Consider the following 142,976-nt stretch of genomic DNA (forward strand, 5'->3'; position numbering starts at 1 on the left):
TTGACCACAGACCTTTTGAGGAGCCAGGCCCAAAGGACCCCCACGGATGCAGAGAAAGGCTGAGAGCCAGGCTGGGATCCCCTGGGCACCCCAAAACACCAACATGATTGTTTAAAACCTTGTTTAAAACCAAGCTGGGCCCTGCTGGGGGTGCTGAAGGAAGGGCTGGGGTTCAGCAGGTTTGGGGAGCTGGGTGAAGGAGTGGGGTGAGGATGGAGGGGCTGTAGGGCAGAGAGCACCCTCAGGGATGGGCCTGGACAATGGCCTGGTGAGATTTGTTCCAGCGGTGGCAAAATCACACCCCAGGGACTCCACTTTTATGTAAAAGTGAGCAGCCACGTGTTCCCTGTTATCAAACTGCCAGAAAATCACAGAATTCCAGGGTGGGCTGGCTTGGGAAGGAACTTAAAGCCCATCCCATGGCAGGGACACCTCCCACTGCCCCAGGCTGCTCCCAGCCCTGTCCAGCCTGGCCTTGGGCACTGCCAGGGATCCAGGGGCAGCCACAGCTGTGCCAGGGCCTGCCCACCCTCACAGGGAACAATTCCTAATTCCCATTATCCCATCCAGCCCTGCCCTCTGGCAGTGGGAGCCATTCCCTGTGTCCTGTCCCTCCATCCCCTGGAAATTCTCTTTCTCCATCTTTTTTTGTAGCTCCTTCAGGTCCTGGAAGGCCACAGTGAGATCCTCCCTGGTCTCCTCTCCAGGTGAACAATCCCAGCCTTTCCTGCCAGCAGAGCTGCTCCATCCTCTGCTCACCCTGGAGCCTCCTCTGGGCTCTGCAGCAGCTCCAGCTCCTGCCTGAGCTGGGATCCTCCACTCCAGCCCAGGAGAGCAGAGGAAGGTGCCAAGTGGGCAGCTGTCTCCCAGAGCTCATGCACAGAAAGCCTTGACCTTTGGCTAATGAATCACTCCTAATGAAAAGCCTGTCCAGCTGGATTTAATTGCCTGGTTTGGGCAGATATGGCTGGAAAATCTCACTCCTGTCAAGATTTTTTTCCACCCCCTAAAGCATCAAATTATTCACCGTCCTCTTGTAGCATTTTGCAGCCAACTCTTTCCTGTGATGATTTCCAAAGGATGAAGAATGAGCACCCTGGTGACATTTCTAGTATCTATAAATATCTCCCCACTACCCTGCCTGCCCAACTGGTGAATTATGCAGGGAGATATATATAATAAAACAATCAGATCCATTTTGTTGTCAACAGACCATTCTTCTTCAGCTGACAGGAGAACAGCTCAGGCTGTGGCTCTGGAAAGAGCAGGCAGTGCCTGGGGAGTTACTGAGCTTCTCCTTCCCTGGATGTACAGGGGCATCTTGGAGGGCAACACTGAGCAGAGAGAGGCCCTGCTATGCTGGGAAAAGGAGGAAAGGTTTTGAAAGAGAAAAAGAATGAATCTTAGGACAGTCAAAGTCTCTGTAATGGCAGGAAATCCAACATCCAGAGCACCGAGCATCACATGGAACCACAAACAGCATCACTTAGGTTGGAAAAGATCTCAAAGACCATCGAGGCCAAGATGTGCTCCATGCCCACCTTGTCCTCAGCCCAGAGCTCTGAGTGCCACCTCCAGGAATTCCTTGGACACCTCCAGGATGGGCACTCCAAACCTCCCTGGGCAGTTCCAATCCCTGAGCTCCCTTTCCATGGGGAAATTCCTGCTGCTGCCCACCCTGAGCCTGCCCTGGCCCAGCCTGAGGCCGTTCCCTCTCCTCCTGTCCCTGTTCCCTGGAGCAGAGCCCGACCCCCTGGCTGTCCCCTCCTGCCAGGAGCTGTGCAGAACCACAAGGTCCCCTCTGGTAAAAGCAGCCTTGAAGATGTCCCAGTGAAGGACTAACCCAGCATGATGGATTACCTGGAGCACAATGAACTTCCTTCCACTCCTTCTCTTTTGTGTTTAATTCAGCAGTGCTCTGTTCATGCATCTCAACCTCCTGCATGCTGAAATACACAGAGAATTTAATGTGCCCAACTTTGTGCAGAGTGACCAGTTTACATTTCATATCTAATTGGCAGGTCTTAATTTAAATTGGGAGGGATTTACTTTAATAGCAAAGCTTTCCCCAGCTAACAGACCTCTTCTAGCAGGGACTCATTATGTGGGATACTCTACAGACCCTGTTGCCTCATTTATGGGTTAGAGGCAATTTAAAAAAGCCAGCTTAAGACAGCTCTCTCCCTTCCATTGGATATTTGCAGATGGCTTTTGCTAAGCCATAACTAGCTCCTTCATCATTAATTTTTTGGGGCTGTGCCTTGGGGACAGTGCCTAGCAATTAAAGTTCTTACCAGAGAGTTTTTCCTCCTTACCTTCATCCAGAAGTTTGTCGTTCTCCGGGACTGCAAGGACGAGGATTTTGGATGTTGTCATTCCTGCAGGAAGAGAGCTGCTGTGCTGCTCAGGGCAGGAGAGTTCCTGTGGATCTCCTGCAAAGCCTGAGGGCTTCACCCTCCTGGATGCCTCTCAGTGGGAGCAAAGCTGATCCCCTGGACTGGCAGAGAGTTGAGCACCTCTTCTGCCACGTGCCAAAGCCACCCATAAAACCACTCAGTGTGAGATGAGGCTCTGAGAAACCAAACAGTGCCCACAGAAATGCTGTCCTGGTTTAACCCCAGCAGCAGCCAAGCCCTCCACGCCTCCACCTCTCTCCCTCCCAGAGGGTAAAAGTGTGAGAACTCCCAGGCTGAGGTAAAGGCAGTTGGATGGGAAAGCCAGGAGTGAATGGTGCTTCCAGATGCTGCAAGGCATGAGCAGGACAGAGCTCGGGGAGGGACACCAGCACTGCTGCTTCCTGCATTTCTGCCTGTTAGGAGACTTCAGTTTCAATGCCATCACGTGAACATTGGAGCAGCATTGGCTGGTGATTCTCCCCCTTCCCCAGCCCCTGAGCCCATTCAGGGCCAGAGCTCTCCAGATGAGTGGTGTTTGTCGAGGTGCTCCTTGACTTTGGGGGTTTATCCAGCTGAGAGGGTTTGTAGTGTCCCCACAGGAGGGTCACAGTCCCTGCTGGACACCCAGATCTGCCCGTGAGATTGTACCCTGGCACTGGGTCAGGGTGGGAGGCTTTGGGGGTGCTCATTGGACATTGAGATGCTTGAGCGCGTCCAGAGGAGGCAACGAGGCTGGAGAGGGGCTGGGAACACAAACCCTGTGAGGAACGTTTGGAGGAGCTGGGGTTGTTCAGCCTGGAGAAGAGGAGGCTCAGAGGTGACCTCATTGCTCTCCACAGCTCCCTGAAGGGAGGTGCAGACAGGTGGGGTCGGCCTCTTCCACCGGGCAGCACTGACAGAACCAGAGGACACAGCCTCGAGCTGCACCAAGAGAAATACAGGTTGGATATTAGGAAAAAATTCCACTGAAAGAATAATAAAGTTCTGGAATTGTCTTCCCAGGGAGGTGGTGGAATCACCATCTCTGGATGTGTTTAAAAAAAGACTGGACATGGCACTTGGTGCTATAGTCTAGGTGAGGTGTTGGGGCATGGGTTGGACTTGATGATCTTAGAGGTCTCTTCCAACCTCATTATTCTGTGATTCTGTGATTCTGTGATTCTGTGATTCTGTGATTGGTGCTGATCCCACTGAGCCAAGCCCTCTGCAGCCCTGGCACCTTCCCCTCCCTCCTGCCAGGCTCCCTGGGACCAGCTCAGAGGGCAGCAAAGCCCCAGGTGAAAACCCAGGGCTGCTCGTGTGGCGAGGGCTGAGAGGATGAGGAGAGGAACTGTTCCATACAGGCAAAACCTCACAGCAGAAAGGCCTTGTTAAACGTGGTTCAGGCCTTGCTGTTCTGGCTAAGCTAGCCTGTTGAGTTCCCACAAGAGAAGAATTATGAGAATCAGTTTGCACAACAATCTATTCTTACGAGAAGACAGTTTGCACCTGTGGAAATAAGAAGTTTGTCCTGAGAGAATCCATGAAGAAAGAATGTAAACATATCTAGAAAAAGTTTGGTGGACATGTGCATTACCAACCAATGAGCTGAGTTTCAATGAATTGCTGACCAATTAGAGTCAACACAGCGCCTTCTGATAATTATAATATGGTGTCCTGGTTTGGGGCAATTTTGGGAGAAAACCCTTCAAGGGATTTCCTCTAGAAAGCAAATTCAAGAGCCCCCCCCCCAAAGTGATCTCTGTTCCTAGAGAAGAAGATGATTTTAGAGATAGATAATGAGAAATTTTGCCTTTGAACACCTCATCTTTAAAACAGTACCCCATAAGTTGACGTGGCCCATAAACACAGCTGTGGGGAAAAAAGTGTTTGTTTAACAGGCAAAGCATTCACCAGCACCAAAAATGAACAATATTAAACATGTGGTTATGTGAATAAAGATTTGGCTATTCTGCAGGAAGAAACATGTGTCTTGGCTATCTCTATTGTGACAGGGAACAGCAAATGTCACCCAGAGGCAGGGCCTGTGTGAGCCTCCAAGCACAGAGAGTTTTCCCAGGAAAACCCCATTTCCCCAGGGAGCAGCCCAGCTGGTGCCATTCCCAACTCCGTGTGCTCAGTGACGCTCTGTGTGACTGCCACTGCCGCAGTGCCCACCCGGCCACCCCTTGTGGGAACCCAGCACATCCCTCTGGCTGCCCTGCCTGGCTCCAGACCCTGCCAGGGGGCTCAGAGACCTTGGCACAAAGTCAAAAACACCTGTGGCTTCCATTTTAGCCCGTGGGAAAAACTGCCAACTCTGTATGAGGAATTACAAGCCACAAGGGTTTGAGCAGTGTGGTAGTTGAATTAACACAGGGTGGAAAAGTAGAATTTTGGGGCTTTTTAGAATGTGGTTCAAGAGGACAAGATGGAGGGATTTGGGCGTGTCCTGACCTCCTTCTCCTTCTCCTTGCCCTCCATGTCTCGCTGTGCTGGTGACACTTTTCTGTTGGTTTAAGGTACAGACACACTGTCCAACATCAATGACAGATATTGGCACGTTATTGTAACCACAGCACACGGAGTTTTTGGTATAAAATGTGAACACTGCCTGAGGGCAGACAGAATGCCATGGCCGAGCTGCTGGACAGAGCTCAGCAGGTCAGAGAAAGAATGTTCTAGAGAAGGGAAAATAAACACCCTTGAGAAGCTGATCCTGCACATTCAGACTCCTCCTTTGGCTGCACAGGCTGGGAAATGAGGACTTTTACACTCTCGGGGTCACCTCGACACCCAGACCCCGAGAACCCCTCTGTGCCCTCTGTGCCAGGAACACTGCCCTCCTCACTGCTCTCCCATTGCAGCTGGAATTAAACCCCAGTGACCCCCACAGGTGTGTTCCTCCCACCCAGCCCCTGTGCTCTCCTCACTGGCAGTAAACCTGCAGCTTCCAGAGACTATTCCAGGAACAATTACTTTTATTAGTAAGTATCTATCATCACGACATATTCCTCTTAAATCATCCCTGTGCTGTGCTTTCACTATTGATTCCATTAAGCACACTGGATATTAACACCATTTTCAATGTTGCTAAGATTTACAGGAGTGTTAGCAACACACAGCTTATAACCACAACATCTGCTCACCTCCCAGCTTTCAACATTACACACACACAACATTAAACATGAGGGAAAGGAATAAATTCTGGAGAATTTCACAAGTCACTGGACTATTTAAGCGTTTTGGAGAAGGCTACTGATTTTACTGATGGATGATTTTAAAACTACTTTGGATCACGAAGAGAAATAAAAACTAGATTTAAGTTTAGCACTCTCTGGGTGTGGTATATCAGGCTCTGTGCTGGCATCTTGCAGTGCAGCAGTGTAGGAATTGCAGGATATTGATTTACAGCAGCCACGTGTCACCCTGCACCTCTGTCGCCTCCTGGCAGGCCCTGTTTGGGTCACATCCCCAGGACACAGAGATAACTTGGGAGTCCACCAGAGAGATGGAACCTGGGTTAATCTCAGCGTTTCATTGTTTAAATTGTGTGACACTGTGGGGGATTTGCAGAGCAGGGGCTGTGCTGGTGCCTCAGATCTGCAGCAGCAAGGCCACACCAGCGAGCACCCACTTGGACGGCTTTTCCTTCGTCTTGAGGTTAAAAGTCCACACGTAGGTCGGCCCTCTCTGGCGTGTTTTGTACAGGGGACACGGGTACAAGCCCTGGCTGTCCTGCTTGTCATCAGGAATGGCCTTGATGAACACGACGGGCATGGCCGGGGTGAGCTCCTTGAGCCTGGCCTCCGTGATGGTCCCGGCCTGCAGAGAGGAGGAGACAAAGGTCACAGCTCCAAGGTGTCTACCAGCTGCTCTCTGATGCACCTGAGCCCCCGTGATCTTTATCCAAGCTGCTCCTGCTGGGGAGGTGCAAACAGCTTCTCCAGGGTCAAGGCTCTGGATGAGCCTCCTCGAGGAAGGAGGTCTGGATCCAAGAGCCCCCTGTCTCACCACGACCCTCCTCAACATAGATCATCTCAAGGCTCCAGCTGCCTGCACTCCCACCAGATGCTCAAACCCTCACATCCCAGCTGGACTTTGTGTGGGAACAGTGTCCCTGGCCCTGTCCAGCCATATTACCAACAAAGTTTCACTTCTCTTCTCCTGGTTTCTACCGAGGTGCAGCTTGAGGCCATTTCCTCTTGTCCTGTTGCCAGGGAACAGGGACAGGACAAGAGGAAAACCTGAGCTAGGGCAGGCTCAGGTTGGACATCAGGAGGAATTTCTTAGCTGAAAGGGTGATTAAGCATTGCCCAGGGAGGTTTGGAGTGCCCATCCCTGGAGGTGTCCCAGGAACAGCTGGAGGTGGCACTCGGTGCTCGGGGCTGGGGACAAGGTGGGGATTGGGCACAGCTTGGACTCAGTGACCTCGGAGATCTTTTCCAAGCTCAGAGATCCTGAGATTATTCTCATGCATCTCTTTCTCAGAGGAGTCCAGACCAGAATCACCTCGTGGGAGGTGTTGCTGGTGGTGGGAGGGAGGGTGGACACCTGAAACCACTGGGATGGAGAGCAGCCCCAAAACAGGCTTGTTCCCACTCTCATGATGCAACCAAGGGAATTCAAAATGACTTTTCTGAGGGAATATCACCATTAAATATCAAGTCCCATTATTCTCCTCCCAGCAATGCCCAGCCCAGCAGGCTGCCCAACGCAGGAGAGGGAGAGAACCCTGCCAGGGCAAGAAATCAAGTTTGTTTCTCTAATTTGGGTCTCTCTGGCATTTTCTCTCTCTCTTCCTGACAATAAAATACCCTGCACATCAATCCATTTCCAGGGAAAACTGCCTAATGGAGGCTAGAGAGACCAAATGAAAACAAACAGGGAAATGGAAACGAAACTTTTCAGCACTAAAGAAACTGCTTCTCACTGCAGCTGAGCTTCACATATCATCATTATTCCAAATGCTCTCGGATCAGAGTCGTGGGGTGAGATTCAACCTCTCCAGTAGTTTATTTAGTTCTATAACGAGCGAAGAAAAATCATCCCTCCTGCCACACACCTCGGTTTAATTGTACTAATGCCATCTGTTATACTCAGCTATGAAAAATCCAACTCTCATTTAGGATTTTATATTTCCAACGTGCTGAACAAACATTAAATAATTCGTATAATACCTTGCAAAGTAGCTATTTATGAAACATTATTATGCACTCTTCTTAAATTCACACCTTTCATTTCTGAGACTGGGTTTTAATCAGGTCTTTCTCTTTTCTTTTTACTGCTGAGAATACTTCAAATGAAATTTCCAAGAGATATTCTACCTGTTTCTAGGTTAACAAGAGCTGAAATCTTCCTGAGGTACCTCCGTGTAAGATATCATTTTGTTATGTCTGGGCTGATTCTCATTTGCATTTTTTATCGCTCTCATCATCAGAAATTAATTCTGCTCTGAAAGCAGCTCTTCCTGAACTAGCAGCACAGCACTCGTGGTGCAAAACCACCATTCTGTGCCTGGAGAGCTCAGCCTCAGATCCTAAAGGATCCCTCACTTCTGCCTGTCCCGGGCTGCCAGCAGCCAGCTGAGAGTGGCCGTGTGGCAGTGCCACTTGTCACCGGGGCTGAGGGCACCAAGAGCTGTCACAAGCCAGGGGTGGTGACAGATGGGCCCAAACCCAGCCCCTGTGACCCACAGCCCTGCAAGCCCTGCACGGGGAGGCTCCCAGCACTGGTTCCTCACACCACAGCCCCTTTGGGGTCAGCTGGCCCAGGGAGCCCAGCACGGCCTGGCTGCCTTGGGCATGGAGTCACCTGTGGGCAGGGAAGGGGACACGGAGCCAGCAGGGAAGGGGACACAGAGCCAGCAGGGAAAGGGACATGGAGCCAGCAGGGAAAGGGACACAGAGCCAGCAGGGACAGGGACATGGAGCCAGCAGGGAAAGGGACATAGAGCCAGCAGGGAAAGGGACATGGAGCCAACAGGGAAAGGGACATGGAGCCAGCAGGGACAGGGACATGGAGCCAGCAGGGAAAGGGACACAGAGCCAGCAGGGACAGGGACATGGAGCCAGCAGGGAAAGGGACACAGAGCCAGCAGGGACAGGGACATGGAGCCAGCAGGGAAAGGGACATGGAGCCAGCAGGGACAGGGACAGGGAGTCAACAGGGAAAGGGACACAGAGCCAGCAGGGAAAGGGACATGGAGCCAGCAGGGAAAGGGACATGGAGCCAGCAGGGAAGGGGACATGGAGCCAACAGGGAAAGGGACATGGAGCCAGCAGGGAAGGGGACATGGAGCCAGCAGGGACAGGGACATGGAGCCAGCAGGGACAGGGACATGGAGCCAGCAGGGAAAGGGACACAGAGACAGCAGGGAAAGGGGAACATGGAATCAACAGGGAAAGGGACATGGAGCCAGCAGGGAAAGGGACGTGGAGCCAGCAGGGAAAGGGACACAGAGCCAGCAGGGAAGGGGACATGGTGCCAGCACGGAGCACTCCAAGGTGGTCCCCGAGTGATGGGTCAGTGGCTTCAGCCACCGTGGCTGGACAAGGGGAATGAAAAAACTCTTCCCTGTGAGGGTGGTGAGGCCCTGCCCTGTGGCTGCCCCATGCCTGGCGGTGCCCAAGGCCAGGCTGGACAGGGCTTGGAGCAGCCTGGGACAGTGGAAGATGTCCCTGCCCTTGATGGGGTGGAATGAGCTGATTTTTAAGGTCCTTTCCAGCCCAAGCCAGTCTGGGATCTTGTTCCATGGCAGGGGCTATGCTGTGCACAGCTGCCAGAGCTCCGTGGAGCACACATGGTGTGAAACCCACCCCTGCCCTGGTCCCACCACGCTCCAACCCCCTTGGGCAGGGGCAGGGCACGCTCTTGGCATCAAACTCTCTATTGCAGAGGGCAAGAAAGCCAAGAATCTGTCAGCAGTTTGAGATAAAATGTCTCCAAGCATCCCCAGCCACAGCATCCTTCTGACTGTCACTGAGTCCCAGTGACTTTAACAGGGCTGCAGCACGAGATCATTTGCACCCAAAATAATCTGCTTAGTTTCATTTCATCTAACAGCTGCCTGCTGTTTTGTAATGAATGTTTTATAAATTTAAGACACCCAAGGGCAAACATAAATGTTTAAATAAATAGAAAAATGTGAGTAGCAGAACATAGAAGGACTCTTTCCTTTTTTGGAGGCACAATCTAAATGTGAAATATTCTTTTAAAAGTGGAGGTGTTCCCCAGAGGAATTCTTCTAAACGTGGCCTGCCATTTTTATCAGAGGATTAATTTGGAAGGAGTACACAACCCAAAAGAGTTGTGCACCTGTTCTAAAAGTCCTGCATCCATTAATGCACACTGGCACTCACTGGATTATAGGTAAAAGGAATAGTTCCTCTAGGTAGAAATGATATTTCAGTGGGAGCAGCAACCCATAAAAATATCCTTTTCCTTTCTGAAATACATTGAAGCATGATACCCAGAGATTATGAATGGCTCCATGAACATAATTGCTCAGTATCTTTCAATCACAAGGTAAATGTAATCAGAAAAACAGATTTACTGGTGTTGGGATGGTCTCTGAAGACAATTCCCACTGCTGGATGCAATCACCCAGACCAGTTATTGGAGGAGGCAGAGGGGAGAGGCCAAGTATTCCCAAAGATTTCTGGCTTTGCACCACCAAAACCTCTCACTCTTCACTTCCAGCATTGCCTGGAGATGTGTAAAACCCAGACAGAACTCATTTTCTGGTCACAGTGGCAAAGAAAACATAACAGCAGGCACTGGAATGTGCTTAAATGGGGTATTTGACATGCAGGACCAGGAATTTTTAAAAGCTCTCTCTGTTCTGGTGTGTCCAGCTGATTTCTGTCAGGTTTTTAGGGCAGCAGAAATCCAGTGTTCCCTGTGGCAGGGGCTGGGATCCCCCAAGGGTTGTGTGTGGAGAAGGGAACGGCCAGGGAACTGTGGGGGCAGAGCTGGGAGCTCTGGTCCCTGCTCTGCTGCTGTGAGCAGAGCCCAGAGCACGAGAGCAGAGATCTGACCTGACCCACGTGAGATCCATCTTCCAGCAGAGCCCTTGCCAATGTTCCCGGCTGCCTGTGGCTTCCCAGCCCCAATTCAGGCCATTTCCAGAGCAGAAAACAGCCTGGAGCTTTGAACTCCCCATCAGGGAGGGCACAGCTTTCCCTGATTTCCTACCCTTCATGGAAAACCACTGCAGAGAGGGAGATAATTCATGACAAATAAGTGGAGAGTGCCGGATCAGAATTTCAGGGCCACACCTGTGGCTTCTCCCTCACCCCCCAGAGCCTTGCAGAGCTCACCTGAGCATCCCAGCATGCTCCCTCCATGAACAGACCATGGACATAGGCCCCCTCACGAGGAGCGCTGGCAAAATCCTCTCTGCTCTTCTTTGTCACGTCGCACTGCAACGTCATCTTGTCCAGGGGCCACTTGTTCTTCCGGGCCGTGGTCTGCATGATGGCCGTCAGGATGGACTGGGGGTTGAAGAACCCTCCGAGCCACAGCGTGGAGGGTAAGGAGAAGTCCCTGGTCCAGGCTTCCAGCTCGCTGATGCGAGCCAGCAGGTCAGCAAACCACGAGCCCAGGCTGGCCGTGGAAGGGTAGGACCTCTTCACCCAGGACTCGGGCACCGTGCCCAAGAAGAGGGAGTTCTGCAAGGCCTCCATGTCGCTGGTCATGGTCAGTTCCCCCTGGTGAGAGAGGGCACAGTCAGCACTGACCACTGCCCAGCAGAGCCTGCTTGGGAGCAGAGCTGGGCCAGGGCACGAGGAAGAGCACAGAGTCCCACACGGACACTGCTGGCCACGTGCTCTGGGTGACTTCATGAGTTTGGGGTTTTCCTGCACACTTTCTATTGCATATTCCTGCGTCCTGCTGTAAAAATACTGCTGGGAGGAAAAGCTGTTTATAGTGACAGCAGCAGGGGTATCCCTTGGTTGTCTTGGTGTTATTTCTGTTTTTCCTCATGGACTGGCAGATTTTCAGGGGTGCAAAGCTGTTCTCACTCACTGCCAGGGCAGGATTCTGGAGTCTCTGATGATCTACTCTAAAACTGTCCAAATATTTGTTATGTTGAGTCCTATCCCCTCACTCTCCTCCACTTCTCCTCACTCCTCCCCTCATTTGCTGCTTTGCAGTGCAAGATTTTCTTTTTGACTTCACGTGTTGTCTGCAAATGTAATCACAGCTCCTTCCACAGCAGGGAAGGAGCACAACAAAGTAAGATATGATTCAGCCAAGTGAGATAAAGAGAGAGGTTTGACTTTTCCTTTGTGCAGCAATTAATTAGTTTCAAAGCTTTTAGAAACCTGTATCACTTCTGCCAGAAGAGCTCAATTCCAGGACATTCCACTGAAATGAAATGTGAGGGTGGCAGAACACTGGAACAGGTTGTCCACAGAGGCTGTGGAGTCTCCATCCTTGGAAATTTTCAAAACCCACCAGGGCATGGTCCAGAACAACCTGCTCTGCCTGTCCCTGCTCGGGATGGGGCTGGAACAGACAATGTCCTGACCAACTCCTCTGTGATTCTGGCTCACTCAAGCAGGCTCACCCAAGCAGGACACAAAGAGGAAACCTGCAAATGCAGCTCAGCTTTCCTCGTAAAAAAAGACTGGACGTGGCACTTGGTGCTATAGTCTAGTTGAGGTGTTAAGGCATGGGTTGGACTTGATGATCTTAGAGGTCTCTTCCAACCTCATTATTCTGTGATTTTGTGATTCTGTGTGAGTATGAAATGGTCTCCACAGTCCAAACCTCTGCAGCTCTGTGCTCAGCTGGAGGGGTACAACACCCCCAGAACTTTGGAGACCCACAGATAATGGCGATCACTGCTCTCCATTCTAAGCACTTCCTTTTGTTCCCTTATCACTTTGCCAAAATTTATCTCATTTACAATTTCTCTTTGCCTCGGGCTAAGTGTTTTTGGAAAGATTAACTGAAATCAGTTGAGCCATTGCTGAGAACAAGGGGAAGGGAATTGGGTCAGTCTATTCACATTAAAAGATTCCAACTGTTCTTTCACAGGACTTCAGTGCCTCCAGCCGTGGGGTCAGCAGAGGTGCCCTTTGCTGGGGCCACAAAAATCTATGAAGCTTTAGCAAAAGTTGAAATCTTCTTAAAGCAGCCCCCGCAGTTGTTTAGCAATGCTTGTCAGAGCCCTGCAGTTCAAGATCTCTGCAGCTTGTTCCCGTGCTGACCATGCCCTGTGGGACACAGTGACAGCTGAAAAAGACCTTTAATATCACCAAATCCAGCCATATAATTGTGACTTGGACAAGGGGTGACAATTAGATTTAATGGGGGGAAGAATGTGCTGCTTAATATTGCTGGGGGAACCAGGGGATGCAGAGTGTGCAAATGAGCCACAAACAAAATTAACCACAGCAATCTGTAACACGGGGTGCAAAGCTCTCCCCAAACCCTGCCACACATCATGGCAGGGAAGGAGATGGGCTCTGCAGAAAAGGCTCCTCACAGGGCTGCAGCAGCCTCAGCCCCTGAGCTGGGATGCAGAGACATCCTGGAGAGCAGATTTCTGGTGGATGGAGAAAATCCTGAGTACAAAGGGTTTAAGATGGGTTTCGAAGCTACAACAGCAAATGACGTGAAATGAAAAGCTGGAAGAAGCAGCACTTGCAGTTAACACTAAAATATGAGGAACAACCTCCCGAAATCTCCATCATGATCTCCATCCCCTGGAGAAACTGGACACAAAGAGGAACCATCAACGGGCTGGGCTGAAGCCATGGCAGGACCACGCAGGAAGAACAAGAAGCCCTGCACTGGCCACAGCAGGACTCTGAATCAGGAGCCTTTTGTGCTCCTGGAAGTGTTTTGACGTGGGTAAGAATATGGCAGAATGTGTGCAAGCAGCCAAATTGATTTAAAGACACCCCCCCCCCTCGATCATATATCATGTCTAGTTTTACTTTCAGGAAACAAATGAATTAGCAAATGTAATTCTCAGCAAGGCTTGAGAAAAGCAATTTTTAAAGCCTGCGCACTCAAGCATGCTTTGAGTCTCCTGTGAGGGTTCAAAGCATCTACAGCAGCAATCTCATAGAGTTGTCCAAACACAATTATGCATAAATTTGCATTTCAGATGCTGAATACTAAAGTGCATCGGAAATTATTCAAGTTACTTTTTAAATTTTTTTTTTTCCCAAACGCTGGGAGTAATTTTCATTTAAAGACACCCTTGAAGGAAATCCTAATCAGCCTGCAGCCATTCCCTCAAGATGAGCACACACTACAGGCACAAACTGTTTCCTCAGTTCAGGTTATTTTCACTTGATACCCAGCTTGCCGATCAAAATTTGGTCTTTGTTATTTTACAATATATATTATCCTCATTTTGGAGGCTCATCCTTCACTCAAATTGCAAACCAGAGGATCTGCTTGCAAAAAATGAGGCTGGTACAACATTAACATGCAAGTGCTTCAGCCCAGGCTCTGGTTCCATCCAAGCCAGCCAGAACAAAGGGCTTTGAAATGCAACATGCCAGTTATTTCTGATGGCTACCAGTCTATTGCAATTTCTCTTCCTCCTAATGGGATGTCTCCTATTTTTGGACCAAACAATCACTTTCCGCTACCACGACACGATGAATTATTCAAAAATTTAAATTAGGCGTGACATTTCTAAATCGCCTTCCTTTGGCAGATCCTTCAGTCAGTTAAAAACAATAAGCCTTGTTTTCTCTGGGCTTTATTTATTCTCTCCTGAGCTCTGTGGGGCCTGGCTTGTAAACTCTCCTCCTCTGAGTGCTGTCAGTGCAGGCCCCCAGCCCCAGAGATGAACGAGCCTTAACAGCTCTTTAATTGTCAGGAAAGGGCAATTAAAGCAGGATTTCCTCAGTGTAAGGCCAGAGTCAAGTGAGGGCAGCATCAGGAAGAGCCGTCAGCCTCCTCTGGCTGCTCTGTGGTCCCCCAGGTGTGGGAGGTGACGTGAGGGATGCTGAGCAGGGCTTTGGGTCATGCACAAGGTCTAATTCAGCTCTGCAGGGACCCACACATGAGCTTTGGCTGCAGACACAAGACCTGGGCTCAAGTTGTGCCAGGGGAAACCTGGTGTGGATATCAGGAGAGATTTCTTCAGGCAGTGGAACAGGCTGTGGTGGAGTCACCAACCACAGGCTGACAGAATATTCCGAGCTGGAAGGGGCCCTCAAGGACCATCGAGTCCAACTCTTAAGTAAATGGCCTGTCCAGGGACTGAACACACAACCTTGGTGGGGTCAGCACCAACTGAGCCCAAGTACCCTGGAAGTGGCCAAAAAACCATCTGGATGTGGCACCTGAGGTTTAGGGGTGAGCACGGTGGTGCTGCTGGGGTGGTGGTGGGACTCGGTGATCTCAAAGGGCTTCTCCAGCCTTAAGGACTCCATGGTTCTTGGAATTGCCCACTGATGGCCTCTCAGAGCCTTCAGATGTGCCTCTGCAGCAAACACCAGACTTGCCAAACACCAGAAATGCCAAATGCTGCTCTGCTCTGCTGTTCTCCTGCAGTCCCAGCCCCAGGATGTCTCTGCATCCCAGCTCAGGGGCTGAGGCTGCTGCAGCCCTGTGAGGAGCCTTTTCTGCAGAGCCCATCTCCTTCCCTGCCATGACGTGTGGCAGGGTTTGGGGAGAGCTTTGCACCCCGTGTTACAGATTGCTGTGGTTAATTTTGTTTGTGGCTCATTTGCACACTCTGCATCCCCTGGTTCCCCCAGCAATATTAAGCAGCACATTCTTCCCCCCATTAAATCTAATTGCCACCCCTTGTCCAAGTCACAATTATATCTTATTTGGGGCTCTGGGATTGAAACATTAAATCACTTCTGTTTACCTGTCTCAGGAAATGGAATTTTCAATTCCAGTGCCTTATGCTAGAAAATAAGAGAAATCTGTTTATGATAATTGACTACATAAATATCAGCTTCTTTCAAAACGGGCTGTACACCCTGACCCACCACCTGTGTCAGGGATATCTCTGCTTTAACAAGCACCAGCAGCAAATGCAGTGCACACACATCTGCAGCTGCTGCCTCCAGGCTGCAGCTGGGGTTTGGGAGCAGCTTGGTGCCTAAACCCCAAGCCAAGCCTGCCCCTCCTCATGCAGCGTGGGCAGATGAAGGTTTCTTTTCCAAGCTGCCCCTGGGAGAGGTTTGAGATGTGATTCCACCTCAGGGCAGGCCCTCCTTGCTCACGCTCAGCTCCTCCTATGAACGGGCTGGGTCCAAGCCCAGACCCTTCAGCCACGCTGTGCACACCAGGGCTGGGAGCTCAGCATCCCCACGAAAAGGGATCAGGACATGATGGAGCAGGGGATGCCCACTGTCTGATGGCCTGGAGATCCCCCAGGGCCCTGCTGTGGCATGAGGGAGAGGCAGGGCAGGCAGCAGGGCAGTGCTGAGGCTTTGTTCTGCCAGCTCCAGGCTGCATTCCTGTGCTGCACTTGTGCCTTCCCAGGGGATGGACAGCAGCTGGCTGTGGGGAGGGGTCCCTGGGGGTGACAAGGTGCAGGGGGAGTGCTGTTAGAGGGCACCAGGACTGCCAGGCAGCTCCTCACTCCCTGATCCGTGCTGGCTCATCCCTAAGGGCCAGTCAGAGCCTTTTCTGTTTTGTCCCACTGAGTGCCTGGCGGGGATGCAGGAGGTGACTTCTCCTACCAGTGCATGCAGCATCAATCACAGCCCTCCCTCACACCCCACTGAACCAGAAATGTGCATCCCAGCTGGTGTGGCAAAGCCAACAGCTGGGGGGACACACACACCCCTGTCCTGGGCAGAGTCTGGTTCCACACCAGGGTGGGGATCAGCTGCCCTGGAGCCCTTGGACAGGGACACGCAAGCACGTGGCTCACACCCAACTGTATATTCTCCAAAACTCTTGTGATTTTAGCCTTTTTCTGTTTCAGTTCTGGACATTTTGTGCCTTCACGTAAAACCAATCTTTGATTTCAGCTCAGCCTGTGCCTCTGAGATATTTTGTTCCAAGCTCCCCCCACTCCTGGACATTTTATGCAAAGGTGTGATTTTTGGCTCACCTTTAAGTAGGCCATGTGTCAATTTGTGAGTGACCTGCTGTTGCTGTGGCACAATCTGGGGTGGCCAGAAGTGCTTGTCCCCTGTTCCCAAAAGCCAAGCACTGCTGTGTGTGCCTGCAGACACTGTGCCACTGCAAATCCACCTGTGAGCCCTGTGGAGCCAGGCTGGCTTTGCAGCCAGCAGAAAATTCTTCTCTGTGACCCCTTTTATTCCCTGAGCATCACCCTGCAGGATTTTCCAGCTCTCCTGCTGATGCCTTAGGATTTCAGCTTTTCTATTTTTCAGATCCCGTAGCGCATTAGTGCACAGCTCTGAACTCCACAGAAAGTGTCGCTAACTGCCTTCACATTCTGGTCAGACAGAACAATCCCTCTGGGCCTGACATCCAAGGACACACCACAGGCCCTGAAAAGTGTAAACAAAAGTGAATTGTGGGGGAGCAAACTGGGGGAACATGACTTCATTACCTGAAGCTGTAATTGGAGAATTGACCCCTGATATGCCAATAGACCAAACTTCTATCTGTATAAAAAACTGGTGACCATTGTGATGTCTGAAGTTTGAGCTTTCAGATTTCCCAGGCTCTGCACTGCACTGGGAAATAACTCTGAACTCCACATGAAGTGTCAGCCAGCTCTCCTCACAGCTCAGGCACACACAACAATCCTTTCCCAGCCCCACAACCAAGGACAGCGCTGCAGCTCCAGCCCCAAAAAGTGCAAACAGCAGGGAATGGAGGAGAGCAGCCTGGGAGGGTGGGACTGCATCACCTGGAGCTGGAATTGGGCAGTGAACCCCAGTGTGGAAATGGAGCAGAACTCATAAAAGTGTGAGAACTCGTGACTCTGAGTCCACCTTGGGTGCAGCCCTGGCTGGGCTCTTGTGCTGCCCAAGGTGTGTCCTTTGAGGCGTTTTCATAAATCCCTGCTTTATTCCTTTACCTCTGTCCAGCCTCTGCTCCAGGCAGCCTCTCCGGGCATCAATCATCCATCCTGGGTGCAGCCTCTGCGAGGCTTTGCACTGCCCACGGTGTTCCTATCGAGGGCCTTTAATAAATACCCACTTTATTCTCTTTTCTGTGTCCCAGGCAGCCTCTCCAGGCCATGGGTACCTTGAGGCCCAGCTCCAGCTCGGCGAGCGAGCGCCGCATTTCGGCAGTGAGGGCGTTCATGCGCTCGCACTCCTGGAGGGCAACCACAGCATAGGGAGTCCTCTCCTCCACCTTGGCCAGCAGCTCTGCCATGTTGAACTCGTCCGTGAGCTTCTCTAACATCTCTTCCAGAAGGGCTTGCACCTGTGCCAGAGGGAGGAGAGAGGGGGACGCTGCTGAGTGATCCCCAGGCTCACGGCTGCCTCCCCCTGCCCTGTCAGTGTCTCCAAAACCATCCCTGTCAGCCCTGGGCACCTCTCAAAGGGCTTGCCCCATCCTGTTAAAATCCAAATGCTGACAGAAGTTAATGTCAGATGAGTGGCTCGCAAAATGATGGTTTTCAAATGTCCCTGTGACATGTGGCTGCCTCTTCTCTTCTTGGCTCTCTTATTTCTCCTGAGGTCACACTCACAAGGAGATGGATGGGGCTGGGGCCTCAGCCGAGCCTCAGGACAGCACAGCTTATGAGCTGGTTTTCTCTGGTGTACTGATGGAGAGAGGTGATTATATGAAATTGAATTTTAAGCTGAATTTGGCATTCTGGACTAATGGAGCCACGGAAGAAAAGAATAACAGAACAAAATTATTTTCTGGTCACCACCACAGCTTCTTCAGAGCTCTAAGTACTTAACTCCAATGCAAGGGGACCTTTGTGGTGTCTAAAAAAATTAAATAAACTCCTTTCTGACAATGAGGCATGAAGCCCCTGCTATCCATGGGATCAGCTGCATTTCCCAGGTTTACTGTGGAAGCTCTCACTCAAAGCTTTGCTTTACTTCTGAGCTGGAACCCGAGCAAGACTCCTGCTTGCTGGGACCTTTTGGGCACACATAATACAGTTAAAATTCTATGATCCCAAGTGCCAAACCTGGCATGCAGGGCCAGTGCCAGCTAGGGCAGGGTAATTTTACAGCCAGGGCCACCAATATTCATATTTTGGGCTCTGCACTCCGATTCCCTCCTGTTGCTGCTCTCCCCAGCCCTCAGCTCCTGACAGCAGTGACCATGTGTGGGCTGTTACTGCAGCCACACAGGTGGCTAAAGCTGGAAAAGCTCCTCAGCTGCACCTCGGGGGCACTACAGAAATATCTGCTGGTTTGAAATTCCCCTGCAAGTCCCTTTGGCTCTGATTCCTCCACAGCAATTACAGCTCGTTTGCTGTAGGGTGACCTCAGAAGCCTGTGGGAGGAACTGGACTTGTCAGAGCCTCGGGAAAATGACAGGTTCACATTTTCCCTGGAAGCTCCCTAAAGTCACCTCAGCCAAACCAGGGGCTGGACATCCTTCAGTGGAGGAGTTGAGACAAGGCTTTGCTCACTCCCATCCAAGGAGCAAGTGGAAGGGACAGCTTGGATAATGACAGAGATCACTTCAGGAAGGAAATGAGCTGTGGGAGCGTGTCCCCAGGCACAAGGCAGGGCACTGAGGTCACACTCTGCTTGCTCTCAGGCAGATTTTATTCCCAGAGCCATGAGGACTTCTGTGCTCCTGTGAGAGTCTTCTTGACTGTCACCAGGAGTTTGCAGGGTGGCCACGAGCTGTGACACCACTGCTGGGGCACTCCCTGATCATTTTGCTTCTCTGGGCTGAGGAATTAATTTGTGTTTCTGTAACAAAAGGAGTGGGAAGGGAGAAGAAGAACTCATATTTGCTATCTCTGAATATCTTGTTTGGCTTTGCTACCCCGGATTATTCTCATCACCTCAAATTCCAGTATGAACTGAAAAATGACCACGCTGGGCACTTCTAGGAGCCCCTTAGGGGAAGGCAGTCAGTTCCCCAGCTTCACACCAAGCCAAAGGAAACTCATGTGAAACCACAGCTTTATATGAGCTGCAATTAGCCATTCATTAAATTGCAAATCTTCAAACGCAGAGCTGGCACCTTAAGACTGCAGGAGTAAAAACCTGAGCATGTGTTGGCTGATTCCAGATCTTGTCGGGGATGTTTGGGCCATGTTTTAATGAGCTGTGAGTTTCCACAGGGAGGGCTGAGATCAGCCCAGGACACAAAGGAGTAGCAAAGGAGTTCAGCTGGAAATGAGGAATTACAAGGCCCTGGGGAGCTGGTGGGACACGGTGGCAGCAGCAGGAGGAGGGCTGAGCTCTGGGTGGCACGCTGTGGGTGGCAGGCAGTGTGCCAGGGGCCCATTGCTATGCCAGTCACAGGGACTGCTGCTCAGGGAAGGTTTATTTGCAACACCTTCAGAGGATGATAACGAAGGCTCTGCAGTGCACGGGGTAATTAAGAGGCACTGTCCTGTTACTGCCAACACTCAATTGCATCCCACCAGGGTGATGTTCTGCAAAAAAAATGGGCTTTAGGCAGGCAAAGGCAGAACACAGAACCATGGGCAAGCCTGATGGATAAGACAGGCATCAAACCCCAGCAGCTGCCCCTGAGCACTCTCACCATCTCCTCCTGAGCACTCTCAGCATCTCCTCCTGGGAACCCCCATTCCTCTGAACGCTCAGCATCTCCTCCTGGGTGCCCACTCCTTTTCTGCACTCTCACCATCTCCTCCTGAGCACTCTCACCATCTCCTCCTGAGTCCCCACTCCTTTTCTGCACTCTCACCAAATCCTCCTGGGTGCCCATTCCCCCTGAGCACTCTCACCATCTCCTCCTGGGTGCCCACTGCCCCTGAACACTCTCACCATCTCCTCCTGAGCACTCTCACCATCTCCTCCTGGGTGCCCACTGCCCCTGAGCACTCTCACCATCTCCTCCTGAGTCCCCACTCCTTTTCTGCACTCTCACCATCTCCTCCTGGGTGCCCACAGCTCCTTGGCCCGTGCTGCTGTCCCGGGGCTGCAGCTCCAGCACGGTGCGCAGGAGCCGCTCCGAGCGCTGCGTGAGGAACCCGATCTCGGCGTTGGGGTGGAGGCCGTACAGGTAGGGAGACTCTGGAGGCAGGGCATCGTCTATGTACTGCACAGAGACATTCAGAGCACGTTAGGAACAGCCCAGGGCACTTTGCCTGCAGAGCTGCAGTGCTGGAATCATCGCCCCAAGAGGTCAGCCCGGGCTGATCCAGCTGAAGCACCAGGGAAGTGATGGAGGAAGGAGAGTACAAATGTTTACAGAGCTGCTTCTGCTCCTGCTGGGAAAATTCTGTAATTGCTGGAGTTCAGCCTGGCTCCGTGTCTCAGGCTGGACCTTCTCTAGCAATTATCTGCTGTGCATTTCAGCATCAGCATCCTGAAATCTCTTGTGGGAATTGAGCTTCCAGTAGTTAAGTTTTATGAACAAAACCAGCCTGATGTGCCTCTCTCTGCTACTGCATTTGTGTACAAAGAGCAGATGAGATCAGTAAGTAGATCAACAAGACCCTTCAGTGATTCTCATCGAAACTGATGATAAAAAGAGCTTGAAAGGGCCATTTTAGCAAACAGTATGTGGATGCAATTTTCCAGGAGCCCCACTTATGTCTCGAGCACCAATACAGTTGCTCTATTCATGCATGAACAGAATGAGCCCATGATGAAGTAGCAAATTACCATTAGATTTGGTTGATCCAGGGGAATGCTGAAACAGCCACAGGAACACAACATAATGGGAAATAAGAGGAACAGTGCAGGAACACTGCAGCCCTGTTCCTGCCTCCTAAGGCAGATTATGGGGCAGTTAGGGAAGACATTCCATTTACATGTATAAATAATGCCAGCAAACAAAGAGCTTACCTGGTGATAGCCATTATAATCCATGTTCCCTGGGAGGGGAAATCCAGGAGCAAGGCAGAGCTCTCCCTCCAGCATTTCTGGCTTAATAAACTCCTCCAGGTAGGTTTTGCAGAGCCGCCTGTCCCAGTCATCCGTGATGTGACCTCCGTACATGATCTCACCCACGAGGTAGCGCAGGTCATCGTAGGGGACCTGGGCGTGGAGCAGGCTGGGCTGAACCCAGGCACTGCCCTGCACCCTCAGGGCTCCCACCTCAGCCAACAAACATCAGGCAGGAGTTAAATCCTACCCCAGGAAAGCCGGGGCACAGCACAGTGCTGCTCCCCACTGAGCGAGTGGCGCTGAGGTCTCCCAACTCCTCCCAAAAGCGCCCCAAACCCAAAGACGCCAAGGAAATGGCATTTCCGGATGGCTTCAGGCCACCCTGGTGGTCCAAAGCCCCCAGACAGCCCCACCGTGGTGCCCTCACCTTCGAGCTGGCCTGCAGGTAGTTGTAGAGGACGTTGACAGAGATGGTGAGGTCCCCGGTGCTGAAGGGGTACGGGCGGTTCCAGCCCTGGGGGCCGAACTTGCGCCGCTCCGCCACCACCGCGTGGAAATAGCACAGGGCAAAGAGGATGCTCCTGAACTCCTTCTCCTGGCTGCACATCTCCAGGGTGTCCTGCAACACAGTGTGATAAGTTAGAAAAGACTATTTGTTCATCGAGACAGAAAGGAGAAGCCTTGTGTAGATAACAGAAAATCAAAGGAGAAGCCTTGTGTAAGATAACAGAGAACCAAAGGAGAAGCCTTGTGTAGATAACAGAAAACCGACAGAGAGAAACTAACTAGTATGTTGATTACTTAAGCTAGTTGTGTAATTAGAACTTAAGTGCATATAACATATAACCTTATATGGAAAAGACCATTACAGGGCCATGAACTTTCACCAAGGAAGAAGAGAGGAGCCTTCCTCAAACGACCACCAGAGAGTAGAAGACGACCCCCTAGCAACAGAGTGCTCAAGCACAGAGTACACCCAGAGATACCACAGACACGGAAGAAAGAAAGTATAAAAAGACTGTGGGAAGGGGGAAACAGGGTGAGCCGTTTGCAGAGCGGGGACTCCCCGTCTGCACCCAGCGCTGTCTGCTTGCCATTGCTTGCTGTAATCAATAAATTTCTGATTGACTCTTGAAAGGCTGAACAAATTATTCGCCTCTATTTATAACAACAGGACAGCTGCCCTCAGCCTCAGCGACTCCCAGGGAACCCAAACACGCCGGGCTTTGGACAGGGTGAATCACAGAATCAGAGGCCAGGGCTCAGAAACACCCCCAAAAAGTCAAGTTCAACTTTCGACCAAACACCCCCATGCACAACTAATTGTGAACAGTATTTTTTGAACAATTACAGGGATGTGTCTCCACCACTTCCCTGGGCAGCCTGTTCCAGAGCTTAACCAACCTTCCACTGTAGAAATTTTTCCTAACATCCAAGCTGAACCTCCCTTGCTGACACTTGTTACCTGGGGCAAGAGGCCAACCAAATTGTCCTCCAGTTCATTTTTGTGTCATGCACACGTGTATTTCAAAGTCAGGGGCTTTGCATTGCAGATTTATTGGCAAACTCTAGCAAATATTTTCTGACTTAACAGTTACTGTTCCCAGCTCCGAGTGCCTTTGCACGGGAACACACACAGGGAGGGAAGGACACGTGCACCCACTCAACGCCCCATCACCTGCATGTGCTCAACATCCCTCACCAGAAAGATGAGGAGGGAGCCACAGAATCACAGAATTCTCTGTTGGAAGGGACCTTAAAGTCCATGCTTTTCCAGCCCCTCTGCCATGGGCAGGGACGCTTTCCAGTATCCTACATTGCTCCAAGCCCATCCAGCATTTATCTTAAAAAAATGCCACGTTAGACCTTTAATCCTCTGAGAGCACGACAGAGCTCAGGGGCTGTGCAGAAAAGGGGGAATCCATTACTCTGTGGATTGTATACTGCAATATACTGACCAAGTGCACGTGCCAATCAAGAACATCCCAAAAGCTGCTTTTCCCTGGATTAGGCAGCACTCTAAGCTCCCTTTATCAGCATTGTGATGAAGAACTGCTTCAAGTACTTGCAGAACACCTTTCTCATTTCAGGAAACATCCCCAGAACAACCCAGTTCATTCTCATTTGGCCTCTCTTCAGTTGTCAATTCTTCTTCAGCTACAAAGCAGAACAATATCCCCTGCACAGAATAAAGGGCCTTCTTTGTAGCCTTCAGCTGAAAGCTAAATTTGAACATCTCTTCTGTATAAAGCAGGGAAATGAGGTGTAAAAGGGACCCCACCCACTCGCTTCAGGATTTCTGATAAGAGATGTTTCATAATCCTCCAGCAATTTAGAAAATGCTAATTACTATTGATTGAAATAAGCAGAGCCAGGATGAAAATGTTGCTTGGGGTGAAGGTTCTCCCCTCCCTTGTTCTCCAGGACATTTTGTGGAGCTCGGGATGATGAATGGCAGTAGATAAGTTTGGAATAATCTTCCCTGACCACTGGCATTAATCCTTGCATGGTGCCTCCCCCCACACCTGCTCAGCAATGTTCCCTCCTGCCCTTGGGATTCTCTCCACACCAACATCCGAGTGCTGCTGTGAGCTGCCCCATGGCCCAGGGTCCACAATTGCTTGGGGCTGCTCTTGCCTCATCCCAAATAACAAGAAACTTTATGGAGAGAACCTCAGACTGGTTGGGGTTGGAAGGGACCTTAAATCCCAACCAGTCCCACCCCTGCCATGGGCAGGGACACCTCCCACTGTGCCAGGCTGCTCCAAGCCCTGTCCAACCTGGCCTTGGGCACTGCCAGGGATCCAGGGGCAGCCACAGCTGCTCTGGGCACCCTGTGCCACTGCCTCATCATCCTCACATCCAAGAATTTCTTCCCAATATCCAGTGTAGATCTACCCTTCTTCAATTTGAAGCCATTCCATGTGTCCTATCCCTCCAGGATCTTGTCCCAAATCCATCTCCGGCTCTCTTGGAGCCCCTTTAGGTATTGGAAGGTCTCCCTGGAGTCTTCTCCAGGCTGAACAACCCCAGCTGTCTCCTCAGCAGAGGTGCCCCAGCCCTCTGACTAACTCAGTGGCCTCCTCTGGACTCGTTCCAGTTGTGTTTGGGGCCCCAGAGTGGGACTCAGCACGGCAGGTGGGGCTCCACAAAAGCCAAGCAGAGATTTCTCACAAGAGGAGACAGCCCCGCAAGATCTGCAGGGTGTGTTCCCAGCTGGATGGGAACTGCAATAATGTCAGCACCAGCGATCCTAACGGGCAGTTTGAGGGCTGAGAGCACCTTCAGAGCCTTCTGATGGGGTCCTGCTGTGAGGGCAGTGTGTGACTGAGTGTCAGGGTGGCAGGAATGGGACTCAGTGTCCCTAGGACAGGAATCAGCAGCGACACGAGTGCTCAGCCCTCAGCCCCTGAGGGAAGTGGGGTCATGGCCGAGCCCCCCAGGCTCCATCCTGCCCTGGGGCCCATGGGCTGTTCCCAGGGAGCCCTGCAGGGATGGGATCCTGCCCTGCTCCTGTCCTATGGTGAGAGCAGAGCCCATTCAACCACGGCCTTACAGCCCCTCTGACACTGATCCACACCCTCTGGGGCACCAGGAATATTTCCATCTCTTCCCCACGCGGGGCTGTTCCCTTGCACAGGAGGGACAGGGGTGCTGTGACAGGAAGGTTTTTGAGCAATAAACACAAGGAGCACCCTGCCACCGGCTGCTCTTGTGGGCCAGCCACTCTCACATGGCCTAATTTACATCCTGGCAAAGCAACTCCTGCCTGCAGGCAGCTTCCAGCTCGGATTTGCAACACTCCTGGTGTCAGCAAGGTCTTGAGCTGCATGGCCTTGGGGCACACATCCAATCTCTCTGTGCTGCTCTGGAGAGGGATGTGAGCAGATCAGCAGCTCTGACCCTCTAACCCTGGTTAAACAGCAGAAAAGCAAGGTTTAACCAGCTCACCTCCCACGGTGTGGGTGTTAGACATCATGCGTCACTCAGCAGCCCAGAAAGGAGGCACCCAGACAGAGAAATCAACTGAAACACAACAAAGTCTCCCGATGCTGCAGTCAGAAGTTTGATTCTGTACTGAAAGAGCCTTTCTGAGGTGGTGGAGTCACCGTCCCTGGAGGTGTTTAAAAACAGGCTGGACGTGGCACTCAGGGCCATGGTTTAGTTGACGAGGAGGTGTTTGGTCAGAGGTTGGACTTGATGATCTCAAAGGTCTTTTCCAGCCTGGTTAATTCTGTGATTCTGTGATCACACGCAGGGGAGAATCACAGAATCACAGAATCACAGAATCACAGAATCACAGAATAATGAGGTTGGAAGAGACCTCTAAGATCATCGAGTCCAACCTATGCCCTAACACCTCAACTAGACTATAGCACCAAGTGCCACGTCCAGTCTTTTGTTAAACACATAAATGAAAATGGTCAAACTGGACAGAAGTCTGGTGTCCCAGGCCCTGCTGCAGGAAAGAGGCTTCTCAGATCACTGGAACCCTTTCTTGGGAAAACCATTGCTTGGAAAGAGATCTGTGCTTGGCTTGTGGGGAAGAGCAGAGGGGCTGCTGGACCCAGAGGCTCCGTGCTGCAAGGGGGCTGGGGAGCCAACGTCCCTCACGCTCTGTGGAAGAGGTTTTCAAGCAATCTCTGTGAGCCAGACAGGAGTTTGATAAGAGGATCCATATTCACCCCTGAAAGAATTTCCTACCAAGGTCACTGACATAGAAACCAAGAAAGAAAGGAGGATGAATAAGAGAAAACTACAACTGCCTGTTCCAATGAGCACTTTGTTTGTCTCTCCTGACCAATGAGTAAAGTGTAGGAGTTTTGTAAGAGTGTATAAGAAGCATGCATGCTGTAATAAAAAGTTTGAAAATGGAGTGAGTTGCTTTGGATTGTCTCCGACTCAACCACGACAGGGGCTGCAGCAGCTCCAGCACACCCAACTGTTGCCCTGATTTTTAAAAGTGTTAAGTTTTCTTTTCTAGTTCTTTTGAAAGTTTTAAAGTTCTCGTGAAACTTTTTTTAGCCTCCTGATAATGTTTACGTGTGGCAAGCACATTTCTCTCTCTCTCAGGATTTTTTTATTGAGGTGCACAGAGAGAAATGAAAGAGAAAACAATTTCTATTTCTGCTCCTTGTTTTTCTCTTGTGGAATGTGTTTGGAGAATTGTTTACCCAGAGTGAGCGCTTGGTTGGATCATGGTGGATTGTTTGGGCCTGAGAGCCAATCTGGGCTCTAGAGAACAAGGTCATGAGTTGTGAGTTAGTTAGATATGATAGTTAGAGAAAATAGCATGTAGTATTTAGTATCCTCTTTTATAGAGCATATTAATGTATTATAACATAATTATGATAAAGAAATCATTTACCCTTCTGAAATGGAGTTACACATCATTATTCTTCCCATTGGGTTCGCCGACATCTACAACATTTACATATTTGAGAGTCAGAGTTCCCACACAATTTCATGTATAAATAGAATAGTTTACATATTTCTCTGTGGGTGGAGAGAAATGATTGATTGATCTTTGGACCAGTGTGGTTGGAGAGGTGGTAATTCCATCCTCCAACCCACGGTCACCTTTGGAATTCTATAAATACCAGATGTTTGAATAAAACTGGGTCTTTTTCTCTTTTGAACTCACCAAGCTCCTGTGTACTCGTTTCGACACCCAGCCATGCTCCTACCTGGCTGAAGTTGTCCAGGGCCTTGTGCAGGTTGGCGTGCATGCCGGCGGGCGCCTCGCTGGTGACTTTGATGGAGTTTTCCAGGATGCCCTGGGGAATGATGTGGCTCTCCGGGCACGGCGCCGGCTCGGCGCTCAGGAACACGCGGAAATCCCGGTGGCTGCCCTGGCTGTGCTGCTCCAGCCTCTTCTCCAGGGAGCTCAGCCACTTGGCCACCAGGTGGATGTTCTGGCAGGGACAAAGGGACAAGGCTTGCTCGGTTTCCCCATCACACCCCCATGTGCTGAGCAGGCACCAAATCCACCCCACTGACGGGAATTCCAGCCCTCTGGAATTTGGGACTTGGCCCAGGAGTGCCTGTGTGCAGCTCCCAGCCCCAAAGAGCCAGGTGCATCAAGAACATTTGAAAATTCAAAATAATCAGTATAAATCAGCAGCAGAGCAGCAAGTCACAGCTGGGCTGGTTGGGCTCTTGGTGCTGGAATTCTCCTCATTTCAGCAATACCAGCTGAGGTTATTCCTAGGGGAGGAAATTATTTAATTTTTTATATTTATTTTGTATCTATTTTTTTTATTTTATTGATATTATTTTATATTCTTTAAACTATTTATTTATTTATTTTTATCTGTTATTCCTGGGGAACAGAGTTGTTATTCCTGGGGTGTAAATTTGTTATTCCTGGGGAACAGAGTTGTTATTCCCGGGGTGTAAATTTGTTATTCCTGGGGAACAGAGTTTTTATTCCTGGGGAGCAGAGTTGTTATTCCTCCCCCCAGCCCCACTGAGCTCAGATAAGAACATTTGTTCATTTTGATCAGAATTACAGTGAGGACCCTCCATAGCAGTTCCTGGGCAAACAAGTCAAGCAGGTGATTTCACAAAGTCCTTTAACACAAAAGGATTTATTTATTCATGCAACTAATTGGACACATCCCTCAGAAGATTAAGCAGAATCGAGGGGAGATGGTGAAATGGATGAAGTTAAGCCTCAGTTTTTCCCCTGGAGTCCTATACAGCATTATAGTTTCCAGGCAAGAAAACAGCTTTTTTTTTTTTTGTTCTGTTAGGAATGGGATTTGTGGGCTAAACTACCCTTGTGTTAAAGGCAGGTGTGCAATCCAAACTGGCTGTGTTCACAGGCACTTGGGATAGTGATTTATCCCACCCCAAGAAAGGACAAGGAACTTGCTAAACCTAAATTAAAAGCAGCCGCCAGAAAGATAAACTGCTCAGAGGTGGCAAAGAAATTACATAAAGGCACCATATTAGAGGCTGAGAATAAATATATATCACCTATAAATGGGGCTAGAAAGAGCTCTCATGGTTAAATAGCAGAGTACTGGAGATTATTAGGAGTAAAATTACATTCCTCAGAAAGTGGAAGTTTTGTCCAAATGAGAAAAACAGAAAAGAGCACAAAAGCCAGTCATAGTAAAGTCAAAAAGTATTACAAGAAGCAATTTTTTTGAAAACCATAAAAGCTAATAAAAAAACCAGGAACCTACTAGAGAGTCTATAAAATTGTAACATATCAAGGTCTGCAGGGAAGGCCAGGCCAGCCCAAAGCAGCCCAAATTTGCAGGAATGTTCCCTGCAGAGCCTGGGGAGGCTCTCACTGTTCCAGCCTGGTGGAATCCCTGGAACCCTGAGGCTGGAGATGTCCCTGGAGATCATCCATCCCACCCTGCTGCTCCCAGCAGCGTCACCCAGAGCAGGTTTTTAACTGTGTCCACTTGGGTTTTTTGGATATTTGCAAGGCTGAAGTCTCCACAGCCTGCCTGGGCAGTGTGTGCCAGTGTTCCAACACACTCACAGTAAAAAAAAAAAAAAAATTATAAAATTGTATAAGATAGTGAAATGGAATGAAATGAATGTTTAAGGGAAGTTTGTACCTCAATTTTAACCCTTTGCTACTTGCTCTTTCACTCAGCACCACTATGAAGACTTTGACTCCCTCTTCTACCAGGAAGGATTTAAACACACCAATAAAACCAAATTTATCCAAATCCCAGCTGTCTCTGAGCCAAACCCCAGCTTCTGGAGGTTAAATAACCCCAGCCTCTCCTCATATAAGAGATGCTTCAACCTCTTAATTGTTGCAAAGCCTCTGGAACTGAAGCAGCAGATGAAGAGCTGCTCAGAGGGGTCGATGAGGTAAGAAATAAGAAGAGGTCTCTGGGGCTCACCCCAAAAGGACCCCACAAGGGGAAGGTGTGCAGCACAGCTCAGGAGGCAGCAGCCAGCCTGGCAGGGGCTCCAGCAGGACACGAGTCACTCCCCAACAGCATCAGTCAGGAAAGAGCAGCGATCTCAAAGCTCCAGCCCATTTTGAAGAGCTCAAATATGTGAGGATATCACAGGCTGGGGTGAGGGTGGAGCTGCTGCTGTTGTCCCCGGGAGCTGCCCCAGGCTGGCTTTGAGCAGTGCTGGTCACTGGAGGGGTCAGTCCCTGCTGGGCAGGGTGAACACAGCCCAGGACCAGGCTGGGGGCACAAGGAGCTGTCCCAGCTGTCCCTAGGGATGTCCCAGCCTGTGGAATCCTGCTCAGCAGGAGCAGGAGAAGGCAGGAATGCTGGTAGGGAGGGTGTTCGCCTTCCCCAGTCACCACGGGCTGTGACAGAGCCCCTGCCTGCCCGGGGAAATGTGTGGGGAATTCCTCACTTGGCTTCCTTGCCTGGGCAGCTTTGGCTTTGCCTTTTGCATTGTCTGGCTCTCAAGCCGTGGGGTTCCTCCCTTTGAACCCCCCGCCCTGCCCCATCCCACCCCGGGCAGGGAGGGAGCAGCAGGTGGGGCTCGGTTTCCACCTGGGGTTAAACACAGCAGCTCATCCCCATGAACTCCTTCTTGGGGGCTGGAGAGGGGATATCCCCAGGCACCCCCCACACCAGCAGCAGGCCCTGCGTGGAGCAGGAATTGTCTCTGTGGGGTCCCTGTATCCCCAGGCGTGGATTTTCATCAATACCAGCTCTATCTTCCCCAAGCCAGTATTGCTGCAGGTAAAAGGAGAGGTCTCACAGGCCACCAAACAGCTAAAGCACAGCTAACGGGGGTAAGGAGGCTATTGATGGAGTTTTAACTCCTCACCATATCAAAAAGAGCAAATGATTGGTGAGCTGACAAAATAACTCATAAGACAAAGCCATTTCCAGTCTTGAAAATAAAGCCTGGCAGTGAAGAGCTGCAGGAGGATTCCATCACTCTAAGAGACTGGCGATGACACTGCAGCAGGAACTCAGTGGTGATAGATGCAGAGTAATGCACTCAGGAAAACAACCCCAGCTACAGATACACACACTGATGGGCTCAAAATTAACTATTATCACTCAGGGAAGAGAGCTCAGAGCCCTCACAGTTATTTCCTGCAAATAACAGTTCAGTGCTTAGCAGTGCAAGAGCAAACAGAGAATAAAGCTGCAAACGGGATTTTGCCACTCCATAAATCCATGGTGGGCCTTCATCTTGTAAACAGCACCCAGCTCCCACTCCTCTTAAATCCTAAAGGATTTAACTCCCACAAAAGGAGACACTCCATCAGTAGGGACTCGGCCATTTGGAGAGAGCAGAGCCTGGGGTGGAGGGAGGGAGGGAAGGGTGAGCAGAGCAGGCTGCAAGGAAAGTGGAAGTGCATTTTCATGTGACACAGAACTAAACTGCCAATTTACTGCTTCAGGGTGTTTGGGGAGTTGAGAGAATCACAGAGTGGAGCTGAGCTGGAAGTCAGAGAGAAACACAGAATTGTTAATGCTGGAAAAAAAGCTTTCAAAAAAAAAAAAAGCTTTAAAAGCAGCAAATCCATCACCCCAGCAGCACCACCATGCTCAGCATGAACCCACATCCCCAGGTGCCACACCCACATGGGATTTGAACACTTCCAGGGATGGTGATCCCATTACTGCCCTGTTCCAACATCCCTGCTCCCTTCCCTGAGGCTGTGCATGTGCTGCCTCAGGCAGGGGCTGGGCTGGGCTGGCAGTGCCTGGGGCTGGTGCCACAGAGGGACACCCCGGGGGCTCCCACATGGGAGCACAGAAACCTCTGCTGGCTTTTCAGGTGCCTCTTGTGAGGTTTTGGGTGAGCTAGGTATGGACAGATCCCAGCTGGGACTGGAGAAGAGGATGAACGTTGTGGGAAGGAAAAGCTGAGGTGCTTCAGGCTGGGACAGAGGCTGCTGGCACTGTTGCCAGGATTTGAACCTGCTGGAGGGATGGTCAGCACTCAGAGAGGGACTGAAGGGTGTGAGGCAAGAGAATTGCTGTTTGGGGAAGCCACGGACACTTTGCTGCCTCCAGCTCTGCTGCCCCAAATCTGATTGACGTGGCTGGGAACAGTATTTTTATTTAGAACGGCAGAAATTCAGTCTCCTCACCTGAAATGATTTAGGGTTGTGCTCACATTGCGTGGATGAGAAGGAGTTTGGGGTGTGGGGGGAGATGCCTGGGCAAAGGGATTGTTCTGGGGTTGTTTTCTCACAAACAAGGGCTGTGTGAGGAGCAGCAGACAAAATGCAATTACACCAGAGTGCTGCTGCACCACTGCTGGCCTGATGCACTCAGGATTTCAGAATTTCAGGATTTCGGGAGATCAGATCCTCCCCAGGGTCCCGACAACCAATTCACTCTACAAACACAAGTCAAACAATCAGGTAGGAGTGCTCTGAAACCTGCAACCAAAGTAGTGCCAACTCCACAGAGATTTAATAAAACTGGGAAAGAGCTCAACAAAATATCAAAAGAAAAATCGTGCATTAAGTATCAGTTTAATCATAGTCTGCATATCTGACCTTAAGTGTTTTCATCTCTAATTGGTAGTTTCTTCCCACATCTGCTTTTGTGGTGTTAGATGGCTCAAAAATAATTGCTTTTGCTTGTGTTGACATGACACGAGCGATCATTATTTGTGGGTATCACTGCCTGCTAACAGCCAACTTAGGGAATATTTCCAGTCCAGTAATAATTGAGTGCATTTATATCCTGTCCTTTTGTGATAGAAGGGATGAAAAAGAGGAAGAGATGCAGCCAAACATGGGCTGGTACTAAGAATTCATAATTCAAATAAATATATCTGCCCAGGCCAGACAGGGATGCTGCAGAAGGGATTCACAGGTGGGAAAGAAACTTTGCAAATGAATTCTCAGCAGACAGGTAACAAAACCTGAAAGAACACATCTAATGAGAACACATGGTCAGAGTAATTGAGAGATGTGCCAGTTATCAGTACTGAGAGATGTGGGAGTTATCAATAACGAGGCAGCGTGGGCAATGAGAAACAGCCCCCCTGCACACTGACCATCCCCACTGACCATCCCCTGCACACTGACCACCCACACTGACCACCCACACTGCCCATCCCCTGCACACTGACCACCCACACTGACCACCCCCTGCACACTGACCACCCACACTGACCATCCCCACTGACCATCCCCTGCACACTGACCACCCACACTGACCACCCCCTGCACACTGACCATCCCCTGCACACTGACCATCCCCACTGACCACCCACACTGACCATCCCCACTGACCACCCCCTGCACACTGACCACCCACACTGACCACCCACACTGACCACCCACACTGACCACCCCCTGCACACTGACCACCCACACTGACCACCCACACTGACCACCCACACTGACCATCCCCTGCACACTGACCACCCCCTGCACACTGACCATCCCCACTGACCACCCCCTGCACACTGACCATCCCCTGCACACTGACCATCCCCTGCACACTGACCATCCACACTGACCATCCCCTGCACACTGACCATCCACACTGACCATCCCCTGCACACTGACCATCCCCACTGACCACCCACACTGACCATCCCCTGCACACTGACCACCCACACTGACCATTCCCTGCACACTGCCCATCCCCACTGCCCACCCCCTGCACTCTGCCCACCCCACATCCCTGTGCCGTGTCCCCAGGCAGGGCAGGTGCTGCAGGCCGTGGGCAGGGCAGGGCAGGGCTGCAGGGGCAGGGCCCTGGCAGCCCCAGAGGCTTTCCTTCGGGAGTTCCTGCCGAGCCCCGCGCTCGCACGGGCACAAGGAATGTCTCAGTGAGCGCTGCCGTGGCCACCATCGGGAACACAGCGCACGGACACGGAGCAGCCACGCTGCCCTCCCCGTGCTGGCAGCACCCAGGGACCCTGCCCTGCCTGAAAGTGCCCCTCTCCTTCAGCCCTCCTCACAAATCACTCCTGCAACAGAGACAGGTGATGTCTGTACGAGGTCTCGTTCTCTGGGAGACCCCTCGGAAAACATTCCCGGTTTTTCCATCCCCGTGCCGGCCAGGCTGCACAGCCAGAGCCAGCCCAGCACTGCCCGTGCTCACTGCGTGGTGCTGGGGGGCCCCAAGGGACAGGGAAGGGCACTGCTGTGCCCACGGCATGGCATGGGCAGGAGATGCCACCAGCCTGGCCTGGGATGTGATGTCAGAATCACAGAACCATGGAAAGGTTTGGGTTGGAAGGGACCTGGAAGCTCATCCAATTCCAACTCCTTGTCAGGGGCAGGGACACCTTCCCCTGTCCCAGGCTGCTCCCAGCCCTGTCCAGCCTGGCCTTGGGCACTGCCAGGGATCCAGGGGCAGCCACAGCTGCTCTGTGTCGGAACCCAAGGTGTCCCTCAGACACTCTTGGATGTTCCAGGCCCGGGGCAGAAGCCTCTGAGGCCCTGGCAGGCGGCCAGGGACCCCTGTGGTCTTGAGTTTGAACCATGGAACAATTTACCAACCTTGCAGGAAGAACAAGAAATCACAAAAGTTTAGATATTATAATAGAAGTAGTCACAAAGTGAAAGGTAGGATTTTTGAGTGCTGTACAGGGGGGTTTTAGGCCTTGTACAGAGGGGTCTGAGTTTTGTACATGGGGGTCAGAGGTTCTAAGATGGAGGGATTTGGGCGTGCCCTGTCCTCCTTCTTTCTTCTTCCTATTCTCCATGTTCTTGGTGGTGTTGGCACTCACAGATTGGTTTAGAGTAGAAAGTCACTGTTCAACATAGGTAGTAGGCATTGGGGAAAAACTATAAACACCTAATACGTAATGTGTGATATAAAAGATGGCACCAGCCCCTCGGGGAAGAGAGACGGGGACAGCCAGAGACGGGGACAGACAGAGTCAGGGACAATGTCAGGGAGTGTGTGTGCCTTGAGATTATTGCAATAAACTGCCTTGAGACCGGACGACTGAAGACTACTGAGTCTTTCTTTGAAGGCACGGGTTGGAGGAGAGACTTTACCACCATCCGGAGTCACCCCAATCCGGGGAAGGCTCCGGCACCTCTGGGCACCCTGTGCCAGGGCCTGCCCACCCTCCCAGGGAACAATTCCTGCCCAATATCCCTCTAAACCAACTCTCTGTCATTGGGAAGTCATTCCCTGTGTCCTGTCCCTCCATACCTTGTCCAAGTCCCTCTCCAGCTCTCTCAGAGCCCCTTCAGGCCACAGTCAGTTCACTCCAGAGCACTCCTCAGGCTGAGCAATGCCAGCTGTGCCAGCCTTTCCTGCCAGCAGAGCTGCTCCATCCTCTGCTCATCCTGGAGCCCCCCCTGGACCTGTGCTCCAGGTGGCCCTGCTGGAGCAGAGGGGTTGGGCCAGATGATCTCCAGAGGTCCTCCCAAGCCCAGCCATGCTGGGATTCTGTGATTTATGATACAGTGATGAATCTCACACGGTTTTGCTCCAGGAGCTCACTGTTATTCGATTTAATGCATGAACCTGACTCAGTGAAGCAGCAACCTAGGAAAATGGAAAGATGCTCAAGAATTAAATTAACTTGATCACAAAGAGAGGGAAGTGACATTTTGGCTAATGGGTGAAGACTACAATTAAATTGGGAATATCTAATGTCTGGACTCTTCCCTGCACCAGTGCATTCAAACATGCATTTGAACAAACACTAACAAATTTCCCCGTGTCTTTGCTGTTGAGCTGATCAACCCCATTTGGTGACCGTGGTGGCCACTGGATCAGCAAAAGGCTTCTGAGAGGGACACAGAGCAGACACAGCTTGTGCTGACTCGAGTGCAAAGCTCCTTCCTCCGTGCACAGAGAAAACCAGAAAGCCCCTGCAGAGAAACCTGATCCATGGATAGCTGGGCACGGGAGGGCAGAGATCACAGAGTCACTGGGGCTGGAGACACCTCTGGCATCCCCCAGTCCCAGCCCTCTGCTCAGAGCAGGGCCAGGCAGTGCAGTGGCCCAGGAACATGCCCAGGTGCCTTCTGCACGTGTCCAAGGGTGAAAACACCACAAACTCTACAGGCAACCCCACCCACTGTTTGGCCGTTTACATTTAAATGGAATTTCCTGAATTTCAGGTTGTCCCCATCACCAGACACCAGTGGGAGAGTCTGGTCTTTACTCCCCACCATCCAGGGTGATGGAATCGTCTCTTCTCCAGGCTGAACAATCCCAGCACTGCATGGAGCATCTCCAGCTGTGGGGCCCAGCTGTTCCTGGCCCCCAGAGCCACGAGGAGCTGGCAGTGAGCTCTGTCTGCACTCCCCAATGGAATGCTCCCCAAAACCCTCCAGACCTCTGAACTGGTGCTAAGGAGACCCAGACCCTGCTGTCAAAAGGGTTTTTGTGGAGCTCAGAGATCAAGCTCAGCTCTTCAGTGCCAATGACAGGAGCAGAGCAGCTGCAGGGCTTGAGCTGGGCTGTTCCTGCAGCCCTCAGGTAACAAAGTCGCCTTTAAAGAGCTGCACTTTTGCCTCAGGGGCTCCTCTTCTGCAGCTGGACCATTTGTATTTGTAGAGAATAATTTTAGCTGTGGCCTTCACTCATCTGTCACCAGCCTGTGCCAGAGCTCAGCAAAGCTGAAGCCACCAGACAGGAACAACTGGTGCTGAAGGGGCAGGGAGCTGCTGGCCAGGCTCTGCCAGGGTCAGGGGGATTATCTTCCCATGGAAATGAAGGACTGGGTGGCTTTCTGCTGTTCTCTCTCATAAAACGAGTCACTTATGAGAATCTCCATTTTCAGAATGAGCTGAGAAACTTTCCCAGGGTGCTTTTGTCTTTATTTTGCCTCTTGCGGTGTCAGAAGGCAGCAGGACTGAGAGGAAGTGGCCCTGGGACAGCCCTTCCCTGCCAGGCAGTGATCCTGCTCCTGTCATCCAACAAAAACCTCCCAGCTGCCTCCCAAACCTAATTCCCTGACTCCTTAGTGCTCCTCGCTATGCCTGGTCCCAACCAAGGACCAGTGACGAGCCACACGTGTAAAAGCCACCCAGATAATCCCCTCAAGTGTTTGTGCTGGAGCACGTGTGTGTGAGAGAAGCTCTGCTCCAGGTGAGCTGAGCTGTTGGTCAGGGGATGGCAACATTCAGAAGCAAAGCCAACAGCTGCTTTTTGTCTGCTCAGAAACAAACGGGAAGCCTGGGTGTAACTGTGCTGTGGGTGGGATACAGCCGTCAAATAATGAGCTTAATTATCTGGGTAAAATTACCCTGAGATCTGCTCTGGCCTCTCTTTTATTATTAATGCAATGATCCACAAATCCTGTGGCACTTTAGTAAATTGAGTCATCTGTGTCATTCCAGATCTTGGACAAACACTCCCGGAGCTGTTTGCCAGGCATGTGTCACCAAAACCTCGCAGGAAAGATCTTGCCAGAAAAACCAAATGGCAAACATTGCTCTGAGCCAGCCCTGACTGGCGGCAGACCCTGTGTGACCCCTCCTCACTGACTCCCACTGGGATGAGTTTGGGCACTGGTTTTGCCAGAGGTCAGATTTTTCAGCCCTGAGAAGGTTCTTTGTCCAACCTTCCGCACCCCAGTTTGTCCTGAGGGTGCTTTCATGCCGTGGCAGTCTGCTGACCCTAAAGGAGCTCTGCTAGACCAGGAGTCCTGTCAATGCAGGGACACACCTTTATCCCCTGAGGCTGCTCTCCCTGTTCCTCACGTTCCCCAGGAGCTGGGAACACGGAGTGAGGGGCAGGGACAGGCTCTGGGGCTGGGCAGCCTGGCCAGTCTGGGGCACAGTGAAGTCCCTCTGCCTTGCTGGAACTGGAGCTGCCCCACAGCCCTGCTGGACGTGCCCAGAGAGCCGAGTGCCACCAAGGCACCTCCAGCTCCTCGTGGGGCCCTCAGTGCTGGTTGCTCAGCAGCAAATTGGAATTTTGCTCCAATTTTTTCCAATTGGAATTGGAAACAAGCAGAAGGAGCTCTGAGAGCTGTGTTGAGCCACTCTTGCCTACATCCCAAGCTAAGCACAGCACAGAACAGAATATTTACATGTGTGAAGTGTTATCAGCTCTGTGAGGCAATCCCAGATGTCTGAGTGACCCTGACCAGCAGTGGCACCTGCAATCCTGTCCCCAGGGCCACTGGGGCTCTGCTGAGCCTGCCCCACGCAGCAGAGCACCCTGACCTAACCCAGCTGGATCCAGCTCCTCTCTAGGCTCAGGGGGATCCTGCTGTGGGTCACACCTGGAGAACCAGCCAGCCCAGCTGTGGCAGGCACATCCTTCTCTCTCTTGGGATTTTTCATAGAGGAGCACAGAGGAAAGAAAGAGAAAATTTCTATTTCTGCTCCTTGTTTTCCCCATGTGGAATGTGTCTGGAGAATTGTTTACCTGGGGTGATTGCTTGGTTGGATTCTGGTGAGGATTGTTTGAGCCTGGTGACCAATCCAACCCAATCCAATCCAATCCAACCCAATCCAATCCAATCCAATCCAATCCAATCCAATCCAATCCAATCCAATCCAATCCAACCCACCTGTGGCTGGGCTCTCAGAGAGGGACACGAGTTGTGGGTGAGTTAGAGATGGGAGTTAGAAAAGTAGGTTTGTAGTGTTAGTATCTCCTTTAAATAGTATATTAATGTATGATAGCATAGTTATAATAAAGAAATCATTCAGCCTTCTGAGCTGGAGTCACACATCAGCATTTCTTCCCACTGGGTTCACCTACATCTATAATACCCAACCATCAACACTGTTCTGCTATAGAAATTTGATTTCTGGAGCTCTCCTCATTTAATCACAGAATCATAAAACCATGGAATGGTTTGGGCTGGAAGGGACCTTAAATATCAATCCCATTCCATTCCTGCCATGGCAGGGACACCTCCCACTGTCCCAGGCTGCTCCAAGCCCTGTCCAGTCTGGCCTTGGGCACTGCCAGGGATCCAGGGGCAGCCACAGCTGCTCTGGGCACCTGTGCCAGGGCCTGCCCACCCTCCCAGCAAGGATTTCTTCTGATTTAGCCTTCAGTGTCTGCCTTACCTCTTCCTGATTGCTCTGACCACCAGAGAAGATGGGAATGGATGCAATAAAAACCCTTCAGGCCCCCAGTGCTTGTCTGTTAGCTCTGAAGCAGCACATGGAGCCTGGCACTGCTGACAGATCCTTTACAGCAGCACACCAGCATTGGAGAAAATAACTTTTCACTCTGCATTACTGAACGGCTCAAAAAGCTGCATATTTCCATCTGCACCAGCTCCAAGGCAGATGTCAGGATTGCAGCCCTCTGTATATTAAAAGCTCTAGAGAAGTCCAGCATTGTCTAGCTCAGAGGGAGCTTGCAAAAAAAAAAAAAAAAAAAAAAAAATTAAGATCAAAATATCCGGGATATTTAATTTCAATTCATAACCAGGCCTGCGGGCTCAGATCAGGACTCAGAGCTTTGTCTTAATCTAATTTTATGCAAACAATTCAGTGATAATGAAAGTTTATATAATCCACATCAAGGAAATCAGAGGGGCTCCCAAAACCTGTAATGAGAGCTGACATCACCGAGTGCACATCAGCAGAGCCAAACCCTCACTAAATGAGTGGCTCCCGAGAGCACTTGACAGAGACAGAGCTCCCTCCACACCCCAGCAGGCTCTGAGACATTTTGTGGGGCTGTGATGAGAGCTGGCAGCCTTTCCCTGGTTTGGGATGCCCAGGGGAGCCAGCCCCACTGCAGTTTCCTCCCTGAGTGGCCCCTCTGTGCTCTCTGAGGTGCAGGGGGCAGAGGACGAGTGCAGGGGCTCTCAGAGCAGAGCTCTTCATTCAGTCGTGGGGCAAATAAAGGCACCGAGAAGTGTGGAACAGGCTCCTGCACGTGCACACCCCACAAACAGCTCCAGGAGGAGAAACCCAAACTGACAGAGGCTGATCCCAGGGAGAGGTGGCTGCTGGGGACACGCAGGTGGCACCTCCTGGAGGGGACGCCCAGCTGGGAGAAGGGCAGGACTGGCCCACAGCCCCGTACCTGAAGGATGACCCAGTGGCCCTCCTTTGCAGCCAGATCCAGAGCTTGTTCAGCCACCACCTCCTGGCCTTGCCCGAGGGAGACGTTGTGGAGGTTCCTGTGGTTGAAGGTGTAGCCCAGCTTCTTCCCTGGGAGGGAACAAGGAGTGAGTTCAGGTACCAAACCCTCACACAGGAGCTGTGATATCGCTTCTCTGCTCTCGTTCTCCTGGCTCTCACCCACTCCTTCCCAAGTGCTCAAACAGCAGCAGCTTCCCCCAAACTCTTTTAATTACAGTGCAGCATCCACACAAAGGTACCTTAATACGAAGTGCTTCTTCTTTAAAGAACATTATTCCCCTGCAACCTGGTGTAAAAACACGTTTTACAGTGATAAGAAATGAAAATCTTTTCCTGCTGATTGAGCAGGCTTTGAACACCCACACTGGGTGGGGAGAAGCCCCTGCAATGCAGGCTGGTGCAGCAGCTGGGTTTGGAGAGGGCAGCTGGAATGAAATCCCTGGGAGCTTCCTCAAGGCGAGGCCTCCCAGGTGTCTGGGGAGCAGTGAGAAACCCTCCAGGTTTGTCAGCAAAGCCCATGGGAAGGGGTGGTTTGGGAGCAAAGCCCGTGGGCAGGGGTGGTTTGGGAGCAAAGCCCGTGGGCAGGGGTGGTTTGGAAGCAAAGCCCATTGGAAGGGGTGGTTTGGGAGCAAAGCCCATTGGAAGGGGTGGTTTGGGAGCAAAGCCCATGGGAAGGAGTGGTTTGGGAGCAAAGCCCATGGGCAGGGGTGGTTTGGGAGCAAAGCCCATGGGCAGGGGTGGTTTGGGAGCAAAGCCCGTGGGCAGGGGTGGTTTGGAAGCAAAGCCCATTGGAAGGGGTGGTTTGGGAGCAAAGCCCATGGGAAGGAGTGGTTTGGGAGCAAAGCCCATGGGCAGGGGTGGTTTGGGAGCAAAGCCCATGGGCAGGGGTGGTTTGGGAGCAAAGCCCGTGGGCAGGGGTGGTTTGGGAGCAAAGCCCGTGGGCAGGGGTGGTTTGGGAGCAAAGCCCATTGGAAGGGGTGGTTTGGGAGCAAAGCCCATTGGAAGGGGTGGTTTGGGAGCAAAGCCCATGGGAAGGGGTGGTTTGGGAGCAAAGCCCATGGGCAGGGGTGGTTTGGGAGCAAAGCCCGTGGGCAGGGGTGGTTTGGGAGCCACCCAGACAGATCCCAGTGTCCCTCCAGGGCAGGCTCTGTGATATCCCTCTGCAGTGCTGGGAAGTGGAAAGAACAACTGATATTCACTCACCATTCACCCCCTGGCTTGGGCTGGGGCCCTGGTGCTGTGATTTGCCCCATCCCCTCTCCAGGCAGAGGATCTTGGGGGCAGGTGCAGCCCCACACCCCTGTCATTCCCTGCCCTGTTGCCCTGATTTTTGAAAGCGTTTTCTTTTATAGTTCTTCTGAAAGTTTTAAAGTTCTTCTGAAAGTTTTCTATGCCTTCTGATGTTTACATATTTCTATTAAATTTTCTCACACCGTTCATGTAAACAATGATTGTTTTGCATCCTTCTTTGTGGGAGGAGAGAATTGATGGGCTGTTGGTTTGACCAGCGGGGTTGGAGAGGTGGCAATTCCATCCTCCAATCCTCTGTCACTTTTAGAATTCTATATATTGTGAGGTCACAAATGAACTCACCAAGCTTCTGTGTGCTCATTTTGTGTTCAATAGCGACACTGCCCTGCTCTGGAGGGAGGATCCAGCTCATGCTGTCCCTACACTGGTCTCTGATGAACCTTCAGCCTCCCCTGGTCTCTCTGGAGCAGCCCAGTGGCTCAGATCACTTCTGTGCTCATGGCTGCACATCTCCTGGCCAGGTGTTGAGTCTGTCCCCCACAGACAGAGCAGAGCCAGCTCTCCCTGCTCTGTGTACTTCAAAAGAAAAACCCAGTTTGTGCTTCTGGAGGGAACAGCCCCACAAACATCCCCAGGCTGGACTGGGCTCAGCCAGGGAGTCAGGACTCATCCCCAGAGCTGATCCCTGGGGATTGCCCACACTTATCTCTGCATGCAGGTTTGCCTTCCCGCAGATGCTGCGCCCTGAATTCCCCATTCCTGCCAAAAGCTGGCAAGTTTTAGAGAGAAACAAGGAAAAGATTTGTCTTGCAAGGCTTAGGAACCATCTCATCTGGAAACAGATGGCCATAAGGAGAACAAACCTCCAAACTCCAGCTCTCTGCTGAGCCTCACCACAGCTTCCCCTGGGATACAGCTCTCCACACATTTCAGAGTTTCCAGTTCTCTTTCCCACCATGTCTGGCTTGCTGCCAGCTTTGAAAGCTGCTGATCTTCTCCTCTGCCTTCAAGATCCTCTGCCTGGAGAGGGGATGGGGCAAATCAGAGAAGCAGGGCAGCCCCCCAAAGCCAGGGGATGAATAATAAATGAGTATCAGTTGTTCTTTCCACTGCAGAGGGGGATCAGTGAGCCTGCCCTGGCAATGCCAGCCCTGCTCCCTCCTTGCTGGCTGCAGAAGGGAGGGGATGGGCACTCACAGAGCCCTTCCAGCCCACCAGTGCCTGCTGCAGGGCCCTCCCTGTGCCGCCAAGGAAGGGCCCCATGGGTGGGCAGCATCTGCAAGGAGCTGGCTTCCATTCACAGGAATTATCCTGCACTGTAATAAAACCTAATGAAGGACAGAGGAATATTAATAACAGGCAAAACCCAGCCCCAGCGAGGCAGCTGGAAGGCCAGTGCAGCTGCTCTGTGGCAATGATTTTGTTTCATTACTTCTCTTTTTGCTGCTTCTTGCTGTAACTTTTCTGGCTGGCTAACCCCAGGTGCTCAGCTATGCTTAATTCCAATTAAACCACTCATGGTTTGATTTTAGTGCTTCATTTCCCATACAAGGAAATAACAGGGAGAGGCAGGATCACCAAGGTGGCTCCAAAGGGAAGCCAGGGACACCACAGGAGCTTCTTTTGGGGGTGTCCCCTCAATTTCCAGTAATGACACTTGGTTTGGGGTCAGAAAGAGCCTGAAATGCAAAGCTAAGCCCAGGAATTCCCCAGAATGAGCAAAGTTTAACAGCTCTGACAGCTGCTCCTGGCAATGTTGGTAAAGGCTCACTCAAACATTATATTGGGTGCATTGTGGAGAGGAAAAAAGAATGCACGAGTCATTGGTCTGTGCCAGCCTGGATGATGTTTTGTCCTGTCCAGCCCCAAAGGCATCAGACTCCTCTGCTCCAGAGGGACGTTCAGGCTGAAAATGAGAATTTTTCCAGAGTGGAGCCAAGCCCCAGAGTAAATTCTACACAAGGGCAGCTTTGGAGCACAGCAGTGGCTGCAGCCACTGGGACACAGGGGCATCAGTGTCTTCTCAAGGGAGGCATCTCAGAGCAGGCCCTTTGCCTTTGGAGCCAGCTGACAGCTCCACAGCTGACCATCCACATGGAAATCAGCTCAGGAAGGACGGCAAGGAAACCTGGAAACTTTGCCACAGAGCAGCAATCTGTTACAGGGAGCTGTTGCTTATTTTTAGTTAACGTGAAATCACAGAATAGCAGGTTGGAAGGGACCTCAAGGGTCCTCTGGTTCAACCTTTCTTGGCAACAAGCATCTGAGAGCATGTGGGAGATCTCTGACGTAAATTACAGGTTGTGCACAAAGGCAGCTCGGAGATCCCTGCACTGTGAGCCACACTGGGAATCCAGGCAGTGCAGGAAAGACACGAGTTTAATTAAACTTCAGATGAAAATCCAAAAAAACTTTAAGAAAAACAATAAAACCAAACCAAAGTCCCACCGCATCTTCTCACAATTATCTATTTTTAACAAATTACTTCCTTATCTACAAAGAGCTGAGGGAAAAAAAAAAAAAACCAAACCAAAGACAGGCGTGTCGTGCTAAGATAATAATGCAGCAGATAAATAGCAATGCTGTGCTGTGCCTGGAGACAGGATTGATTTACCATGTTTCTCCACATCCTTCAGGGGGTCCACTCCTGGGGACAGGATAAAAAACATCGGCGTGGCAGGCCCTGATTCCTCAAAGGTCGTTGCAAAATCCAGGGATCTCCCCACCACGTATTTGCTGCCCAGCTTTTCTTCTACAAAGTCCCTGCCAGAGAGAAAAAACTTTGGCCAGTTTGTTCGGAAAATGCGGATTCCCCTGCAAATAATCCATTATTTATGGTGGAATCCCAGAATTGTTGAGGTTTGAGAAGACTCCCAAGGTGAGCAAGTGTGACCATTGCCAAGTGTTCACCATTAAACCCTGGCCTCAAGTGTCCATCCACAGGTCTCTTGAGCACTTCCAGGGGTGGTGCCAGGGCTTGAAAACCCTTCAGCTGGAAAAGTTTCCCCTAATATTCAATCTAAAGCTTTCCTGGTGCAACTTGAGGCTGTTTTCTCTGGTCCTGTCCCTGTTCCCTGGAGCAGAGCCCGTCCCTCCTGGCTGTCCCCTCCTGGCAGGAGCTGTGCAGAGCCACAGGGTCCCCCCTGAGCCTCCTTTTCTCCAGGCTGAGCCCCTTCCCAGCTCCCTCAGCCTCTCCTCATATGACTTGTCCTGCAATTAGTTTTCATTCTGATGATTCAAATGATTTAGAAGCTGAAATTAGGAAAACGAGCAGGAAGTAATTGTGGAGAGGATCTGTAGGCTGGGCTCCCAGGGCTGTCCCTCAGGAGCAATGCCTGGCGCTCTGAGCAGGGCTGGGATGCCACAGGAGACACCAGCTCCTGCCAAACAAGGGAGGTGTGTCCCACTACGACACGAAAGAACTCACCTATTTGTTTTTTGGGTTTTTTTGAGAGTTTTAAAGTTTTTTTTTTTTTAAAGTTTTCTATACTTTCTGATATTTACATATTTCTATTAAATTTTCTCACACTGCTCATGTAAACAATGATTGTTTTGCATTCTTTTTTGTGAGTAGAGAGAATTGATGGGCTGTGGGTTTGACCAGTGGGGTTGGAGAGGTGGCAATTCCATCCTCCAATCTACTGTCACTTTTACTATTGTATATATAGTGGAGTCAGAAATAAAGTCCACTTTTTTAGTTCTTTTTCTTTCCTTTTACATCTAACCTGCTTGTGTGAGTTATTTCGTGTCATAGTGTGACACTTAAGATGCAAAAGAAGGAAAAGAGGAAGTTTTATTTCTGACTTGTAATATATAGAATTTTAAAAGTGACAGTGGATTGAAGGGTGAAATTGCCACCCCTCCAACCACACTGCTTAAACTAATTGTTTATTAATTCTCTTTTCTTACAAAGAAGAATGCAAAACAATCATTATTGACATGAACAGTGTGTGAGACCTCCAGTAGAAATATGTAAACATCAGAAGGCATAGAAAACCTTTAAAAGAACTTTAAAACTTTTAAAAGAACAGGGCGACAAAGTGGGAAGGGAGAGCAGTGGGAGCTGCATCCAGAAGCACAATGCAAGCACTGGCTTGATTCTGCCTCAGGAATCCCAGGAGGAAAGAAATGAGTTAAGGTGCAAGGTACAAGAACCTGCCACGTGTTTTGCAACCCAAGCAGCCTTGCAGAGGAAGCAGCGATCCACAGAAAGTCCAGATGATTTACACAATTGCTTTGATCTGGAAAGCTGAAAGGGAAGAGCTCTAAGAATGTCTGGAGCGTGGAGCCTTAGCGTGAGAGTGACAAGGGAAAATACAAAGGAGTGAACAGGGAAAGGCTCAGCTCCACAGCAGCTGCTGGAGCAGAGCACGGTGCGTGGAAAATGTTCTGGCTGGATTCCCCCGGGGTGAGCTCCTGACATCAGTGCTTTACAAAAAGAGAGACACTGAACGCTGATTCAAAGGTAGCAATGTTATATTCAAACCCCAGGAATGCTGCTGGAGCTCAGATGGATTACTCAGGCCTTTTGAAGGCAGCCAAATTCTTTCTAAGAGAGATGAGAACCTCCTTCAAGGACTGGTGAAAGGCAGCTGGAACAGAAATGCCTAAGGGATTGGAAAAAAAAAAAAAAAAACAACTTCCATATTTTTGGTACCTCTCCTTCAAGCAGATTTTTCTGTTGAGGGCCAAGATTTGGTAAATTGCTGCTGGAAAGGCTCAGGTCACAAAATTTAACCAAGCCCATCAGATTTAAGATCACAACACTCTTGTTTTACTTCACATCTCAGCTCTTTGAAACTGCCTTGGGGTCTCAGAGACACAAGGTGCTACAAGAAGCTTTTTGCTGATGTTCTTCAGTAAGATTGAAGGGGGAAAGAGATTTACAGGGGATAATCCTTTCTCAGGAAATTACAGTTGCTGGTGCACTGCTGGCCCTGAAGCTCTAAGGAGTGAGTCAGGGGCTTCTCCTGATCACTCCTTAGGGAAAGAACCAGACTGGACAAACATCCCCAGGGATCTGCTGGAAGATCCCAGGAAGAGTGGCTGGAGCACCCAACTTCCCAGGGCCTGTGCAGGCTTGGATCATCTTAAATCCCAAAGAAATCCTACACCATCATCACGGAGCAGGTACACGTGAGGTGGGACACAAAGGGGCTTAGAGCTGAACAGCAGCTGGAAATGAGGCTGGGATATTCCAGGGCACCTAAAATCTCCCATGCCACCTGTGGCTGGGCTACAATATCACTCCCAAAATGCACCCACGGACCGGTCAGGGAGAGGTGGGAAGGTTTGGACAGGCCACGATGTCCATGGTCGCCAGTGAGGTGTTTCATGTTGGCACACTGAGATATTGATGACTGAGCTGTACTTCAAGAAGAGTCCCCAGAGTCCTGGGGAAGGCTCAGTGAACTGTTACTGTTTGCACTTCGAGATAAGAAACAAAACAAAACAATACAAAAACCCATTCAAATACTCCTGTGCAAACAGAAAAGCTTGACGTGCCCATACCCTAAAAATATCCAGCCAAGCTTTTGAACTTGGATTCCCTTTTCATAAAAAAGAGACAGGAAAGGGGCTGAAATTTGATGTTCCTGTTATTTCTGAGTAAGAAAGAAATGAATTATAGTTGCATAAATGCACCTATAAATTCCAAGAGCTTATTTTACTCAAGCTAAACAACAACAGGAAAACCAATATTTTCAGCTGAGAGACACGTGGAGAATCCGGCCATAAGAGTAAGAAATGAAAAAAGATGGATTAGTATCAGTATTATGATAAACTGTAGTATTTATTCTAATAAAAAATGGTAACAGTGACCACAGGGAGATTCACTCAGTCTTGTCTCTGTTTTTCTGTGAACCTTGAGGCACAAATAGACGTAGTTCATACACTGAGTAAAACACCCTGCTGTGTGCACATCAGGTGGTGCAGGAATATAAACTACTGGAGAAACGGGAGCGTGAGAGACACAGAAATGCCAAAACACTGGCCAGAGAAGGGAAAAACAGGTCCTCAGGGAGAGAAAGACCTTTAGTTTGTCCTGGAACGAGGAGGTTGCTTTTGCATAACTTCAGGAAGTTTAGCCTCGCCCAGTTACCTTCACTACATTATTTACCACTACAACTTTCAGAACCAGCAGCACATAAATTTTGCATTTTACAGGAAAAAAAAAAAAAAGAAAAGAAAAGAAAAGAGAAGAGAAAACCTCTATAAGACTTTTCTTTACTTCTACTCTTATTCTGGTAGAGAATGCCCAAACTGATCTAGTAACTAAAATGGATGTTCCTGAGCTCAGACTGCAGCAGATGTGTAACAGCTGTGTGGTGATGCTCATTTCTGACTTGGCAGGTCTGCCCCTCACCCTGGTTGTGGCAGTGAGCTTGGGTCCCGCTAGGCAGGAAATTCCACTTAAATCCAGTGTGCTGATTGCCTTGCATGGTTCAGAGATCAAAGAATCACACAACGGTTTGGGCTGGAAGGGTCCTTAGGGATCATCACATGGGCAGGGACACCTCCCACTGTGCCAGGCTGCTCCCAGCCCTGTCCAGCCTGGCCTTGGGCACTGCCAGGGGTCCAGGGGCACCACAGCTGCTCTGGGCACCCTGTGCTGGTGCCTCCCACCCTCACTGGGTTCATTCAAGACCCCTGATAGGAAACCACGCTGCAGAACTCACACCCTAAAAACGTGCTGACATTCACAACTCCAAGCACATCCCTGAATTCCCCCTGCTGCCCACCCAGCCCAGCCCAGCCCAGAGCTGCCCCCAGGCCCACCTGACGGCGCAGGGGACGCGGTCGGGCCGCAGGGCTCGCAGGATGCACAGGCGCTGCAGGGCTGACTTGTTCTTCCAGTCCTGGGGGAACCTCTCCTTCTCAGGACACTCAGACTCAACAAACTTCTTCCACCGCTTTGCAGACCCTTCAATATCCCGATCCAGGTTTCTGAATTCCTCCATGGATGAGAGAGCCTGGAAAAATTCAAGGAATGTCAGGAAGAGCAATCCTATGTGCCTCTGAACCGTTTTTCTAACTCTACTGACTCCTCATGTTTTGCTCCACCAGGGAGCTGGAGTCTGGCAACCACAGCCAGAAACCCACCAGGACCAGATTTTGTCCATTCTCCTTGGAAGGTTCAGTCCAGGGAAGGATGAAAGATTTTGGCATCAACCAGCACACCCTGTTCATTACCCAAAAATGGAAGAATTCTCCTCTCCTGTTTGGAGCTTTCAGATTTCCCAGGCTCTGCACTGCACTGGGAAATAACTCTGAACTCCACATGAAGTGTCAGCCAGCTCTCCTCACAGCTCAGGCACACACAACAATCCTTTCCCAGCCCCACAACCAAGGACAGCGCTGCAGCTCCAGCCCCAAAAAGTGCAAACAGCAGGGAATGGAGGAGAGCAGCCTGGGAGGGTGGGACTGCATCACCTGGAGCTGGAATTGGGCAGTGAACCCCAGTGTGGAAATGGAGCAGAACTCATAAAAGTGTGAGAACTCGTGACTCTGAGTCCATCCTGGGTGCAGCCCTGGCTGGGCTCTTGTGCTGCCCAAGGTGTGTCCTTTGAGGCCTTTTCATAAATCCCTGCTTTATTCCTTTACCTCTGCTCCAGGCAGGAGCCTCTCCAGGCATCATCCCCATGCCAAATTCCCAGGGATCCAGAGAATTCCATGGAGACTGTGAGCAAAGAGTGATTCAACAGCTGTTGTTTCCCTGTGTGGATTTGCACTAACAAGGAGAAATGTCAGCGACAGAAGGACTTGCTCCAAATCCAGCGCCGTATCCCGATTTCTGTGAAAAGGCAGAATCCAGAGCACTGAAGGTGAGAAACTGAAATTCCCAGGAATGATGGCACAGGTTCTGACCTGCCAAGCCCTGGTCCTTGCAGCAGTAAATGTTGTCAGTGCACCTCTCTTGGCTGAGTAAAATACAACGGCAAATGTTGAATTCGGGGAATTCTCAGTGCAAGTGCTCATATAAAACATCTTCTCACTGTTGACTTTTGACGTGATTCACTTAAAATATCACTTCAGAACTTTGGCTGCTGCTGCTGCTTCGAGAAGTCTCTTGGCTGATGTTAACAAGGGAGACTCTGAAAAATTGCTTTTTTCTGACTAAATGACAGATGTGTAATCAGGAATGATGGTCTCCCTCTCTCCCTGAACAACACATTGCAAAATCATGAAAGCTCTAATTGCAAATAAAACCTCTGTATTATATAAATAAACACTAAAATTGTCATTAGCCAACAATGTTAATAGCATTTATTAGAAGTGATGGTATTAATGGGAGATGCTTCTATTTAAAAGCCAGTGGAGTGAAAGGTCTCTTGATCAGTAATCTTTCTGTGAATATTAATTGCTTTTCAATACCCCTGTTGTGAATTTTTTCCAAGAAACTTAGTCCAGCACTGAAGGATCCCTGTTCCCAGGCAGGAGTGGTACATTGGGGCAGCAGATGGGAACTGCACATCAACCTGTGCAGGCTATCTATTTTTGTCCACATAATGAAAAGTACTTTTGTCACTTAGAGTTGTCATGGAAATTGAGAAAGACAAAAAATATTGGTGAAAATAGAAAATGATCCAAAGGGCTGGAGGACTGGAGCTCTTGTCTTTGCAGCCCACACTGTGATCACCTCTGGTGGATGGAAACAGGAGGGGCTTTCGTATCTCAAAATGAGACTTTTCCAGCAAAACAGGGCTCCCCATACCATGTCAGGGAGAGGATCCACCATCTTCTCAGAGAAAGTGGTTTTTCATTCAGTGAGTCACAGACAAGTTGCTTTATCACTTCGGGTTTCTCTGACAGCTCTGGTGTCAGTGAGAAGCAGCGTTTCTGTGGAGCTGGAGCGTCAGCAGCTCCGTGGGGCTCACACATCCCCAGAGGCAGAGCTCTCCCGGGAAACACAGCATGGATCAGGCACTGCCTGCGGGACAGGAATCCTGGATGCCACCACAGAGCCTGGGAGTGCTCTCCACACACGGCCAAGGATCCGAGGGAACGGGGGGATCTTTGTGGTGGTGACAGGGAGGAGAGGAAACCCTCCGAGTCCAGAGGAGTCCTTGGAGAAGAGAACAGCTCCACAGGGCTGCTGTCACTGCTGCTGCACACGAGGAATCTCCTGCTGCCAGACACAGCACAACAAGTTCTGGACATTTATTAGAGGGAACACTTGCTCTGATCACTAAAGGCAACTGTTCTAGGGAAGCCATCTGCTCAAACTGGCCTCAAGTTTAGGTGTTGCTTCATAAGATGTTATAAAACCTTGACATAACCCAAACACAGATGTTAACCCCATGTTGTCTTCCCCTCAGTTCTGAAAAAAACCTCAGTCCTTTAAAAAAAAAATATATTGTTTTGCATTTTAAAATATTTCCATAATTAAATCACCCCTCCTCAGAGTCACCTGGCTAGAGAACAGCTCTGGCAGGACAAAATCACCTCATTGCTGAGCCCTGTACTGACACAAACAGGATGAAAATAAAACAGAGCCAGTAAAGGCAGAGCTGTCAGAACACTCCTAACACCCAGTCTGTAACCACCTCCCCAGCAGCCACAGGACTGCATTTTAAAAGACAGAAGAAAATCAAAATAAAGGAAGTTGAGGGTTTTCGTAAGAGCTATCATTGCCATTTGAGGCTTCAGCTTATATCTGGTTTTTACTTTCAGTTTTTATTAACATATCTTGCTTTTCTTTAAAAAAAACTTGTGCCTCTGCTTTAAAAAATTACATTCTGTAGGGAACACACTGAACATCAAACGTCTCTCTACAAAAATCACACAACCTGACAACACTGGAAAGAAATGATATTTCATATTCTCCCAGTTCTAATAATTGGCGAGATGATTAAATCCTGGTGATTAGTCACAATTGCACTTGCAGAGTTAAGGAGCTGTGGAATTTATGAATTGAGTTACACAGGTTTTAAGCAGAGATCCACAGAGGTCCTTGGTGGGCTTGAGGGCTTTGGAGTGGCTCGTGGGTGAATTTTGTGGTGGGGGTTGGTGACCATGGTGGGATTCAGGGGAAGGTTGGACTCGAGGATCTTGAAGATCTTTTCCAACCTTCCCAACCCTACAATTCTGTGATTCCCCCAAGCACTTTGTAAAGGTCTTACACTGTCCATGGGCACATTTCAGCTAACATTCATTATTCCTTTCTTTCATTTTCTGCAGCTGGTCCAGGAGTCTTTAGGAAAAGCAGCATCCCCACAGCTGGAAAATGACAGCTCCTGGAAGAATGGCAAAGCCAGAGCTGCACCTGGCCTCAATTGATAGATTGGATCATTCAGGAAAAAGACGTACAGGCAGATGAATTGCTCCATTTAAATACTACTGTTAACTAGAGGAATTAATGTAGCAGATGATGGATTATTTACAGTCTCTCCCATCCTAGGTTTTGGGCTGTATTATTCATACACTGAAGGTGTTATTTTCTGTTTAGCCGCCCTACCTGAATAATTTAACTCATAAAAAAAATCTCTACCAAGGTGAAAATAAAGATTTGATGGGGTTTGCCAAGCTTCAATCAACTTTCAGCACAAAAATGTTATTTTAACCCTCCTTATTTCTTTCATAAAAGCTGACTGACAAGCTCAAGGCACTGTATGCCCCTGTCTCCCTTCAAACTCCTACATTTTAATGGGGACAGGAGGTGTGCAGAGCCTCACCACATCGCTGTACAAACCCACCCTGTTTATCTGCAGGGTCCCAGGGCATCACAACATGCAGGGTGGACACCACAAGCAGTCTGATGAGCGATGGGTCGGAGCTCAGCACCTTTCCTCAGAAAATTTCCAGTGAAAAATCATAAGCTGGGGAACAATGGCTTCAGCACTCATCTCCTTCCGAGCAGTGCGTTCTTAGAGCCAGCTCCACTTGATGGGAAAGGTCAGTAAAGGAAATGAGACTTAGTCACAATCTTTGTGTTCTCCTTGCTTACAGCCACCCACCATGTTTTCCTCGTTTTGCCTGAGATGTTTCCCAGATGGGTTCATGTTGACATTTTCTCTGCATTTTCTAAAAAGGTTGTTCAAGTGGGTTTGAGAACGGGCCTCGCAAAGTCAGGCTCTTCTCCCAAGCCATGCTTTCCATCTTTCCTCTTCACTCTTGGATGCCTCTCAGCAATCAGGGACACACAGCCAGAACCAGAAGCTGGGCATGGATCCCCGAGGGCAGCTGAAAGTTGGTACTTGTGTATTTCTGAAAACTTTCCTGGATTTGGTTGTTATAAATCCCAAATGGTCCAATGCACAGCAAAACTGAAAGAGAAAATACATCCCATGGTCTGCAAGAAGTCAGGATTCAGCTGGAGCAGCTGTTCCAGGTGTCCTCTTGAGAGGTGGGAAGCTCTCAGGGTCCACTGCCTGCTGTGAATATTTCCTGCACATTTCTTCTCTTTTCTGACACGGGGAGCCAACTGCTTTTTCCCTTCCAGAGGACACTCTTGGAGAGCAGACCTCCCTGGCCTCTCAGTCTTGAGGTGCTCAGACAGAACTTTTCCCCTTTCCCTCTGCTCAGTCTCTTCTCACAGTTGTGTTTTCAGGCATCTGAGAGAGTGGCCCCAGGGCTCCTGTTGGGGTACTGGGGTGCACTGATGCTCTGTGCTCACATTGTGGGAATGAAACACAGGCCATGAGAGCCTCCAAAAAAGGCCATCTCACATTCCCCAACCCAGGGAGAGCTCTGGTTTTTACCCAGAGGTCACTGCCAGTCAGAGTTGAGCTGAGCACTGGGTCTGCAATCTCCACAGCTCCTCACGTGAACCACCAGAGGCAGGGAAAGGAACCAGGGAGAGGGCTCTGTCACACAAAGAGGAGCTCCAACACGTCCTTCAGCACTGAATCAGAGAGTTGTTTAGGTTAAAAAGGACCTCTGAGAGCACCAGGTCCTCAAATGCCACATCCACATGGCCGTTCCCTCTCCTCCTGTCCCTGTTCCCTGGGAGCAGAGCCTGACCCCCCAGCTGTCCCCTCCTGTCAGGGAGTTGAGCAGAGCCAGAAGTTCCCCCTGAGTCTCCTTTTCTCCAGGCTGAGCCCCTTCCCAGCTCCATCCCTTCCCTGGACACGCTCCAGCCCCTCCATGTCCTTCCTGTCCCAGAGCTGTCCCCAGCACTGGAGGTGCCCCAGCAGTGCCAGCACAGGGGACGGGCACTGCCCTGGCCCTGCTGCCACAGCCCAGGTGCCACTGGCCTCTTGCCCACCTGGGCACACCTGGATTCATGTACAGCTCTGTCTCCAGCACCCCCAGGGCCTTTCCCAGTTTTCCAGCCCCTCTGCCCCAGCCTGGGGTTGGTGTGACCCAAGGGCAGATGAAGCCATTGCTTCCCTTGCCTCCCATTTAGAGGGTGAAGAGGCTTTTACACTCCAAATGCTCAGACGACAGCAGGCTTTGTATCAGGGAGGATTGAGAGGGAAAGTCAGAGGCTTAGAGCATCCAGAAAAACTCAATTTCCACTCTGCAATCAAACCGACAAAGTGCGTCCTTAAATATTTGATGCGATCACAATCTCTGCCATATTTCAGATAAGCATCAGATCGTTAGCCAGCAGGTTAGAAAAGAAAAGGGGAGAAAAAAAGGTAAAACCTTCTCAAGTAGCATTTCTGTGAGACATTGGGAATATTTCTCCGAGACTTGATACAGAGGACAGAAGAATGTCCTTAGGAAACTTCTAGATGAGAGCAGATAAATGCCCATTGAAGTGTCACAATCAATGTTTTCTATCAAAGATGCTCTAAAAGGCTGTACATCTGAAGAACTGAGTTAATGGAAGATATTTAATTAACACTATGATTTTCTGGCACTATAATAATTCTGGATGTAGGAGGGAAGCTGTGAGCTGCGAGCCTTTCGTGTCTGACCAGCCTGATCAAAGGACATTGCATATGCACAGAGAGCACAATGTATGCAGCAGATTGTGCCACAATGAATCTTGGAGAAGAATGAAAAATTTCCTCATCTAAAAAGTGCAAGAAGTGAAAGTTGGAAGAGCGATTTTTGTTCTTTTGTCCAAAAAAAAAAAAAAAATCCAGTTTTCTTAGATGCAAAATATATGATTTGGTATTTTATCTCATAAGCCACATACGCAATCCTATCATCTGCATTCTGCAAAATTATAAATATGGAGTTAATATACGACTTTGTCTAGGGCTGTTCTCCTCCTCGAAAGCTGCATTCAGTATTTAGAGCTCATTATTCAACATCACATTTATTAAACAATGCCCTTTCAGTGGCGTTTTCATATCTACATAATGAAAATTCTTCCTCTTCAGAAAAAGATGAGGGAAATGATTGGGCTAAGAAGTAATCCAGGCCGGCCAGGTGTACTCCTGCTGTGCATTAACTCGCTGCACTTATCCCGTGGGACACATCTGCATTCAGCGCTGAAGAGGCACTGCAGGAAACATCACAAAGGAAATCAGGCTGGGGAAATGCACATTTCCAGCTCCCAGGAGCCAGCCGAGGCTCCTGGCAACAGCCGGACACGGGGACAGCCACGTGCACCACGGGGAGCCACAGGGTTGGAGCTGGGAGAACTCAGGGGGGAACAACCCCCAGAACAACCCTCACCTCCTGCCTTTGGCCAAAAGCAAAAAGTTTTGGTTTTGAAGACCACGAGGGCACAGCCAGTGGCTCCATCAGCAGTGGGGAAGCTGCAGAAGAGCCCAGCTTGCCCAGGGGATGCTCGAGTGGTCTGTGCCAGGCACACAGCCAGGGCTCTGCTGCACCCCTGGTGTGGGCAGAAGGTGTGACCGTGCCCCGTGTGAGGCTGTGCCTGAGCCACTGATGGGCACAGGGTCTAAACTCAGGCCTAAACCCACAGCCACAGGGCTGCTCCAGAGTAAGGCTGGGTCAGACATGGGCTGAAGGAGTTTCTGCCTGGGTCTCAGAGCCCAGCACAGCGAGGGGAAGGTGCTGCTCCCTCCCTGCTCATCTGCTCCTCAGGCTGTGCCTCCAGGAGGTGGCCAGGCACAGCTCAGGATGAGCCACACAATTAGCCAGTGTCCTGCTGGCTCATCTTAGGCTTTGGTGAGGTCTCCTGCTCTCAGGAAGCGGCTGGGCACAACCCAGGGCAGGACACTGCAGGGCTGCCTGTGGCAGGCACATTCTTCTCTCTCTCAGGATTTGTTCATAGAGGAGCACAGAGAGAAAGAGAAAACATTTTCTATTTCTGCTCCTTGTTTTTCCCGTGTGGAATGTGTTTGGAGAATTGTTTACCTGGGGTGATTGCTTGGTTGGATTCTGGTGAGGATTGTTTGAGCCTGGTGGCCAATCCAATCCAATCCAATCCAATCCAATCCAACCCAATCCAATCCAATCCAATCCAATCCAATCCAATCCAACCCACCTGTGGCTGCACTCCCAGAGAGGGGCACGAGTTGTGAGTTAGTTAGAGATGGGAGTTAGAACAAGTAGGTTTGTAGTTTTAGTATCTCCTTTAAATAGTATATTAATGTATGATAGCATAGTTATAATAAAGAAATCATTCAGCCTTCTGAGCTGGAGTCAGACATCAGCATTTCTTCCCACCAGGTTCACCTGCATTTGCAATAGCTGCCCAGGGAGGTGAGGTGGCTCTGCTTTGGGGGCTCAGGGGAGTTTCACTGTGTGCAGTCAGATGCTGCCAGGGCAGCAAACAACTGCTGGCTCATCTTGCTGCTTAATCTGGATACAGTCTGAAAGACCAAGCAAAGACCCTAAAGAAGACCCTAAAACCAAATTATATCATTTCAACATCATGCTCAGAGAAGAGCCACGACAGGAGCTGTCTGTCCTTGCCCTGGGGATAACCAAGAACAGCCCAACAGGGCAGCCTGCCTTCACACAAGGTTCAAAGGACCACAGGGCAACAACTCAGAGATGAATTCAGAGAATACTCACCCTCCAGAGGACAATCTCTGCATGGATTCTGTGCTAATTCAACCACACAGCGAGAATTCCCAAATGGCATTTGCACCTGGCACATGCAGCAGCAGCAGCACTGTGCCCTAAGGTGTGTCCACACATTTACTGGTGAGGAAACCACCAGCCAAGCCAGGAAACATGGCCAGCTGTGCACGGACACAGAAAATGCTTTCAGAAGTACCAACAGAAATCAAAACTTTCAAGGCAGACTCTGGGAGCACAGAGGGGGAGAACAGCACAACAGGCTGCAATAAAGGAAATTGAAAAGAGAGAGAAAACCTCATTACAGGAACAAAAGAACACTTTTGCCTTCCCGAGGGATCACTGCTAAGCCCCTGCAAATGAGAGGCCTTAGGACTGAAATGACCAACTCCACTGAGCAGCAAAGCCAGGGAGTCAGCAAAGGCACTGCTTTAATTAAATGACAAAATTCTGTGCCCTTCCTGCTCTCAGCTAACATTCAATAACCCACAGGCAGGAGTGGCACCGAGGCAATGACTGTGCCCTTTGCTAACATCTCCCCTGCTCCAGAGCCAGGCAGAGCTCCTCCACAGGTACCATTCCCTCCCACACGTCTGACTGATGAACAGAACCAAGGCAATCTCAGAGCAGCTTTTCTCAGCCTTTAGCTCGAATTCGATTGCTGTTTCAGCTTTAAAGAAGCACCAAAGAGCCTGAAATGTGCCTATTTCCCCAGGTCTCTCAGCAGATATAATTAAAGCTATTACCTTTCCCTACAAACCACCTCCTTCTGGCCATGGCCGTGGGTTTCTTCATCCAGGAGTGAATACCAAACTTCCCTGGCACACAGGTCACAGCAAAAGGCTCTGTGAAACTTTGTGCTGAACTTGAAAGAAGCTGGAAAACTAAATCATAAATGAGTGCTTCCTAAATGAGACGCTCCAGCACCACGAGCTGCAAACAGCCAAGCAACTGCAAAGGATTATTGGCCTCTATATATTATTAATCAACCCCCAACAATAAATAATAAGTCAAGTCACACAAGGCCAGTTGCATGCCCAGAACCCTCCACATTTAATGAGGTTTCCTTGGAAGTTAATGTGCCCAAAGTGGGAGGCTCAGAATGGGCCACAAATATCAATATTGATTTCTTTTGGCACTATCTTGGCCAGAACCCCGTGGCAAAAGGAGTCCTTTGGGCTGGAGCATTTGCAATGTTTCTGTGAAAAATCAGCAGAATGCTAAATTTCACTTTGAATTTGAAATATAAATTTGAAGTGTACTTCGTTCAAGCTTTGTTGAAGAAACAATTTATTATAGCATTTAATCTTCTTGATATAAGAAAAGGAGATTTTAGCCTGCTAATGAACTGTGTAGAATCCATGACTAATTAACCTAATTATAGCAGTCTGTGACAAAATATTATTTTACTAAACCCATGCCTCAAGTAACTAGAATTGCCAAAACCTCAGAGGTTAATAAACCAACAGACATCAACACAAACACTAATAAAAGTTGACACCAAACATATTATTTACAGCAAAATCAATAGTACAGTCATCACAAAAGACAATCTGAAAGGTATTTGTTATCTGATAATGCAGAATTCACTATCAGAAAGCCCTGAAATCCATAAAATTAGTGCAGATGACTGGGCAGTGACTCTTGGGCAGTTTCTGGGGCTGTTGAGTGCAGGCTGAGGACACCTGAGGTGTGCAGCACACCTGGAAACCTTCCCATGCACAGCAGCACCACAGATTCCACAAAGCTCCTCCAGTGGGGAAGAGGAGGCTGAGTGGGAAGGGCTCGCGATGAAGGGAACCACAGAGGGAAGAGGAAAGGCCATTTCAGCCCCACGGAGGGGGACTGGCAGCACAGCAGCGGTGACCTCACAAAGAAAACTCCGTGCAAACCCAGCAGGTGTGTGTCTGGGGATTGTACCACCTGCAGGAGTCACAGAATCATAAAGGTTGGGAAAAACCTCTAAAATCACCATGTCCAACCATCAACCCAGCACCAACCCGTGTCCTCACGTCCCACAGAGAAAACATGCTGTAAATAAAACTCATTCTCACATCACCACATGTGGAAACCCAGGGCACCGGGAATATTTCTCTGTCTGCTCTGGGGTGTCCTGACCCCCAGGGGAGCACTGACTCTGACCTTCATTCATGGAGAAAACTTCCAAAGCCTCAAGGTAAACCAGAAACCACAAAAGTGTGAAATAGATTGTGGAGGTTGTAGAGAGTAGTGTAGTGTGTCACACGGGTGAGAAATTTAGGTTTTAGGATTTTTAGTATGTTATAGATGGATACAAGATGGAGGGTATAGGGTGTTGTCTTGAGTTCCATTCTCCTTTCTTCTTCTTCTTGGGTTTAGGTGGTAACTTGTAATTGGGCAGAAAAATCCTCATTGTGGGTCTGTAGGGGTCAGTTATTGGGTTAGAAAGGGAAATAATTTAGGTGTCACTTCTTAATTAGGTAGCTTAGTTTTTGATTAGACTTAAAAGGCCTGGTAACATGAGATTGTTGGCCATTTTTGTGCTGTTTTTTTCCTGCATGCAGAGTGCTGAAGTTTTGATAACAATAAACAGAAGCTGAAGACAGAAAAAGTCCAATGCATCTCTGGTTCCTGACACAGAGCTGCTCCAGGAGGGTCTCCCCTGCCAGGGGAGCCCCCAGGGAGTTCCCCAACTTGGGGCCCACAAACTCACAACCACAGATGCCAGAGACTGACCAGCACCACAGCCAGACAGGAGACACAATCCCAGCTCCAGCAAGGTGGGAATGAACAAGGTGGAGAATATTTGGATCCTTTTCAGAAAACAAACCTCACCCTTATAAATCAGGTCCAAAGGCAGCACATTTCCCATTTGTTGACAAAGAGGAGCAAGTGTGGGATAATTCTCATCTTTTTGGGGTGCTTTTCCTCCCTTCTCACTCCAAACACATGGCTGGTGCCATTCCCATGACAGAATTTCCCTGCAGGTCTGGCATCTGTCACAGCTCCAAGCCCAGCACATCCCTGCAGAAATTCCCAATTATTTCCAAACACAGGGGCATCTCCATGTCCTTTACAAACCACAGCCACAAACCCCTGAGGGTATTCTCAGCCTGGTCTAACAGGGAGAAGCCTAAATCTCAGAGGGAAGAACCATCTTCCTGGGGACACACATGAGGGCATAGGAAGAGCCCTCAAAATCCGTGTTGGACCTGCAGAACTCCCCATGCCTGTGGCCCCTCAAAGGCAGACCTTGTTCACCAAATGCCACAAGGACCCTCTGAAGGGTTTTTAGAGGAGATAAGGGGAGCTGGTTTCCTGTGGATCAGGTACCTTGATTCCTCCCCAGGAATGGTCAGACAGGAACTCCACGGGGCTCGTGACTCCGGGCTGTGCTGGGTATCTGAGCAGGAAATCCAGTTCTGCTGGGTCGATTTCTTTATTCATCAGAAGTATCTGTAATTCCAAACAAACAAGATCTCCTAGAGCAGCCAGGATCCAGAGCAGCAACAAAATCCAGCAGATTATTTATTCAATTAAAGTGCTTGAAAAACGCGTGGCTGAAATGTACGGAGTGCCCCGTGCTGGAGAGGTGTGATGGACACAGCTTGTAAGTGCTCTGGGTGTCCCAAAAGAGGACCAGGAATGAGTGTGGAGATTGCAAGAGGACAGGAAAAAAGTTGGGAAAACTATGTGGTAAAGGCTGAGTTCCATGTGGGTGGAGAGCACCCTGAGGAGAAGGCCCTGGCAGCAGAGCCAGATTGGACAAAAAAAAAATAGAAATTATACAAACACCGTGGACATGGGCCAGCAGCTCTGCAGCAAGCACTTCTTTAGGTTCAGTGCAAGAGCCCTTCCAGGCCCGTTTGCTTTGCCATCTTCTGCATGTCCTGCAAGCAGGAATTTCTCAAATAACCTTTGTCAGCATAATTGAAATCCAACCCGGCATCTGTGCCTGCTACTGGCAGGAATAAATCCTGTGAGGAGCAGCTGAGGGAGCTGGGAAGGGGCTCAGCCTGCAGAAAAGGAGGCTCAGGGGGGATCTTGTGGCTCTGCACAGCTCCTGACAGGAGGGGACAGCCGGGGGGGTCGGGCTCTGCTCCCAGGGAACAGGGACAGGAGGAGAGGGAACGGCCTCAGGCTGGGCCAGGGCAGGCTCAGGGTGGGCAGCAGCAGGAATTTCCCCATGGAAAGGGAGCTCAGGGATTGGAACTGCCCAGGGAGGTTTGGAGTGCCCATCCCTGGAGGTGTCCAAGGAATTCCTGGAGGTGGCACTCAGAGCTCTGGGCTGGGGACAGGGTGGGGATCAGGGTGGACTCACTGGGCTGGGAGGGCTTTTCCAACCTCGGTGATTCTGTGATTCCCAGAGAAGACAGTCAAGCCTGGAGCCCCTGCACGGGCTGCTCTGGCAGTGAAGCCTGGCACACAAGGTGCCCGGGGTGGTGCTGGTACCTGGAAGGTGAGCTGGGCACTGAAGGTCAGTTTGTCCCTCTCGAAGAGCCCCCGGGCCGTGTACTGGAACACGGAGAAGGTGATGCTGTCCGTGAGGCTCAGCACCCGCCCTGCCAGGCTCTCAGCAGGAGCTGCCCTCTCCATGGCCTTCTGGAACACCACGTGGAACGCCTGGGAGGGGAGACACAGCGGGAAGGGGGAGTGGGAGATGCCCTTTGCACGCCCCTGGGTGCCTCTGAGGTGTCACAGTGATGCCAACTCAGGGAGCACACAGAGACCGAGCAGCCCCTGGCTCTGCCTGTGGCCGCTCCTCAGGGACACCTGGCAGTGGTGACATCCCAGGGATGTCATCCCCAGGGCACAGGGAACTGCCACACAAGGGTACAGGAGATGTGTCTGTGCCCAGCGTGCTGCTGTTGGGATGACACAGCCACTTCCTCTGCAAGTGCGGAGCCAGCAGAGAGTGGAGCTCCCAGAGGAAACAGACTCCAGAACGGCTTCCATGGGGAAAAACTCCAACACAAGCACGTCCAGTTCCACCCCTGCCATGGACACCTTCCACCGTCCCAGGCTGCTCCAAGCTCCGTCCAACCTGGCCTCAAACACTTCCAGGGATCCAGGGGCAGCCACAGCTGCTCTGGGAATTCCATCCCAGCTCCTCCCCACCCTCTCAGGGAAGAATTCCTGCCCAATCTCCCATCCATCCCTGCCCTCTGGCAGTGGAAGCCATTCCCTGTGCCCTGTCCTTCCATCCCTTGTCCCCAGCTCTTCTCCAGCTCTCCTGGAGCCCCTTTAAGCATTGGAAGGGGCTCTGAGGTCTCCATGGAGTTTTCTCCAGCTCTCCCAGCTGGCTCCATAGAGGGGCTCTTGAATCATACCCGTTGCCTCTTCTGGACCTGCTCAACCATGTCCACACCTTTCCTGTGCTGAGGACCCCAGAGCTGGACACTACTCCAGCTGGGGTCTTAGCAGAGTGGAGCAGAGGAGGAAAGCACATCTCCCACTGCACAAATATTTCAACTTGGAGAAGAGCAATTCCTCAAAATAAATAATTAAAAACAAAAATAAATTTAAAATCCCAAGAGTGTTTTACTGTCTGGATCCAGCAAAGGGCTGGCTGAGGAGGGCAGGGAGCAGTGAGCTGAAGCAGTCGTTGAAGTCCCCTCAAGGGTGGGTGTCTGCATCGAGAACAACCCTCCTATAGAAGAGGTTAAGGACTATTGCAACAACATTTCTGATCTAAATGAGAAAAGACAAAAAAACTTTCAGAGTCATCCCAATTAAAAGCACGAGCAAATTATCAAATGCAGCTGGAAAAAGAAAATTAACAAGAGCATAAACCCCAAGCCCTGCTTAGCGATGCAAAGGCTCCGTGTGCTGGGCCCAGCTAAAGGAAATAACCAGGCCAATACACACTGATGGCACTAACTGGACAAGGCATGACCGTGCTGGCAGCCTTATTTTTAGGGTTCTACAAAGGAAAAATGATGCCTCAACAAATTAAAGTAACACTGATACTGAATGCATTATTAAATAATTGCAGAATGCATTTTCCTGCTTAACGTTTCTTTAAATTGTGTTAAAACATGCTGCAGAGCGGCACATAAATCTTTGTGTTCTAATTTATAATGGGCTCCCAGCTGTGTGGCAAGTATTCTAAAATCATCCCTGTGCATCTTTACACAATGTTTTATGACCTGTCATCAAAATTTATTAGATAAAAGCATTTCCCCCAATAATTTTCCATGTATTTATACACGCTGCTAATGTTCACTGGAAAACATAAAACAAACTAACTATGGGAGGCACAGATTAAAGGTGAAACCTCAGGAACTCCCCGTATCTATTATGTATGTGAGAGGGATGAATCTTTCAAAAGGCACAAAAAGATATTCTGTACGTTTTTTTCTGATAAAATTACTGCAACAAACGAGTCACAGCTATCAGGAGGAAAAGCTTCTTTGTGGGTGAGGCTCAACATTTTGTAGTCGCTCCTCAATTCCTTTTTCCAGGTCACTTGTCAAGGTAAGAAATCGTTTGGAAGAAGCTGTAGACCAGAATGCTCCTTTAACCCTCCATCCCCCAAAACACCTTTCTTACACGACAAAAAGAAAAGTTTCCCATTTCACAGAATATTAAAGCTGCAACTTTTTCTAGGCAGGGCTTGGAGCAACCTGGGGTGGCGGAAGGCGTGGGACAGGAAGGGGTGGGCTTTAAACCCCTTCCAACCCCAACCGTGTGCGATTCTGGGACACCGTGAGGGCAATTCTGATTTTATGGACCCCAGAAGCAGAGGGCAGGAGGGCAGGTACCTTCAGGGAGAACTGGTACATGGGGTGCACGGCGTGCAGCTCGGTCATGGTGAAGTAGAGCATGGCGGCGCGGCAGGCCGCGGGCCTGTACTGCTCCCTGGCCTCGTTAATCCTGCCTTCTGTCGCCTTAAACTCCTGCACCTGCAAGGGAAACGCGGCACAATCCCTGTCACCACGGCCCTGGGCAGTGCCTGCAGCCCTGGCACAGCGGGCACGCGGGGCAGCAGCTCTCCGGCCACAGAGAGCAGCAGATAAATTTCCCGGGCATCGTGCTGTGAAAAGATCGGAGAAAAGAATGAGGAGCAATTCTTAACTTGCTACACCTGATACTGTGGACATGTGGAATGTGTTATGAAAATTTGTTTACCAAAGGGCGGTTTCTTAATTAACCAATGGTGATGGTGTTCTAACTAAAGGACCAGTCAATTCCACTTGTAGCAAACTAAGGTATAAAAAAGAGCAATGGGTTTCTTAATAAAGATTATTAATCAACCTTCTGTAATACATGGAGTCTATTATTATTATTACCTGTCTGGGGGCCCATTTCAACAATAGACACTGGCCACAAAGCCATCAGGGCAAGCCACAAGTGACCACCGTGGGACCAGCCCTGCCAGGCTGGAGCTGCCCTCCCCGGCATCTCCCCCTCTGGAACCTTCCATTTAACTGCATTTTCCACCCAGTTGCCCAATCCCCCTGTTTTCCTGAGTCCCCTCCAGACTTCTCCCTAGGTTCCCTGCTCTTTGCTAACTGGAATTCATTTTCTCATCAATGAGTTTCTCGTGCTAATTGCTCCCCTCCTGTGCAGGCCATTAACAAGCCTGGGCTGAGCAGCCCCAGTGCTGCTCTCAGGCAGCTTCCCCAGGGCTGAGAGCTGCTAATTTAGAGCAGACCTTTGCTGCCTTTCCTCAGCAACACCAAACCCCCCTGGGCAGGGCTCTGCAGCTGCTCTGAGGGATATGTGAAAACCTTCTTGGCAGAACCATCACCTCGATCCTGTTCGTTCTTTCATTCCACCTCAGCAGCAAGAAGTGCCACCCCTGAGCCTCCTGGGATTTATTTTAGTCCCTGGCTGAGGACAGACAGGTCTGACACCCTGGTCAGGAGCTGCTGGGACAGTGCTGACCCAGCCAGCCCTGCAAACCATGCAATGGGATCACAGAATCCCAGAATGCTTGGGGTTGGAAGGGACCTTAAAGCTCTTCTCATTCCACTCAGGGACACCTTCCACCATCCCAGGCTGCTCAAAGCCCATCCACCCTGGCCCTGGACACTTCCAGGGATGGGGAAGCCACTATTTACCTGGGCAATCTGTGCCAGGGCCTCCCCACCCTCACAGCTAAGAATTTCTTCCTAACATCTGGTCTAAATCTGCCTGATTTCAGCTCGAAGCCCTTCCCCTTGTCCTGTCACTGCAAGAAGTCCTCTCCAGCCCTTCCTAGGCTTCCTGTGGCAGAACAAGCCAGCAGGGCACCCCAGGGAAGCACAGGGTGAGCCTTAATCTGCTGTGGGATCTCTGGGATGAGCCTGTTTGCACATCCCCACGAGCAGCGCTGGGCTCAGGAATGGTTCTGGCAAACTCAAAGCCAGAGCTGGGGCAGACAGATGCTCTTCATCTGCAGAGCAGGGAGGACTTCCAAAGCAAGGAAAATGTTGGCTGCACACCTTTCTTTGGGTAGGCAGACCAAAAGGAGAGTGGGGCTTGACTCAAACCTCTAACAGGGCTCTTCCACAGCATTCCAGCTGGGCACAAACTCATGAAATCCAGGTGCAAACTCTAAAACTCATGCCTCGCTGGCACTGCTGGCAGTGAGCAGCTGTACAGCACAGCTGGTTTGGAGGGTGAAGCACTTCCAAAACACCTGCTTCAAGGGGGAGATGCCAAGCTTCCCACATCAAAAAATCCCTTCAACACTTGTTCTGGGGGTTCAAGAAACCCCTCCCCAGGGAGCTGAATGCATCACGAATGGAAAATAATTCTGATTTTTAACGTGGAGGGAGGATCACTCCGTGTCTTGGTCACTGGCTGGGAAGAGAGAGGCAGTTCCAGCCTGGGCCAGGCAGAACATGGCTGGGGGGGGACAAGTGCAGGATCTGGAGATGGGGTGACTGCAGAGGGAAGCAGCTGAATGTCCCCACCAGAGGTCTGGGACAATCCTGGCACGGGAACTGCACTTCCCAAGTTCCCTCAGTGGCAAGGAAAGATCTCTGGGCATTTACCTAAGCCCATGCAGCCAGCAAGGGCAGCTGTGCTCACACAAATGCTGATTTATACTCTGAGGAATGGAAGGGTGTGAAATACCTGAGTTCTTTCAGATTTACTCGAGATCACAAACTCCTCAGACTCCAGTCCCTGGTCAGTACTAAAACCCAGCCTAACTGAGGCAGTGTGATGTATCCAGTCCCTGGTCAGTACTAAAACCCAGCCTAACTGAGGCAGTGTGATGTACCCAGGATTATGCTGGAACAGCTTAAAGCTGCCTTGATACAGTGTGTAAATTTTATTGTCTTTACATCAGGAACCAATGTTTTCTCTTGGTCTTAAATAGGTCATTTAACACAAAAAAAAAGCTCCAAAGAACTAAATGGCCTGGAGCTCTCCAGAATGGAGAGCATTTACAATTTACACCAATTTCTACTCCCTGCTCATGAAGCAGATGGGCAGAGCAGAGGTTATATTCCACCCAGAAATCCTTAAAGGACCACAGACATGCCTTTCTCCAGGCTATCACTGTCTTTGTACCTTGTCCACAATCTCTGCAGCTGTCCTTTTAGTGGTCTCCAGGTTCTCCACCAACGCTGTGTCTCCCAGGAAATTCCCAGATGCTGATGACAGCCGAGAGAGCAAGTTGTCCTCCAACGTTTTCAAGGTGATCTTGAATCCATTCTGTTGCTTTGTGAGATCTGACTGCAAATAATAAATCCAGGAATTTTTAGCCATAAAGGATGTGGTAAAGTAAGGATGAATCAGCTTCACATGGGAACAGGCTTGCCACTGACAATTGCCATGGGCCAGTAGTGCTGATTCCTGCTCTCCTGGGAATGGCCAGAGTTCTGGGATCACTCCTTATCCAACAAGCTAGCAGCTCAGAGAATCCTGGAACAGCACAGAGAGCACCAGGAGAACTGAGCCCTTTTGCTAGAAAGGTAGGAAAACACTGGAAATGAATCAGGAAGACAAGACCTTTATCCCCATCTCAAAGACATATCCTGTGTCTCTGGGTAGGCAGACCAAAAGGAGAGTGGGGCTTGACTCAAACCTCTAACAGGGCTCTTCCACAGCATTCCAGCTGGGCACAAACTCATGAAATCCAGGTGCAAACTCTAAAACTCATGCCTTGCTGGCACAGCTGGCAGTGAGCAGCTGTACAGCACAGCTGGTTTGGAGAGTGAAGCACTTCCAAAACCTGCCCCTGTCCTGGACCTCATTTCTTGGGGTCCAGCCAGTCCCAGCTGCTCCTCGCCCCTCCTGCTGAACCTCTGCTCTCACCACTCCAGCCCACCCCAGTCCCTCCAGCAAAGGGGAACACGGGGTTAAAACCTGATGGCAAAACCAGCAGTGAAGCCCTTTGGGTACGGGGAGATCTCAGGGCAGAGCCACGGCCTCTCCTGCCCTGCTCCCTTGGCATCCTGGCCTCGGGCTCCCACTGCCACCAGTGGCTTACTGGGCTAGAGCTGGGAAGAGAGAGGCAGTTCCAGCCCGGGCCAGGCAGAACATTTATTCCCATTTATTCCCACATTTATAAATTCAGCACGTGCTCAATTTATTCCCACTCTCAGAAAATATTTAGGATTATTCATATTTGTTACACTGTTAAAGGCGTCGTCAGAAGGGAGGATTTTCTTTATAAAATTGCCTTGAAATTAAAGCCGTACTTATGAAGAGAGAGAGAAAATATTTTGGTCTGTTACAAAGTGGGAGGAACATTGCCAGCCTGACAATATTTACAGAGAGAATCCTTTACCACAAATGCTGAAAATTAAGTGAGATTAATCCTGCTTCCAAAATTAAATCTGTGAAGTCCAGAAAAAAACGGAGGTAATGAGAAACTCAGCTTTCAGTCACAAGAGGAGGAGGAAAATAAAGAGAATTTTTGAGAGAAAAACCTTGAAAATTAAGTACAAAGGTTCTCAAAATACCAAGAAAAGAGAAGGCTGAAGGGAAAAAAAAACCCTCACTGTTTGCTATCCAAGGGAAATCTGATTTTGTGAGGAGCTCAGCAACGTCTGCAAGCTGGCATGTGAAATGCTGTTTGTTAAAAACAAAATAAAAAATTAAAAATACCAATAACAGAAATAAAAATTTAAATAAAAAGTGAATTATGATAATGATGACTGCAACACTTGCTCCCAGAGACAATTCCCAGGTGCTGACCTTCAGCTTCTCCAGGTCAGGCCTCTAGTGTAAACCAATAACAACAATATCAATAACAATATCAATAATTACAATAATTACAATTATAAATGTAATTATAACAATTATAATTACACTTATAATTAAATTATAAGTCTAATAACAATGCTGCTGATTATTTTTGCTTTCTCCCAGAGACAATTCCCAGGTGCTGACCTTCAGCTTCTCCAGGTCAGGCCTCTCAGTGTAGACCAACAACAATATTAATAACAATATTAATAATTACAATAATTATAATTAAATTATAATTATTTATAAATATTATATAATTATACTTAAATTATAATTGTGATAACAATGTTGATTATGATTTTTGCTTTCTCCCAGTGACAATTCCCAGGTGCTGACCTTCAGCTTCTCCAGGTCAGGCCTCTAGTGTAAACCAATAACAACAATATCAATAACAATATCAATAATTACAATAATTACAATTATAAATGTAATTATAACAATTATAATTACACTTATAATTAAATTATAAGTCTAATAACAATGCTGCTGATTATTTTTGCTTTCTCCCAGAGACAATTCCCAGGTGCTGACCTTCAGCTTCTCCAGGTCAGGCCTCTCAGTGTAGACCAACAACAATATTAATAACAATATTAATAATTACAATAATTATAATTAAATTATAATTATTTATAAATATTATATAATTATACTTAAATTATAATTGTGATAACAATGTTGATTATGATTTTTGCTTTCTCCCAGTGACAATTCCCAGGTGCTGACCTTCAGCTCCTCCAGGTCAGGCCTCTCAGTGTAGACCAACAACAATATTAATAACAATATTAATAATTATAATAATTATAATTAAATTATAATTATTTATAAATATTATATAATTATACTTAAATTATTTGTGCTTGCTCCCAGAGACAATTCCCAGGTGCTGACCTTGAGCTCCTCCAGGTCAGGCCTCTGAGTGTAGACCGATAACAACAATATCAACAACAATATCAATAACAACATTCATAATTACAATAATTACAATTACACTAATTATAATTAAATTATAAGTGTAATAACGATGCTGCTGATGATTTGTGCTTGTTCCCAGAGAAAATTCCCAGGTGCTGACCTTGAGCTCCTCCAGGTCAGGTCTCTGAGTGTAGACCGATAACAACAATACTAACAACAATATCAATAACAACATTCATAATTACAATAATTACAATTACACTAATTTTAATTAAATTATAAGTGTAATAACAATGCTGCTGATGATTTTTGCTTGCTCCCAGAGACAATTCCCAGGTGCTGACCTTGAGCTCCTCCAGGTCAGGTCTCTCCAGGCGCACCACGGCCGCCAGCAGCTGCTCCTCGAGGCCGTCGCGGGTGACAGAGAAGTTGATGAGGGTGCACTGGGCCTGCAGCTCGGGCTGGAAGTGGGGGTTTGCCAGCTTGGTGTGCAGGATCAGACGGAAGGCAGGGTGCAAGGCACACTCCTTGTCCCCAATCTTGACGTACCTGGGATTTCAGCAGAAGGAGCGTCAGCCAGGAGCTGTCGCCAACAGCGCTCGGGGTGGTCTCAGTCAGTGGCAGCACCAGATACTTGGCACTCCTCACAGAAATCATGATTTAATTCATACTGGGCGCATTTAAATCAATTCTGATTTAAGGTGAAAACCCCAGAGAGTCTCTCCTGAATTTTGGATCGTGTTTAAGGAGGCTCAGATTTTCCAGCAGTGGCACAACCAGTCCAACCATGACCTCTCCTGGCTTTGGGCAGAGGCTGAATTCTGCCTAAAACTGGAGTTGCAGGGAGGAAAAGCCTCTCAGCCTCGAGCTTTTCACTGGTCACAGCTAAAATTACCCAGAGTGTTGGCTCTGAGCAGGCCAGCTCTGCAGCTGCACTGAGCTTGACACGTGAAGCCACATGTGGAGAGTGGTGGCTGCCACTCCCAGGAGGTGACATCAGCCAGGAAACCCAGCATCCTGCTGCTCTGCACTCCTGACATGCAGTCTACAGCCCACAGAGACCCCAGGAAATTCCAACATTCTCTGAACCCAAGTTTAACCCAGCCCAGAAATCCAACCGTGCCCTGGGCTGCATCCAAAGGAGTGTGGGCAGCAGGGCCAGGAGGGGATTCTGTCCCTGGGAAGACCCCACCTGGGACAGTGCCCACTTCTGGTGTCCCCAACATCAGCAGGACCAGGAGCTGTCGGAGCAGCTCCGGAGGAGACCTGGAGGTTGACAAAGGGACTGGAGCACCTCCCCTGTGGAGCCAGGCTGGGAGAGCTGGGATTGTCCAGCCTGGAGAGGAGAAGGCTGTGTGGAGACCTCAGAGCCCCTTCCAGGCAGCATCTGCCTGGAGTCTGGGCTTAGGGCCTGGAAACACAAAACCCAGGGATTTTCTTTGTGATTTATGGCTTAGTTTCCCTTTGTTAGCTAAAACATGATTTCGCAGGGAGATTTGAGAGCAGACATGCACAAAAGGGGATGCCTGAGTGTTCCACTGGAGGGGGAGGGGGGTCAGATTTGCCACCCTCCCTGCTGCACCACCCTCTCAGCATCCTCCAAACATTTCAGTCCTGCCCTGGGACCAATCCTGCCCCTCCATCCTCCATCCAAACCCATGCTCAGCCACCCTTCCCAGGATGTTTTCCCCAGCAAACTTTGCAGACAGCTTGCCTTGTCCACCAATTTACAAGAGCCTGGGATGTTTTAGGCAAGCAGGGAAATAATCCTCAAAGAACTTAAGGGAAAAGAGCTCCCTGGCTGCTCCCTTGCTGATCTCCCCTCAGCTGGAGGTGACCAGCAGCTGCCATGAGAACTTGACCTCATTAAGAAACACTTGATGCTGAAATCTCTAGCTGCATTTCTAAACACTGCAGCGTTTGCTAAAATTCCAGGCTACTTTTACTTCACAACAGAGCAGCAGCTATTTTGGTAATGATTTGGTGTCAGAACAGCCAATTACAGACCCCAAGGTCCGTGTACAATGGGAGAATTACAGGTCTCTCTTTTACACGAGGTTTGAATGATGCTGTGAAATGAAATGAGAAATCCAGGTTGATTTCCAAGCCATCCTATGGCTGAATTACCTGTGATTGCCTGATTAAAAACACCCTCACTGCTGAAGGCAGGATGTTAATGCTGCTGGATGTGACCACCCACGGTCTGAGGGCAGGAACAGAGAGCACAGCAGCCCCCAACCCCCCCTCCACACGTGTCCCCAAGCCCCCCAAGCTCACCTGCCTTTCTTGATTGTTTCTCGCCCCAGTAACGGCCCCAGCACTGGATCCACGGATTCCTCCAGGTTCTCCATCAAAACCAGGTCTCCAGCAGCCAGGGCTTGTTCCAGTGTGTCCAGATACCTGTGGGAAACAGCGCTGGTGCCTCCTGCAGCAGAGCAGGATGTGACACTGGCAGTGAGCAGGGGACAGAGGGGACCCTCACTGCGGTGGCAGCTACAGGTGGGTGCCAGCATTTGGAGAGAGGCAGAGGGCTACAGTGGTGCCAGTGCCTGGTGCAGAAAGTGGCACTGACAGAGAGAGTCCTGGCTGTCCAACAGAGAGAATGAGGCTCCAGACCTCCTCTCAAGGACAAGAGTGACCAGTGAGTCTGTCCCAGGGCAGCCCTGAGCAAAGCTGGCACAGCCTGGAGGTATTTCCAGCACGGACTTTGTCTTCTCCAGAGCCCACCGGTGCAGTTCATCTTAAAGCAAGGATGAAGAGCAGCTTTCAGCTCCGTTTTGCCCAGAGTTTAGGGTCACGCTTAGGACACCTTCTTTCCTCACAAGGAAATGGAACCCTGTGCCCAGTGCACATGGTGACCTCTCCATACCCAACCCTCTCTTTCTCCAAGAAGGAGGAAGCCCTGGTCACCCTCCTGGATGAAGCTAAACCAGGACATGACACCTACAAGAGCCCCATGGAGGATGGCACAGCTCTGCACAGGCTTGTTGTCCAGAGCAGCTGTGGCTGCCCCTGGATCCCTGGAAGTGTTTGAGGTCAGGTTGGACAGGGATTGGAGCAACCTGGGGGAGTGGGAGGTGTCCCTGCCCACGGCATGGGTGGAACTGGATGATCTTTAGGGTCCCTTCCAACCCAAGCCAGTCTGGGATTCTGTGATTCTCAAACTCAGCCTCAGCTCACTCCATCACCAGCTTCAGAGGAGTTTCTATGGTAACTGAGCCAAGCACTAAACAGACCCTTGATTTAATAAGAAATCTGTCTTTTTGGTAATGAAGAAGCAGATAATGGGAGCAGATACAGTGGCAAGGTTCCCTCAGTGTGACTGGCTCAGTGCAGCTGAGTGCCCAGTGCTCACCAAACACCCCGGGCAGGCACATCCCACACTCACCGCGTGGCACTCCTCACAGAATCACAGAATAATGAGGTTGGAAGAGACCTCTAAGATCATCAAGTCCAACCCATGCCCCAACACCTCAACTAGACTATAGCACCGAGCGCCACGTCCAGTCTTTTTTAAACACATCCAGAGATGGTGATTCCACCACCTCCCTGGGGGTGGTCTTCCTACTCCTCCTACTAATCAACCTATTCAGCCTATCACCATACACATTTACCCCAACCACCCAGCTGCCCATGAACCTAGCTTAGCCTTCCCCCTCTGGCTTGCCACACTCCTCACATGCCTGCAAACCCATCCTTCTGCCTCCCTAGGCCGCCTCCTAAGGCTGCCAAAGGCACCCCAACACCACCACTGACCCCAGCCCTCGCCTAACCACAACAAGCCTGCTCACTCGCCCTCTAGCCCTGGGTGTAGCCAGCTTCACAGCAGGCCACCTCCTCCTCCAGCTCCTCTCCACAGCCACAACCGCCCTACTCCCAACGGCGCCAGCAGTCCCTCCTTCCAGAGAACGACGGCGTTACCCCTTGTGCCCCGCCGGGATCACGCGGAGCCTTTCCCCGTGGGCGCTCTTGATCCATTTGCTGCCCTGCAGCTGGGGGTCCACCAGGAGGGGCCAGCGCTGGCAGCAGCCGAGGATGGCGCCGTTCTCGCTGGACGTGCGGTCGGCCGGCAGGCCCTGGTTCCGCCACGCCGCCACGGCCGCCTCGTCCGCCAGCAGGGACAGCGGCTCCAGGCGCGGCGTCACGGGGATTGCCACCTGCCAGGCAAACAGAAAGGCTTCCTGTCGCAGCCCAGCACATCCCTCTGGCTGCCCTGGCTGGCTCCAGACCCTGGCAGGGGGCTCAGAGACCTTGGCACAAAGTCAAAAACACCTGTGGCTTCCATTTTAGCCCGTGGGAAAAGCTGCCAACTCTGTGTGAGGAATTACAAGCCACAAGGGTTTGAGCAGTGTGGTAGTTGAATTAACACAGGGTGAAAAAGTAGAATTTTGGGGCTTTTTAGAATGAGGTTCAGAGGTACAAGATGGAGGGATTTGGGTGTGTCCTGACCTTCTTCTCCTTCTCCTGCCCTCCATGTCCTGCTGTGCTGGTGACACTTTTCTGTTGGTTTAAGGCACAGACACACTGTCCAACATCAATGACAGACATTGGCACGTTATTGTAACCACAGCACACAGAGTTTTTGGTATAAAATGTGAACACTGCCCTGAGGGCAGACAGAATGCCATGGCCGAGCTGCTGGACAGAGCTCAGCAGGGCAGAGAGAGAATGTTCTAGAGAAGGGAAAATAAACAACCTTGAGAAGCCGATCTTACGCATTCCAGATTTCTTCTTTGGCTGCATGGGCTGAGAGAACAAGGACTTTTATATTCTTGGGGTCATCCTGACACCCAGACCCTGAGAGCTTCCTGGTCATCCCAGGGAAAGCTGGCTAGGTTAAAAAGCGGTAAGTTGTGTTTATCTGAGTCAGCAGCTGTGGGATTAGGAGGCTTGGGTGGGATTTTGCCCCTCTGCCCTGCTCAGGTGAGAGCCCACCTGCAGAGCTGCTCCAGCTCCAGGCCCAGCACAGGGAGGAGCTGGAGCTGCTGGAGAGAGCCCAGAGGAGGCCATGGAGCTGCTCCAGGGCTGGAGTCCCTCTGGAGCCAGGCTGGGAGAGCTGGGGGTGTACACCTGGAGAAGAGAAGGCTCCAGGGAAACCTCAGAGCCCCTTGCAGGGCCTGAAGGAGCTCCAGGAGAGCTGGAGAGGGACTGGGGACAAGGGACGGAAGGACAGGATACAGGGAATGGTTTCAAACTGAAAGAGATGAAATTTAGGTTAGTTAAAGGGAAGAAATTGTTTCCTGTGAAGGTGGGCAGGCCCTGGCACAGGGTGATCCAGCTGTGGCTGCCCCTGGATCTCTGGAAGGAGATGTTCAGTGGTCACAAAGAGTGCTCAGAGTGTTCAAGGCCAGGTTGGACAGGGGCTAGAGGAAGGTGCTCCTGCCCTTGGCAAGGGGGTTGGAATGAGATGATTTTAAGATGCCTTCCAGCACAAAGTATTCTGTGATTCCATGATTTATCAGTGGGTTCCCATTCTATGGGGTATTTGCAGTCTGTTTTTTTTTTTCCCCATTCCTACTGTACAAACAATCCCAGGGGTTTTGCTCCCCACAGCCCAGCCCCACTGGCTGGGGTCACTCCCTGCCCTGTTCAGCTCCCTGAGCCAGCTTGGAAGGACAGAATTAATGCCCTCCTAAGGCTGCTGTTGTGTTACAAACCAGCATCAGCAGCTCCAGAAACACTTCTCTGACAGGGGAGGCCATGTCTGGGCGTGCCAAACAGAGCTACCTGTGCCAGGTGTCTGAGCAGAACGGGCCTTTCATTTCCATTGGAATTACAGGCACTTCCTTGACATTTCTAAGCACAGTCAGGTCATTTTTGAAACCACATCTTAACTAAGTTTCTAGTTAAGAAATGCAGAATGAAGTTTTCCTCTCTCAGCCTAAGGAACTGTCTGCTTTGGTCAGCCCTTTGATTTGGGCATCTCTGGGACCTTATTCAAAAGCTTCTTGGCACCATTTGTATGAGGAACCTGTTAAAATTAGTGAAATATTAAACAGGCTTCAAGCACAATGATCTCCATCTGGTCCTAACAGCAAGACATGGGTAAAACCAGCTGAGAGGCATGGCCAGCACGACCAGAGCTCGTGTCCAGAACGAAAAAAACACCTGGAGTTTTTCCAAGCCTCCTGGAGGGCTGGCAGCGAGCTCTGCCTGCTCCAATTCCTTCTCCATATTCCCCCCTCTTTCGTGGCCATGGACAAAACTGCAGAGCTGGGCTCTGCATTTGGGATTTTCCTGTGTACATGGAGGAACCTCATCGAGCAAGGACACCACATTTTCCCCAGGGAGGAGTACGTGGCCACGTCCTGATCCTCGCTCCAGCTTGGTGAGGACACAGCGATGTCCCTCCCCTGAGAGATCCCCTGTGGGCACCAGGATTTGTGGCCACGTTAATCCCAGAAACAACGGCTTCTCAGAGCAATCAGGACTTACTTTTAGCTGGTGCAAATAGGGCCTCCAGATGCCATCCAGGAGGTCCTGGCGGTATTTCCTGGTGAAGTAGCCCAGGTAGGAGACAAAGGCTGTGACCAGCAGGACGTCTCCACACAAGGTGCTCTGCTGCTGTTTGAAGTCCTTCACAGCCTCAGCCCATCTCACATTTTCAGAGGCAAGTCCCCCAACCTGCAAATTCCCAAGTCAAATCGATCATTCGTACAATCATGGAATGTGAACCTGACCAAGTCCTGCTTCCAGCAGAATTCCAGCTGCCTCCTGAGGGGTCAGAGCCACCTTCACATTCCCAACACAAACTCGATGTGTTGGTTGTCCTGGAGACACTCCAGATCAAACAGCTCTCCTCCCAGCCTCGTGTACCTCCATGAACAGCCAGGATCTCCTGATGAACAGCCAGGATCTCCTAAGCCAAGAAGTGATTGGGTTCCCCTCTGAAACCCCCACCACAGGCCCAGCTCTGCAGGGCACACCCAGCTCCTGCAGCTGACTGCAGCCCTTGTCCTGGGAATGCTGCACATGCAAGCACAGCTCTGGACACAGCTCCCAGCTTCCCACAGCTGCAGACTTCAGGACCTTCTGACCCACAGCTTATATCCCCTGTGCTTAGCAGCCACTGATGGTTTTTGACTTCACAACTGAGCGTAAGCTGCTGTGGATATCAACCCAACTTTTGGCACCTACAGCATCCTGTGGGCAGGAGATCCACAGTTCAGCTGAGCTCTCTGTATAAAAGTACATCCTTTGATGTGCTGCCTGAACTTTTCAATTGCTGAAACATTTGTCCAGTGCAAAACCAGGGAACAATCCTGCTGGCACCAGCTTCTCTGCACCACTCAGGATTCCAAGCCCTCAGCATCCCCGTGCTGTCTTCTTTTCAGGTTGAAGAGCTTTGGCCTCTTCAATAATTCCTCAGACAGAAGCAGCCTTTTGATTTTCCTTGCAATGGTTATCTGCACCGAGTGATGCAATCTTTATTATCCGGTTTCTTTTATTGTTGCTGGCTCTGCACCATTTCCCGTTCTCCTCCAGCCTTTGAGGTGCAGCAGAGGGGGCGTTGGTAATGCTGCACATTCAAGATTTATTTAGAAGGTATTCATAGAGCAAGATGGGGATTTTTCTGTTTTGTTCTCCCTTCTTTTCCTAATAAACCCTAATATCCGGTTTCAGATGGGCTTTGGGTTTGGTGAGGGCTTTTTGCTTCTGGGAGCACAGAGCTCACAGCACTCTTAACTCCATCCTTTCATTCCTGAGTGATAACAATCGGCTCAGCATCACTTACAGGGCATGTGAAGCAAACCCTCATTTCTCCAGTGTACTTTACATTACATTTATCCACCTGGTGTTTCATCCCTCCACACTTGGGATCGTTTCTGCAATTCTTTACAGACAGTTGACATCATCACTGCGGAGCCGTGCGACCTCCTACACACCAGCTCATTTATGATTCATGCAATCACAGACTGCTTTGGGTGGGAAGGGACCTTAAAACCCACCCAGTGCCACCTCCTGCCATGGCAGGGACACCTCCCACTGTCCCAGGCTGCTCCAATCCCCACCCAACCTGGCCTTGGGCACTGCCAGGGATCCAGGGGCAGTCCCACAGCCCCTCTAAGACCAAGAAGTCTTTATTGATCTGATTTTCCTGATACTTGGAGGTGCTTCCATACTCCTAATTAATTTTTTCAGGTTACTTTTTATCTCCTTAGGTCCTGGAAGTCTTTTCTTCTCCTTTGCTTGGATCACACACCACTGCCACTTTTAATACATTCAAGAAACCCCAGGTGTCTCCCACCTCAGATCCTGGAAGTCATTGGAATTCTTTCTCTTTAGCAAGAGGCAAATTAAAAGCTACCCCTTGGCTTATCTTTGATAATGACAGAGAGTGAACAACCATCCCTCACCCACCTTCTGCACACCAGTCATGATTTTAGAAGCTTTTCCAAAATGAAGAGCCCTAATCCATTCCCTCTCTTCTCACATGGAAGTGGTTATGTACTTTGTTGTAGCTTTTCTAGGCTGCCCACAGCCTTCTTAGACAGGGTGACCACGTGTGGGATGTAGGCACTGACAGACCCAATACAGTGACGCTTAACTTCTGTTTCCTGAGGTTTTTTCCTACCAATTAGTAATCAATTTGTCTTTTCTCCTCCTGTCAAGTGCCACGCTGCTGTTCCTGAGAACTCTCTGCAACAACTCCAAGAGCTCTTCTGTGAGTGATAATAGTGCAATTAGGCCCTATCCGTGTAACTGCATGATTACAGTTTGTTTTCCCTGCACACGTTATTTAGCATTTGTCATCACTAAATTTCCTCCTCTGCATTAGCACACACCCACTCACAAACACCACTCGTCAGCCAGCCTCCCTTTCTGGTGCACAGATCCTGTCCTTTGGATCCTGGAGCATCTTGCTCAGGCCACCTGAAGTTCATGAGATGCCAGTCTGGCACTGTGAGAGCCGGGCTCGCCTCAATCCCCCCAGGTTCATCTGTCAATCCAAAGCATCGCCCTCCACGTTCACTTGCATTCCTTACACAACCTCAGCCGTGTTTGTTTCAAAGTCTGGGAACTCATTTCTACCCCCAGCCACACCAGTGACACCTCCTGAATGTCAAATGAGCTGCACATCAGTGAGGGCTGCCGGGTCCTGTTCCCAGATCAAAGCCAGGATGACACAGGAGATGGTGTGCAGGGCACAGCAGGAAGTTGGGATGCACGCAGTTCCTTTCCTACACTGCAGAAATGATGAATTGTTGACAGTATAAAACCATAGAATTCTTGAGACTGGGAGCTGTTCCCACGTCATGGGGTGGGGAATGGACGTAACCAGGGATGTGGTGTCACAGAATCACAGAACCATGGGATGGATGGGGTTGGAAGGGACCTACAAACCCCACCCAGTGCCACCTCTGCCATGGCAGGGACACCTCCCACTGTCCCAGGCTGCTCCCAGCCCTGTCCAGCCTGGCCTTGGGCACTGCCAGGGATCCAGGGGCAGCCCCAGCTGCTCTGGGCACCTGTGCCAGGGCCTGCTCACCTCACAGGGAAGGATTCTTTCCATATATCTAAACTAAATTTCCCCTCTGCCAGCCTGAACCCATTCTCCCTTGTCCTGTCACTACTGATGCAAAATCCCTCTCCAGTTCCTCGTAGGCCCCTCTCTAAACACCTTTGTGTTCTGACTCAGAGGAGACTGAGGATTTTAGAGATCTTTTCTCTCTAATTCTTGTCATTTCAGACCCTGCAAAGCTACGGGCGTGTTCACACCTTTGTTTTTATGATACCATTTTTGACTCACGTCATTTTGGCCCATCAGTACCTGCTCACACATTTAAACCCCAGGAAGGAGCTGAGAGTTGTGATGGCAGCAGAGCCAGGCACTTTAATGAGCAGAGCTGCCCCAAACCTTCTGGAATACAGCAGCACTTTCTGCAGCTGCCTCTCCTGTTTTTTTTTTTTTTTTTTTTTTGTCTTTTTTTGGGGTTTTTTTTTTTTTTTTTTTTTTTTTTTTTTTTTTTTTTTTTTTTTTGAGAAAGAGAATACACTCTGCCACAACCTCATGGAAACAACCTCTGTACAAGCATTTTCATTGCTGGAAGTTGCTGCAGTGCAGGAGACATTCCCAAAGACATGAGAGGATGGAACGTGTTGCGTGCACAGGCTTCAGCCCAGCCCTGGTCCCTCCAGGGCTGCCCTTGCTGGCACTCACCAGGCGGTTGGCGAGGGTGATGGTGCAGGCTGTGGCTTCAGCTTCCTGCTGGCACCTGAGTTTGTCCGACGTGGCCTTCTCAAACCTGGCCGTGAGCTTGCCCAGGTTCTCGTTGAGGCGCTGGGGGTGAAACACAGGAGGAAGTCAGGAACAGCACGGTTTTAGCAGCTCAGGGAGCACCTGGAGCTGTGGGACGAGTCCAAAAGGCCATGAAGACACTCCAAGGGCTGGACCCCTCTGCTCTGGAGACTGGAAGAGCTGGAGGTGTCCAGCCTGGAGAAGGGAAAGCTCCAGGGAGAGCTCAGAGCTCCTGCCAGGGCCCAAAGGGGCTCCAGGAGAGCTGGAGAGGAACTGGGGACAAGGGATGGAGGGACAGGGCACAGGGAATGGCTCCCACTGCCAGAGGGCAGGGATGGATGGGAGATTAGGAATTAGGAATTGTTCCCTGGCAGGGTGGGCAGGCCCTGGCACAGCGTGCCCAGAGCAGCTGTGGCTGCCCCTGGATCCCTGGCAGTGCCCAAGGCCAGGCTGGACAGGACTGGGAGCAGCCTGGGACAGTGGGAGGTGTCCCTGCCATGGCAGGGGTGGCACTGGGTGGGCTTTGTTATCCTCTCCAGCCCAAACCATTCTGGGATCCTGTGATCCTGTGGCAAACCCTTGTCCAGAGCTGGCCAAGCTCCAGCCCAGCTCATCCACCCAGGGCTGGCAGCAGGAGCCAGCACAGAGCAGGGACTTGGAATCCACACCCTCGGCACAGGCAGAGGCAAAGGACACACAAAATGAATTTATTCGGGGCTCCTGGCTGAGCCCTGATGACGAGTGCTATGGCTGAGCAACGAGCAGGCAGCTGAGGAACCCAAATCTGATATTTCCTGATGCCACAGCCCCTGGTCTCCGAGCAGTCCTTGAGGCTCTGCTGATTCCCCAAGTCGTGCTCAAATCCCCAAGGGGCTCCTGGAGTTCTGCCTGAACCCTCTCCAAACCATGCCCTCACACTGCTTCCAGCAAGGAATACAAGGAGTGAAGGAAATGGTTCTGCTCTGAGAGCTGCCCAGGAGTGTGCCAGGAGCCCCCCGTGAGGTGGGGCCGTGTCCTGGGCAGGTCAGGGCTGGGAGGGGCAGGAGGAGGCCAAAGCACCTGCAGAGGAAACTGGAGAGCCCTGTTCTTGGACAGAGCTGTTCACACTCGGGCCTAAAGCAAACCAACAGCTCCCACAAGCACTTGGAGCATTTCACTTCTGATAAGCAAAGCAATAATTGATTTTATCTGCACCCAATGCAGACTGCTTAAGGCTGAACTGCTTGTAAATCACTTTAACACTGAGCTACACACTAGAAACAAACCCGAAAATGAAAAAGGATTATATTAGAGATCTCTGCAGCTCTCCTGGATGCTGGCAAACACAAAGCAGCCTGTCCTTGACCTTCCTTGGAAAATAACACGAAAACTTTCTGTCCCTGTGTGCATGTGGATCTATCAGCCTGCAAAGGCTTGTGTATATCATATTCCACTATAAAAGCACGAGCTGATAATCGAGCTTCTGTAGAATATATGCATGTATGTGGTCTGCAGGGCCCCAGCAGGGGCACACAAATACAGCTGTGTGCAGCTGTGGACACACCTTTCACTCCTACCTCCAGCAGCCCCAGGTGCAGAGCACTCACTTCCCAGGCAGGGAAAAAAAGGCAGAAAGTCCTTCATGTTTTGGACAATTGGAATTTTCTCATTTATTAATAAAAACGAGTGTGAGACAGCTTGGGGCCCAGCTGTGAGCAGGTATGAATCAGCAGCCAGCAGTGAAGCTATCCAAGAGATCCCAGATAAGTAAGGATATACCTCCACATCCATCCCACGCTACCCTGCATCACTCCCCACCTGCAGAGAGGAGAAGGCCCCTAAACCAGGCAGTTTTGTAAGAGCCTGCCAGAGGAGCAGCAGTAATCTCCCCAAAGATTGCAATTTTCTTCAACAAAATCCCACTCCTTTGGGGAAAGAAAAAAAAAAAAGCCTAGGTGTAAAAAAGCTTTGGAGAAGAGCAGCATAAAAGGATGAAAAAAGTTCCCCAGCACCGTATGGCACATCTGAGGTGGGAGAATTAGACACCAAAGCCCTCTAAATCCATCCCTGCTCCAGGTGCCTCCTTTCATCTGCAGCAGGAAGGGCCGAGCGGAGAGTTCTGCGCCCTTTTCTTGTATTTTTAGTTAAAAAGTGTGGTAAGCATTTTAAGAATGATAAGCCCTTGAAAACATCAAGGGAGTGACGTGTTTTCTAACAGGGTGAGGTGCTGGTGGAGGTGGTGAGGGGAGCAGAGGGACCTCACTCACTGGGACCCTGCCCCTGCTGCGGGTCCAGCCCGACAGCCCAGCCACAGAGGGGATCCCACTCCCAAGGAGAGATCCCAAAACTCCCCAAAACCAGGCAGGTTCTGGAGCAGCTGCTTCCCACACCCTGTTCTCAGCAGGTATCGAGCAGGGAGGGAGCAGGGAGGAAAGCAGGATAAAGCAGGATGTGTTTTTGCATAGAGATAATTTTCTGAAGGAAAATGATAAAGGTCTCACTCTACACTCTGTGGAAATGCACTTTTAATCATGCTGTAATTTCTGCTATTCAGAGATTTTTTTTTAATTTTTTTTTTTTTTAAGTAGGAAAAATCCAAATAACATCCAAGATGTGCTGCCAGGGAGCTGTGCCGTGACAAATGAGGCTCCTGCAAGAGCAGTTGTCATCCTGCAAAACCAGGGACTGAGTGTGCAGCCAGCCCAGCTCTGTGCTCCCAGCACTGAATCAGCCTCCAGTTCCCATCCCCTGCCCTGTGCAGCACACAGGGAACACACTGGTTTGAGGTAGTGAATTTTCTGAGGGGCCCAGAAGAGGTAAATTACATTAAAAAAATTAGGTGGGAATAACAAGGATTCATATTTAGCCTTTCTCTTCAGGTGCAAGCAAGGCTGCAGAAGAACAGAGGAAATTGAGAAAGCAGCAATATTCTGTCACATGAGCACAGAATTCTTTGGGCTGGAAGGGATCTTGGAGACCTTTTCCACCCCTGCCATGGCAGGGACACCTCCCACTGTCCCAGGGTGTTCCCAGACCTGGCCTTGGGCACTGCCAGGGATCCAGGGGCAGCCACAGCTGGATCACCCTGTGCCAGGGCCTGCCCACCTTCACAGGAAACAATTTCTTCCCTTTAACTAACCTAAATTTCATCTCTTTCAGTTTGAAGCCATTCCCTGTGTCCTGTCCCTCCATCCCTTGTCCCCAGTCCCTCTCCAGCTCTCCTGGAGCTCCTTCAGGCCCTGCAAGGGGCTCTGAGGTTTCCCTGGAGCATTCTTCTCTCCAGGTGAGCACCCCCAGCTCTCCCAGCCTGGCTCCAGAGGGGCTCCAGCCCTGGAGCAGCTCCATGGCCTCCTCTGGGCTCTGCAGCAGCTCCAGCTCCTGCCTGTGCTGGGCCAGCTCTGCAGGTGAGCTCTCACCTGAGCACAGGTGAGAATCCCCCTCCCCTCCCTGCTGCCCACCCAGCACAGGGCTGGATTTCGGGGCTGCCAGTGCAACAGGGGGGAGAGAAAACCCCACAACCCCCAAAGCTTTGGGTTCCCACCCCTGCTTTAGAACACCAGTACCGAGCAGCAGCTCTGCCAAAGCTGAGGATTCCCCCAGGCAGGGACAAAGCAGGACGGGTCCCCCCATGGTCACTCACGGCGATTTTGGCCTTGACAGCGGCCAGCTTGTCCTGGGCTGCTGCCAGCTCGGCGTTGGCCCTGTCCAGGGCCTGCCTCTTGGGCTGCACCTCGCAGAACACGCGGTGGAAGCGCGCGATGTTCAGCACCCACGAGCACAGCCCGGCCGCCGCCGCCGACTTGGTGGCCACAAACTCGGGGTTGAACTTGGGGTCTTGCAGATAGGGCTGGAGGGCCCTGAGGCAGTTCTCGTGGATGTTCTCCTTGTTGAACTTGATCAAGGAGTCCAGGAAGCTGTCTACCCTTGCCATGGCCACTCTGGCTGCTTTCCAGCTCCTGTCCTTGGGGATCTTCCCTCCCGGGGCCGTCAGCACCATCACGGCCGCCGTGACGTTGCTGACAGCAGAAGGAGGTGACCCAAAGGACCTCAGCTCCGTCAGATTGGTCTGAAAAGGGGAAAACAAGGTTGTTAGGTGAAAAATGAATGGGCTTTCTTTTCACTCTGCCACTAATAGAGTCAGGCTCCCAGGCTATCAATCTGATAAATTGGGCTCCTCTGGGCCCCAGCAGTGCTGCCTTTAGATCACTGCTCTGCATGTTTGCAGCACACCTGCTCCATTCCCTGCTCCTGACATCCCACCTGGGACCAGCACAGCACGCTGCTCCTCCCCAGGCTCCTGGGGCAGCAGGAGGTTTTATGCCCTCTCAGAAGATTGGGATAAATAAGAATGAAACCTACAGAAATAATGCTCAGGCCCTCTCAAACAACCTTCAGAGCTTCCCTTCATGCTGCCTCCTACCCAAGCTGAGATGCCAATGCTGAATCCATCCTCTGATTCCCACATCCTGCAGCCCTCAGGGTTCTGGGAATGCAGCTGCTGAGAAAGCCCAGGCACCCCCACAGGGCAAGCAGCCAAACTGAACTGGAGGAACCAAAAGGGCATTTTTTGTCTCCAGCTCCTGACTTCCCACATTTTCAAACTCGCTATCACACCATGCATGAACTGCAGACCAAAATAAATTGCAGGGGCATCTCTCAGGCACATCTCAGAACCACAGAATTAACCAGCTTGGAAAAGACCTTTGAGATCATCAAGTCCAACCTGTGACCTAACACCATGGCACTGAGTGCCACATCACATGGGAAACCCTGGAGGACAAACCTTCCAAGGCACAGAAACTCCTCCCAAAACCAGTCTCCTGCAATCAGAGCAATGCTTATCTCCTGATCATACGTTTTCCCAGTGGCATCTTCCTTTGGACCAGCTTTGTCCGCTCCTCCCCATGGAAATGAGTGAAGAGGAACATGGTGCAGCCTCGTGGGTGCTCCAGGTTCCACCAGGAACCCCAGAATCACAGAATTAACCAGACTGGAAAAGACCTTTGAGATCATCAAGTCCAACCTGTGACCAAACACGGCCTTGTCAACTAAACCATGGCACTCAGTGCCACATCCAATCTCTTTTTTACAAACTTTAGCACCAGCAGGGAGGAAGCTGGAGGAGGGACAATACGATGCACAAAACTTGGGCCATCAGATGACACAGCCCCTCTCTCCCAGCGAGGAGGAAAACCACTGGGAATCCTCACCCTACCTTGTTGAGGGTGTTGAGAGCAGCCTGGGCAGCTGCCAGGGCAGGCTCAGCCTTGGCCAGGTCCTCCTCACAGTCCTTCTGCTTCTGCTCCACCTCCTGGGCGATGAGGGCCACCTTCCGCTCCTCCTCGTCAGCCACCGCCTTCTTCCTGCTCACCTTCTCCGTCTCCACCCCCACCACCTGGATCAGCTTGTCAGCATCCTCGTTCTTCTGCTTCAGCTCCACCTCCTGGGCTGCCAGCTTGGCCTTCAGCTCATCCACCTGCAGGGCAGAGATGTGTGGGATCTGGGCTGCCCTGCCTGCTCCTCAGTGCCCAGCACAGCCCCACACCCAGCGGGACCCCAGGGCAGGGAGGGCCTGCCTCTCAGCAGAGTCCTGCTGATGCCTCCTGTCACCAGATGACACAAGGAAAAACCCACCACTGTGGCAAGCACATTTCTCTCTCTCTCTCAGGATTTTTTATTGAGGTGCACAGAGAGAAATGAAAGAGAAAACAATTTCTATTTCTGCTCCTTGTTTTTCTCTTGTGGAATGTGTTTGGAGAATTGTTTACCCAGAGTGAGTGCTTGGTTGGATCATGGTGGATTGTTTGGTCCTGACAGCCAGTCGGATCCACCTGTGTCTGGACTCTGGAGAACAGGGTCACGAGTTGTGAGTTAGATATGATAGTTAGAGAAAGTAGCATGTAGTATTTAGTATCCTCTTTTATAGAGCATATTAATGTCTTATAGTGATAATAAAGCAATCATTCAGCCTTCTGAAATAGAGTTAGACATCATCATTCTTCCCATTGGGTTCGCCGACATCTACAACACGCACCACAGCTTTGGTCACGATGAAGAGACTAATTTATTTTCTCTGACTCCAATCTTTTATAGTTCTCAAAAGGTGCCAGTGGATTGGAGGGTGAACGTGCCACCTCTCCAACGACACTGGACAAACTACCTGTGCATCAAATTTCTCTGCCTCTACAAAAGAATGCAAAACAATAGGTTGTTTAGAGAAAGTTGTGTGGGAAAGTTCTCTACAAGAATGTAAACTCAGAAGGCTTTAGAAAACTCTTGAAAATCAGGTTGACAGCCTTCAGTTTGAGCTTTCAGATTTCCCAGGCCCTGCACTGCACTGGGAAATAACTCTGAACTCCACATGAAGTGTCAGCCAGCTCTCCTCACAGCTCAGGCACACACAACAATCCTTTCCCAGCCCCACAACCAAGGACAGCGCTGCAGCTCCAGCCCCAAAAAGTGCAAACAGCAGGGAATGGAGGAGAGCAACCTGGGAGGGTGGGACTGCATCACCTGGAGCTGGAATTGGGCAGTGAACCCCAGTGTGGAAATGGAGCAGAACTCATAAAAGTGTGAGAACTTGTGACTCTGAGTCCATCTTGGGTCCACCTTGGGTGTTCTTCCTAACATCATTTTTGTCGCTATTGGACACGAAATCAATACACAGAAGCTTGGTAAGTTTAAAAGAGAAAAAGACTAAGTTTTATTTAAACATTTGGTATTTATAGAATTCTAAAGGTGACTGTGGATTGGAGGATGGAATTACTACTTCTTTAACTATACAGGTCTAAAGATTAACTAATTATTTCTCTCTACCCACAGAGAAATATGTAAACTATTCTATTTACACATGAAATTGTGTGGGAACTCTGACTCTTAAATATGTAAACATTATTAGAAGGCTAAGGAAGTTTTATGAAAACTTTAAAACTTTCAAAAGAACTGGTAAAGAAAACTTAACACTTTTAAAAATCAGGGCAACACATTTTCACCCCACAAAGATTGCATTTGAGATCTGCTGACAGGTCCAGAGCTCCGAGGGTCAAGGGGCTTTAAATGTGGTGTCAGATGAGCCTGAGAAGGGACATCCCCTTGAGCTGGCAGCCAGGAGGCCACCAGCATGGCCGTGGTGGCAACTCCTCACCCCCTGCTCTCACACAGGAGCCCTCACCAGCATTTGCACGGGGGCAAGCTCACACAGGCTCTCAGCTGCAGACAGAAAACCTGTTAAAATCCCCATTTCAGTGAATTTAACCAGACTCTGGGCAGACCTCGGAGGCTTTCACTGCCTGATCTCAGGCTCATAGAGGTTCACTTGGAGCTCCTGGGGTACATCTTTCCCCACACAAAAATACTCACAGGAAGGGAAGCCAGCCACTGGTTCTGGCCATACCCATTTGGATACCAGAAGGGAGAGCACAACCTGCAATCCATGCACTGAAGCTGTTGACATTTGGCATTGGCTCCACGTGGAGAGCAGTTTTTCAGGACTCTCCACATGCCCTCCATCCATCACCATCCCCTGCTGCCTGCCTCTGTGGGACTGCTCTCCCCAGGACAAAGGCACAGCTGTAAATCCAGGCTCACATCATCCCTGCGTGTGACAAACCCAGCAGCAGCTCCTTGTTCAGCTCCAAGCCTCTGGGGGCTGCAGGAAATTGAAGCGGGCCCTGCTGATGGCTGATATGGCTGTGACCTTCTGCCCAGAAATCAGCCTTTGTGTGCTGGGTACACACACAGACGGCAGCTCCAGGGCTTTACACGGCCAGGACAAAACAAGCAGGGGATTAAAATCCACAGGCACTCAGCAGCAGCACAAAGAGCAGGTGTAAGCTCAGCCCTGGGGAACAGACAATGCCCTGCCAAGAACACGCAGCAGTGGAAGGGGAAATATTTTGTCAGGATTTTAAAAAAGCAGGAACGCTGGAGAAGGACTGTTTGCAAGGGCCTGCAGTGACAGGACAAGGGGGATGACTTCACACTGAAGGAGGGCAGGGTTAGGTTGGCTATCAGGAAGGAATCCTTCTCTGTGAGGGTGCTGAGGCCCTGGCACAGGGTGCCCAGAGCAGCTGTGGCTGCTCCATCCCTGGCAGTGCCCAAGGCCAGGCTGGATGAGGTTTGGAGCAGCCTGGGATAGTGGGAGGTGTCCCTGCCATGGCAGGGGTGGGAAAGGATGATCTTTAAGATCCCTTCCATCCCAAAGAATTCTGTGATTCTGTGAGAAACCTGTGAGCAGCTTCCTGAGTGCAGAACAGTCTGATGAGCAATTAGTAATGCGAGGTGGAAAGGGAAAGAGCAAAGCAAATGAGAAATTCAAGGGTAATGTGCTGTGACTTCATCAGGGAAAGGAAGGGAGAAGCCCTTGCCTACCACCAGAACAGCATGAGAAAAATTACTGAAGAGAAGAAAACCTGGAGGGCAGGCTCCCAGAAGACTCATTTTATCTGATTGTCCCTGCCTAGTTTCAAGAACACAAAATACATCAAAAGGTCAGCGATTAATTGATAGCAACAGCCAGGCTCGAATCTGGAATCCAGTGATGCAATATTAACCACAGCCATCCTCAGAATTACTCAGCAATGGGTGCTGACCTCTCGGTGGCACACAGCACTCTGAAAAACAAATGACTCATCCCACACATCTTCCCAATCCATTATTTCCTAACGGGAAGGAGGCTTCAGCTTCCCTGAGTGCTGAGGATGCACTGTCCGCAGGGAGAGGTGGCTGTAAAACATTGCTGGAGGAGCAAAGTTGGTCAACAGCATCAAGGTGTCCAAATCTCCACAGGAAAGAAAAAAAAAAAAAAAATGGGGTAGAGGGGACCACAGTGAAAGGAGGCAGAGAGGTTATTTTGAAATGGGGACAGCAAAGTAAGAAATACCTGCAGCTCCTGATACAACAGCCCCTCTGAGGCTACAGAAATACACAAACCTCAGCAGCAGCTCGTCATGGGCCCTGGAGAATGGCAGTGATGAGCACCAGCCCCCAGAGCTACGTCCCTGGTGATACCCAGGGATCAAAATCCCCCACCTTTATTTTGAAAATACCCCCCAGCACATCGCTCCCAAGCACAACCCACAGATGACAGCCTGAGTGAGGGAGAGGACTCTTCACTTCTAAGCCCCAAGACCGAGGATTTCCTCGGGTGAATGTAAAGTTCAGCCTTTTAAAGCCACGTTCAAGATAGAACATGCTGGTATGATTTCCAATACTGATAAATACCCACAACACTCTGCTTTCAAATCAACAGCAGTTTTGACTGTTGCGCACATCTGGTAATTTAGGTGTTTAATTTTAGGCCCCCAGTGCTAATTTTAGACTTGAATTTGACATGTTTTGTCCTCACTGCTCTGCATCTTAATCACCTGCTCAAGGAGGCACCTCTGAGCTCAGCCTCACTGCAACCAGACACCAGCATTGTGCTCTTTCATCCTTCTTGTGGTTTGATTTTCCCATCCTGCCCATTGCCTCCAAATCCCCCACCACTGATCTGTGGCTCATCAGAGAACCCTGCCCACACGGCACCCACTGCAGAGAAGCCTGAAGGATACAGAAGGGTTCCCATGTGTCACAACAGACCCAGGGACTTGTTCTCAAAATATTCATTTCATGTTAGCTGCTCCCCCCCCAAAAAAATAAACCAAATCCATTTTCTCCACCACTGGGGAATCCTGAAAAAACAGCAGCACCCCACAGGTCCATCAGAACGACTGCCTGCATGGGTGAGGTGAGGTTGTTGGAAAATATACCAAGTGTAAAATTTTTAATCTTATCATTTCAGTCAGGTTTGATCGCCTTTATCCCTGGGGAAGGGAATTTATGTTTCTTTCCAAGGCATTGTTCCACCAGGCAAGGCCTGATGAATTTAACATCTTAACGGACTGGGACCAGCACAGAAGAGACACAAAAGATAACGACCATCAGCTCCAAACATCACCCCTGGCATGGTCTGAGACACCTGGTCTGGGAAAAGAGAAATAAGAATGAGAACCTAATTGGCATCGGAGGTAATGAGAACATAATTGGCATCTGAGGGGAAGAGATCTGGAACCAACAGGAAACCAAAGACTAAGAACTCCATAACTTGATATCAATGAACATTGAACCAATGAATCTCTATGGGTTTTTACTGTGTAAAGTTTGTGAAAAAACTGGTAAAATTCATGTGCCATAGAAGGATTTTCTCTGCACACCCAGGCTATGTGTGGATTAAATGATTTCTGTTGCACATCCTGGCCAGAACCTAATAATGCCTCAATTCTCTAACTCTAAACACCTTGTTGGAGGGGTTTTTGTTTTTCCTGTAGTTTTGCTGACAAGCTGAGGTGCGTGCTGGGCAGTGAGGGCACGGCCTCGTGGCTCTGGTGGGTGACACCAGTGCTCTCTGCTCCCCCTTCCCTCCAAAGGAGATGCTGAAACCTGCACAGGGGACGTGGCAGCGCCCACCCTTCCGTGTCCTGCTCCGTGGAGGAGGCTGTTTGAAGGGAGATGGAGATATCAGCACTGAGAGCACCAGCCCAGCCCATCCATCACCTCCAGGCAGGCTGTGTCCCCTTGAGCACAAGAGATGTGATTGATGCCCCCAGCACTCCCCAGAGTAGCTGTGTGGACCTGCCAGTCCTTCCTTCTCATCCACCCCCCTCCATTCCTCCGGAGCAGCTCCAGGAGAGCCTCATTTGCCACTGGAGAAGCTTTGCGAGCAAACATTTGTAAGAGTTAATAGAATATGAAATGGAGAGCAGAATGGGAGTGTAGCAACAGATGTAGAACAGCAGAGAGGGCTGGGAACAACTTCTAATCACTACCAGAGGAGAATGCCAGCAGGAGTCTTTAGCTGGAGGATTTTGGGATGACTGATGTGCATTTCAGACATGTTTTAGCTTTCCTTAAAGATGGATGGCGTAATGGAAGGAAAAACGAACAGCAGCCTCATTTTAACCGCGTGCACTCTTTTGTTTGAAAGAGTTTGCTGAGGTTATTGTAGATTTCCTGGATGCAACTCCAAAAATCACTGTCATGTATTCTCTGAGCTCTTTTGTCACCGCAGCTGAAATTTAACCATTAAAAGAGGGTGGCAGAGCCAGCTGGATCCCAATCTCATTTTACTTACCAAAAGCTTTCAGTTACCTCCCAAACAGCAGAGACTGGGCACACACCTCTCCATTCTCCTTTCCAGTGCAGAGAATCACTTCTGCTCCTCCAGCAACCCAGCTCAAGCCAGACTAGAGCCAAGATCCAGCCCAAATTTCTTCCCTGTAAAGCTCTCCCTCAAGCCAGACAAGAAAAACAAGGAAAACCAACCCCAAGGAGTCCTTACCTGGGCAGAAGTGCTCTTGAGCTTCTCGAGGCCGTTCTCCAGGCGCTCCATTTTTGCCTTTAAGTCCTTGTCCTTCTCCAGCAGCAGGTTCTGGTAGAGTTTGATTTGCTCCAGGAAGGACTTGGGGGTGGTGTAGTTGTAGCGGCGCTCGTTGCTGAGGTACAGCCGGGACACCTCGTTGACACTGATGTGCACGTGGGCCATGAATTTGCTTATTGAATCCTTGACTGAATCCTAAAGGTAAGATGGGAAGATGAGGAGAAACTGTTTTAAATAGAAAACTATATATAAACACAGGTCTGTGCTGAATATAAAGGAATTTGGTAACTTTTGATTCTGCTGCAGCACAATCCAGGGTGTAACACCTGAGCTGATCCCTTTTCAGTTATCTCTAAAATAACTTTGCTGCTCATGTACTTTATACCTCTTTTTTTATATCTTTTTATCTCACACATTATCTTATTCCAAGCAATTTCTCTACAAAATAACAGCTCTTTTAAGTATAATTTTGGTCTTTTCTCCTGTACAAATGGGAAAAGTGCACACTCCTAAAAAGAGACATTGTAGGCTTTATTCTTCCTAAATCCTGCCTGGAAAAGCTAAATAAACAGAAACGAATCTCTATTCTAGTAGCAGATTGTCATCACTGAGAACTTGACCTATTTTTGCCCTTGAGATTTCCAGAGGCTCAGACACAAGTGGGGAGAGCAGCAGGTTATTTTCTGTGCAGGTTTGGGGCCGCCCTTGTGCTGGCAGAGCCATCCTGTCCCTGGCAGTGCCATCAGCTCCCAGTGACACCTCAGCAGCTCCCAGTAAGACATCCTCAGCTCCCAGTGACACAGGAGCGTGGTGCCCATGGCTCTGCTGCCGAGGTCCATGGTCCTCTCCAAAAAGATGTGGAGTGTGCCTCAGTGATGGTTTGGTTGAGTTCAAAGCACTTCAGTGTCACCAGCGATGCCCCTCTGGACATCAGCAGTGCCACCTGGATGTGTTGGAGGCCAATCCATGTGGATATTCTCAGTTCAGTCAGAGAGAAAAAGATTTCTGCCAGGCTAAGCCTGGGAAGAAGTCCGAGAGCAGTGTAAACAATCTGTTATCTTGCTTTCTGTTCATATTGTTTATAGATCTGTTCTACCAAACTGACCTAAGCCCAGTGCACCAATCAGGTGAAATGTTTTTACTGTAAGAACAATGGAATTAATGTTCACGATGTTCTCCATAAAAGAGAGAACACCTGTCTAGTAGCCTGAGAAGAAGAGAATTTTTGAATAAATGCTCATTTTTACCTTCTGAAGATGGAGTCTCTTCATTCCCATCCCAGCCTCAACAGCGACAAACCCAACCCTCCCTGCGACGGCGTGAGGGACACGAGGCCGCTGCTGGCTGCGACCAGCCCTGTCCCCAACGTCCCCAGCGTCCCCAGCAGGAGCTGTGCTGGCTGCTCACCTGCACGGTGTCCATGTCCCGCAGGAAGCGGAGGCTGACGGACTCCAGGGCCTCGCGGGGCCATGGCTGGAAGCAGTCCATGGTGGTGCAGCTGGCCAGCGCCGGGAAGCGGCGGCTGCGGAGGCGCAGCTTGGGGCCCACGGGGGACAGGCACAGAGCGACCTGCGGAGCAGGAGAGGGCACTGAGGGGCAGGGCAGGGAGAGCAGCACCTGCCCTGCAGCCCACCTCGGGCTCCACGACCGTAGAAGCTCTCAGTTCAGTGGAAGAGAGAGCAGAAAGAATTCTCTCAGGCTTCAGCCGGAGAAAGTTAAAAGAATGTTGCCCCGATTTTTAAAAGTGTTAAGTTTTCTTTTATGGTTCTTTTGAAAGTTTTAAAGTTCTCATAAAACTTCTTTAGCCTTCTGATAATGTTTACATATTTCTGCTGGAGTTCTCACACACTGCTCATGTAAACAATGATTGCTTTGCATCCTTCTTTGTGGGAGGAGAGAATTGATGGGCTGTTGGTTTGACCGGTGTGGTTGGAGAGGTGGCAATTCCATCCTCCAATCCTCTGTCACTTTTGGAATTCTGTATATTGTGAGGTCAGAAATAAAATTGGCTTTTTTTTCTCTCTTGGACTCACCAAGCTTCTGTGTGCTCATTTCGTGTCCAATAGCGACAAAAGAATTCAAACAATTATCTGTTTGTGCCCATGCAGAATGTGTTCTAGATTTTGTTTACCCAAGGTGATTGCTTGATTAGATTCTGGTGATGGTATTTAGATTCATTGACCAATTGGATCCACAGCTGTGTTGGGACTCTCAACAGAGAGAGTCACGGGTTTTCGAGTTCGTGAGAGCTCTTACTAGTGTAATATAACAGAATATACTATAAGATAATACAATAAAGCAATTGATCAGCTTTCTACAATCAATACCAATTATTACCCAGCTGAGGACCTGCAGCAGCGCATGACCCCTTTGATGCCTTATGTTTTAGATTCTGTGCTGCTTCAGTGTGCAGTTCTGAGCTTCATTTGAAGTGCTGGTGAGCTCTCTGCACAGGGTTGGGAGCCTGTTGCAATGTAGTTGCAGGGGTTAGGGCACAGTGTGCACAGCCAGCCTGCTTGAAGCTTGCCATCAAAGCCTCAGGAGTTCGTCAAGGCTATTGGAACATAAATTGTGCTAAATTAAGAAAGAAGAGGCTGAGAAACCGAATACCAAGACTGCAAGAACTGGGTAACAGAGGACTGTGAAACACCCGGGCTGTAAGCAATACTCTGAGAAATGCAGGCAGAAAACAAGTGAACAAGACAAAGACACCAATCAAGAAGTGTGTGCTTAGCAGTTTATAGACTCCATAAATATCTGTAAAATGTAAACAATAAATGGCCTCTGCTCAATCATATTGGTCAGCTGTTCAAGAGTCCTGGATTTTGTTCAGGAGTCCTGGATTACCACAGCTGGAGGCAAAACAATTCCTTCTCCAGCTGGGGACCAAGGACAAATGATCCAAATCTCAGGCCCAAGAGCACAAACAACGTGGGCTGGAGAGAGAAAAACAAGAAGGATGGGACTTCATAACCTAAAGCTATAATTGGACAATTAACTCCAATATGCAAATGGCCCACAGATGGAAACTAAACTTTGTTTATGAAAATACGTCTTGAAGAGCTGTTTTTGCCTTGGTTCCCAGAAAAACCAAGATAGGATAGAGGCCTTGTACCCCCTGGAGCTCTGGAATTTTCTCTTTCTGGCTAGGGAAAAGGTAGGGAAAAGTACTGGAACTAGCTACTAATACAATAACAGGCTACAAATACGTGTGTAAAGAGCACAGAGAATCTATAAAAGAGAAAAGGCAAAAAATCGTTCAGCACCAACCCCTCGTGCTCCATCTCACCTTCAGCTGCCGTCGGACTCGCTCGATGAAAAACCTCCAGCAATTCTCCCTGGAATCCACCAGCCCCCGGCCTCTGACTTCATTCCTCACACTGCTGATGATGTTTTCCACCTCATCATCTGGGAAGAGATCCGGGATTTCCCCTAGGAGAGGAGGGCACGCGTGGGTTTGCACCTCAGGAGGTTGTTGTAGTCTCAGAGCAAAGGGAAGCTGCTGTTCCCCTCCTCAGGGGCTCAGGGAAGTCCCCTCCTCAGGTGAAACCCCTGCACCAGGTTCCCCTGGGCCCCAGAAGCAGCAAAGGGGCACAGAAGGTCATTCTGCTGAAAAATAAACATCTGTGAGAGCAAACTTCCTTATAAAACATAAGGGAAAGGAAGATAGAATAGAGTCAAAGCACAGAAAATCCAATTTTTTAGCTGTGCAATCAAATTAGATAAAAAAAAATTCAAATCCCTAATATGCCATACGTATTATAAAATCATTGTAGTTTTGCAAATGCATTAATTACATGTAAAACTTTTGCAGCTGTTCAGGGCCATTTCTAGCAGTGGCCAAATAACTCCCAGCCCATCCAAACATTTCACAAGTTACAAATCTTGTAAAAACTTTTAGAAGTTAATAGTTAAGCAGCTGATTGCCAAAAATGCAACCAACCAAATATTTTTTTTTAGTGTTTCCTTAATTTATCACATATTCACTTCCTTTCTGGCTTCTGATTTGATGAAAATCATCATTATTGAGCCAGATACTTTCAATACGAGCACTAATCACTTCGGGAAATACACTAATCAGGAAAATCTGCTCATTCAGCAAAAAGATTAAAAGGTATATTTTGTTCTAGATAATGACAACAAGTGGGACATGTAAGAAAGACAATTTCCATTATCCCAGGTTGCTCCCAGCCCCATCCAGCCTGGCCCTGGACATTTCCAGGGATCCAGGGGCAGCCACAGCTGCTCTGGGCACCCTGTGCCAGGGCCTCAGCCTCACAGGGAAGGATTGTCTCTGGTCCTGTCCCTCCATCCCTTGTCCCAGGTCACTCTCCAGTTCTCTTGGAACCCCTTAAGGCACTGCAAGAGTCTCTAAGATCTCCCCAGAGCTTCTCTTCTCCAGGCTGAGGAACCTCAGCTCTCCTGAGGTTCAGCAGAGGTCTGTGCATTACACCACGGGTAGGAGTTGGTGGGAGCCCCTCCCCACAATCTGCAACAATCCCTGCCCTCGCTCCTGATGACAAAACCATCACAGCTGATTCAGAGGGAAGAGCTTCAGAGCTTGTTTGTGCTGAAGCCATCTGGCCACCAATTTACAGCCATACGTGTCGCCTCTGGAGCTACTCACCAACGGTTGTGCTGCTGATTCCTCACCTCTCCCCATCCCTGTGGGACCTGACCCAGCTGGCACCTTCCCCCTCACAAACAAGGCAGGCAGTGGCAGGGATCTGCCAGGGAAAATGGGGACATGCCCACTCCAGGTGTCCTCCCATGGTCCTGGTGACACAGCCTGCACCCCTAGGTGCTCGGGAACTGCAGCACACCTGGCACAGGGATGTTCATCCTCACACACCTGTGCCACGTTCTGCAGGGAAGCGAGCACTGGCGTGGACACCGACTGCCCTGCAGTGCTTTGGGTGAGCAGCACCTCAAAAACCTGAATGCATCTGGAACAACAACAGGGAAAAGCCTGGAATGGGATAAGCAGGTCACAAGGTCACCCTGTGGCTTTGCCTCATCCTCCAGCTCACAGATGCTCCACTCAAATCTTGTATCCAGAAACAACCTTAATTTCTGAGGCGGATGCACGAGATCCACAGGTGAAACTCCTCACCCTTGGCTCTGCCCCCAGCTGCAACACCCCAGCAGACACATCCCTTAACAACTCTCTGCAGAATCCCATGAGATAGGGAAAAACGGGTGCAAGACATGAGGGAAAGACAAGAAATCTCCCAGCTGATGGAGTGTCCCTCCTCAGGGAGGCCTTGGCATGGTTTTTACTCCAGAGCTCAACCTCATACTGTATTCACTAGGAAATGTAACTACCAGCACATTTCATCATTGCCCCTTTGTCTATTCCAGACTTCCAGGTGCTGCCAGGAGCAGAACTCCCCAGGAGAGGGGAAAGCAGAGCCTGAGGCTGTCGCCCTGATTATCAAGAGTTTTCTAAAGCCTTCTGAGTTTACATTCTTGTAGAGAACTTTTCCCCACAACTTTCTGTAAACAACCTATTGTTTTGCATTCTTTCATAGAGGCAGAAAAATTTGATGTATAGGTGGTTTGTTCAGTGTCCTTGGAGAGGTGGCACGTTCACCCTCCAATCCACTGGCACCTTTTGAGAACTATAAACGATTGGAGTCAGAGAAAATAAATTAATCTCTTCATCATGACCAAGGCTGTGGTGCGTCGTTTTTTCCTTGTGTCATCTGGTGACACCGAGGGCTGTACCTGATGCCAAGAAGTCGTTGACCAGCACCAGGAACTGCTCATCTGCCACCTGCGCGTCGCTCAGCAGGAACACGGAGCCCACGCTCTTCAGCCCGGCCTTCAGGTACAGGTTGGCCAGGTCTGCCTGCAGGTGGGACACCAGGAGGGCTTAGATGGGATCATTCAGAACCTGCCCTGAGAACAGCAGCACAGCTCAGGGCTGGCACTCAGGGCACTGCCAGGAGAGCCCAGGTGTGGCTGCAGCCCTGGGCAGACACACTCCAGCAAGGCATTTGCTCCTCTCCACAGCAGCATGGTGTCTCTGGGGTGTTTCAGTATCTCATTTAGGTTAAAAGAGCTCTCTAAGGACATCACATCCAACTGTTCCCCCAGAGTGGCCAACGCCACCACCAACCCATGTCCCCAAGTGCCACATCCACATGGCTTATAAATGGGGTGGGCATTTCACCACCTCCCTGGGCAGCTGTGCCAGGGCTGGATGGCACTTTCAGTGAAGAAATATTCCCTAATATCCACCCTGAGCCTGCCCTGGCCCAGCCTGAGGCCATTCCCTCTCCTCCTGTCCCTGTTCCCTGGGAGCAGAGCCCGACCCCCCCGGCTGTCCCCTCCTGTCAGGAGCTGTGCAGAGCCACAAGGTCCCCCCTGAGCCTCCTTTTCTGCAGGCTGAGCCCCTTCCCAGCTCCCTCAGCCCCTCCAGACCATTCCCCAGCTCCATCCCTTCCTTGGACACGCTCCAGCCCCTCCATGTCCTTCCTGTCCTGAGCTGTCCCCAGCCCTGGAGGTGCCCCAGCAGTGCCAGCACAGGGGACAGGCGCTGCCCTGGCCCTGCTGCCACCCCAGGTGGCCTTGACCTCTTGTCCACCTGGGCACACCTGGGCTCAGGGCCATCCTCCCCCATTCCCTCTCCCAACACACAACAATCCTTCAGGCCAAGCTCTGCTCTTTTTTTCCCTTCCCCTCCATTTCAAGTCCCCCACCTTGAGGTCAGGGACGCCGTAGCCTTTCCTCAGGGTGATCTGGAAGACCTCCAGGGAGCTGAGGAAGGCAGCCAGGCGGGTCAGGCTCTGCTTCCCAGTGCCTCCCACGCCGACCAGGAGCGCGTTCCCCCGCGGCGCCTCCAGGATGCGGCTGATGCGGCAGCTGCGCCGAGGCATACAAAACCTCTCATTAACAAGAGCATTCTGCCATTTCTCTGCCCACTGCTTTTCAATACATATTTTATTCGCTAGGAAATTGTGTTCTGAGCGGGGTGAAGAATGGCAGTCTCGGAGATGTGGCAGCAATCAATGCCCATCTCTGCTGAGACCTGTCCAGAGGATGGTGGCAATTCAAATTGTGCCCATTTTTTTTCCACTTCCAAGTCCTGCTGGACAGAACAATGTTTAAGTATGACTTAACAATGTTAAGTCCTTGGGTGTCTTTGCAGGCAGTGCAAGGAGAAAAGGTGTTACATTGACATACAAAAACTGAGGGTAAAATTCAAGGCTCTGACCCCCCTCCCCAGAAAAGCCCCTCTTCTCCAGGCTTTGGGATTCATGCACAGGTGAGGAGCCCTGCTGAGCAGTACAGAACATTCACACCTGGCTGGAATGGCACAAACCTGCCTGGAAAACAATCTCTGTTCCTTTTATCCACACCGCCACTATGTAAGAGTGAGATTTTCTCACTCTTACAATGATCTTGCTGTTATTTCCCAGGTCTGCTCACCTGAGAGTCCTGTGGTGAACTCTGTCTGCCTCCCTTTTGTTCTCTTTAAGCAAATGCTGACACCCCCACGTGTTCCCCACTAGGTGAGGGGGGTCCAGAGGATCCCACCTGTGGAACCCTCACTGTCCTGGGTCTGAAACACAGCACCATTCCTTTATTCAGCTCCCTTCACTATTTTCCTAGATTAATCTAATTATTTTTCATTTAAGACTGTGAGAAACACTGCCCTGCTTTATTACAACTCCAGTATTCTATAATCTATGCACAGACTCTGACTGATTTTTATATAATTTAATAATTTCTGTGAAATTACTTTCATAAAAGCAATCCAGACCGCGAGGAGAGCTTTAGCATTCCTGCTCAGAATTACCCAGACCAGCTCTGCTCGTGGTCCCTGCCTTGATGAGCTCCCCAGGGCTCCGTGCTGTGACACAGCCCTGGATGAGGTGACTGACAGGTATCCCCCATGGCCCTACACACATTAAGTCATCAGATGTCTTTTTTCCTTCTTTTTTTTTTCTCCCAGCTGAAAATCTTCAGCAAATTCAAGCTGACATTCAGAAGCTGTTTGAGATGGAAGAAGTTGTGTATTTCAGCCAAAAGCAATTTCCAAATGCAGTGAATGAGATTCACTCAGCTCCAGTGAAATTGTGAAGTGGTGCTGGATGCTCAAATCTTGCTTTCCTCATTATTCTCAGTGCCGTGTTTTGCAAATTCCAATTGCAAATCCCGATTTATGTAAAGTGCAAGAGCAGCACAGGGTCAATATTCCTGTTAGCATTCTGCAGGCAACGCAAGCAGAAACACTCATGGACAGCAGATTTCAGGAAAAATCTGCCCCAGCCCAGTGGTCAACAACACAGTTTGGGAGCACTTGGAACAGACAAATTTGTGTGTATACATATATATACATATATATATACACACATATATATATATATACACACACACACACACACACACATATATATATATATATATATATATATATATATACACAAATACATATACATATATACATACACATATGTTGCCCTGATTTTTAAAAGTGTTAAGTTTTCTTTTATAGTTCTTTTGAAAGTTTTGAAGTTCTCTAAAACTTCTTTAGCCTTCTGATAATGTTTACATATTTCTGCTGGAGTTCTCACGCACCGTTCATGTAAACAATGATTGTTTTGAATCCTTCTTTGTGGAGGGAGAGAATTGATGCACTGTTGGTTTGACCAGTGTGGTTGGAGAGGTGGCAATTCCATCCTCCAATTCACTTCCACTTTTGGAATTCTATGTATTGCAAGGGCAGAAATAAAATTGGCTCTTTTTCTCTCTTGAACTCACCAAGCTTCTGTGTGCTCATTTTGTGTCCAATAGTGACACATATACATATATACTTGTATATATATATACATTTTGTATGTATGTATATATATATATATATTTGTATATATTCATATATTTATATATATTTATGTAAATGCTACTCCTCTGTATATACAGATATATAAGAGGCTGCCAGGTCCTGTGAGAATTAAAACCACCCACCCTGGCTGCAGCAGGTCAAGGGCTTCCTTCAAGCTTAGAGTCCCAAATCTGCACCTCCTGGGACAAGGTTTCTGTACAAATTCAAGCTCTGATTGCCAGGGCAGCTCCATCTCCTGGAACCACCTACGGCCAGCTCTGCATCCCAGCACCCAGAGTGACTCTGGCTCTGCTGGGATTCCCCCAGGCTGTGTGTGAGAGCTGGAAGTCCCCCCTCAAAGCATGCAAACAGCTTCATAATAATCAGCAGGAGGCCTATTTTTATATAGTCCCACATGTCCAATTTCCAGCTGGAATCCATCTGCACCTCCAGGCATCTCCATGCAAGCAGGTTTTCCAAAGGATCAAAGCAGTTTAAATGCCTCCATCCTTTAAAAGTAGTAGGCTGAATGCACATAATCTTACTTTATACAGAGGAAAATCCCTCTAAGGGCCTGTGTAAATGTGGCTCTAAACCCAGCAGTCAGCATCTGGGGAAACCTCAGTACAACCAGTTCTGTCCTGGCTGGCAAGGGAAGGCAAAAAAGCACCTGAATGTTGTCACATCTGAGAAATGTTTATGCAGAGTGCAGGACCTGGCACTTGGCCCTGCAGAACTACAAATTATTTGCCTCAGCACATGGATCCATATTCCTACATCCTCCAGGAAACCCCACAAAACCATCTGCACAGACAAATGATGGGGGCAAAAAGGCAGAAAATCCCCTTACACGTGGCTCATGGCATCCTCAAACAGCACCAGGTCCATGGCAGCGTTGACTTCGTTGTAGCTGTCCAGGGCTTCCACGAGGATCTGGTTCAGCTCCTCCCAGCTTGGAACTGGCCTATAGCCAGGTTCCCCGAGGCCTTTGGCAAAATGGCAATAAATATTCATGTGTTTGGACTGCTCTAAAGTGTCCTCAATGTCCTGTAAAAGAGAAGAAAATAGTAGAGAACAAATACAGGAAACCCCTGAGCCACCTTCCAAGGGAACCACGGCGTTCCAGCCTTTTGATGTCCACACGGTTTCTCCTGCGTGTTGGAAAAGGGGAAACAGGCACAGGAGTGAAAGAGAGGGAAAGGAACACCCCCAGTACTGATTTCCCTTCCAGTAAATCCATTCTGTTCCATTCTCATCAGAATTAGACCTCATCAGAGCTCCACACTTACGTCGTAGCATTTCTTCACCGTCTCCCGCTGGATTTTATCAAAAGTGTCCCAGTCCACTTCTTCAACCATCCTATCCCGGTACACCCGGTTTGACTCGTGCAGGTAGAGCTTCACCAGGTCCTGGGGCTGCTTCAGACATTCGGGGGTAGAGAACAGAAGGCCCTGTGGGGAGCAGAGACAGCCAGGAAACCCCGGCTTGGTCTGAGGGACTCCAGCACCCCCCAGGCTGAGTCCCCCTCACAGCAACCTGCACCTGAGCAGCCGCACAGCAAACGCCCCAGGGAACATGTCCTTTGTTAATCCAAAACTCCCAAAGCTGCTTCTCAACCCAGAAGGGTTTGAGTTGGAAGGGACTTTAAGGATCATCCCATCCCACCCCTGCCATGGGCAGGGACACCTCCCACTGTCCCAGGCTGCTCCAGTCTGGCCTTGGGCACTGCCAGGGATCCAGGGGCAGCCACAGCCTGCCCACCCTCAATTTCTTCCCAAGATCCCATCTAAACCTACTCTTTGTCAGTAGGAAGTGATTCCTCCTTTGTCCTCCATCCTTGTCCCTCCATCCCTTGTCCAAAGTCCCTCTCCAGCTCTCTTGGGGCCACTTCAGGCACTGAATGGCCACAGTAAGTTCACTTCAGAGCAATCCTCAGGCTGAACAACCCCAGCTCTCCCAGCCTTTGTTCACAGCAGGGCTGCCCCATCCCTCTGATCGTCCTGGTGTCCCTCTGGACTCCCTCCAGCAGCTCCAGGTCCTTCCTGGGACGTCCCCTGGTGCTGGGAGCCTCGAGCTGGGTGAGGTCTGACAAAGCAGCACAGAGGGGTAGAATCACCTCCCTCAACCTGCTGCCCACAGCCCTGGGAATGGCTGTTCCCCACATTCTTCTGAAGGTTTACACTCATTACACCCATTTTACCCATTTTAATCCCCCACTCAGCCTCCCCTGGCCGGGCTGGGGTCCTGCTCTCAGCATTTGGGACCCTGCAGAGCCAGGCACCAGCCCAGACATGTGGTTCTCCCATCCCAACCCCATGCCATGGGTGCTTTGTCAAGAAGGAAAAAAGGTTTGGAAATGTTACTGGTGGCTATTTTTTCTTTTAATCAATTAATTCTAATTAGGTGCATTCTGCCTGCAGGAAATATCAGTTGCTGTCTGCTTAGCACAGTATGTTTACCATGAACTCTATTAAAATGCATAAAAGAATTATATTTCAAAGAGGTGTCGCCTATACTAAGCCTATTAACAGCACACAGGGTTTTCAATGGTATGAATTAAACAGACAGCTTTTATTCCTAACATCTAATTATTTATACATTAAATATCAAATGCATTGAAAGCAATGTAAAGCAGGCCCTCTCAGCTCACTGGTCCATGGCTCAGATTGTTTGGGTTTCACATCTGTCATTACAGCTGTCAAATTATTTTATTTATTCCAGAAAAAAAAATAAAATTGGTGAGAAAAGCTGACAACTCAAAGAGAGGAAGTAAAAACACATCAGATCCTAAACTGATTAGAACAGAATTAAAGGTCACTGAGTCCCTCTAAAGGGACTGAATCTAAAGAACCCCGCACCCCAAAAGCACGAGGGACACGTGGCTGTGGGTCACTGCATCTGGGATGGAGGTGGGGCCAACATTAAAAAGAAACAAACAAACAAAGAGGATGGGGAATCCCTTGAGAGGAGAATGAGGAGCGTTCCTGTCACCGCCCTCTGGCCCAGAGCTGGGATCTGGCAGGATGTTTTCTGTTACCCCCCAACCCTGGCACATTCAGCAGATCAAATTAAAGCCTCCCACTGAAATGCTGAAATTTCATGCATTCCATGAAATTTCTTCACCTCCCAAAGCCCGGATTAACTGGAAGGCAGGATTTGCCACGACCCACATCTCAGGTCCGAGCTGCTGATGCTCAGCTGAGCACAGCGACAGGCCTGACTCCTTCCTGCCACGGTGGAGTTATTCACTTCTTTGAGGGCAGGCACAAGGCTCTGAACTTCCACGTCCCCACTTGGTGAAGCAGATGTTAACAAGGACAGTGACAAATGACCAGCTGGGGGTTTAGAACAGGCTACGGTGCTGACCCTCGGTTTGGCTGCTGAGGAATTTATCAAATTTTATTAAGCGGCCCGAAACTCTGAAAGGCTCTTTGAGCAGTAACACCAGCTGCCTCAAAGCACGAGACTGCTGGGGAAATCAGAAAAACAACATCTCACCAAGGATGGAAGACAAGGTTTCTGGAGCTGAACAACTTCGCTTTGGTACAGTGGCTGGTAATTCAGTTTCAGCGGTGAAATCAAAGCTGGTTTGGATGGATTTATCAGCTCTTTAACTGCCAGCCTGCATGCACAATGCTGAGCACCTGGGAGGACGTGCTCACCAAGCTGCCCTGGCTCTGGCAGAGCAGCTGAACCAGCCACTGCTGTCCTCTCCTCAGGGCCAGCAGCCCACAGAGCAGCCAGCCCCTGCCCCATGCAGGGAGAGCTTCCCTGTGTGCTGGGTGGTGCCAGGGACCCCCACACTCGCACCCACTGGGGTGGGGATCACCAAGACAAACCCAGCTCAGCACACTGACAACAGCCACTGCTCGAAGGGCTGGGGTCAGGAGCCCAAAGCTCTCTCCAATTTGTCCTTTTTCCAGCCACTGGAACAATTCAAACCCCTCAAAATCTACACCTCCTGGAGCTGTGCATCCCTCCCCATTGGCCAGAGGAGGCTGGAAAGTAAATAGCCATGGGTGATGGCTCTGGAATCCACTCAAACCCAATCAGGAGTCAGGGAATGGCCCCAGGTCACCCCCTGAGCTCAGGGGACATTACTGTGTCATTACTGAGTGGGACACTGTGTTTGGCTCACCAAGGGCCAGAGGAACCTCAGCTGCCTGTGGCACGGGGACAAACTCCAAATGCCACAGGACAGGAGCTGCACTTACTTGGAAGATATTGGAGAAGTCTCTGAGGTTGAAAATGTAGTGGAACTTGACAGCTGTTGGCAGGAAAGTGGCAGCCACCTTCCGATGCAGCCCCAGGGCCAGGGCTATGAGCTGCTGGGCTGATTTCTGCACAGCCTCTGAGAAGTTCCCGCTGGCCAGGTGCTGCACTAAGATGGTGCTGTAGATCCTGGACAAGGAGTCCTGGTCAGGGTTGGAGAGAGCGAAGACGCAGAAGTGACGCTGAGGGAGGGAAAGTGAGAGGTGGAAAGGTCAGAGAGATGGAAACCACCTCCCAGGTCAGTGCCCTTTCTGTGGTTGGACACAGCACTGAACAACCTCATCTGGGCTCCTCTTCCCACGAAAGGCTGGCCCAGAAGATCCTTTGAGGTCCCTTCCAACCTGGGATGCTCTATGATCCCAACTGAAAGTCCACCAGAACTCTGTCCCCGCTCCAATTTCCCAGCAGAGGACAGCTGGCAGGAGACACCTTCTGCTGGCTGAACAAGGGATTTTCAGTGGCATTTCACAAGGGAGGCTCAGTCCACTGAGGAGCTGAAAGGTCTGAAGGTCCCACAGAGCCCTGGTGAAGCCCAGGCCTGTCCCTGGAAGGAGCAGCCCCTGGAAGGTGCCACCTCCCTTTGCTGATGAGGAACTTGCAGAGGAAGAGAACATAGAATGCTTAAGGTTAGAAAAGACCTCTGAGATCAAGTCCAACCATTGCACAAGTCCCAGAGCAAACTGTGGAGTGCCATGTCTACTCATTTTTGAGCATATCCAGAGTTGGTGACTCCACCACTTCCCTGGACTGCAAGTTCCAATGCCTGACCACCAAAAGACTTTCAAGTACTATGGTCCAGCAGTAATAGCAGCTAGGGGAAGGTAAAATCTGCCCGTCTGAACCAGAAGTTTTCCTGAGGGTGGCTGGGAACTTGGGACTTCTTCCTCCCACTGAGCAGTAAAACAAGAGGAAACCCAAAGAAGGGAGAAATCCCATCAGGAATTACAGCCACTTCACAGACCCGTGCTGCTTCCGCTGATTGAGCAACAGCAGGATGTGCCACAGGTTCTCCTGAAGCCTTGAGCCTGAACAACCCACCCAAAACCAGGGCCACGGAGCAGGGCTGTACCTGGAGCCGGGGGTTGATGGTGAAGCTCCCCGCGGTCGGGTTCATGCAGGACACGTACTGCACATTGCTGATCTCCTTCAGGGTCAGCCTGCTCCTGTCGTACCTTGGGGCACAGCAAAAGCCACAGATGGTGACCACACCCCCCTGAGTGTGTCTGTGGGCTGCCAGGACCCTTGTGGCTTCAGGGGGAGTCACATTCTGCCCCTCTCCACACAGGGCCCTGCTCCTGGGGGAAATCCTGGAGCTGGCATTTCCATCAGCTGGTAACGAGTGCTGAGCAAAGCTCTGGGATGTCAGAGCCAGCACTGGCAGGGAAACTGTGGGAAACCACAGGAGTGGCTCTGGATGGGGCCAGCCTGGGGTGGGGGCAGGATGTGCAGCAGAGCCCCTGGGTCACTGCTGCAGCCAGAGCAGCCCAAGGGGACCAGAGCTGTGCCCCTGTCCCTCCTCAGCACCCTGGGCTGAGCGGGAGCACTGAGGGTGCATCAGAGGTGCTGCTGAGAGCAGGGCAGGGAGCGTGGACTCACCTGGGAAGGGACAGGTGGCCCATGGTGTCCCCAGCACGTGGCATTGCTCCCACACACCCCACCCAGCCCTCTTGTTGCCCAACCTCCCCAACACCCACAGCCCTGAATTGCTGCTTCCACCCCACTGTGGAAGATTTGCTCAAGTCTGGGCACACTCCCAGCTGAGGAGACTGGGAATGTCTGTGTCTCTGCCTTGTTTTTCCCATGGGAGAGCTGTGAGTATTCCTGTCCCACTGGCTGCAGTGTAAAACTCTCCAATCTCCTTCCAAAACACTGCTGCTGGATTTCCCACAGATCACCTGGAAAATGACTGGTTGCTGCTGCCTGGCTGAAAACAGCATCAGGAGCTCCCAGCAGGGGCAGTCCTTGGCCTCCCTCCATGCTCAGGGAATGTTTGCTGGGGACATGGGACAGCCCACGGTGCTCTCCTCACCCACAGCCTCCCAGCCAGCTCCACCACGGGATGGGAAGAGGGCTCTGCATTCATCTCAAACCCCGTGCCCAACACCAGACTGGACAAAAAAGGTCTCAGCCCATATTTGCACCTGATGTCTTGTGTTTCACCCACAAAAGACCGTGAACTTTGGGTTTTGTAAGTGTGGCAATCAGTAGGGCTGTAGAAGGTTTTGTTGGGTGACAGCTTAAGGGAAATATGGAGTTCAATCAAATATTAAGCTTCTGGTTTTTTGCTTTGCTTGCTTTTAGTAGTACAGATCTGCCAGGTAGCTGTCAGAGTCCAGGACATCCCTCTGGCTGCCCTGGTGTCTCGAGACCCTGGCAGGGGCTCAGAGACCCTGGCACGAAGTCAAAAACACCTGTGGCTTCCATTTTAGCCCGTGGAAAAAGCTGACAATTTTGTATGAGGAATTACAAACCACAAGGGTTTGAGAATGTGGTAGTTGAATTAACACAGGGTGGAAAAGTAGAATTTTGGGGTTTTTAGAATATAATTCAGGGGGTCAAGATGGAGGAATTTGGGCATGTCCTAGCCTTCTTTTCCTTCTTCTTGTCCTCCATGTCTTGCTGTGATGGTGACACTTTTCTATTGGTTTAAGGCAGAGATTCACAGTCTAACATAGATGATAGGAATTGGTAATAAATTGTAACCATACTACACGTAATTTTGCGTATAATATGGGAACTGCCCGAGGCTCAAGGCAGAATCCTGTGGTGGATTTGCTGAGCAGAGCTGGGCAGGTCAGAGATAGAATGATACAGATAAGGAAAAATAAACAACCTTGAAAGCGCAACTGGACGCATTCCAGGCTCCTCCTTTGGCTGCAGCGGGGTAGGGAGAGGACTTTCACCCTGCTGGGGACCCGACAAGCTGTCCCCAACAGTTTTGGCATCCCTGGGAGGGCTCGAACCACCAACCTTTTGGTTAACGCCCTAGAGCAAAGGTCCAGCAGCCTCATACCAGTGGCCATAGTCCAGGTGCTGCCTGAGCAGGGTGTGGGGCTGCACGGTGCCGTAGGCATCCACCTCGGGCATGTTCAGGTCATCCATGAAGTACACCAGCCTCTTGGTGCCCGGAGGGCCGTAATTCCTGCCAGCCTTTTTGTCCAGAGGCTTCTCCAGCACACCTGTAGGGACAGGAGTGACCGGGGTGAGTGCTCAGCCCAGCCCTCTGCCTGCTCCACCAGCGATGTTTGTGCCCTCCCAGCACACTTGGGATGTTTGTGGCTTCTCAGGAAGGAAGAGCATGGAGAGTGTGAAAAATGTGTATTTTATGATTGGCTCTGGGCAAATATTATACTGAATACTATGTGTATTATGGAGGGTTATTTTGTAATACTGTGTTAATCCTTTTTAAGTGGTGTGTTAAATACAGTTGTAGGTTACAACATAATGTTAAAAGAGGAACTCTGCAATGTAAGATGTCTTTTACTAGCTCAAGAAAAGGGATAAGATCATCAAGAAACTCTTTGCACAGAGATAACAGCCACAGGGCACATAAAGAGTTACAGCCTCCTTATCAGAAAAGACAAACATCCTTCCACCTTCTCTCCTTCTTTATGGAACCACCAGGATTAAGGGGAAGACATTGACAAAAAACAGAAAAATTATTAATTGCCAAGGAATTTATGCATCATGTATGAGATATATGAATATGCAACAGGCTGTTGCTTTTAAGGGTTGTTCCTTTGTTCACAGGGCGTGTTTTTGGCAGCTCAGTGCCCAAAAACATCCAGACATCCGTAATTCTTTGCTTTTTATTGTCTCGTAGTGTCCTAATCCTCATTGTCCAATTTTTTATTACTCTAATTTTATTACTATTTTTTATAACTATTTTATTACTAATAAACTTTTAAAATTTAAAAAACACAAGTGATTGGTGTTTTTCACAGAGCGAAAACTCATTTGGAAGCTCTGGAAAGTTCCCTTTTTTTTTTTTTTAGGAGAAGGCTGAGGTTATGTGTTGCTCGAGAGTGTAGCATATTGGGAATATTTACTATGCTGGAGTGATATTTAATGCAGATCACCCCACACTGCTGCACAAAATGTTTTATAGGTTATTGATTTCTTTCACTGCAGCCTGAGCAAACTTTACTGCCTCAGGAAGAGGCAAAGCAAAGAGCAGCAGCTTTTCTGGGCCCTGGGGTGAATTTCCTGCCAGGGGCTTTCCTGGAGCCCATCCTCACTCCCAGGTGCTCCCAGCCCTGCTGGAGATGGAGGCAGAATTTATTTCACTGACACAGTTTGGGGTTAGCACCAGTCCTGTAAGCAGCACATGGCAAGGAGCAATCCTCTGTAATTAGGGACAACTGGGAGCTTTGATAAAAAATTTGTGCAAATGCAAGCTTCAGCCATCCCTTATCAAGGGCAAAAGTTATTAGGGAAAATTTATATTCTGGGTTTTTTTTTTGTTTTTTTTTTTCAGACCTCAAATCTTTTAAAACCCCATTTGTTTCCTGCTTGGGTGCCCAGCAGACAGCCTGGTTACCCACTAAGAATTCAGCTGTTTTCTTGTCACAGACACTTCTGCACAAAGCCATGAATTGTGCTTAGAAAAATGATAGATTTTTCCTCAGTGGAGTCTCTCTCCCCCTTCAGTAAAACCACAATATTTGAAATTTCTGGTAGCAAGTCAAATTAAGTGTTTCAAATAAGCATTTAATTTAAATTTAATTAGGCCTTAATTAACACATAAAATCAGCCCTTTTCGAGGTTAAACAAGGATGCAGGAGATTCATCATAGTGAAATGCAATTACTGGGGATGAAGTGACATGTTTGTGGAAGTTGCATTTTAATTCAAAGCTTATCCCACAATAATCCTGCAGGGTCCCTGCTCTGGGCTCCTGACACATCCCCATCAGCCCCTCAAACACTCACTGCACACCAGACTTGGCAAGTGTAGCTCCTCTCACCCTGATGGCCAAGGGGGAAAGAATATCCAACCCCCAAAAACAACATTTATTGTCATTTTCTCAAGGCAGATCTGGAGGGGGAAGGTGGGGAATGAGGGCAGGGATAGAGCTGATGGAGGAGCAGAGGTCCATGGAGCAGCACTCCAGAGGTCTGGGCTCCACAGGCAGCGGGATTTGCTCACAATACACCAGAGAAAATCCCCAAACTGTGCTCAGGTTTGGGCAGAGAGAGGGTCTGGCTCCTTTTAACCCCTGTGCACATGAAAATCTGTAAGCTACAACTCCACAAAGATTTTTTTTAACCACATCCCTGTGCTTCCCCTCAAGAGTGCAGCTCTGCACCTTAAAAATCTCTGTCCCAACAGGCACCTCGACTAAAAATCCCTGGCTTTCAGGTTGGCTCTTCGTAAAGTAAATAAAAACTAAAATCCCAAAATGCTTTGGATTCACATTTTACAAATCTAAAGAGGCACCTGCTGGGGAAGGAAAAAAAGCAGCCAACTGACAAACCCCACAAAAAGGGACAAATTAACTACAAAATGAGCAGTGGGGAAGGATGCCAGGCAGCATAAATCACACTTTCCCGTGATGAAGACGTGCTGGGCTCTGCAGAGGAAGGAAGGGGAGGGCTCAGCCTGGAGCTCAGAGCAACAGGGACACCCTGTACCTGTCCCACAGCTGCACACGCTCACCTGGGCAGGTGGGGAACACGAGGGTCCTCAGCTCAGCCCCTCCCCAAACCAGGGCACTCCCCACTCCAGGAGGAAAAGGAAAAAGGGAGGTTGCAGCCATCATGCTGCCCATGGCTTCGAGACTGGTCAGAAGGGGAGGTTTTACCTTTTTTTCTTGAAGGACTTCCCTGGGGCAAGAGATTCCTTGGGGGTCCGAGCCCCCCAGGGCTCTGTGCCCCTGCCCCATGGGACGTGTTGGGCTGTGGCAGGACAGGAGCACAGCCCCAGGAACCAGCCCTGGCTTCCAGCCTGCACATATCCACTAGCACCATCCTCACTGCTCATTGGGATGCAGCTCCCATCATTGCACCCCGAGGACAGTTTGGATCCTCTCCAAGAAACCCATCTTATTCTTCAATTCCAGCGTGTTAGAGACACACTTCAAGTCAGGTACAAGGCATGAAAAGCGCAGCAGATTGAAGCCTGGGCTTTGGCACAGCCCTGAACCAGAGGCGTGGGGTTAAGAAGGCAATTCTCAGGTTGTAAAACATCATCTCCACAAAAGCAGGGCTCTGCTTTTGGAAAAATTTGCTTTTGGAAACGTTCTCAGGTTGGAAAACATCATCTCCATAAAAGCAGGGCTCTGCTGAGCGGAGAGTTTCACTGTGGGGTCGTGAGTGTGCCCACAACAACACGAGCAAACTCACCCATGGGTCTTTCCTTGAGCTTCCCAGTGCACACCCAGCTCCAAACCCCAATGGATGTCTCAGGAATGACACAGGATGACACAGAATCACACAGAATGTCACAGGATGTCACAGGATGTCACAGAATGACACAGAATCACATAGAACATCACAGCATATCACAGAATGACACAGGATCACACAGAATCACACAGAATCACACAGAATGACCCCAGCTGGAAAAGACCTTTGAGATCATCGAGTCCAACCTGTCACCTAACACCACCCTGTCAACTAAACCATGGCACTGAGTGCCACATCCAGGTTTTGTCAAACACCTCCAGGGATGGTGACTCCAGCACCTCCCTGGGCAGCCCATTCCAACGCCCAACCACCCTTTCAGTGCAGAAATCCCTCCTGATGTCCAACCTAAACCCCCTTGGCACGGTTTAAGAGCTTACCTTGCAGCATGGCAGAGGTGGTGTAGTAGTTAAAGGGGACCTTCTTCACCAGGAAGACGTCGGCGTCCAGCGAGCAGAGCGTGTCCCCCAGCAGCACAGACTTGCCCGTGCCAGCAGTGCCCACCAGCAGCACGGGGCGCCGGCGCTGCAGCAGCCTGGCCACGAGGAACCGCAGGCGAACCGTCTCGGCCGTGGGCACCAGGCAGGCCTGGGGGCACAGCAACCGCCTCAGTGTCCCCTGCCCTGCCACTGAGGCTGATGCCTTCAGGTTTTAGCCTTTTACAGAATCACAGAATAATGAGGTTGGAAGAGACCTCTAAGATCGTCAAGTCCAACCCATGCCCCAACACCTCAACTAGACTACAGCACCAAGTGCCATGTCCAGTCTTTTTTTAAACACACCCAGAGATGGTGATTCCACCACCTCCCTGGGAAGACAATTCCAGTACTTTATTATTCTTTAGGTGAAAATTTTTTCCTAATATCCAACCTGTACCTCCCCTGACGTAGCCTGAGGCTGTGTCCTCTTGTTCTGTCAGTGCTGCCCGGTGGAAGAGACCGACCCCACCTGTCTGCACCTCCCTTCAGGGAGTTGTGGAGAGCAACGAGGTCACCTCTGAGCCTCCTCTTCTCCAGGCTGAGCACCCCCAGCTCCTCCAAACGTTCCTCACAGGGTTTGTGTTCCCAGCCCCTCTCCAGCCTCGTTGCCTCCTCTGGACGCGCTCGAGCATCTCAACGTCCTTCCCAAACTGAGGGGCCAGAGCTGGACACAGCCCTCAATGACCTCCCTGCTCCTGCTGGCCACACCATTCCTGATCCAGGCCAGGAGCCATTGGCCTTCTTGGCCACCTGGGCACTCTGCTGGCTCACATCCAGCCGGCTGTGGACCAGCACCCCCAGCTCCCTTTCTGCCTGGGCACCGTCCAGCCCTTTAGGGAAGGAATGATCTGCTGCTGGCAGCTGTTAAAATCCACCTTTTCAGGTGAGCCCCTGGGAGCAGCGCCTGGATACCCCCCACAAAATCACGCCTTGCTGAAACAGTGATGATTTTTACCAGTCAACTGTGGCATTTCTGAAAAAACAGAGAAGAGCAAGTGGCAGCCACAATTCACTACCTGAGGAACTCTTTTCTTGGCCCAAACATAAACCCATCTCTAGTTACAGCCACCAAGGGTGGATATTCTCAGTTCAGTCAGAGAGAAAAAGAGAAAGATTTCTGCCAGGCTAAGCCTGGGAAAAAGTCCGAGAGCAATGTAAACAATCTGTTATGTTGTTTTCTGTTCACATTGTTTATAGATGTGTTCTACCACACTGACCTAAGTCCAGTGTACCAATCAGGTGAAATGTTTTTACTGTAAGACCAATGGAATTAATGTTCACAGTGTTCTCCATAAAAGAGAGAAGTGCTTTTGAATAAACACTCATTTTTACCTTCTGAAATCATGCAAGTCATTTCGCCCGTCCCTGGCTCAACAGCGTCAGGCAAGAATGACAACAAGCCGTGGTGTCTCAGAGGCTTTGTCCCTGCTCTGTCTCACCACTTCTCTCTGCACCCTGGGCACAGCAGCTCCCTGCCCCTGCTGTAGATCACTCATGTTTGATAGATGGATGGAGGTTGTGGTGTTACACAGTTGAAGCACAGCAAAAAAAGATGGGTAATTTAGTTGTACCCAGTGAAGAATTCCATCAGTGCCTGGCCTTTCACCAGACTGCATTGAAACACCCACGTTCAGTCACTAAAACACAGGAACTCCTCCAGCCCAGCAGCCTGCTGGGGTCACCTACCTGCAGTGGCATCTCTGGATCAAATTCAAACTGGGGAATAAGTTTAGACCAAGGCTCAAACTTCTTTGTTTCCGGATCAACGTAAAAGTCAAAGACTGTGCCCTGAGAAGGGAACTTGATTGTCTTGAATTCAGCCACCCACCACTTGCTGAACTCCACTCTGTAGTCCACGAGCTGCAGGACAAAAAGAGGAGAAAATAGACAAAACCAGAGAAATTCATTAGAGATGGAGAATGTTATTTATCCCAGTCCGCCAGAGTGGGATTAGTCCTTAAAAATATATTCCACAGCATAACAATCTTATCCTTTTTCCTATTATTAGGTCTAATTTTTCATTTTCTTCATTTTTTCTCATCACTCCTATTTATTCCCCTAAATAATTCATCCTCTGTGTTGATCACTCCTAGTATGTCTGAGATTAGACAGATGGATCAATTTGAAAAAGAGAAATACGTGCCTATGACTAAACAGACACTTGATTGATTTTTGGTGCCTACTTCTTCCAACAGACAAGGACACCACATCCATCTCCATCCTTGGCCATGGACAGTCAGAGCATGCATACCAAATCTCTTCCTCATAAATCACACCACCCTGCAAACATTTTGTTGTTTTCTGGCCTCTTCTCAAGCAGGAGCAGCAGGACTGCAGACCCCAGTTCAGCAAAGAATGGGAGAGAGGAAAGCAAGCTCCTGCTTTCCTGCTTTTCTCCCTTCTGTCTCTCCATGCATGAAGATTTTCAAGCATCTGAACTTTTTTTTTTTTTTTTTGTGGGAGCTGTGGTGACAGTTTTTGCTTGAGACACTGAGTCAGGATTTTCAAAATGTGCTTAGTCCCTTCCCTGCTTCAGGTCTCCTCTGTGAAATTGGGCCAGCCACTGTCTGAACCCTTCCCACGCAGAGCACAGGGACTGCAGCCCTCAGCCCTGGGGAGGAACAGGGGGGGAAGGAGGGGGAAAGTGCTGCTAAAACGATGTCTGGGAGAGAGCACATGCATCACTGAGCCAGTTTTAGCAGCACAGTTTGTTCCTGGGGCATCTCTATCGGGTCTCTCCTCGCCATAGCCACCGCACGGGTTTTTGGGACCAGGTGGGACCGTGGACTGCTCAGCCTCCCTCAGGAAACCTGGCTTTGAACCGAGTGTCCTCCGCAAAGCTCCCCGAGCCACCACACATCAAAAGACCAGAGGATTTGAAAAACACATTATTAGCATCCAAGATTTTGCAGTCTCGTGCTGCCCAGAGAGGCAGAATGAGTGTAATCTCCTTTCTCCTGCTGTCACAACTCCTCAGCCCGGCAGCAGAAAAGGGATGTGCAGTGCTGCTAAAAGCTTTCTCACAGTGGTGCCTCGCCCTGCTGGCAGTGCTGGGAGGGGCTGAGCCCTTAAGTGGAGCAGTCCCAGCCCCAGCTCTGTTGCCAGAATGGTGTCGAGCTCAAACTGCTTCCTGAACAAAAACCCTGTGTGGATTGCTGCTACTTTGAGGGCCTGGAAATGCCAAATCTATCATCTGCTTTTATAGAGGGGCCCCGCTCCCCACCAACAAACACAGATCAGTGGGAAGCCTTCCAGCCTGTTTCTCCTGACATTTCGGCAGCAAAAGGTCAGCAGGAAGGGCACGTTCAGCAGGGAGCAATAAACAGCTTTTATATTGGATCATTTTTCATCAGGCTCCCCCTCGCTCGGACGCCGTGTGCTCGCGCTCTCCTGCCTGACATTTACAGAGCAGAATCCTCCCAGCGGGATGCTGAGCCTGCTCCCAGCTCCTCCTGCCACACACCCAGCTGTGCCAAGGCCCTGCCACGCCAGGGCTAGCTGCTGTGGCACGGGAATGCCACGTCCAAGTGCCACCGACCGCGCTCCAGCCAGAGTGAGGGGCTGAAGTTCCTCTGCTGAGGCAGCAGCTGGGCAAGGGCCAGCCGTGCTCCCCAGGCTTGGCTTAAATGTTATCCTGCACTGACAGAACCAGGGCTGTGGTTTTCCCAGCTGGCACACAAGGAATTGAGGGTTAAATCCTCCACAAGGACCACGAAAGCCTCGAGGTGATGGCACCAAGGGAGCACCACGCTGGGCTTGGCCATTCTCCAGTGCTCCCCCCTGGATAATGAGGGCTTTCATCAAAGGGATAGTTTAGTTCAGGTTTCCAGGTCAAACAGCATCACTGACACAGCTTTAGGTCTGGGAAAGTAGAAAAAAGTAGGGGGGGAAAAAAGGCAAGAAAAGGTCTTTAGAAAGATGCTGATGTGGCACATCTCTTCTTACCTGGTCCTGGAACATGGAGCCACCAAAGGCCCAGACAGCAGCGAAGACAAAGTAAAGTTCATAAAGCTCCTTGGGACAGTCAGGAGGTGTGTTGTCCTCTGTCAGGAGGCATTCCAGGAGGTAACAGAGCATCTGAACCATGCTCTGCTCAGGAATGGGAATAATCTTCTTAAATCTGAGGGATGGAAATGGAAAACATAATTGGGAAATATAACTGGGTGAAGCACCAGGGCTGCTCCCAGCCCAGGAAAGCAAGGCAGGAATGCTTTGCCAGAATATCAGCACTTTCCTTGTCAGCAGTGGGTGTCTCATTCCCTGGAAGAGCACTGAGGAGAACATACATCCTCTGCCTGGCCCCGCTGGCACTGGCACACACACACGTAATAACAGTAATCAGAAGTTTCAGGCATTTAAAAACTTTGATCCTCTTGAAAGAAGTAAAATGGAGGAGTTGCTGAAGGCGATGATTTCCTGGGAGCGCCAGGAGTTCAAAAGCGGTCAAATAGAGGAGTAATAAAATAAAACCTTTCATCTTGCCATTTTACATTCGTTTAAGCTACACTTACAGAATTCCAAACTAATATTGTAGCAGCACTGAAGTCCTCCATAAAGTAATTAGAGCTATTTGAAAGGTTGGTTCTACAATTTCTGAATTAAGCAAGATCCCAAAATACTCAGCTCGGGGCTGGTGCAGCTAATCCTGGGGATTTCACGGGCTGACAATTGCTCAGCAGAGAGAGCTGGAGATGCTTGATGGGCTTTGCTGCCAACAGCTTTAAAGTTTGGGCACCCAGGGAGCAGCTCGCCTGCAAGATTCCCAACTCCCAGGCCCAAGGAGCAAGACTTGCACTCAAGCAGCTCCTCCTGACACCTCCTTGTTGGGGCTGGTGGTGCCCAGGTTCAGTTGTTCACTGACTTTTCCTCTTTTTCTATTTTTTTTTAAACCTTCAGGTATGTGGAGCAAGCAGAGGATAGAGAATCACACAATCGTAAAACTAGATTGGGTTGGAAGGGAACTTTTAAAAGTCATCTATTCCAACCCCTTGCCATGGCAGGGACACCTTGCATTGTCCCATGCTGCTCCCAGCCCTGTCCAGCCTGGCCTTGGGCACTGCCAGGGATCCAGGGGCAGCCACAGCTGCTCTGGGCACCCTGTGCCAGGGCCTGTCCACCCTCACAGCCAAGAATTTCTTCCTAACACCTAAGCTAAATTTGCCCTTGTTCAGTTTAAAGCCATCACTCCTTGTCCTGTTTTTCCTGACATTCAGCGTCAGTGTTTGGCCATGGAACACGCCCAGGCTGGGTGCTCACACAGAGGGACTCAGCTGTGCTCAAATGCTTCAGGAAAGAAATCCAAGAGAGGACTGCCCCTGGAGCAATCCCACCCTCTCACACAAAGCCCAGCTTCCTCCTCATCCCCAAGGGGCAGGAAGAGATGAGGGGAGAGGATAAGAGATGATCTGCTCTGCATCTTCTACACTTTCTTTCAGCAGTGCTCTGAAATCTGCTCTACTGACCCAAAACTTGTGCAGTGAACTCAGGTCTGGCCTGACACATCAGGAGACTGGAAAGATTTTCCCTTTAGGATCTCCTGGGTTTGATTTCCAAGAGATAGAGAACTGATCCCAGCACAGGAACCATCAAATCAATATCCAAGGAGAACCAGATCAGACCAAGCAAGGATGGAGTGTCAGCTGCCCCCTCACCCACAGCTTCCTGGAGCTGAAGCCAATGACACTCAGGGCTCCTGGGGACAAGGAGGACACTGGCCAGCCCTGGAGCTGGTCTGGAAAGTGGTGAGTGACCACCTGCCCTCGCCAGGGGGACACAAGCCCCCTGCAGTGGTACCTGGTTCTCAGGGTGTCCAGGCAAACGGGCAGGTACTTGTCAAACAGAATGGTCAGGTTGGCCCTCTCCGACTGCACCTCCCGCCGGTCAATCCAGCTGCTCACAGGGGGATTCCAGCCCAGGTCCGAGGGGTTGATGTACAGGATCCCTTGAGGTCCAGGAGAAGAGACAAGCATAAGGACACAGCAGAGGCTCTCCCTTTTCCCACCAGAAACTTTCAGCTGGTCTCAAACCACTGAAACCCTGTCAAATACACCTGGACCCTCATTGCCTGCCCCCTCCTCCTGCCCCACTGCAGCAGAGAAACATTAACAGTGAAGAGATGAAACTCAGGAGACCAGGACGCCTCTCAGGACCCCGCACCAAATTTGGAACGTGGTGTTGCCTGAGCCATGTTATTGCTCTGGCCACCAGACACCAGGGAACACCTTCATTCCCTGTTCCCATGCACTGCTCCAAAAGATTGAGAGCTCTGTGGGACAGACACTGCTCTCTCCTCATCAGGCCCACACAGAGCTGTGCAGGAGTGTTCTCTCAGCAGTGCCATGACTCCACAGCAGCATTGGGAACACTCCAAGTGCACGCCCAAGATGATGGCAGACCCCGAGTGGGGCTGGGCTCGGCATCCTCAGCGTGTCTGTGAGCTTCAGGAACACTCCCTGCACACCACAGGCAGCTGTGCTCCCAGCCTGGCAGCTTTTAAAGGATCCCAGAACCACTGGGTTGGAAGAGACCTCCAAGATCATCGAGTCCAACCCAGCCCCAACACCTCACCTAAACCCTGGCACCCAGTGCCACATCCAGGCTTGTTTTAAACATACCCAGGGATGGTGACTCCAGGCCGTTCCAGAACTTTATCACCCTTTCTGTAAAACACTTTTTCCTAATATCCAACCTGTATTGCCCTTGGCACAGCTTAAGCCTGGCCAACAAAGGCTGCTAACAGCCCCAGGTGCTGAGACAGAGTGAAGATTTAACAGGGTAGAAATCCATTTGGGTTTAGGTGAAATGTGCTGCTTTGAGCTTGTTAGCATAAGTAAAATACGCTGTTTAGTCTGGTAACTGCAGCACTAGTGAAACTGCCCCAGCTGAGGAGAAGGAATGTGAATTTCCAAGCTGAAGAGATAAGAGAAGAGAGACTCTTCGAACCTTGAAACAGGGTAGAGTGACTCAGAAGTTCTTTCTGTACTTTCTGATAAAAAACTGGCTACAAGTGTAACGAGCTGCAAGTGTAACGCGAAATCAGCAGAATGAATATGCATGAACTTATTGAGAAATTTTATGCATATGTAAACTAGTGAGAAAGAATAAAAAGGGATCAGGAGTCCTCAGGGGCACGCGTGTCCTTTGAAGGGGATGATCCCCACAGGCGCCCAGCGCTGTAATAAACATACCGTCCCTACAAATCTTTATAGGAATTGTAAGGTTTTAATTTTTTTCTTTTTCGGTGCCACCTGCAGCGAGTGCAGCCCAGGCAGGACCCACCTGCCCGGGACACGGTGGCCGGGGTGGCCGTGCGCAGGTGGCTGATCTCAAACAGCAGCCTCATCGTGGGGTTCAGGGGGATCCTCTCGTTGCTGGCCAGGGTCAGCACCTGTACGTGCAGACAGACAGACAGACAGACAAACAGCCTGAAGCTCTGCCAGGAACAGGAATGAAGAGCGTTTAGCACTTGGCACTGTTGAGCTTGGCTGCCCAGCCCAGCTCCTTGAGGCACAGCAGCAAAGAGCTGCAGCCCCAGCAGGACAAGGGGGATTCTGCCCCTCTGCCCCATTGAGGCCAGAGCCCACCTGCAGAGCTGCCCCAGCCCTGGGCCCAGCACAGGCAGGAGCTGCAGAGAGCCCAAAGGAGGCACCAGGATGAGCAGAGGGATGGAGCAGCTCTGTTAGTTCTCAGACAGGCTGAGAAAATTGGGGGTGTTCCACCTGAAGAAGAATCTGGGGTGATCTTTTGGTACCTAAAGGTACCAAGAGAGCAGGAGAGAGACCTTGGACAAGGGCCTGTAGGGACAGGACAAGGGGGAATGGCTTCCCACTGCCAGAGGGCAGGGATGGATGGGATACTAGGAAGGAATTCGTCCCTGTGAGGGTGGGCAGGCCCTGGCACAGGGTGCCCAGAGCAGCTGTGGCTGCCCCTGGATCCCTGGAAGTGTCCAAGGGAGAGGTCTTAGAGCAGCCTGGGACAGTGGGAGGTGTCCCTGCCCATGGCAGGGGCTGGGATGGGGTGAGCCTTAAGATCCCTTCCAGCCCAAACCATTCTGTGATGACAGACATGATTTCTGACAGGCATAGAATGCTCCTTCTCTCTTCCACAACCCAGAATCCAAAGCATTCCCTCAGGGTGGGGAAAAGACACAGAATTATGTCCCTACCTTACTTCTAAAGGGCCTAAAGTTACGATCAGGACATTTGCAATTACTCACGTGCATGACTCTCCAGAAAAGGGAAATTACAATGAAAACAAGCTCTAAGTTATTTCCCTCGTGCACCATTGCCTTTATGCAATATTGTTTGGTGTGTCTGGAGAAACACAGCTGCATTATTCCAGGAGATGTTATTACAATCTGCATTTGTCCCAGGCTGAATCACCCCGACAAGGAATACCTGCTTCTTTACCTTGCATCCATTACCTTATTATCATCCATCACAGTGTTCAGAGATTCAATCCACATTGGATCAATATCTCCATCTAGTACCATCCACTTGGGACCATCATGTGAGATGTTGGCCAGCTCTCTCATGATTGATGAAAACAGTCCTGGGAGGGTGACACGAATATGTTGATGAACATTGAAATTGCCACCTGCTCTAACAGATTGTTCCAGCAACTTCCTAAAAATTATGCTTCCCCCTTAAACATTCATGACTGGACATAAATAATACTATATAATGATATCTGCTTTGAAGAAAAAAAAATTATCAGAGTTATTTTCACTGAGAGTGATTGTGGGCCTACACAAGCTTCATTCCCACTGAAAACCATAAGACACAGGAAAAATGAAGAGCAGATACTCAGAGAAAACAAACCCCACAAACTACACAACGCAGAGAAAAACCATCTGAATATGCCTTGAAAATTCTTATATTTGTTTTTTTTTCTGTAGCTTGAAGTATATCAGGAAAATCAAGATGCTTTAAACACTGGGTCATGGCTTTAGTGAGAATGAGGGGAGAACAAGCCCAGACTGACATTGAGTGACAGAACAAAATGTCAGTAAAAATCAAGGAGACAGAGAATATACAGAGTCTCAAGGGGAGTAAATAATGAATGCTAAGAAGAGTGAGAAGCTGGGAACAGAGCAGAAGTACTGCAGGGCAAATGAGAGCTCCACAAAACCATCACTTCTCCTCCACACGAGGAAATACCTAGGGAAAGGCTGGTCTGCATGAAGGAACATCAGGCAGACATTAAAAAGAGCCTCTCTTCTGGTGAATTGTGACAGCCATGCTTTTTGTTTCTCCAGGACCAGCTATTCCCTCGTGGTGCAGGTCGGGAACCGCCGGTGGCACTGCATGACCAAAACCAAGCTTGTGCACAGTGCAGAGCAGCTGAGCCACACAGCTACGAGATGGGGTCAGAGACAAATAACACCTCCCTGGCTCTGCCTGGACTCCATTCCTCATGCTGGACACAGCTTGGCAACCTCTCCAGCACTGTCAGCACCAGCAGCAGCTCCTGCCTGGGAGCATCACTACCACGGCAGCAGCTGGACGGAAGTGCCCCTCTCCCAGCCTCGGGCATCCACACCACAGAGGGCTTTTGGGATTTGAAAGAGGAGTTTGGTTCTGCAAATAACACTTTTAGGATTCCCTTGTGAGACCTTTTTCCACCTAACATGTGCAAACTTCCCAGCTGCTGGCAGTGAAATGAGTGACAGGATGAACTCGGGAGGAAGAAAAGGAGGAGCTGATCCATAAGGGGACACATCCTCTCCTGTCAGCTGTGCTGAAAATGGCCTGGCTGCTCTTTGGCATCAAGAAACAACATTTTCAGGAATGATTAATGCAGAAAATATCTGCCTTGAGCCATCAGAGAGGAGTCCTGTAAGTTCTCTTGAAACATTAGAGGATTGAGGACACTGGACAGCCACCTGGCAATGTCTCTCCTGCTGTCCAGTGCCACCCACAGTCCCTGATCCACAATCCCCAGTGTGCAGCTCTGTCTGCAGAGGGCTGGCTACATCCCACACTTCCCTCTGTCACTTTGATTTAGGATTCCCAGTCACAATTAAAAAGAAATTAACCCTGGCACTGGAGCAGAGCAGGGGGGCAGGAGGGGCGGTGGCAGGGGGCAGGGAAGGTGGTGGCAGCTCCTCTCCTGGAGACCTCTGGCCGAGGATGATTTATGGAGCTGTCCTCCCTCACCTCCCCCTCAGCTCCCAGAACAGCCACACAGGGAATCAAAGCTGCCTTTCTGGATTAGTCACAACCCAACGTTTTCACTCTGCGTCTCTCTAATCTCTCAGCAGGTCGTAAATGCTCATCTCATCCTCCTCAGGAGCAATCAGGATCAACAGCCTGGCCAACTCCGCGTGCTGGTGATCAGTCAGGGATATTCAGTGGGAAAACACCTCTCAGAGGCTGCTGGGAGTGTCCAACCACGGAAACATGGCAATGGCTCTTTTTGGGGGGCCCCAGGGCACAGCACAGGACACGAGGGAATTCTCTCCCATCTGCAGCCCAGCCCCAAAAAAACAACCTGCCCCAGTTAGGAATTGGGAAGTGCTGGTGTTAACATGTGGGAACCCAGGACATCCCTCTGGCTGCCCTGGCTGGCTCCAGATCTTGGCACAAAGTCAAAACCACCTGTGGCTTTGATTTTAGCCCGTGGGAAAAGCTGCCAACTCTGTGTGAGGAATTACAAGCCACAAGGGTTTGAGCAGTGTGGTAGTTGAATTAACACAGGGTGAAAAAGTAGAATTTTGAGGCTTTCTAGAATGGGGTTCAAGGGGACAAGATGGAGGGATTTGGGCGTGTCCTGATCTTCTTCTCCTTCTCCTTGCCCTCCATGTCTCGCTGTGCTGGTGACACTTTTCTGTTGGTTTAAGGTACAGACACACTGTCCAACATCAATGGCAGACATTGGCACGTTATTGTAAACACAGCACACGGAGTTCTTGGTATAAAATGTGAACACTGCCCTGAGGGCAGACAGAATGCCATGGCCGAGCTGCTGGGCAGAGCTCAGCAGGGCAGAGAGAGAATGTTCTAGATAAGGGAAAATAAACAACCTTGAGAAGCCGACCCTGCACATTCAGACTCCTCCTTTGGCTGCTCAGGCTGGGAAATGAGGACTTTTACACTCTTGGGGTCAAACTCGAGACGGACACAGAAGTTAACAGACATGATGATTATCCTTGTGGCAAAAGGATAAACTCCCAAAAAGCTGTGACTCCCTACATGTCCTTCCAACAGCAACTCTCACACGGCTGGGAGCAGCACCTGGGCTGTGAGACCTGCACACAGACACCCACCATCTCCTCATTAAAGATATCCTTTTTACCTCCAAATTCAGCCACGAAAAGACATTTACCATCTCTCCACTCTCTCGTTGCTGGGTTAATGATGCCGAAGAGCTCGTCGTTGGTGACTGCTTTGGGGTTGAGGTCTGTCCACACAGCACGGCGCTTCATTCTCTGGTAGGTTTTGTGCAGGGACCTCAGCACCTGAGACTTGCCTGTGCCTGCAGCCCCCACCACGAACACGGAGTGCCGGACACTGAGCAGCTCCTCCAGCTGCACCACCTGGGGAAACACCCCAGAGCTCGCACAGGCACGCCAAACTGCAGTTCAAATGTGCAAAATCTAGGGGAAAGAGTCCCTGTCCACAGCTTAGGGTTGGAATGAGATGTCCTTTAGGGTCCCTTCCAACCCAAACCATTCTGTGAAATTAGCTCTCACTGGGACTCTTGTATAGAAATTTGTGACCTAGACACACAAAGGGATTTGACCCTGAGCTTGGTCTGACCACTCTAACCATGATGGTGAAATCCTGAGCAGGCAGACAAACCTCCAGCCAGAGAAACTGCTCACAAGTGACAGCCACCAGCCAAGGAGGCTCTGCACTGCAGGGGTGCATGTGCACAAGAGTCAGTCTCTGCAAGTCCAGGGAAGAGGCAGAGCTGGATTTAGGAGCAGTCAGACCCAGCACAGCTGACTGTCCTCCATCAAAGCCTGTCTGCAAGGGGAATATTGTGGCTGCCCCATCCCTGGAAGTGTCCAAGACAAGGTGGGCAGGGCTTGGGAGCACCCTGGGATATGGAAAGTGTCCCTGCCCATAGCAGAGGGTGGAACGAGCTGAGCTTTAAGGTCTCTTCCAACCCGAACCATTCTAGGATTCTGGGATTGTGCAGAGCCCTCTTTGAAGAAGCAAAGGCGGTTGAGAAAACCCAGCTGAGCTGATGATGGTGCAGGTAGAGCAGAATATCCCTTGGCCTTACTTTGAGCACAAAGTTGTCCTCAGGCTGCAGCCGCAGCTCCAGCACGGCCTCCTTCACCACGGCCTCGAAATCCAGGTCGCGCTTCCGAGGCACGTCCAGCGCAGGGAACAGGTCCCCAATCAGCCCCATGAACACTGGCACGTCATCTGTCACGATTTTGGGGATGTTAAAGTCACGGAGGGAGCGCATCAGGACCTGCTCCTCGGGCCGCTCGGGGTCTGCGCGCTTCAGGGAGCCGGCCACCACCAGCACCGACTTGATGGCCCGCAGCCCCCAGTCGTAGTGGTCCTACATGAGGGGGAAGAAAGAAGTAAAAACAGGGGTGAGTTTATGCCTAGGCAGGGGTAAAAGCCAGCAGTGCCAGCTGCCAGAGCAGGCAGCAATGGAAATGCAGCCAAATTCGTTATTTGTGTCATGGCCAGAGACCTCCACCAGCCTGAGTCTCCATTTCAGAAGGTGAGCTTCCCACCAGGGAAGTCAAATAATTCAGCTGTTCATGCCATCACATGGGCTCAGAGCTGGCACTAAGTCAGCAGTAGAACTTGCACTCTGGAGACCTAAGCAATTTTTTCCCCTAAACCCTAAAACCTTGACCTTTGTGCAGGTTAAGCAAGGCCTGCCAGAGCCCTGGATCTGCAGGAGCTATTGAGATGGAAGGCTTATTAATCCCTTCTGAGGCCTCAGACACCCAAATTTCTCCATCACGAGGTTACCAGGGACATTTGGTCCTGGGGACAGTCCACCAAACAGGGGCAGGGAGGACACTGCTGGAAAGGAATCCTAAAGAGGCAGGAGAGGAACTCTCAAGCCAACTAACAAGTCCTTCTATCTCTGCTCCATTGAGACCCTGCAGAGCCTGACTGCTTTGTGTGGGGGGCCAAAGCTACACAGGGCCTCCAGCTGCACAGCACAAAGTTTCTGTGACAAGGCAGAAACCCACCCAAGCTCATGCTGGAGCAGCCAAGACCAGGTTTTCCATCCAGAGTCCTGATTCAGCTCACCCCAGCTTTGATCTATGCAGACAATACCAAGTTAAAATCTGATTAACCAGAGTTTTGCACTGGAGGCAACCTTACATGGTCAACACTTGACATGACAGAGAAGTATTTAGTTGGACTAAGAGAGGAACAGTCATCATGAACCCCTTGCAGGCAGGAAAATCAATAGGAACTAAGAGACTGGAAAGCCAAGGGTCACTGAATACTGCCCCAGTCATGGTGGCACTGGAGGCTTTTGAAAAATCTCCCTCACAAATGCAGTTGGTCAAATGCTTCAGTCCCTGCAGATCTTCCAGGAGAGCAGTTTGAAAATGTCATTCCTCTGGTGATCACAAACCAAACCCTCCCTTCTGCCAGCAGCTGCCACAAAGGCAGTCAGTGACTAAAAGTTGTGAAGCTTCAGCTGTGGAGGTGCATGGCAGAGTGTCACATCCCTGATTTGGGGATCCAGGGCAGGATATCACATCCCTGATTTGGGGATCCAGAGCAGGATATCACATCCCTGATTTGGGGATCTAGAGCAGAGTGTCACATCCCTGATTTGGGGATCTAGAGCAGAGTGTCACATCCCTGATTTGGGGATCCAGAGCATGGTGTCTCATCCCTGATTTTGGGGATCCAGAGCAGGGTGTCACATCCCTGATTTTGGGGATCCAGAGCAGGGTGTCATATCCCTGATTTCGGGGATCCAGAGCACAGCAGAGGGCTCACCTGCTTGGACAGGAGTTCCTTGCAGAGTTGGTAGAGCGTGATGAACTTCCTGGCCAAGGCCCGGGCCTGGAGGAAGCCCTCGGCCACCAACATAATCTCACAGATCAGCTCAAAGTCTGGCACAACCATGGCACAGGGCCTAGGGAGACAGGCAGGAAAGGATTGCAGAGCAAGTGTTAACTACAGAGCTCGAGGGCAGAGGATTTGTAGCTTCCAGGTACTCTCCAGTGAGCCACTGGAGACTCTCCCAGTCTGCCCACACTGCCTTTCCCATGGCACAGGACAGAGCTCCCTTGTCCTCCCTGTGCATTCCCTGATCCAGGCTTGATGCACAAGGCTGAAACCATCTGTGAATCCCCAGTGTGAGTGAATTTCCCAAGAAAATGAAGCCTGGGTGTTCCAAAAGAGAATTTCTACCAGTTTTAATACACAGGTCACAAAACCTGACCTCAACTCACCTGAAGAGAGCTTTTAAATTCTCAGGTAACTCAGTCCGTCCTGCATAACCAGGGTTCATGGTGATGAAAATCCCGACTGAGGGGACTAAGTTAATGTCTTCTCCAAGAAAACTGAAGGATTTCTTCTTCTCCCGGATGGCATCCTGCACGCTCTTCACCTGGGAACCAAGGCAGTGCTCAGTGCTGGTGTTCAGGTATGAAAATCCCCAGAGAGCACTGCTGCCCTCCCTGCCCTTGGCCCATGATGACTGGGGATTATCACTGCTCTGGTCTGGGTTTTTACTGACCATATAAAGCTTTCTACACTTTTGGGGTTAATCTGTGTGTCTCCCATCACAGAGAGAACTCTGACAACTCTCCCAACTCTGACAAAACAGAAAAGGGCTGAAGAGACTGGACAGCCAAACTGAAAAGAGTTCCAAGAGTTAGCTTCATAAGACACTTGGCTGGTCTTTTCTACTTGCCTGATTGCAGCTTTGCTTTTCTCATCCCCCACTTTCCAAAGAGAGTGAGTCCATTAGAGCCAGACCACCTCACTGCCCACCTTCCATTCCCAGAATTCACAGAATCACTGGGTTGGAAGAGACCTTTCAGATCGAGTCTAACCCAGCCCCAACACCTCAACTAAACCCTGGCACCCAGTGCCACGTCCAATATTTTTTTAAACACGTCCAGGGATGGTGACTCCACCACCTCCCCGGGCAGATCATTCCAGAATTAATCACTCTTTCTGTCAAAAAACCTTTTCCTAAACAGCAAACACTGCCAGACCCTCCTTCCCCACTTCCAAAGGGAGCAGCTCCTTGCAGCCAGCTCACCTCCTCCATAGCACCACTCCATGGAGGGAGGAATCTCTGCCCTCAACTCACCCGTCTGCCACCTTAAAGCAAAGCAATTAAGGGAGTTTCTCAGTGTAAGGACCCACAGCGACAGGAGCTGCATGACTAAGGCAGCCAATTAAGCATCACCATGGTTACCCTCTAACAGCAGCAGAGGCGATGATGGAGTGACAGCCCTGCTCGCTCAGACACCACGCTCCAGCCAGGAGCCAGGGAATCATTAGCAGCTGAGTCATATCTGGGCTTCTTTTGTTCAGCTTCCCCTTTTATTTTAAGATCCTCAAAGACGTTTTTCAATGACAACTTTAGGCTGGGACCTGATGGAAGGGGAAGGGGAATGGAGAGGGAAGGACACACAAACACCTGTACCTGCCTGGGATTTCTCTGGGACATCACTGGAGGTACAATGATGAGACAAAGAGAGATGAGAGTGAGGAGTTCGTGGAGGGGTTCAGAACAATTCCTTTGACCAAGACATTTACAGAAGTGGAGAAACTTCTGGGCTCTAGACCTTAATTTCTGCAACGCCAAGCCTCCAAGTGGGTCTAGAAAGAATTCAGCACCTCAGCCAAACACTGGGATCCCCAAACCTGCACTGACAGCTGACATTTGGGACCAGAAGAACTTTGATGTTTTAGCAACTCAATTTTCAGCACTGAAGTTCCCCAAGACTCAAACACTTCTGTTCTGGCCCTGTGGGAGGGAGGGACGGAGGAAGGGAAGGAAGGCTGGCTTGTATTTATCCACAAGCTTTTCTCTACTTACCTGTACAGCAACCACAGAAAGGACCTCAACTGAGATCCTGTTAAATTCATCAAAACAGCCCCAGGCTCCTGTCTGGGAAAGGCCTTTGTAAATATTCCCACAAGACTGAAAAGAAAAAAAAAAAAAAAATAAAATTACAAGAGTGAAATCACAAACGGAATCAACTCCAGCAAAAAATGGATTTGATTTCCCTGCCTGTTTATTTATAGCAATTTACAGACTATTGTGGGTATTTAGAGAAGTGCACGGGAGCAGCAGGCACAACTCAATTATAATATTTATAGCTGTGCACAGTTTGCCACTTGATTTGCTAATTGCACTCTCTCGACATCTCTGCACTCTGGTTCCATCCAAAGGTCACCTGGGCTCAGTTACTGATGGCCCCATGTCCATGAGAGACCTCAGCTGGATAAAATACGGTCCAAGGCCACCAAACCCACTGCCCCTGGCGAGCACAGGGGTCAGCCCCATGACCAGAGCTGGCCTCATCCCAGCAGAGGATCCCGGGAAGCCAGGAGAGCTCTCTCCCCATGCCTGGGACAGGTGTCCTGTGGGTCTGCAGAGAGGGAATGGATCAGCACAGCCTTGGTCTCCACTGAACAGGCCAGAATTTGTGAAGAATTTCATGTGGAACCTAACTCCAGAAGGGAAGGGAAAGGTGGAGCAGGGCAGGGAGCACAGCTCAGCTCTCTTCCTCCTCAAGAACCTTGTGCAAGTCTCAGAGACAGAAAGGAGGAGAAAAATCTGTTCAGCAGGAAGGGAGGCAGCAGGGATGAGAGGAGAGGGCATGGACCAGAGCAAGCCCAGCTGGCTAACTCCCACCCTGCAGGTTCCAGGGGCCCTGAGCAGCCCCAGTTTGGGGGGAGCAGCACCTTGTAGTCCATCTGCTCGGAGCAGTTGAACACGTACACCATGATGCCCAGGGCACGGCCCAAGTCCTTGGTGGTCTCTGTCTTGCCGGTGCCAGCAGGGCCCGCAGGGGCCCCGCTCATGGTCAGGTGCAGGGACTGGGTCAGGGTGATGTAACACCTGCACAGGACGAGGGAAAAGGGGACAGAGACTGAGCTGGGTGCCACGGGTCACTGCAGTGCACTCTGCAGAGCCCCACGCCCTCCTTTGGGACAGCTCTCTGTGAGCACGGCCAAGCTGGAAGTCCTGGTGGGCATTAACGACCACCTCTGCCCTGCTGGGACTTCTCCAGCATGTCACACAATCAGAAAAGACCTCTAAGATCATCACATCCAGTCACCAACACCTTGTTCACCACTAAACCACGTCCTTTAGTGCCACATCCACGTGGTTTTTGAACAACTTCAGGGATGGTGACTCCACCACTGCCCTGGGCAGCCAGGGTTTGACAACACTTTCAGTGAAGGAATTTTTCCTAACAGCCAATCTGAATGTCCCCTGGTGCAATTTGATGCTGTTACCTCTCATCCTGTCCCTTGTTCCCTGGGAGCACAGCACAGCCCACCTGGCTGCCCCCTCCTGTCAGGGAGTTGCAGAGAGTGAGAAGGTCCCTCCTGATCCTCCTTTCCTCCAGGAAAGTCCCCCAGCTTCCTCAGCTGCTCCTCAAATCCAAGAGATCCTCATCTCCCACTGGGGTCTGCCCAACCCCTTCACTCCAGGCCGTGCTATCTTTGGACTGTCACACTCAGTGACGTTGGGCATGTCCAGGGTAGCACAAGGAAAGTCAGCTTTTCTGAAAGATCTTCCTCAGCCCAAAGGATCCTGTTCCCCAGCACAGTTAAATACCTCCTCTGATGGCCCAGGAATGATTCCACACAATGCCCCCAGAGCTTCTCCATCGGGCTGCTGGTGGATCCCAGGGAGGTACCCACATTTACCCCCTCTAGAAGTCACCATGGCCAACAACCTGCAGGAGGGCTTGGCTTAGCTGACTAACACGGGTCACCAGAACCACCTGAGATGCTCAGGGCCACTGCAGCATCACACAGAGTGGGAAAATATGACAGGACATCCACAGGAGACTTGCACACATCTATATGGGCAGCTGGAAGCCAGGTGGGACAACTCAGAGCATCCCATGTCATTGTCTGTGTCCCCACTGAGATGGGGACCCAATGTGTCCTTCGGGACAAGATGAAAGCTCTGGGACTGTCCAGCCCTGCAGGGTGTGGACACCTCGTGCCCAGGCAGGCACCCACCATGAGCATCTTCGCCTGGGGGTTGCCTTCTGGGATCTGAGGCACAGACACCCCAGAGGGCAACACCAAAACCCCAAACCAAGGGAGAGCTGCAGCTCTGCCACTGCTGGGACACGGGGGAAAACAAGAGGGACGTGGGCATCCCAAGTAAGCCCCTCTTTTGTGCAGCTGCCTAGCACAGCCCAGCCGTGAGAGGGTTCTCCTGATGCCTTAGGAGTTTAGCTTTTCTATTTTTCATGTATTTGTAATCCTGCAGTTCCTTAGTGTATGACTAAACTCCACACACAGTGTGAGCTGCTGCTTCCCTATTTTGGGCACACAACAATTCCTCTCCAGGCCTGGCAATCAAGAACACCTCAGTGCCTCAGCCCTGAGAGATGGAAACAAAAGTGACTTGGGGGCAGCAAACTGGGGGTCAATGACTTCATTACCTGAAGCTGTAATTGGCAGATTCACCCCCAATATACAAATGGACCAAACTGGTCAAAGTGTGCAAACCCCTGACCCATGGTCCATTTTGGGTGCAGCCCCTGGGGGGCTTCGCCTGCCCGAAATATACCTGAAGGCCCTTCAATAAATTAACTGCTTTTTATTCCCTTAATTCTGTCTGGACCCTGCTTTCGGGTGGCCTCACCTGTCGGTCAGGGGGGTGATGACGAGCCGGGGGGTGTTGCCCAGGTACTCGTAGCAGTAGAGGAACTGTGCATCGCAGATGTTGGCCCAGCAGTGCCGCTCCTCGTCCGACCAGCGGTGCCGCAGCTGCGCCAGCCACACGAAGGCCTGGCCATTGTCCACCTGCAGAGGGCCACCAGGGAGGGCAGGCGTGACGCCTCGCGGTTTAGATTTCATGTTTTTTCAGATGCTGTGCTGCCTAGGTGTGTAGCTCGGAGCTAGTGAGGGTTAGTAAATTCTCTTCACAGGGCAGGGAGACAAAACAATTCCTTTTCCAGCTTGTCCAAAGACAGCTGTTACAAGCTCCAGGCCCAAAATTCATAAACAATGGGGAACTGAAGAGAGCAAACAAGGAGGATGGGATTTCATGACCTGAAGCTGTAATTGGACAATTAACCCCAATATGGAAGTGGACCAAATTTATGAAAATGTGAAAATTCATGACTCGGGGTCCATCTTGGGTGTAGGCATGGCCAGGCTCTTATACTGCCCAAGGTATATCCTTTAAAGATCTTTAAATAAATCCCTACTTTATTCTTCTAGCTCTGTCTAGTCTCTGTTCCAGTTCAGCCTCTCTAGGCATCAGTTCTGGTACCCCAGATGGGACAGAAGGCATCCGGAAAACCCCTGGAGCAGAGGAACACCCAGCTCCTGCCAGCACTCCCAGCTGCGGTCCAGAAGGCATCAGAGCCAAAGGCCAGGTTGGACAGGGCTTGGAGGACCCTGAGATGGCAGAAGGTGTCCCTGTCCATGGCAGGGGGTTGGAATGAGAAGAGCTTTAAGGTCCCTTCCACCCCAAACCATTCTGGGAGTATGTGATGACAAGGCAGTGGTGTGGGAGTGGTGGACAACTCCCAAGAGATTCCCCGTGGGCCCACACCGGAGCAAGAAAGCTACAGAGAAGAAAATCCCAAATGCTTTTTCTTGTGGCCCTGCTGAGGCAGGCAGTGCTCCCAGTGCCTGTCCCTCCACCATCTCCCCTTCAGTGCCCAGCATGGCTCACACTGAGCGGGGAACACCGACCTTCTGTGCTATCATCTTGGCCACCACGTCGCGCGCGTGCACGTCGATGGTGCAGACGGTCATGATCTTCTGCCTGTCGCCCCTGGAGAGCTGCCCCAGCAGCATCGTCACCAGCGTGTTCAGCTGGGCCACCTGCTTCTTGTGATACTCCTTCATGGCCTTCTCGTAGCCTTCCTTCATCCTGGAGAAGGCCATGCCCACCTCGGCTGTCCACCAGATCTGGGTGCAGCAAAGAGCCACCTGGGGAGAGAGACTGGCTCAACAGCAGGGCAGCACCGGCCTTTCCTCACATCTGAGAGCACCTCATCCATGGGGAGGTCAGGGATGAAGCACACCTGACATGAAGTTTTGTTACACAGGATCACAGCAGGAAGAGGAGCAGGGATCCGTTTTACATCCATTGAAATTCCCGTCTCGGGCACATCCAGCAACTGCTCATCAGTAAAGGAGCCCCTTCCTCATGTCTGAACACATGGGAGGCTGCCAGAGGGGCACCCAAGGGGCTCCTTCCTCTCATCAGGCCCCATCAATTTGTTCTCTCACCCCACTGGGGGTAGGGGCTTCCTGTGACCCCTGGGCTGCAGCAGCCACTGCCCAAGTCCCCGAGCTGCATCCTGCCTGGAGCTCTGGTCAGAGCACAGAGCTCAGCCTGGGAACCCATCAAGAGATGGCCAGGAGAAAGGAGAACTCACCTGATACCTTAAGTTTTAAGTTTTTCTGTTCTTTGGTGGGCAGCTTTACCTTTATATTAAATGTTACTGGGATCTTTTCACAGGGTGGTGGAGACAAAACAATCCCATTCTAGCTGGAGACTCAGGGAAAATCCCTTCCAACTTCAGGCCCAAAGTATAAACAATGCAAAAAGAGGAGGGCAGGCAAGCAAGGACAATGAAACTTCATCATTTGAAGCTATTAATTGGACAGTTAACTCCTGTATGCAAATGGACTAAAACTTATAAAAATGGGAGATCTCGTGACCAAGCCCCTCTTTTGTTTCCATCTTGCAGCCATCCAGGCAGAGCCACGACTGTGTCTCCAGTACTGCCTTTGAAGGCACTTCAATAAATATCCACTTTATTCCTCTGAACTCCATCTAGCCTCTGTTCCAGCTCCTTAAGGCATCACACCCTTCCCTCTCCGCCCTGGAGAGCACAGCCAGAGCCATTCCCATCCACAGCCCCCTCTGGAAGCAGGGCAGGGCAGGGGCCGTACCTGGGCAGGGTGGTCAAAGAGCCACTGGTCCCTGGGCTTGTCCTCGTAGGCCGCCACAGCCGTGCTCATCCCATCCCTCACCGTGGCCCTCATGGTGTCCAGCAGGCGGCCGAGCCACACCTCGACCTGCAGAAGGGGTTAAATCCCAGGAACATTCCTGCTTCTCATCCCTGGCTGATGAGGGATGGTCCCAGGAACACGCCTGCCAGCCCTCACCCCTCAGCAAGGAGGGGGACAAGCAGCTCAGCTCTCCAGCCAAACAAGCCCCAGGCCTCCTCCAGACTGGGGGACTCAGCCATTTCTGCTCCTGCAGGATCAGCATCCCCTTCCAGACACCAAGGGAGGTTTTTGTGGAAACCCAGCTAGAGGAGGAACCACACTGAACTCCTCTGAGGAGCAATTGAGCTCAGCGTGTTCCAGCTCCAGGCCATGGCAGAGTCACCTGTGGCACTGGAGCACAACCTGCCAGCAGCAAGAGAATGCTGGGAACACAATTCCTGCTGAATTTCGTATTTCACAGGCAAAGTCCTCACTGAGAGGAGAGCTTAAATGCCAAGTGCCATCACTGGGGAGCTCAGAGCTGGTATTACCTACTTTAGCTTCCGATAATAGTCCACGGAGAAAAGTGCAGCTACAAGGACAGAAAAGCTGTAAAATAGCAGTAATTTGATTCTTAAATTTTGTACTTCAACACGTCCTACGAAATAAGGAAGATTTGGAAAACCTTTTCTTTCCAAAGGTATCCGTGCAGACGTACTATGGAATAATTTAATCTGTTTTCAGTCTGCATCCCCTCCCAGCTGGGAGGGTAAGAGTAACCTTCAAAACATCTTTCAGGAATTAAAATTAAAAAGCCCAGTAAAGAATAGGCCACAGCCCTTCCTCACACCATGGGCTGTGAGGACCCATCCAGAGCAGGACTGGAGCTGTGGTGTAAGCAAGGATAAAGTTCCACACCACCCTTTCCAGCTTTTCTCATTGTCATAGTTTGACGTGGAAGTGAGTTTTCTCAGGAAAAGCTGGGGTCAAACCAATCAGTGGTCAGGTTTGGATATTGACACTTAGAGTGACCACTGAAGGCATTGGACACGCCTCTGAGAACACAAGGGGTTAAAAGCAAAGAACTCCCAAAATCCAAAATTGTGTCTCACTGTGTAAGGGTAAAAATTAAGTAGGGAGAAGAAGAATGTTCTAGGAAGTTTTCATTCTGAATTCTATGCGTTCCTTTACTGTAGTTATAAGATTATAAAATTCCCTCCTTTATTTTTAAGCTCAAACCTGCTCTACCCTATTCCTAATCACATCTCACAACGCTCATTTGGGGGAAGGTGCATTTTCATAGGAGCGCTAACACTGCGCCAGTGCCAAACCATAACAACTCAGGCAGGCAGTGCAGTGAAACTCTGCAAGGCCCTGGCCAGGGGTGCCCACCCGAGGGGGGTGGGAGCAGGTTCCACCAGGCAGCTTGGACAGACAAGGCGTCCCCTCTCACCTGCCCGCTGCAGTCACAGGGTGCACTGAACTGGACGTATTCCTCCTCTCTGCTGTACATTCCCAGGCCAACCTTGGTTGTCTTCTGCTCAGAGTCCACCTGGAATTTCAGCCTGGCCAAGTTGTCAAAGAGTTTGGGAAGGTGACGCTGCACCTGCCGACGGGATCGTGTAAATGAAGTGAGGGGGACAGGGACAGGACCAGGAGAGGCAGGGCAGAGAGCAGCAGAGGCGTGACAGCCACAGCCCTGCTCACAGAGAGTGACCTGGACATCTTGGCTGCACCGCATCTTCTCACCCACAGCCAGGATGCTGCCAACACGAGCTTCTTGCTGTCCTCAGGAGCTGGATTTGATGATCCTGGTGGGTCCCCTCCAGCTCAGACTATCCTATAATCCACCCTATGGCTTGTTTGCCCAGTTCTCACCCCCTGTCCCACAGAGGAGTCCAACCCCTCCTCAGGAGCTGTCCCACAGGTGCCCAAATCAGTTTCTTACCTGGCCGAATCCCAGGAGGTGCCAAGTGGATCAAGAAGCAATGGGCACTCAGCTTCCCCACCAGGACAAGCACACATCCTTTCAAATCTGACATAAACCATGGAATCCTGGTTCTCACCTGCAAGTGGGCAGGCTCAGCAGCCCCCACTGTCCCCTCCCAGCCCCTGGCCACTCTGCAGGGCCTTGGCTGTGCTCCAGCACTCGACACAATTCTGCCACCAGAGCCCAGAATGCACCTGAACCTGCACCAGTTCAATACCCAGTTCAAGTGGATAATATCATTGTCTATTTAATCCTCCTTTAGGAATTATCAGGCTTTGAAAGTACAGTGGAAAGGCTGAGAGCATATCCCTGTGTGATCCTGCCTGACATTTACTTTGATTTTACTGCAAATAGTTTTGAACAACAGAAAGCACCAGGAATTTCTCCTTACTCCGTGGAGCATTTCAACACAGCAGCTTTTCTCTGCTTCCCGTGTTCTCTTTCTCTCTCTCCATTTTAAGCATCAATCAGCTGTGTATTTGTGACACTCTGTGGGCTGAAATCACCCAGCAGCAGCAAACAGATCCAAGCAGAGGTAAAGGTTAGTGGCAACAAGAGCATTTCCAAGCCTGCCCCATTCACATGCTGACACAAACGCTGAGAAGGAGGAAAAACTTAAAGGAGGTTGAGATTGCTCACTACTAAAAGGAGGAACAAGGAATTGATTCCTTACCCAACAGGCTCCATTTGCTGTGAGCATGTTGATTTGGTTCTCACACCAACCTCAGGATTAGTGACGCCTCCCAAGCCAGGCTGGGCAGGGCATGGCACTGCCAGGCTAAGGGGCTGAGGTTCCCTGGCAGCAGCTCCACATGGAAAAGCACCTGCAGGACTGAGTCCTCTGAACTCTGCCCACGGGGGGCAGAGGGTTCTGACCCCTGGCAATGGGGGGAAGGGGTCTGGGAAGCCCTTTCTTACAACAGGAGGGTCACTGCCAGCTCCTCCTTGGGATGATCCAGCAATCCTGCCGAGCCAGCAGGAGGAATGGTGTACCTGGGGGGGGTTGGGAGGAGGTGTTTTTTGGGGGGGGTTTGGGAGCAGGAATGGTGTATTTGAGGGGATTCCCCACACCTAGCATTCAGACCCCATCCCAAAAATCCCAGTGCAGGGTCAGACACCACCAGGCCACAGCCACTGCCTGACCACCAGCTGCTCACCTCCTGCGGGCTCTGCTCCTCCCTGCCCTGCCATCAGGACCTCCCAAAAGCTTTGCAGGGGGAAGGAAGAGAATTTCCTGGAAACTGCCTCTTCTGCCTAAAAAAATCAGCCCTCTACAAGCCACCAGTGCTCAACCCTCCCACTCTGGAATGCCCAGCCTGGGGCTCTTTGTTTGGTGGCATCCCAGGCTGGGATCCGAGGTCAGCAACAAGTTTTGGATGAGATCCTTGAGAAAGTAATTTTCCTGCAACCTCACTGTACCCCAGCAGGAGCAAAGCCACAGTTTTTGTGGCACAAAACCCACGGAGGTGCTCTCTGACCCTGCCACGAGCATCCCCAGGGCTAGATCAGACAACACCCAGGGCAGGGTTGCCTGGCAGTGATGGCAGGTGGAGATCAGCTGTGAAGGAGTTGTTAATCCACGTAGGGTGGGAGAAAACCACTCCAGAAAGGACACTAAGGAGAGTCTCAGACAACACCTGCCACTGTGACACTCCTGACAGCTGGAAAATGCAAAGGTGGTGCAGCACAAGCCTTACCAGATGTGGGTTGGTGCCGTTGGAAAGAATATCCAGCAAATCTGCAGAAGAAATGAAGTAAAATCTGGGAAAAGCCAACCTTTTCATGTCCAAATATTCAGCCAAAGCCTTCTCACACAGAGACAACCTGGGGAGACAAAGCAGAGGCCAGGGCAGGTGGGCAAATACCCTGCCATGCTTCCTGCTGCCCTTTTCAGGCAGGTTCTTCCCACCATGGGGAAATGCCAGGCACGAGCTGAGCCTGCAGGCTGCTCCTGCCCACAGCCCTGAACAGATCCACAAAGCACAAGGGAACTCACAGCTCACTCTCTCTACTCCAGGGGTCAAGCACCCAAGAGTCAGGGCAGCCTCATGAAAAAGCAGAAGCCCAAGAGGAAGAAGAGGTTGGAAAGGTTTGCAGTCTGACCCACTGCTTTAGACAAGCTTGTAGCTGCCACAGGTGGTGGCATCCACTGGGATGAACATTTCCAGAACTGCTTTTATTCTAATGAGCCACATTTTAAAGTCTGATTCCAACCAGCTCAGCTTTTTGTGTTTGCAAAGCATGAAAGGAAAGTTGTTTGCTCCGATCTAAAATGAATCTTGCAGTGTTCACATGCTAAACTGCTGCTGAGCTTACAAAGTTCCTAAATAACATTCTCTGTGAGGAACATTGGCCTTGTTCGATTGAAAATAAAATCAAATCTTTCTTTGAAATGGAGAGCTGCTACTGGCACAACAGCTTAGCATGGACTTTGAAGTGGTTTTCAGGCAGATTCATATGTAAAGTGAGAAGTGTCTCCATGCCAGGGCACTCAGGTCTGTCTCAGAGAGCTGTGTTATGCTTCATGTCAAGGGTACACAGGGATAGTTTTGTGAATTAAATGGGCTCAGCTCTGCTGCAAACATCACAGAATCCCAGAAGGGCTTGGATTGGAAAAGGGACCTCAAAGCCCACCCAGTGCCACCCCTGGCATGGCAGGGACACCTCCCACCGCCCCAGGTGCTCCCAGCCCTGTCCAGCCTGGCCTTGGGCACTGCCAGGGATCCAGGGGCAGCCACAGCTGCTCTGGGCACCTCTGCCAGGGGCTCCCACCCTCCCACGGTGATGGGTCACAAACACAGAAGCTTGAGAAAGATCAGGAAAGCTGGAGATTTGTGACTGCAGAGGAAGCAGAGCCTCAGAAAAAGCCTCGGAGCACAGGTTCAACCAACTTCTCATGGCTCATTCCAGTCTCTGACAAAATCCTGGGACTGATGCTCTACCTACCTGCTCTGCATGTCCTCCAGTTGCTGGGACAGACCTGGTTTATTGGTGGCTTCGACTACATTTGGGGTCTTCTGAACTTCATAGGCCAGTTCTTTAAAATCCACATCAATGCCTTCAAAGCGTTTGGAGTCCTGCAAAGGGACACAAAGGTCACAGCAACGCTCTCTTGGTGTGCTGAGAGATCCCATCCTCTGTGAGCTGTCTTTGGGGTGAGGGGAAATTCCTCCCTCACCAGTGAAAGGCTTGTTCCTCCTCAGCATGGCTGTGAGCCTGGAATAACACTGGGAGCTGGGCTGGAGGCACCCTGAGGAGCTCCCCAGGGCAGGAGCAGGAGAAGAGCTGCTCTCCCCCAGCGCCAGAGTGGAAAGACAGGGAGGGAAAGCTGCCAAAGCTGCCTGGGCCAGCTCTGTTTGATGATTTGCAGTGTCTGAGTAATGATCTCGGTCCTCTCCCCTCCGAAGGAAGAGGGAACACACCTGCAGCACTGCAGGAAGGCTGCAGCTCTCACCCAGCAACTCTGTGTTCGCCATGCAGTGCTACAAGGGAGATCAGCCCCTCAGCACGGCTCAAGGGTACAAAAACATCCTGGGGGAACAGCCCCAGCACTGAGGGAGCCTCCAGAGGAGCGAGGTACAGGAGACCAGCCCTGCTTTGGGGAATTTGGCACTACAGACAGCCCCAATTAATAATGAAGCCTCTTCTTTAACACTTCCCAAGCAGGAAATATGGGATCTGGGGGCTCCCACCTGGGGCAGCTGTGCCCGGATGTCTTCTGAGCCTATGAAAATGCTCTCCAGGTGAGACCACGTGCGCTGCACCTCAAACCAGAGGGAGATGACGGAGTCGGCGGTGGAGAGCTTCCTCTGCCAGGCAGACACCTCCTCCAGGAAGAACGCAATGTATTTGGACAACATTAAGTTCTGCAGCTGCACCTGGTTGTCTTCTAGAGTTTCAACGAGCTCCTCGTCTGACTTCAGCAAGGGGGTGTGGGTGCGGGGGTGAGGCTCGTACTGAAACTCCCTGGAGCTCCAAATCATCCTCAGCTCCTTCAGCACCTTCTCCATGCTCATTTCTCGCACGGCTTTGTCCACAATGCCATGGACCTCCCCCTCAAATTCATGCAGGCTGAGCTTGAGGAGGTCGGCCAGGGTGGTGTCCGAGTCCATCACAAACCTCACGCCCGTCACCTGCATCAGCTGGTCCCAGTGCCTCTCCCTGATGGCAGGATTTTGAAGTTCTGCCACAGCCTTCAGGGCTGTCAGCATGTTCTTCACCTTGCTGTCCAGCCCACTGAAAGCATGCCACGCCCTCACTTCCTTATCCAAACTCCGAATCTCTCTTGCAAACTTCTTGCACTCCAGTTCCATGTTCTCCACATTAATATCCACCCATCTGGTGGTCTGCCAGTCTTCGAGGCTGCTGTTCACCAGGGAGATCATGTCCCAGAGCTCTTTGAGAAGACACAGCTCCTTCCTGCACTGCTTCAGTTGTTTGTACTCTGGCACCATGACTTCAAACAGACCAGCTGATTCATAAATCGAGGCCATGGCTGTCTCCATCTCTTTAATCTCCATGTGCTTTGCATCCAGCAGCTGATAAGGCTTTTCAACGTCAAACCTAGAAATAAGCGTTTATTCTTCGTAAGTGACATTGTAACAACTTCTAAAGGACCCATAAAACAAACAGAGCCTCTGAGAGCCACCGGAGGGATGAAAGGTCTCTACTACACCCTGATGGCTGAGCCACTGGCACTGCTGACACCACCCAAGCCCAGCCTCCTGCCAGGGACACAACACTGCAGGCACAGCAGGGAGGAGATCTGTGCATCACCAGGACACGCAGGTGATGCCTTAGGATTTCAGCTTTTCTATTTTTCAGATCCCGTAGCGCATTAGTGCACAGCTCTGAACTCCACAGAAAGTGTCGCTAACTGCCTTCACATTCTGGTCAGACAGAACAATCCCTCTGGGCCTGACATCCAAGGACACACCCCAGGCCCTGAAAAGTGTAAACAAAAGTGAATTGTGGGGGAGCAAACTGGGGGAACATGACTGCATTACCTGAAGCTGTAATTGGAGAATTGACCCCTGATATGCCAATAGACCAAACTTATATCTGTGTAAAAAAACTGGTGACCATTGCCCATCCTGGGCGTAGCCTCTGTGAGGGGTGAGGAGGAAGTTCCTCCCTCACCAGTGAAAGGCTCATTCCTCCTCAGCATATAATAAATATAGACATGGCATATAATAAATACAGACATAAAAAAATATAGACGTGGCACTTGGTGCTATAGTCTAGTTGAGGTGTTAGGGCACAGGTTGGACTTGATGATCTTAGAGGTCTCTTCCAGCCTCATTATTCTATTGAAGGCTTTTAATAAATACCCACTTTATTCTCTAACTCTGTCTAGCCTCTGCTCTAGGCAGCCACTCCAGGGCATCCCAGGGATGAGCTTTTTTCCTCTCCAGGCTCGTGTGATGCTGGAACACCTGTACCTGAAGGGAGCTTCCCTCCCGAAGCGCTCCCTGAGCCGCAGCTGCTGGGCGTCGAAGGCGGCGCAGCTCTGGCGCAGGGCCGTCACCTCGGCGGCCTGCAGAGGGGCCACCTGCTGCTTCACGGCCTGAGCCAGCTTCTTCACCTGGCTCCACTTCTCCGGCAGCTCCTGCGGGCACAAAGGCACTGCTGGCAGGCAGGACGGGCTCTGCGGGGCGGGAGCTGCTCACGGATAACCACGGAACGGGAAAAGCGACGCATCCCGCGGCTAGAACTGCGAGGGAGGGTGGCTGGGGTGGCCCCAAGTCGTGCCTGCGGGGGGTTTAGCTTGGATATGAGGAGAAAAGTTCACAGGAAAGGTTGTAAAGCATCAGAACAGGCTGCCAAGGGCGGGGGTGGAGTCACCACCCCTGGAAGTGTTCAAAAACCCTGAGATTATGGCACCTGGGGACGTGGTTTAGTGGGGAGCCACGGTGGTGGTGCTGGGTGGATGGTGAGATTTTATCATTTTAAATGTCTTTCCCAGCCTTGACAATTCCATGATTGCCAAGGGCTCTGCTGTCCCCAGGTTCCCTCCTCTCCATGTGCTGTGCAAGCCCACAGGAAAGGCTTTGGGTTTCTCTCCATCCCAGCCCACGCTCTTGAGGAGATAATGGAGACCCACCATGGAAAGAAGGGGAATAGCTGCAGGCAGCTCTGAGGCAGCAGAGATGGCCAGGCGGGGGCCAGCCCCTCCTGAGGGGTCTCTTCCTGGCCTTTTTCATCAGAGTCTCTGCAGAAATCGCTGTCCATGACCACACACAGCTGCTTCCTTCTCCTCCTACCAAGCAGCAGCTCCAGCCCATCCATCTCCACGGAGGGAGAGGAGCCTAGAGGGACTTCTGCTTTTCCCACTCCATGGAGGAGGGAATGAATCGTTCACACACAAGTGTGGCTGTCACTCGCCACAAAGAGCAATTCTTTGGCTGTCTCCTGCATCTGGATGGCTGCTCCACACCCTCATTTCTTCTTCTATCAGGAAAGTAAATCAGTTATTTGAAGGTATTTGCACAAGCAGGAGAACACCAGCAGCTCCCAGGCAGGGGGATTTAGTGGAGCTGGGTTCCCCACAGGACTGGGCTTTATGGTGGATGAAGACACAGCTGGCAGGGCTTGTCTCTGTCCCCCAGCCATCTCTTACAACCTTCATCTCATGGTCTGTTTTGCAGAAAGGAAAGGAATTCCTAAAAAACTGACTCGTGAGAGCCAGATGTGGAAAGATGCCAAGATATTTTCATAACCTGCTGCCAGGGATGCCCTCTGGGTAAAGCAGATCTGGTGGTCTTAACCCAGAGGAGGACTGAAGTCCTGTGGGAAGGCAGCTCCTCTGCCAGCATTATCCTTCCCATCTCCATAGCTGCCAAGAACCAGCTTATTTAAAAATAATTATAATTCAACCTAATTAACAGATGGATTTGAAAATGCATTAATTTTTTTTTTCAAGAGTAATCGCTGGGAGTTGGAGCAGGCAATTCCATGTTTTTCACACGTAACAAAAGGCTTAATCTCTGCTTTAAAAGAAAAATCTCAACATTTAGAGCTACTCAGGCACATCCTGCAACAGCAAAACGCTGCCCAATGAGGCCCTCTAATGACAGGGAGCAGGGCCTTGAATATCTGGGATGCTCCTGCACTCCTGGCTCCCTTTCCCTTCTGCTCCTGGGCAAAGTGCTGTGCCCACCACAAGCCCTCACCCACCTCCAGCTGCTGGTGGACTTCCTGGGGCAGCTGCTGCTCGTAGGCCCTCAGCAGCTCGATGGTTTCCTTCAGGGGCTCAAACATGGCATCAGTGGCGCTGTGACGTTCCTTCACAGCCAGCAGGTGACCCATGACCTCCACCAAACCACCATAGTCACCCTTCTCCACCTTTCTGCTCAAACCTCTCTCGGCAGTTTGGATGAACTCGTCCAGGTCAGCCAGGCTGCGGGGCACAAAGCAGGGAAGGAAGCACGGGATGAGGGCAGCTCCTCTGGGATGAATATCCAGCCTCAGAACTGGAATTCCTGCTCAAAGGTGTCCCTGGATGTGGTACAGCTTCCTTCAAGGAACAGAAAGACAGCTTGGGACGTCTCAAGTTGGAGACAGAGTGCCTGAAGAGACAGGGAGCTCAGGAGGGCTCTGGAGGGGTGTGTGGGAGGACAGATTTTACTGTCCCAGTTTTTACTGGGAGGGTGGGCAGCCCCTGGCACAGGTGCCCAGAGGAGCTGTGGCTGCCCCTGGATCCCTGGCAGTGCCCAAGGCCAGGCTGGACAGGGCTGGGAGCAGCCTGGGAGGTGTCCCTGCCATGGCTGGGGTGGCACTGGACGGGCTCTAAGATCCCTTCCAACCCACACCATTCTGGGATTCTGCGACAGTTTTCACCCCATCTCTCCCACTACAAGAATCCAGGTGAACCTGACACGTTTCAAGGCTGTAACAAACAGGGATTGTCCTTCATGCACTGCCTCTCTTCACAGGGCAGCTCCCTCCTGCAGGTGATGCAAATTCACAGCAGTTTAGAAAAGCAACTGGACATTTGTGGGAGGATAAAAAAAATCCCTCCAGGACTTTAAAATTAAGATCCCTGTCTCTCAAAGCCCTTGAGCCATAAACCATCACAGACAGGAGAGTGTTTGGGGCACGTTTCCTCACCTGGTTATCCTGTTCTTAACCTCACCAGCTACTGGGCACTTTCAGCAGAGGAACAATGGGCTCCTGGGTCTCAAAACACTTTTTAAGTGCCTGCTTAAATTCTCTGGATGCTGCTGGGACTAAAGGTATCCTTAAATACTTCACCTAATAAAGACTAAACTGCTGCGTCAGGGACTCTCAATAACCAGCTCCTAAATGCTCATTCTCTGCCACACTAAACCTCTTTGCAAAGAAATTATCAGGCAGATTTATGGTGCTGAAAAGCACACAAGAGATCACATCACCACCCCACTCAGCAGCCTCTTCTTCAGATGTCTGTGAGCACTCCCCTGGGAGCATCCACAGCCTAAGACACCCTTCAGTTGTGACCAATAAATCACCCAAGGCATTGTCCTGCACAGATCTGAGCAGCTCTTCAGAGCAAGGAACACGTGTTAATGCAAAAGTTGGAGCCCAGACTGCTCCTTTTTGTAGCCTGAAGACACCTCCCCATGACTGCTCATGCCAGGCTACCTGAATCGTGGGCTTTTAGAAACCTCACAGCATTAATGCAGATTTACTGATGGCCACCATCAAACCCAGTACAGCAAGCCCAGAGCCCTGGCAGAGATTATTTGGCTCAGGAGGAGCAAAACACACACCTCGGCCAAACACACACACAGTCTCACACCCTACATCAGGTCCCAGGGCGCTGGCTCAGGGATGTCAGGGGTGCCAAGGGATGCCACTGCTCCCAGGGGTGCCCAGGGATGCCACTGCTCCCAGGGGTGCCCAGGGATGCCACTGCTCCCAGGGGTGCCAAGGGATGCCACTGCTCCCAGGGGTGCCAAGGGATGCCACTGCTCCCAGCTCACACACAGGCAGAGATCAGGGCACAGAAGACTCAGTGCTGGGGTGCAGCTGCTGTGCAGCACGGGCCCTTCCCTTGCTCATGTATTAGCTTTGGAGGTTGTCACAGCCCCGAGGCTGCCAGAGCTCCAGGAGTGTTTGGACAATGCTCCCAAGGATGCACAGGGATTGTTGGGGTGTCTGTGCAGGGACAGGAGCTGCACTGGATGATCCTTGTGGATCCCTTCCAGCCCAGGGTATTCCACGATTCCCTGTCATTTGGCCATGAGTGTGAAATGACCCAGCCCAGCCAAGACGAGAGAAATTCCCGGAGCGGAGGCAGGACCAGCCCTCACCTGTGCGTGACATGGTCCAGGAGGTGCTGCTTGAACACCAAGCTCCACCTTTTAATCTCGTTGAGCAAGGCTGCCTTGAAGGGCCGTGCATCGAGCCTCAGCCAGCCCTGGAAGGTGCCCACGGGCTGCATGCGAGCCACCTCCTCGTAGAGCTGCTCGTAGGAGCCCATCTGCTCCCTGAACTGCTGCAGCGTGGCCGGCGCCTCGGGGACCCCGTCCTCGCCGTGGGCCTCGACGTCTGCGGGCGCGAGGAGGCGGCCGTGGAGCAGGAGCTGGCGGCACAGCTCCCTCCTGTCCTCCCCGTAGAGGTGCGAGAAGCGGCGCTCCAGCCCCGCGCGGTGCTCGCAGCACGCGGCCACCGCCGCCTGCGCGCCGGCCAGCAGCTCCTGGCGCCAGGCGCACAGCGCGGGCATGGCCTCCAGGTCAGCCTGCAGGGGTGGGACAGGCAGAAAAGGTGAGGTGGGAGAGGAGAGGAGAGAGAAAGGAGATGGAAAATGGGGAGTGGAGAGAGAGAAGGGAAAGGGGAGAGAAGAGGGGAAAGGAGAGAAGAAAGGAGAAAGGAGAGAAGAAAGGAAAAGAGAGAGAAGAGGTGAAAGGAGAGAGAGAAGGGAAAGGAGAGGAGAGAAGAAAGGAGAGAGAAGAAGGGAAAGGAGAGGGAGAGATAAGAGGAGAAAGGAGAGAGAAGAAGGGAAAGGAGAAAGGAGAGAGAAGAAGGGAAAGGAGAAAGGAGAGAGAAGAAGGGAAAGGAGAAAGGAGAGAGAAGAAGGGAAAGGAGAAAGGAGAGAGAAGAAGGGAAAGGAGAGAGAGAAGAAGGGAAAGGAGAAAGAGAAGAAGGGAAAGGAGAAAGAGAGAAGGGAAAGGAGAGAGAAGAAAGAAGAGGAGAAAGGAGAGAGAAGAAAGAAGAGGAAAAAGGAGAGAGAAGAAAGAAGAGGAGAAAGGAGAGAGAAGAAAGAAGAGGAGAAAGGAGAGAGAAGAAAGAAGAGGAAAAAGGAGAGAGAAGAAAGAAGAGGAAAAAGGAGACAGAAGAAAGAAGAGGAAAGGAGAGAGAAGGGAAAGGAGAGAGGAGAGAGAAGAAGGGAAAGGAGAAGAGAAAGGAGAGAGGGGAGAGCACAGTGAGGTGGGAGCCCGTGGCACCTCCTCACTGCCACCAGCCCGGGGAAGCCCCGGAGCACAGACCTGGTAATGGCAGAAGCCACTGTGCGTGGCCAGCCGGGGCACCAGCGAGGAGATGTGGTAGATGCCCTGGAGAAGACTCTCCACCATGTCACAGAAGCCATCGTTGGTGCCAGGGTCCAAGGGAGGGCGAAACACCAAATCTGGGATCACCAAATCCAGCTGCACCTCAAACAGGGGAGTGAGCCCTGCCTTGGGATCTGGTAGGGAAGAACAGAGCTGTCAGGGTCTTTTCAAGGAATCTTGAGCCACCACATCCTATTACAAGATGCCACATGCTCTGCAGGGACAGCAGGAGGGTGTGGTGGCAGACACAGTCACTGGTGTCTGCACAAACCCGGGAGGTGCTGGCAAACCA

The 142,976-nt window shown here is 50.5% G+C and overlaps 1 protein-coding gene across 4 annotated transcripts; it reads right to left on the reverse strand.

Moving 5' to 3' along the window:
* Nucleotides 1-5,349: 5,349 nt before the first annotated feature.
* Nucleotides 5,350-76,719, reverse strand: DNAH9 (dynein axonemal heavy chain 9). 4 transcript variants are annotated; one of them, XM_053960080.1, is made up of 19 exons: nt 76,542-76,719; nt 73,923-74,111; nt 71,409-71,644; nt 69,765-69,887; nt 67,832-68,036; nt 64,893-65,057; nt 62,150-62,290; nt 59,838-60,008; nt 58,719-58,841; nt 47,295-47,488; nt 43,132-43,280; nt 39,208-39,335; nt 26,992-27,219; nt 21,732-21,923; nt 21,263-21,454; nt 20,340-20,510; nt 17,541-17,723; nt 10,697-11,086; nt 5,350-6,200 (listed from the first exon to the last, which is right to left on the reverse strand). In XM_053960080.1, the coding sequence occupies exons 1-19, from the start codon at nt 76,566-76,568 to the stop codon at nt 5,973-5,975; spliced, it is 3,435 nt and encodes a 1,144-aa protein (XP_053816055.1). In that variant the 5' UTR covers nt 76,569-76,719; the 3' UTR covers nt 5,350-5,972. The 4 variants fall into 4 exon arrangements, with proteins under 4 accessions (XP_053816055.1, XP_053816056.1, XP_053816059.1 ...); XM_053960081.1 differs by lacking the exons at nt 73,923-74,111; nt 76,542-76,719 and having other exon boundaries at nt 67,832-67,948; nt 71,409-71,548; XM_053960084.1 differs by lacking the exons at nt 69,765-69,887; nt 71,409-71,644; nt 73,923-74,111; nt 76,542-76,719 and adding an exon at nt 68,680-68,793.
* Between the last annotated feature and the right edge of the window lie 66,257 nt (nt 76,720-142,976).

The sequence above is a fragment of the Vidua chalybeata genome, chromosome 19 (assembly GCF_026979565.1).
Source record: "Vidua chalybeata isolate OUT-0048 chromosome 19, bVidCha1 merged haplotype, whole genome shotgun sequence".
Classification (NCBI taxonomy): Eukaryota; Metazoa; Chordata; class Aves; order Passeriformes; family Viduidae; genus Vidua; species Vidua chalybeata.

Excerpts from the sequence above, each read along its gene's own strand:
- DNAH9 (XM_053960080.1), bottom strand. The coding sequence starts at position 76,568 with ATGTGCAGCTCATTTGACATTCAGGAG. Across the intron at positions 62,291-64,892 it reads CTGCAGAGATTGTGGACAAG|GTGCAGGAGTTTAAGGCGAC; the intron begins GTACAAAGACAG and ends TTTCCCTTGCAG. Across the intron at positions 60,009-62,149 it reads TGTACCAGTTCTCCCTGAAG|GCGTTCCACGTGGTGTTCCA; the intron begins GTACCTGCCCTC and ends CTCCCCTCCCAG.